General features: G+C 42.0%; 6 protein-coding genes and 1 pseudogene across 11 annotated transcripts; 3 read left to right on the top strand and 4 right to left on the bottom strand.

Annotated features, from left to right (window-relative positions):
* Window positions 1–9,775: 9,775 nt before the first annotated feature.
* Window positions 9,776–21,228, bottom strand: LOC115139409 (scavenger receptor class A member 3-like). Of its 2 annotated transcripts, XM_029676750.2 has the most exons (8): window positions 20,958–21,228; window positions 20,734–20,834; window positions 15,879–15,914; window positions 15,589–15,633; window positions 14,943–15,062; window positions 13,249–13,329; window positions 11,771–12,814; window positions 9,776–11,598 (listed from the first exon to the last, which is right to left on the bottom strand). In XM_029676750.2, the coding sequence occupies exons 2-8, from the start codon at window positions 20,738–20,740 to the stop codon at window positions 11,162–11,164; spliced, it is 1,770 nt and encodes a 589-aa protein (XP_029532610.1). In that variant the 5' UTR covers window positions 20,741–20,834; window positions 20,958–21,228; the 3' UTR covers window positions 9,776–11,161. The 2 variants fall into 2 exon arrangements, with proteins under 2 accessions (XP_029532610.1, XP_029532611.1); XM_029676751.2 differs by lacking the exons at window positions 20,734–20,834; window positions 20,958–21,228 and adding an exon at window positions 20,248–20,492.
* A 10,418-nt stretch (window positions 21,229–31,646) lies between these two features.
* LOC115139408 (clusterin-like) lies at window positions 31,647–49,178 on the top strand. Its single transcript, XM_029676749.2, has 9 exons — window positions 31,647–31,772; window positions 35,691–35,821; window positions 35,937–36,085; window positions 36,244–36,414; window positions 36,613–37,060; window positions 37,152–37,283; window positions 48,200–48,426; window positions 48,512–48,687; window positions 48,825–49,178. The coding sequence occupies exons 2-9, from the start codon at window positions 35,734–35,736 to the stop codon at window positions 48,835–48,837; spliced, it is 1,404 nt and encodes a 467-aa protein (XP_029532609.1). The 5' UTR covers window positions 31,647–31,772; window positions 35,691–35,733; the 3' UTR covers window positions 48,838–49,178.
* A 168-nt stretch (window positions 49,179–49,346) lies between these two features.
* Window positions 49,347–70,521, bottom strand: LOC115139407 (ralBP1-associated Eps domain-containing protein 1-like). Of its 4 annotated transcripts, none has more exons than XM_029676746.2 (19): window positions 69,810–70,521; window positions 68,120–68,243; window positions 63,097–63,290; window positions 62,764–62,926; window positions 62,318–62,451; window positions 60,423–60,588; window positions 59,886–59,949; window positions 59,481–59,635; window positions 59,221–59,342; window positions 58,715–58,795; window positions 56,932–57,019; window positions 56,646–56,744; window positions 56,416–56,488; window positions 56,120–56,318; window positions 52,841–53,014; window positions 52,642–52,728; window positions 51,187–51,326; window positions 50,944–51,049; window positions 49,347–50,777 (listed from the first exon to the last, which is right to left on the bottom strand). In XM_029676746.2, the coding sequence occupies exons 1-19, from the start codon at window positions 69,960–69,962 to the stop codon at window positions 50,709–50,711; spliced, it is 2,391 nt and encodes a 796-aa protein (XP_029532606.1). In that variant the 5' UTR covers window positions 69,963–70,521; the 3' UTR covers window positions 49,347–50,708. The 4 variants fall into 4 exon arrangements, with proteins under 4 accessions (XP_029532606.1, XP_029532607.1, XP_029532608.1 ...); XM_029676747.2 differs by having other exon boundaries at window positions 62,764–62,920; XM_029676748.2 differs by having other exon boundaries at window positions 62,387–62,451; window positions 69,810–70,518.
* Window positions 70,522–71,292: 771 nt separating this feature from the next.
* Window positions 71,293–82,441, top strand: abracl (ABRA C-terminal like). 2 transcript variants are annotated; one of them, XM_029676744.2, is made up of 3 exons: window positions 71,293–71,354; window positions 77,049–77,114; window positions 81,084–82,441. In XM_029676744.2, exons 2-3 carry the CDS (start codon window positions 77,054–77,056, stop codon window positions 81,266–81,268), a joined length of 246 nt encoding a protein of 81 aa, XP_029532604.1. In that variant the 5' UTR covers window positions 71,293–71,354; window positions 77,049–77,053; the 3' UTR covers window positions 81,269–82,441. The 2 variants fall into 2 exon arrangements, with proteins under 2 accessions (XP_029532604.1, XP_029532603.1); XM_029676743.2 differs by lacking the exon at window positions 71,293–71,354 and adding an exon at window positions 75,942–76,049.
* Window positions 82,442–82,883: 442 nt separating this feature from the next.
* On the top strand, window positions 82,884–87,632 carry LOC115139405 (headcase protein homolog). Its single transcript, XM_029676742.2, has 4 exons — window positions 82,884–83,271; window positions 84,538–85,626; window positions 86,712–86,866; window positions 87,136–87,632. Exons 1-4 carry the CDS (start codon window positions 83,109–83,111, stop codon window positions 87,298–87,300), a joined length of 1,572 nt encoding a protein of 523 aa, XP_029532602.2. The 5' UTR covers window positions 82,884–83,108; the 3' UTR covers window positions 87,301–87,632.
* Window positions 87,633–97,440: 9,808 nt separating this feature from the next.
* LOC115139404 (alpha-taxilin-like) lies at window positions 97,441–119,922 on the bottom strand (annotated as a pseudogene).
* A 3,023-nt stretch (window positions 119,923–122,945) lies between these two features.
* LOC115139403 (cbp/p300-interacting transactivator 2-like) lies at window positions 122,946–125,733 on the bottom strand. The gene is made up of 2 exons (XM_029676739.2): window positions 125,574–125,733; window positions 122,946–125,232 (listed from the first exon to the last, which is right to left on the bottom strand). Exon 2 carries the CDS (start codon window positions 125,222–125,224, stop codon window positions 124,520–124,522), a length of 705 nt encoding a protein of 234 aa, XP_029532599.1. The 5' UTR covers window positions 125,225–125,232; window positions 125,574–125,733; the 3' UTR covers window positions 122,946–124,519.
* Window positions 125,734–144,179: the final 18,446 nt, after the last annotated feature.

Here is a 144,179-nt window from a genome sequence, read left to right as displayed (position 1 = left end):
TTGTAAGTCGCTCTGGATAAGAGCGTCTGCTAAATGACTTAAATGTAAATGTAAATGTAAATCAAATTGATCAGATATACAGTGTAGACATTGTTAATGTTGTAATGGTATATTGTGTTAGCTAATCCAAGTTTAGCATTTTAAAAGGCTAATTGATCATTAGAAAACCCTTTTCTAATTATGTTAGCACAGCTGAAAACTGTTGTTCTGATTAAAGAAGCAATACAACTGGCCTTCTTTAGACTAGTTGAGTATTTGTATCATCAGCATTTGTGGGTTCGATTACAGGCTCAAAATGGCCAGAAACAAAGCTAACATAATTGCAAAAGTTTTCTAATAATCAATTAGCCTTTTAAAATGATAAACTTGGATTAGCTAACACAACGTGCCATTGGAAAGCAGGAGTGATGGTTGCTGATAACGGGCCTCTGTACACAGGCCTATGTAGATATTCCATTAAAAAAATCTGCAGTTTCCAGCTATAATAGTCATTTACAACATTAACAATGTCTACACTGTATATCTGATCAATTTGATGTTATTTAATAAAAAACAAGGACATTTCTAAGTGTCCCCAAACTTTTGAAGGGTAGTGTAAATTAAACACCGTCTTTCAAAGCATGAAATTACAGGACTATTCTCCTGCAGCAGAACATTTGCTTATTTTTCGTTAATTAAATCCAACATTTATTTTGCAGAGCATTAATCTCCATTACATCCTAATTAATAATGTTTGACACATTGCTTATTAGAATTTACTTCATTAAAATAAGTGTTGAAATTGAAACACTCTATATAAATCCCTGGTGCCAAATTGGAATATTGAAAAAATTTCCCCAAAATACACAGGGAGAAATCAAATTGTCAGCATACGTACAGTATAGCACTGCCAAAGACTAAATGGAAACATATTGTTTTAATAACTAGGGACCTATATTGTTCTCTCTGTCTTGGAAAGCAAATAAATAGATAATTCTTGAATTTAGTTCTCCATTGATATATTTCATTACAGATTGAAATAACAAGACTGTAAGAGCAGATTAGAATCTCAGTGGACCTTCTGCGGCCATAGCTTTTTCTACAGCTTGGAGAAATAGTATTGGACACTGCAATCAGGGTCGACCCCCGTGAAAATTCTTGAGGGATTGTTTCCCTCTCCCATGAAGTTACTTCCAATAAGAACATCTAAACCATATATTATCGACTACAATAGTGGTCCTATTGCAAATACAAAAACTCATCATGCAATAGAATTATGTTCTCAACCTCTGTAATGTACCGACTTTCTCTAAAAGTGTTGACTCACTCACTATACACTACATAAAGAGGCAGGTGCAAGTGCAACCACTGTTTACATAGCTGAAGATACAATAATAATAATTTGGTCACCTTTAATGCAGGTCTTAGAACAGTCCATTTATACAGCTGCAACTGTAATGGGTTTCCATTGGTGTGGACAGATTCCAAGTTAGGTCATGTCTCCTGATGTCTCTGTCACCTACCTCAATGGTCAGACTGGATATGACATTATGGAGGGAATCAATCCCTGGAGTCTCTACGACAAAATACACATGAAAACAATAATAGCAGCAGGTGTGAATTTTATGTACTGTAAGAGAGAGAGAAAAATACAAAAAGCGATAGAGAGAGAAATAGAGAGAGAGATGAGAAGGCATGGACAGAGTACAAAAATAAGCTCCCCATGGACAATCAAGGGACACCTTTTGCTATCTGCTACAAAAATGGGAACGTAAGCAACTTAATCTTCCACACAGACCATCCCCTGTCAGGGCACAGTGCTATATTAACACACTTATATTAACACAGTGCTATATTAACACACTTAAAGTTGGCTACACTCAAAATGTTCAATATTATCTTCAGCTCTGGCATATTCCCTAATGTTTGGAACTAAGGTCTAAACACCCCAACACATAAAAGTGGAGATAAATTTGACCCCAATAATTACTTTGGAATCTGTGTTAACAGTTACCTCTGGAAAATCCTCTGCAGTGTCATAAACAGCAGACTCCAACATTTCCTCAGTGAAAACAATGTCCTGAGCAAATGTCCGATTGGCTTCTTACCAAAATACATGACAGACCACATATACACCCTGCACACAGGACCATGGACATGAATTATATCTTGACACCCTTCCCCTAGAACACACAAAGAATTACACATACTTCGGCATACACATCAGCACCGCAGGTAACTTCTATAAGGCTGTGAACGATCTGAGAGCCTTCTACGCCATCAAAATAATATACAATTTCACATCCCAATTAGGATCTGGCTAAAAATACTCCAATCAGATTGTGAAATCTGGAGTCCTCTCACCAACCAAGAATTCAGAAAAAGGGGCAAACACCCAATTGATACTGCATGCAGAATTCTGCAAAAATATTCTCAGAGTACAACACAAAACCTCTGACACGCCTAGTATATAGGTCCTGGATGGCAGGAAGCTCGGCCCCAGTGATGTACTGGGCAGTTGCATACCAGGCGGTGATGAAACTGGTCAGGATGCCCTCGATGGTGCAGCTGTAGAACTTTTTAGGGATCTGGGGACCCATGCCAAATCTTTTCAGTCTCCTGAGGGGGAAAAGATGTTGTCATGCCCTCTTCATGACCGTCTTGGTGTGTTTGGACAATGATAGTTTGTTGGTGATGTGGACACCAAGGAACTTGAAACAGCCCCGTCAATGTTAATTGGGGGATGTTTGGCCCCCCTTTTTCTGTAGTCCACGATCAGCCTCTTAATCTTGCTCATGTTGAGGGAGAGGTTGTTGTCCTGGCACACTGCCAGGTCTCTGACCTCCTCCCTATAGGCTGTCTCATCGTTGTCTGTGATTAGGCTTACCACTGTTGTGTCGTCAGCAAACTTAATGATGGTGTTGGAGTCTGAGGGGCCCCTTTGTTGAGGATCAGCATTGCAGATGTGTTGTTGCTACCCTTACCACCTGGGGGTGGCCCGTCAGGAAGTCCAGGATCCAGTTGCATAGGGAGGTGTTTCGTCCCAGGGTCCTTAGCTTAGTGATGAACTTTGTGGGCACTATGTAGTTGAACTCTGAGCTGTAGTCAATGAACAGCATTCTCACATAGGTGTTCCTTTGTCCAGGTGGGAAAGGGCAGTGTGGGGTGTGATTGAGATTGCTTCATCTGTGGATCTGTTGGGGGGGTATGTGAATTGGAGAGGGTCTAGGGTTTCCGGGATGATGGTGTTGATGTGAGTCATGACCAGCCTTTCAAAGCACTTCATGGCTACCGACGAGAGTGCTACAGGGCGGTAGTCATTTAGGCAGATTACCTTCACTTTCTTGGGCACAGGGGCTATGGTGGTCTGCTTGAAACATGTAGGTATTACAGACACCGGCAAGGAGCGGTTGACAATATCAGTGAAGACACTTGCCAGTTGGTCCACGCATGCTCTGAGTACATGTCCTGGTAATCAGTCTGGCCCCGCGGCCTTGTGAATATTGACCTGTTGAAAGGTCTTACTCACATCGGCTACAGACAGCGTGATCACACCATTGTCTGGAAGAGCTGGTGCGCTCATGCATGCTTCAGTGTTGCTTGCCTTAAAGCGAGCATAAAAGGCATTTTGCTCGTCTGGTTGGCTTGTGTCACTGGTCAGCTCGCGGCTGGGTTTTCCTTTATAGTCCGTAATAGTTTGCAAGCCCTGCCACATCCGACGAGTGTCAGAACTGGTTTAGTAGGATTCAATCTTAGTTCTGTATTGACGCTTTGCATGTTTGATGGTTCGTCTAAGGGCATAGCGGGAATGTCTGGATTAGTGTCCCACTCCTTGAAAGTGGCAGCTCTAGCCATTAGCTCGCTGTGGTTGTTGCCTGTCATCCATGGCTTCTGGTTGGGATATGTACGCACGGACACTGTGAGGACGACGTCATCAATGTACTTATTGATGAAGCCGGTGACTGAGGTGGTCTACTCCTCAATGCCATTGGATGAATCAAGGAACATATTCCAATCCGTGCTAGCAAAAAAGTCCTGTAGCATAGCATCTGCATCATCTGACCACTTCCGTATTGAGTGAGTCCCTGGTACTTCCTGCTTTAGTTTTTGCTTGTAAGCAGGAATCAGGAGGATAGAATGATGGTCAGATTTGCCAAATGGAGGGCGTAAGAGTTTTTATTTCTGTGGTTGCACATTTGACATGCTGGTAGAAATGAGGTAAAATGGATTTAAGTTTGCCTGCGTTAAAGTCTTCGGCCATGAGGAGGCTGCTTCTGGATGAGCATTTTCTTGTTTGCTTATCATGAAATCAAATGTATATTTAAAGCCCTTCTTACTTCAGCTGATATCTCAAAGTGCTGTACAGAAACGCAGCCTAAAACCCCAAACAGCAAGCAATGCAGGTGTAGAAGCACAGTAGATAGGAAAAACTCCCTAGAAAGGCCAGAACCTAGGAAGAACCTAGAGAGGAACCAGGCTATGAGGGGTGGCCAGTCCTCTTCTGGCTGTGCCGGGTGGAGATTATAACAGAACATGGCCAAGATGTTCAAAAGTTCATAGATGACCAGCAGGGTCAAATAATAATAATCACAGTGGTTGTCGAGGGTGCAACAGGTCAGCACCTCAGGAGTAAATGTCAGTTGGCTTTTCATAGCCGATTATTCAGAGTATCTCTACCGCTTCTGCTGTCTCTAGAGAGTTGAAAACAGCAGGTCTGGGACAGGTAGCATGTCCGGTGAACAGGTCAGGTTTCCATAGCCGCAGGCAGAACAGTTGAAACTGGAGCAGCAGCACGGCCAGGTGGACTGGAGACAGAAAGGTGTCATTAGGCCAGGTAGTCCTGAGGCATGGTCCTAGGGCTCAGGTCCTCTGAGAGAAAGAATGAACAAAAGAGAGAAAGAAAGAGAGATTTAGAGAGAGCATAGCCTTATACAGCTCGTTGAGTGCCGTCTTAGTGCCAGCATTGATTTGTGGTGGTAAATAGACGGCTACGAATACTATAGATGAAAACTCTCTTGGTAGACAGTGTGGTCTACAGCTTATCATGAGGTACTCTACCTCAGGCGAGTACTACCTTGAGACTTCTGTAATATTAGACATCGCGCACCAGCTTTTATTGACAAATAGACACACACCCCCACCCATGGTCTTGGCAGACGTAGCTGTTCTGTCCTGCCGATGCACGGAAAACCCAGCCAGCTCTATATTATCCGTGTTGTCGTTCAGCCACAACTTGGTGAAATATAAGATATTACTGTTTTTAATGTCTCGTTGGTAGGCTAGTCTCGAAATGAGATCATCCAGTTTATTTTCTAGTGATTGCACGTTGGCCAAGAGAACGGATGGTAGCGGCAGGTTACCCACTCGCTGACAAATTCTCACAAGGCATACCCGATCTACGCCCCCTCGATCTCCATCTTTTCTTCACGCGAATGACAGGGATTTGGGCCTGGTCTCGGAGAAGCAGTATATGCTTCACATCGGACTCATTAAAGAAAAAATCTTTGTCCAATTCGAGGTGAGTAGTCGCTGTTCTGATATCCAGAAGCTCTTTTCGGTCATAAGAGACAGTAGCAGCAACATTATGTACAAAATAAGTTACAGACAATGTGAAAAAAACATGCAAAATAGCACAGTAGGTTAGGAGCCTGTAAAACAGTAGCCATCCCCTCCGGCATCCCTTCTTTCATTAATGAGGTGGAAACCAGTGGCGGTCAGTGCCGTTTAAGATGAGGGAGTACGATTATTTTTCGTGAGCATGGCCTTTTTTCTATTACAGCATATTTCATGACTCTCATTCATATTCCATTTGCCAAGTTCAACGTAACAGCGATAGGATTAGGCTACTACATGATACTCAAATTGTCCCTATACCCATCATGAGGTTGCTACAACCTAGCCTATGAATGAAAGTTTACAACATTGGTGCACACAGGTCGAGAGACAAATTTGAGGTTCCTTGCATACTCTTGCCTGCATCTAGCTGACAGTTGCAAACAAGAGTTTCTATTGGACAAATTCAGGTATGTTTATCAACCGTTTTGTTCAATTTGCTTCCATTTAAGAAACGTTTTTCAACAGAATCGGCGGGAATGAATACACACCTGGTCACGTGTAAACAGAGTTCACTCTCATAACAACAACTTTGTTCTCTTCCCTTCGCTTGTGGAATTCAATGCACAACACGTGTATGTGACCAAGCACAAAAAACTTTTCCAAGCCAAACCATGTCATAACCGCTACACACAGCCTACATCGTTGTCCCCATATTAGCTAAAGTAACTTCATAGTCAGCATAGCTAGTAGAACTAATGCGTTAGTAAACCTGCTACCATCATGCAGTAACGTTACAGTGTTTAGTCAGTAAGCAGTTACACAAGCAGGCCCCGGTGACAATAAATTAATCAAACCAAAAGCTCACCTTGATTTGGAAGAGCTCCAGTGTTGTGTTGGATAGTCATAGCCAGCTAGCTAACATAGCATCCCTTTATTTGAGCCAGGTGTTTGAGTAACTAAACGAGCCAGCTGCATTTGCTAGCTAAGTAAGTGAAACTGAAAGTAACAAAGATAATGACGAAATCTCATTAAACTTTCCAAGTGGTACTGTATATTGTATGGTCCTCCCGTACGATTTGGGAAGAATTGCAGTTTATTAGGCTACAGATTAATTAAGTTATGATGAACTTCACTGGATGGTGAAAGTGCAAGTGGTGATTGATGGTCCTTTTCAATAAATATCGAGGGTCTGATTCTTAAGACATGATGATCGATGCTTGGCTTCCTTTTGACAAATAAAAATAATCTCTCCCTTTTGTCCATAATAATCTCATTATGTAGGATATCCTACCCACACTGTATCTGCAAGCTGTGGGCTAGATCGCACATGCCAAAACCAGAGTGGGCACATTTGCAATACAAACGCAATACATTGTTTTACAAAACCATCATTAGAGTCTAAAATGCAATGGAAACTCATTTAACTTGTATTCTTTATTGGGTACATGGGAATTTACCACGAAAGCTGTTTTATTTGCACTACTTCATCAGGCACAGCCTTTTATCCGCAATAGTTCATTTTGATGGCAACACATCACTGGTGAGAAAATGCGCATATTGTTTGTATGCAGATTTGAGAATATTCACATGAAAATCTGCCGCCAATTGAATGGAAACCTGCTATTGTCTCTCAGGATCAATGGATGAATCACTTTTTAACCAATAAAATTTAAGTATATTTCAAATTTTGGTGTACTGCCCCTTGGCAGTCGTTATTTCCACATAAATATGACAAAATTCATACTTACTTACAAATTCAAAAAAACTAAATCATACTACAATCAAATGATTGTTTGTACTAATTGTACTAATTTTGTACTAATGTGGATTGTACTTTGGAAAATAAGGAAAAGAATGCAGTGATGAAATTTAGCTAAAATAACAGTGTTCTGGTAAAACCAAAATTCTGATAACATTATCTACATGTCTAAGCATGTTTTGACAAGAATTAAGTTGATATTTTGCTATGATTGTGGCTCTTTTCCAATAGTTTATTATTGGGGTCTGTCACGTTCTGACCTTAATTTCCTTTGTTTTGTATTTATTTAGTATGGTCAGGGCGTGAGTTGGGTGGGTTGTCTATGTTTGTTTTTCTAGGTTTTGGGAATTTCTATGTTTCGGCCTAGTATGGTTCTCAATCAGAGGCAGGTGTCATTAGTTGTCTCTGATTGAGAATCATACTTAGGTAGCCTGGGTTTCACTGTGTGTTTGTGGGTGATTGTTTCCGTGTCTGTGTTTGTTCGCCACACGGTACTGTTTCGGTTTTGTGCACGTTTATTGTTTTGTATTCATTGAGTGTTCAGTTCATGTTTTTAAATAAACAACCATGGACACTTACCACGCCGCATCTTGGTCCGATCCTTGTTACACCTCCTCTTCAGACGAAGAGGAAAACCCTTACAGGGTCAGAATGACCCTAGTTTGTAATCAATCCATGTATGTAAAATATGTTGGTAGTATGAGGGTTAAAATCCAGCTCTTTTTTTTTAGTCAGGCAGCTGACAGCTCAGACCAATACATGTCTGGGTGCATCACAGGAGCTCCATGCTTACATTTATAGACAAACACTTTATGTAATCTTCCATCACTCATTCTAGTCCTTTTTCTCAAACTTTTCATAGTGGACTTTTACTTTTGCCTCCATGTGGGCTCAGTGTTTTGCATGGCTGGTGGTCGTATCCATGGAGCGTCATGTGTCTGTATGTCTGGGTTTGGAGGGGGAGTCCGGTCTAGTTGTCAGCCAGGCCAGCAGCATGACATGGTGTGTTGGTGGTGATGGCGGTGGTGGCGTGGACCTGCAACAGGCCTGTCTGCCAGCTGTAGACACCCAGACCAGGGGCCTTTTTTTCACCATGCAGTTAGCACACACTGAAGGTAAAGGAGGGCAACAGCCATGAGCTCAGAGAGGCCAAACAATCCCCACGCCTGTTTTCCCAGCCAACAGCGGCCACATAACGAGACCCAGACAACCAAACAAGTTTCAGTCATTACTCATTAGTGAATGCAGTCGTGTATTTTGGTGAAAAATAAGGCAATGATGATAATTGAGGTGACTTGAGCACAAAGGTGTAGAATCTCTATTTTTTTCCCATTTGAATCTGCGGGTTTAGAGTTATGTACATTCAATGGAGCATAATAGCAGTTTTGTGCAAATCTTACAGTACAAGGGAAACTGAAACCAGGGATATTGGGCTCAAAAGACATGTTGACCCCCGGCCACTAATCTTCCCTCGTATATTTTGGGGTATTCATGAGGGTGTATTCTTGAGGAACAGAGTGCATCTGGTGTTCAGTGGTATAGATGTGTCTTTGCTGTGAAATATGAGTGTGTCAGCAACAGACAGCATCTGTGACCCAAACAATGTGCCTGGCGCCAATACAATGGATATAATATGGAGCAGGTATTCTCCGCAGACTTCATTTACTGTGCTTCACATTAAAATGGACCTACATTGTATGTCATTGAGTATACAGTACACTCAGAGTAACCATCTAATAAACAAGTGTCATTAAATGTTTCGGGTGTATGTTTGCTCAACGCGCAATGTGTTTAATTTACAGTAGCAGTTAGTTATTGCTGCAATAACAATGGAAAACGTCATTTTTTACTATTGCAAAATTACAACGATAATACTGGCTCCACATTGACTGTCGATAACACTGTTTCTGCCTAAATGTGCCATTTGTAATGATGCATCAAGCCAAAATATCTCCCTACACACTAGCTGTGAGTGATTTATGGTTGCACATGTGGTAATGGTTTTTTGAAAAGCTGCTGGAGGTCAGATGTCTTGCGGCGGCTTGCACAACACATGTGAAGGAGAAGCTCAGGCCATTTTAACTGAGTATCTTTACACAGCCAGCCACTGAAATCAGACACACCTTCTCAAATTTCATCACTGCAGTCTTTTCCTTCTTTTGAAGAAATATTTGATAGTGTATCTTCAGTCTTAAAGCCATTTAATTTTACCATCTGTTTTCCTCTGTAATATTGCTTCGGTGAAAATATAAAGTGGTCGAATCCCTCCACACATTGCAAATCCATATGACCAAAAAAATATGGGATTTGAGTGGAAGTTTTTGTTCGAGTTCGTGTCCCTCAGATCTCACGAGACTGCATGATATCAGCACGTAATTTGAAGCCATAATATCCACAGCTAATATTCTATGTGGGATATAGCTTAAACATCTAAGGCATGCGTTGTATTAAAAAACAATTGAGTAACACAGGAAATGAAAGACCGTTTGAATAACTAAATCCTAAAATACTTTATTGGAGGGAGAAAACGGCATGTTCTTAATTAATCAGCAAAACCACTCCTTTATCCGTTCAGGGTTTTTGGACTGAGTAGAACTCTGATTGGCTCTCCCGGCAGCTACATCCGAACATTCTACCAGACACAAATGGGAGTTCAAAATAGGTTTGCATATGTGAAGAATAGCAGAACTTGTGAAAGTGGTATGTCGATACACTTTGGTGAAGTAGAGTGGTAGCATTTATTGAACATCTATTCAAGCCAGTCAAATGTTTATAAGAATGACACAGGTTTACAAAAATACCCACTGGGCACAGACGTCAATTCAACGTCTATACAACGTTGATTCAACTAGTGTGTGCCCAGTACGTAGCGTCTGTCTCATCATTTCCCCTTTTTTAAAACATGTTCTATTTGCTGTTAAAATACACATATCATCACACAACTCTGATTATGTGCAGAGATTCATATGAATAGTCACAATAGAAACAAGAACACACAACAAACATGATGTATATTATATACACTTTAAAATCTGGAAAAACTCTGAATGTAACATAGCAAAATATTAGTATAAAACCCCAAATATGTCTCGTAAAAAGATATTTATTCCAAAACCATACATTTGAAGTATTTCAGGAAATGTTCAATTGCTGACTAAAACCCAATACTTCCAAAGTTGCGTACCCAAGCAGATTCCTTTGGTTCTTCAGCAATTTCATTCATCCCTTACCATTATGACTATGACCTGTTGAATCATCTCAACTTCAGTCAGTATTCAGGAGAACCTGCTCCGAAACATAAAAGATGCAAAAGCAAACACATAAAAACAGACTGTAGTTTCTACACTTTATAAAACCAGTAAAGTGCCATCAAACAGAATTTCACGTGTCAATGTTCCAAAAATGTGTGTACAAAATAATCCTTATTTAAGTGTACCTTCATGAAACTGCATGGCAATGTAAACCTAGATCTTTATGAAGCCCCCATGAGGGTTTTGTGGTTCCTTCAAACATACATTCAGCTGTATGTGATACTGAAAACTTACAATGCATTTTTTTTTAACTCGTACTTTTGCAGTCTTTATGTTATCTTCAATTTTGCAGTCTCCTCTACATCCCTTCATACCTGAACATGCATTTAGGGCTATGTGTACTGTACAGTATATGCTCAAGAGCATGGGTTGTCCATTGAGTGTCCAATGAAAACAATGGACTAACATGAAGCGGAAAGCTTGAGAATTAGCTTTCCCATGCTCCATCCATCCATTCCAACCTCTTCAATTACACTCCACCCCTTTGTCAGGCTGCCAGTACATCACTACAGTACATCTAATCCTGCCCTTGTAGTGATCAGACCTTATGGGCCCCTCAAGACACTGTGGCTGGGTAAGCTGGTAGGCCTGGTGGGCCAGGGGCTCCGTGTGGACCAACAGGCCCAGGCTTTCCTCTTGGACCGGGTAGCCCGTGCACCCCTGGGAGCCCTGTTTGGCCCTGTATTCCCATTGGCCCTTTGGGGCCTGGCAGTCCATCCTTACCAACAGTACCTATATCTCCCTTCTCTCCTCTTTCTCCACGGGGGCCAGGCTGGCCCACAGAACCATTCGCCCCTTTGATTCCCACTCCGCCTCTGGCTCCTATTGGTCCTGGCTCCCCCTGAGCTCCCTCCGGCCCGATGAAGCCCTTCTCTCCCAGAGGGCCACGGTTCCCTGCTAGGCCTTTGTCTCCTTTGTTTCCTGTCAGGCCAACTGGACCTTTGGCCCCTCCTTCCCCTCTGTTGCCTTTTGGACCTGGTGGGCCAGGTGCACCTGTGAGGTGATAGCAGCAATATTAGCAAGTTTAAACAATAATAGAAGTGCATTTGGAGAAGAGAAGAGTCAGGTGAGCACTAATGAAACCAGCCAACAGCAACACAGCTAAATGAAGAACTCGTAAACAAAAGTGCCTTTGGCGAAAACATCAAGAACAGCTCTGCTGTACCTTTCAGAATGGTGAAGTTCTGGATGACATGGGTGTGGTGAGTGTCCACTAGCTTCATCTCCTCCATGACCATGGACAGGTTCCTGACGTCCACGTCTAGACGGACGCTCAGCAGCATGTACTGCTGCCTCAGGGTGTCAGCCAGGTGCATCAGCAGTAGCACCGTTGTGTTCAGGTTGTGCAGGTCCTCCGTGTGGCCACCAAGCCGGGTCTGGCACGAAGTGCTCTCAATGTTGATGTACTTGTACATGCTCTGCACGTGGCTCACTGTGGCATTGATGCTGGACGAGATGGTGTCAATCTCCATCTCGATGGAGTTCATGCGGGCATCCATGGTGATGAACCTCTCGCCCGTCCGGTTCTCATAGTACTTGGAGTGGTAGTGGAGGTCGTGCATGTTCTCCTCGTGCTCGTCCATGAAGGAGGTGACGTTGTCCAGCTGCATCTGCAGGTTCATCACCTGCAGGGTAAGGTCGTGCACTATCTCCGAGCTCATGCTGATCCTCTGGTGCGTGGCCGAGATTCCGCTCTGGATGCTCCTCACCATCTGAGTGGTGGTGCTAGAGTTAGACTTCAGACCGCTCAACACCCGGCTGTAGTTCTGCCAGTCAGCGGTCAACTTCTGCAGGACCAGCGTCTCCTCATCGGTCTTCCTCTGCAGGGCGTCCATCCACAAGGAGCTGAGGGCCACCGTGGTGTTGACCTGATTCACCGTGGCCTTGAGGTCATACTGATCCTGAGACAGAGTCTTCATGCTCTCGTCCGTCTCGGTGATGACCGCCTTCCATCCAGCCACCTGGTGTACGTAACGCTCCAGGGACTGGTTGATGAGCCTGATGGACAGGGAGTAGTTCTGCATGTCTCGGGTCATCCTGCTGCTGACTGACTTCAGGGTCTGCTGGGTCTGGGAGGCCTGGTCCAGGACCTGCTCCTGACCCAGGATCATCTTCTGGAGGTCCTCAAACTCCCCCTTCAGCCTACTGATCTCCTCGCTGAAGTGGGCCACATTGAAGCAGTCCGAGCAGTTGCTGGCAGTGCTAAGATCTGGGAAGGAATAGACAACAACTTTATGGTGATCTGTTTATGTATCATTTAATCATGATCAGAGTTCCCATTTGTAAATTCTAGTCGACGACTGACGGATGCGGTGCTTCCATAAATGAGCCAAGGGAGGCAGTTGTCGTAGCCTCTGCAAATGATGTCTCTTCAGGGAGTTGACACCCCAGAAGAGGCAGGCCATAAAGCTTGAAGAGCGGATCCTCACTGGCCCGGACTTCATACTATGTCACCCATACAGTTACACTCAATGGGTGACCTATTTTAAACAGAGGGGTCCTCTTTCGACAAAATACATTTGGGAAATCTGCAGAAATGTTCAGTATGCTCTACTAGTCATTGTTTACTTCTTGACTTCTCTGTCAGCAGCCACATTGGGAGGCTCTGCACATTTTGTCACGTGATTAATCATACTCTCTCACCTTGTATACTTTCCTGGACCTTGGTAATCTTCTTATGATAAAAGGATTCCTTTTCTGATAAGCTGTCGACCTTCCTAAATACTGATGAGACAAAGATAATTATGTAAATTAGACTTTCAGAATAACGGGAATGGAGGTTCCTCTATAGACATTGAAACAAACATAATACATGTGTTGAGAAACTAGGACGCAAGTGAAGTTACACAGTGACTACAACACTTATTTGACAATACACATCAGTGAATGGAATTAAGATGCCGCCTTGAACCTTCTTGTACGATAACAACAAGACAGTTTCTTTCTATTACAAAGTACTGAACAAATAATGGTATTGGTTTATTCAGCTGGTTACTTCCCAGTTGATTATTTTCTCCAGAAGAAGAACAACAGTGCTTAAAGCACACTTTTAAGGACTTATACTTGCATATCATTTCCTAATCCTTGATTTTAGGGATTAATAACTGGTTCACCATAGTATGTTTGCACTCACTAACGATGTCATTTATACATACCACCAGTTATGCTGCATTTTGGTCTCAGGGATGTTGATTCTACACAGCCTCTCAAACATTCATTTACATTATCATGGTGTACTGGTGGACTTGAACTTCTGATATTGTTCTAATCATGTCCGCTAGCTACACAGAGGTTGGTTAGGTTCTAATGTGATGTTTTTCCCCCACCGGAATGCCTGTTATATAACACTAATTATTGGGGACTTTCAACAATGTAAAACAGATGTGCTGCATGATATGGACACTTCTATATTTATGAGTTCATGTTTAAGTTCTCGCTCGATGTTTGGGGAGTTTAAGCCAAACAACATTTCAGACATTTCACGACATAAGGTTTACAGTGCTTTGTTCTTATTTCGCCTCATTAGTGCTGTGCTCTGCGTTGACATAAACTCATGCAGACCCTGCCAATAAAATGCAGTGTCACTGCAGTGTTGGAATCCCAACCCTCTGTATCTTGGAATTTTACTCAATGGCCCTCAGGGAGCTCTGAGCTGCTGTGAAAATGAGATTTATCTTTTTGAGTCGCAATAATATTTTTGCCGAAATGCAAGTAACATCTGTAAGCACTGAAAAAGTTGTCAGTCAGGTAAGACCTGGCAAATCGGTTTGAAGTCGTATGTTCACTCAATCCTTGTTGGAAATTAAAGGGCCCTTATTTTTTTTACAACAGAAACCCTGTAGGCTTGAAGCAGATCTCCCTCTCATCTGTTATTGTACAGTGTGGAGCACATTGTTAAGTCAAGCATGACAAAAGAGAACAGGTTCTGATTGGGGAGGAATGCCTGCTGATGAGAAGCTTGAGGTCTGTGCACACATAATACCTGCAGAAACACCAAGTCCCAGACTTCAATCTACTCATACAATAATCTGGATTTAATACGGCTTTATTAGCTTAGTTATTATATCTCATCAAACCCAACCAAAGTGGTGTAAAAGTGGGCCTAATAGCTCAAAATCCCAGAGACACCAACAGAGAGAGGGGTCACAGCCAGGGTCAGCAATTATCAACAGCAACGCTGGAGACATTATGATTAAGTGCCTTGCTCAAGAGCACATTGACCGATTTTCCACCTCGTTGGTTCGGGGATTGACTTTTCAGTTACTGGCTCAACACTCTAACCGCTAGGCTACCTGCTACCTGCTGCCAGATTTGGTATAATATCATAGTCTACTCACCAAGTGATGCCAGCACTGCCACTGCTATGATGAGGAAGGCAAAGAAACTGTACAGCACTTTAACGGCCAGCTGCAGAGAACGTGTCTGCTGGCATTTGACACAGCCACCTCTGGTTCTTCCTGCAATCAGAAGCATGGGGCTTTCGTCTCTCTACCATAACATCAGGTGGTTAGAGAACAGAGAGGAGGGGAAATGCATGTCTTAACCCTGACACTGTGTGGACTTTGCATGACTAACTACCAGACTAGTGGCTGGCTTTGGTCAGCAGAGGCTGTTTGGAGTGAGCATGGTGGTCAGACGGGGGAAAGAGAAGGATTAAGGAGGGATATCTGAAACAGATGTACAATGCACGCACACAAACAAAACAGTGATGGCAGATGTATGCAGACACACGCAGGCCCTCACACACACAAACACTGTACACACACTGTAGCCCAATGTGGACACAATACGCCCTTGGTGGATATTCTGATGCTATTTTTCAAAGGGTTGTATTGTATTGTTGGGTTCTTCGCCTGAGAGATTCATGACCGACATATCAAAACCATATCAAAACAAAGGACACTTCATAGAACCCGCTTGTCTATCCACATAACAAGCAAAATAAACAAAAGTGGACAGCAAGAAAGACACCATGTTCCTCACCTCTAAAGGAAGTCATCTCTTCCTCCTCCCCAGTAAGATCCTCCTCTGAAAGGCAGCAAAGAAAAAACATGTGTCACTGTTATGGAAACGTCTGATAGCACACAGAAGTTCAGCTCATGTTAGCATTCATTGACTTTTGACTTAAATCTGACTACTCCCACCATGCAAGCATGCAATAGTAGGCCTAATAGATTTGCCAAAGCCAGGACAGCAACAAGCAGATTTGTCACACCATTCTGTCCAAGAACCAGAGGATAATTTAGAAAACCAACACGCATGTTTGTCCTCACCTTTAAAGAGCTGGTTCTCGTATCCGCAATAGATTTCTGAAAAACAGACGGAGAGACTTGAAATGCGTGTTCACAGATGAAGGTCAATAGTATGAAACTTGAAGGAACAACTCACACATTCGATTAAAGTGGTCATAAATCACAAAGTACGAGGTGAAATGCAATAAGCCCCCTCGGCCACTTTTACCCTCCAAGACACAAACCATTCAACTTTTGGAGCTCTCAATACGAATGTGAAGTCATACTTGGCTCACAACTTATAGAAACACAATTCCGCAAATTGGAAACGGGATTGTTTTCCTAGTGTTTAATCTGTGTCTCTGACCAATATATCATTCACTTCTCTAAGTATGGTGGGCTGGAATGAAAATGTATGCGCTGTCAGATAAAGGGCCCCATTGCAGCCTAATATGAAACACTATAGTAAGTCTGATTGTGTGTGATGCTAGCTGGGCTGGCTGTGGTGTCACCCCCCTGGTTCCAGCTCAATGTGGTAGAGGGGCCAGGGGGACATGGTACACTGATGCTAAAGAGAAGCAGCTTCAAGCCAAGACCTGAATTTGGATTCAACTTGGGTTTAAATGGCTTATTGCTGGGCACAAATGAAAGGGAAAGGGCGATACCTAGTCAGTTGTACAACTGAATGCATTCAACTGAAATGTGTCTTCCGCATTTAAACCAACCCCTCTGAAACAGAGAGGTACGTGGGCTGCCTTAAATCGACATCCATGTCTTTGGCCCCCGGGGAACAGTGGGTTAACTGCCTTGCTCAGGGGCAGACCGACAGATTTTTACAGCTCGGGGATTCGATCCAGCAACCTTTTGTTTACTGGCCCAACGCTCTAACCACTAAATTAACTAGCAATGCTTACCTAATTGAGCTATAACCTAAAATATATGTGATTTAATCAAACCAAATCAACTATATTTTCCCCAATATGCTGAATGCAACAGGTGTAGACATTGTCGTGAAAAGCTTACTTTACTGTACCGTTGTGATGCAATAGAGATCTTTCAATTGATTAATGGCATATGCAATTTTAGGCTACAAACCTCAGTATTTCTTGCGAGGTAATCCTTCAGAATCTCCTCTGAGTTATGTCAACAACTCTCTTACTAAGGTACAACATCCACAAAAGTAAAGAGCATCACTCAGTTGAGTCTCTGTTGTCTTTTCCTTCACCGTCTTTCCCCCTTTATATTACATTCAGGCAGCCCTGGTGTTTTCACCTCTGCTGGACTGTGCTGTGCTTTTTGTGCATGTGGAGAGGAATACAGAACTCTGAGGTGAGGGTGTTTATGTGAAGTCAGCCTGTTGGAGCAGCTGAAGTCAGACTGCTGAAGGCCAAGGCTCTGACTGAAATGCTGAGATGTGCGGACCAGTGGAAGAGAGAGGGAGAGAGGGAGGAAGGGGGCTGGAATGGGCCCAGCTGCCCGCTGTAGCTCTTAGACTTTACATTATCCAGTCAGCCATACCGGTGGCTGTAAGCTAAACCCCGGGCCTGCCCTTCACTGCTCTCCTGGCTCTGCCAACGGAGGAAAGAAGTGGTCTGCCCTGCCTTGCCTGTATAAAACATGCCTCTTACACCAATCAGGAACTTTATCAGCACCTCACATCAATCAGAGGCACTTCACCAGCATAATCACCAGACATGTTTTTAAGATAGAATCAGGCACTCAGGTGAGGGCTCTATTGGTCAGTGGTCTTTAGAATGTAAGATATTTAAATGTGGTGGGTGTTTGTAGTAGAGCCAGTGTTCCATTACAAATATGAGCACAGGTGCATTTGGAGGAAACGGCTGAAAAAAACCTCTGCAAATTCTAATGGACAAAACTAACATTTATATTTCATCAAACACTTCATGAATGGAATGTCCACTCTAAAAACCTTTAAATATTTAGATAACTTTGTAATCCGATAATGTATATGCCAGCAGAAAGGCGACATGTCTGTATGGTATATCCAGCAGGTACTGTATGTCCAGCAGATTTCCTTGATTAGAGGGTGTGTCATTCTTGCATTGCTAAAGAGTCTAATGTGCCTGGTAAAAACATAAATGTTAATGCACTGAAAACAGAATAACCCCTACCTATCATTAGTTTTTGTAATAGATCATTTGGAATGTGAATTTGATTATATATTCTCTGTTTTAACAGTGTATAAGGCAGTGACCCTGTATCCCTCTGGCCACTATAGAACTTGCCAAAAATACCTCTCAGGTCTAATGCTATAGTCCTTGAACTGTCATAATGTGTTACAACATTTCATTACCTGAAAGTCATGAAAATAATCTTTGTTAGGTTTAAATATTCATCCAAATACTTCCGCCATGACTCGGCTAAAGCTACGGAGACGATTGCATTTCAACAGTTGACAAGCGTGTAAGTGGTGAGAAGAGATTGATACGGTGGTGGTACTGATAAAGAATAAAGATGAAAAACATTGACAATGTTTCAGTTCTAGGGCATGAAAGAAGAGCTTTGACTCTCCGAAAGCAATACAGTTCATTTGTCTCTTGGTCCAGATGTCTTACAGTACACAGCCACATATGAAAACACACCTTGAGCTCTGTTAGAACATCCCAGCAAGGACATTAGAGGTAGCAACTGCGTTACATAGTCATCTTTGGTGCCACTCTAAACATAGTTGATTATTTGTAACCACATCCATATGAATACCTACGTAGGTATGAGGGTAAGTTTGACAAGTTGGCTAATAATCTAGCTATCACACATTAGGCTAAAGAGTCAAATTATTTAATCATGTAACCTATTACATAGGAAAAGGCCATCAATGGGCTGGAAGAAAGGTCCATACAGAACTGCAGACAGGGCAAGGACTATGTTGACTGCCAATAGTAGCCAAATGATGACACCCTAGGGAGAGAAACTGGAGTCATTAAATAAAAAGGTTCTGTTCTGTTTCCACAATAGGACAGACACCTAGTAAGCGGACCCATTTCTAATGATGGCACTGCTGTGTAATGCCCTGGACATGAAGCCTTCCATTAGGAGACTAATCTAGGAGACAACTCTAGGAGACTGCTCTAGGAGACTACTCTGGGAGACTACTCTCACCTAACACCTACATCAACAACCCAGTGTTTCTATTCACAATGCATTTGTTTCAAGTATCAAATAATTGCCAATATCCGTGTACAACACACAGGGACCAAAGAGAATGTTAGTGGTCTCTCATTGGCAACATGAAGTCTAAGTCCTCCCAACCTCATTGTTATTGTGAACTTTGGGCCACACTGAGCAGGAACATGACACCAGTCAACTCCCTTCACGTCCACAAACCTCATGATTTGTCAATGCTTGTGGTTACCATATTGTGTTCCTTCTTGATTTACACTTCGCAGTGGATTTTCAAATGTTACACTCAATCTCTCCCGATCAACCTAGAAAAGCTGAGGAATATGTAAACCACTGTTTGGATTTCACACGCATTCAAATGTGGAGCAGGGAAAATCCAGTTATGTTTGACTATTAAACTATAGTATAAGCTTTGGGTCAAGAGTGTTATGTTTTCTTGTCTTATAACAGAAGCAACTGGCAATCCGTTCTCCAAACAAACAAATACCAAGTCTGACAACCAACTATACTGTACTGTTTGAAATGTCCACCTGATTGGTGTTGACTTAAAGCTTTTAACATGGATACCTGAATCTCCAATTTGAAAACAGAGACACAAGAATTCACCAACACCAAAGAGCCCCAACTGCAACTGATAAAGACTAGTGTCTCCCCAAGCCCCTGTTGACAACCAACTGTTTTAGATGCACTTCAAAGGGAATGTGTAGTTGCTTTCAAAGCAATGAAATGCCTGGAATGTGTTGATTCAAATGGTCTTGCTCCGAAGGATCTCAAGCAGCCCTTCATGGTGGTGAGAGAGTCCAGACTTGAAATCAAATGATACATGCCCTCGTTTTCTCCAGGAAAACACTTTGGACATCTCGTGACAGAAATAGCCAGGCAGTACTAGCAATAGTAGCAAGGGTCTTGTTCTGTAATTTCACAAACTTCTCTCTTGCAATCCTAGCAGTTCTGCATAATTAGAACCTTTCAATTTCATCTGATAACTGTCACGTGCCAACGATTTTTGATTGAATGCCTGCCGAAGGAATGCATTTGTCTTTCCAAAGAAGAGAGCTGTGTTGAACACTGTTATTCAAGTTTTTGTAAGGCAGTCTGTGTCTCCAGTCATAGTTCTCTCTACTGTACTCTATGTGCCAACCACACACCTGCTGCTTCCCCTACCGAGGTGCCTCTTTCCTGTTTCACATTAGGAATGTGTTAGTCTATATGTTTAGTAGCCCGGCTTCAAGGGAGCACGCTCCAAACAAGAGATGAGGAGACCACCTACCTGTGTGTTCCCCTGTAAATACCACAACACTCTGTAACACCTTCTAAAGCTAAAGCCACATGTCGCTACTCAATTCCTCCTCCGAGAGGACTCCTCAGATTTCGAAAGCCTCTTCAGAGTCTCTGAAGAGTCTTATATCATGCAACATTGACAAAAGTTGGTCTTTAAATGTTATCCTTTCAAAAGGGCTCATATAAGATCCTTAAAGGAAGCCCAAAAAGCCAATGTGTGGCTTCTGGAAACAGCAAGCTTTTGAAATACGGAGCTCTCAAAGCAAAAGGGGTGGATGTCCCACATCCAAGATCAACAAACCAACGTTTTCTCTGGATGCTGTGAGGTACTGGTCTTAAAAGCGAGCTGTCTGCACATTTGTGTGCCACCGGTGCACTTTCACGTCTCCTACATAATATATTATCTTCCTCCACAGTGAGCAGTAGTCTGAATTTGAATACGGCATCAACAAAGAGTCATCAACAGTCGTCTAACCTTTCATGGTGATTCTTCAAGGCAGCTCTGGTGACGATGTGAAGAACTTGTCCGACAAAAGCCTCTGACTGTCCCAGCCCTCTTCTCTGCAGTACAGTCTCCTACAGCAGAAGTGACAGAAAAACAGTGTCTAATTTACAATGTATACACTCATCCATGGGCAACAGGTCCCTCTTGTAAATGGTTCAGGGTGTCCAGAGCACTGAGCAGGAGACAGGACTTACTTATTAATTTACGACTGCTGTATATCCAGCCATACTTTTCTCCCAACAACTACAGTAGGAATTCTTCAGGTATCCCATGGGCTCTCTCTCGCTCACCAGCAACTTCTCACTTGAACTGCAGCTCACATACATAAAACAGTCTAGGTCTATTAGTGTGTGAAGAACAAACTCCTGGCTACATGCTACAGTCAGTCGGCGAAAGGCTGCTGCTCCTCTCCCTCAGAGCCAGAGGAAACTTATACCTTGGACAATAACCATGTGCAGCTTGGGGAAACATGACTGGGCGAGAGAGGGAGAGAGGGAGAGGGAGGGAGGGAGGAGAGAGAGAGAGAGAGAGAGAGAGAGAGAGAGAGAGGAAGGGGACTAAGAGATGGAAAGAAGAGGGAGGGACGGAGGGTGCATATGTTGTAGAATGTCCGGTCTGCGGCTCGGGCTAATTGCTAACAAATGTTTGAACATGGATCAAATGGGCACCTTTACTATCTATGGCCTTCCTCCACTGTTCAAAAGGAAATACTTTCCTCCATGTCTGACATATCAGGGCTAATTCAATAGGCATACCTCAAGTCATTTCAGAAAACATGTAGTTAGATGGTTATAGACCACTTTAAAAGACAAACATCAGCTTAATTAACTTATAACACAATTTATCACAATCAATTTGCAACACGATCTCAGGGCAATTCGGATTATTCTGTTCATAAATCTGTGACAATTTTAGTATATACTACGTTATGTTAGGTTACATTATGAATGGAATATTGGTCGTACAATATCATATGATTTATAGGACGCATAGTATCATACGTCTATACATCTTGGAGGACGTATGGTATTATACATCTTTCTCTGAGACCAGGTTGCTTGTTGCACCATAACAACAAAGGAGAATTACGAGGATAATTTATGTTGGCGCTTAGGGGAACTAACAAAAAAGGTTAGAATAATTTAAGTAAAAGGTTAGGAGAACTCAAATGACAAAGGCTAGGCGAATTTACGTAGCAGGTTAGGTGAATTGGGTTATGCGTAGAATATGGGTTAGGGGAAGGGTTAGCTAAAATGCTATAGTTGTCCCCAACCTGACTTGAACACACAACCTTTGGGTTGCTAGAGTGTCGCGGATTATGCCCACATGTAGTTTCCTAATTAAAAAGAAAAATTAACAGTTGTACAGAAAGACTCATGTGAAGGCCAAATTACAGAGGAGGAACTTATTGATGCAATTAAAGCATTTTAACCTAAAACTCCAGTGCTGAATGACATACCAGTGGAGGTATACCAAACCTTTTTTGATATACTCAGAGGACAGTTATTAGCATGTTTTAACCACTCCTATAAAAATGGTAGATGATCAGATACTCAACAAGAAGGTCTGCGTCACCTGAGTGGGTTGATTCACTGATGTGGTCATCTTGTCTGGGTTGGCGCCCCCCCCCCTTGGGTTGTGCCATGGCGGAGATCTTTGTGGGCTATACTCAGCCTTGTCTCAGGATGGTAAGTTGGTGGTTGAAAATATCCCTTTAGTGGTGTGGGGGCTGTGCTTTGGCAAAGTGGGTGGGGTTATATCCTTCCTGTTTGGCCCTGTCCGGGGGTGTCCTCGGATGAGGCCACAGTGTCTCCTGACCCCTCCTGTCTCAGCCTCCAGTATTTATGCTGCAGTAGTTTATGTGTCGGGGGGCTAGGGTCAGTTTGTTATATCTGGAGTACTTCTCCTGTCCTATTCGGTGTCCTGTGTGAATCTAAGTGTGCGTTCTCTAATTCTCTCCTTCTCTCTTTCTTTCTCTCTCTCTGAGGACCTGAGCCCTAGGACCATGCCCCAGGACTACCTGACATGATGACTCCTTGCTGTCCCCAGTCCACCTGGCCGTGCTGCTGCTCCAGTTTCAACTGTTCTGCCTTATTATTATTCGACCATGCTGGTCATTTATGAACATTTGAACATCTTGGCCATGTTCTGTTATAATCTCCACCCGGCACAGCCAGAAGAGGACTGGCCACCCCACATAGCCTGGTTCCTCTCTAGGTTTCTTCCTAGGTTTTGGCCTTTCTAGGGAGTTTTTCCTAGCCACCGTGCTTCTACACCTGTATTGCTTGCTGTTTGGGGTTTTAGGCTGGGTTTCTGTACAGCACTTTGAGATATCAGCTGATGTACGAAGGGCTATATAAATACATTTGATTTGATTTCATTATTATTGAAACAGGATCCAAGAGGAAAATGTAAAGATCCAGTCCATTTAATATAATTGTCCCGCCATGACCTTAGTTATCTATGTTTTATGTATTATTTTGGTCAGGGTGTGACGAGGGTGGGTATGTGTGTTTTTGTCCTGTCTAGGGTTTTTGTATATCTATGGGATTTTGTATATCTAGGTAATATAGGTCTATGGTGGCCTGAATTTGGTTCCCAATCAGAGGCAGCTGTTTATCGTTGTCTCTGATTGGGGATCCTATTTAGGTTGCCATTTTCCATTTTGGTTTTGTGTGTTATTGTCCATGTGTAGTTGCATGTCAGCACTCGGTCTATATAGCGGCACCTTTGTTTAGTGTTCTTTCTTTATTAAAAGAAGAATGTATTCATATCACACTGCGCATTGGTCTCCTCAATACGACGAACGTGACACCCCCCATGTTTAAGAATGGCCTTTTCCCCTTTATTCGGATTACAACCTCTCACTAGCGGTTATTTTAAAATGAAATCATCTCCAAAATATCGCTATTTTTAAAACAAGTCATAGAAAGTTGGGTGCAATTTCAGTTTAATCCACCAGAAAAGACAGAACAAATAATACAACAAATATTGCGGTTAAACTCAATTACACTAATTGATTAAAAAAAATGTTATTTTACAACAACAAAAAATGTAAAACAGTATGTTTGTAAATGATATCATAAATAGGACTGGAAATTATGTCACACATGCAGCTAACAAAAGTATGTGCTCTACCCAACTAATTGCAGCATTACTGCAAAAATGGAAGAGGCAAGTGGAAGGGGGGGAAAATGAACTTTTCTGTCAGCCCTGCATTATACACACACACATGTACAGTTCATGACTAGTCTTCATGTCCCTGCCGCTGAAAAACGTCCCCACAGCATGATGCTGCCACCACCATGATTCACCGCAGGGGTGGTGCAAGACGTGACTCTTGGCATTCAGGCCAAAGAGTTCAATCTTGGTTTATTCAGACCAGCGAATCTTGTTTCTCATGGTCTGTGAGGCCTTTAATTACCTTTAGACAAACTTCAAGCGGGAGTGGCTTCCATCTGGCCACTTTACCATAAAGGCCTGATTGGTGGAGTGCTGCATAGATGGTTGTCCTTCTGGAAGGTTCACTCATCTCCATAGAGGAACTCTGGAGCTCAGTGACCATTGGGTTCTTGGTCAACTCCCTGACCAAGACCCTTCTCCCCCGATTGCTCAGTTTGGCCAGGTGACCAGCTCTAGGAAAAGTTTTAGTGGTTCCAAACTTCTTCCATTTAAGAATGATGGAGGCCACTGTGTTCCTGGGGAACTTCAATGCTGCAGACATTTTTTGGTACCCTTCCCCAGATCTGTGCCTCGACACAATCCTGTCTCGGAGCTCTACGGACAATTCCTTTAACCTCATGGCTTGGTTTTTGCTCTGATATGCACTGTCAACTGTGGGACCTTATATAGACAGCTGTGTTCCTTTCCAAATCATGTCCAATCAATTGAATTTACCACAAGTTGAAACCAATCAAGTTGTAGAAACATCTCAAGGATGATCAATGAAAACAGGGTGCACCTGAGCTCAATATTCGAGTCTCATCGCAAAGGAAAAGCAGCCAATAAATGCTCAGCATTTGCGGGAACTCCTTCAAGACTGTTGGAAAAACATTCCAGGTGAAGCTTGTTGAAAGTATGCCAAGAATGTGCAAAGCATTCATCGAGGCAAAGGGTGGCTACTTTGAAGAATCTCAAATATATTTTGATTTGTTTAACACTTTTTTGGTCACTACATGATTCCATGTGTTATTTCATAGTTTTGATGTTTTCACTATTATTCTACAATGTGGAAAATAGTAAAAATAAAGAAACACACTTGAATGAGTAGGTTTGTCAAAAAAATTGACTGGTACTGTATATATATATATTATTACATACAGTACCAGTCATACAGTACCAGTCCAAATAAACAACTACCAGTCCAACCACTATGCATTTTAGCTAACTATGCGCCTTCTTGGAGGAAGTATAGTAATATATGTGTTTTTCTGAGACCAGGTTTCTTGTTGTGTTATAAGAACAGAGGACAATTATGGGGAGAATTTATGTTGGTGCAATTTTTGTAAAAATATAATGTGTTTGCTCTGAGACCAGGCTGTCTAATTACCCTCCATATGGCTGTGTTGATCATGCAATGCCAACTATGATATCAATTGCTCCCAACAATAATATCAAGATGCTATAATATTAGCACACTGAAGAAAGGGCAGATGCTTCTCTGTGAACTATATGGGCACTAGTCACATCAACAGTCACCAAGATATGGATGACAGAGGAAGTACATGGAGGATCTGGACAGGGTCACTGGTGTAGAGAGGAGTAGGCAGGAGGCAGTCGCAGGTTTAGATCTATTGAGTTTATTTAAGCACCATAAATCAAAGTGGGACAAAACACAAACTCTGTTGTGCTCAAAATATATCTTCAGGAACAAAAAGGCACAGGGCAAACCCAAAGTGCAAAATCTAAAGTACTCAGGAAATAGTAAGGGAAATTCCTCTAAGGAAAATAAGTAACATTTTCAATGACCGACAAAGACAAATGGCAGAGGGAGTATATATACAGTAATAGAGTGGGGATTGGAACCAGGTGTGTGTAATGATGACGATACATGTCCAGGGTTGATGAGTGAAGGGTTTTGCCAGCAGTAGGTTCGGCAGCAGCTAGAACGCCGGCGATGCCGAATGCCTGGGCTGGACAGGGGGGGGAGCGAAGGCGAAGGCTGGTGTGACAGACAGGGCAGGCAGCAGGATCCTGGACTTCCTGACAGGCCACCCCCAGGTGGTAAGGGTAGGTAACAAGACATCTGCCACGCTGATCCTCAACACACGGGCCCCTCAGGGGTGCGTGCTCAGTCCCCTCCTGTACTCCTTGTTCACCCATGACTGCATGGCCAAGCATGACTCCAACACCATCATTAAGTTTGCTGATGACACAACAGTGGTAGGCGTGATCACCGACAACAATGAGACAGCATATAGGGAGGAGGTCAGAGACCTGGCAGTGTGGTGCCAGGATAACAACCTCTCCCCCAACGTGATCAAGACAAAGGAGATGATCGTGAACTGCAGGAAAAGGAGGGCCGAGCACTCCCCCATTCTCATCAACGGGGCTGTAGTGGAGTGAGTTGAGAGCTTCAAGTTCCTTGGTGTCCACATCACCAACAAACTATCATTGTCCAAACACACCATGTAAGTCATGAAGAGGGCACAACAACGCCTATTCCACCTCAGGAGACTGAAAAGATTTGGCATGGGCCCTCAGATCCTCAAAAGGTTCTACAGCTGCACCATCAAGATGCATCACTGCCTGGAATGGCAACTGCTCGAACCTCCGACAGCAAGGCACTACAGAGGGTATTGCATGCGTTCCAGCCCAGTACATCACTGGGGCCAAGGACCTCTGCCATGCAGGACCTCTATACCAGGTGGTGTCAGAGGAAGGCCCTACAAATTGCCAAAGACTCCAGCCACCCAAGTCATAGATTGTTCTCTCTGCTACCGCACGGCAAGCGGTCTACGTCCAAAAGTCTTGTTAACAGCTTCTACCCCCAAGCCATAAGACTCCTGAACAGCTAATCAAATGGCTACCTGGCTACCTATGCATAGTCACTTTACCTCTACCTACATGTACATATTACCTCAATTACCTCAACTAATCTGTGCCCCCGCACATTCACTCTATACCGGTACCCCCTGTATATAGCCCTGCTACTGTTATTTTATTATTACTCTTCAATTCTATATATTTTTTTTCTATAATCTTTTGACATATTTTTTTTCTGTTTTATTTTTAACTTCAGTTTATTTTAGTAAATACATTCTTAACACGTATTCTTCTTAAAACTACATTGTGGTTAAGGGCTTGTAAGTAACCATTTCGCTGTAAGGTCTCCACCTGTTGTATTTGGCACAAGTGACAAATAAATTGGGTTAGATTTGATTTTCTCTGACCTCTGAGTGAACCTTTTGCCTGGGTCCTTCTCTCATGCAGAGTAAATGATCCAGCTGCTCTAAGGTTCCAACAGAAACCTCTTAATTGCTTCGGTCCACTTTGGTCTATTATCGTCCTATCTCAGTGATTGTCTAAGTCTTATTATGCTCCACTGATGTTTTCTAATACTCAGCGAATGCACAAAATGTTGTGATCTTGGATGGGATCCTAATAGCCAGTAAATCAATGGATGGGTAAACTAGAATCCTTTGTTTGGAAAAGGTTCTGACAGCAGTTTGTTACTTAAGAAATGGGTTCCACTTCCAGCTTGACTTGATAAAGCTCCATCTTTAGAAAATGTAGTTGAAAGAGATCTCAGAAAGAGAGAGCGTGTGAGAGCGACAGAGACAAACATCTGTTTTTGCTTCAATCCATAATCACAAGGTAAGAAGTTGTCTCTACCCAGTGTGAAATGACCTTTTGTCTTGGAGATCTAACCATATGATGTAAGCTCCTATGCAGACAGCGTCTGTAATGTGAGCTGCACACATTTTGGTTTTTAATTTGTTTTAAATATTCCATTCTATTTTTCGGGGAAGATTTAGGCTTTCTGATCATTTAGCAATAATAAAAACATTCACTTTACCCCCCCACATCCAGAATTGTTCTTGTTGCCTCAGGGCAACGCTGCGCCATAAAGGTAAGGAAAATGTGATATTTTCAGAACATTTATTAAGTGAAACATAGTAGAAACAAGCACTATTTTTATAAGAAAATACAAATTGGGAATAAACTAGTATTTCACTGCCTCTCAAACCTATGGTTCATTTTCCCTCACTGTCACTGTCCTCAAGCTCACTTTCCTCACTATCAGAGGGTATGATCCTAACTGTTCCAAAAAATATTTATCCTTTATTTATCTAGACAAGTCAGTTAAGAACAAATTCTTATTTTCAATGACGGCCTAGGAACAATGGGTTAACAGATTTGAACCTTGTCAACTCAGGGATTTGATCTTGCAACCTTTTGGTTACTAGTCCAACGCTCTAACCAATTAGTCTCCTTTCGCTCATAGAATGTCTCTGTGTCCATTGCCTGTGAGTGGATATGTTGGAAAAACATTGACCAAGGCCATCATTTTACATCAAATTATATGTCTTTCATTGAGCATGATATTGGCCTGAAAAGTAACCTAACTGTACATTGTTGCCCTGAGGCACCAAAAAGAGAACTACATTTTTTGAATATATCTAAAAGCAAAATATGTTCATAACCTATCAAATATGCTTCTTAAGATGTTCCTACACAAGTGCATATGCTTTTATTGTCACGTTCTTTATTTAAACATGCAGAGCAATCAAATGTATCTTACCCTTTGCTCACACCATGTGGTCATGTCGCTCTGCGATTGACACATCACATTAACTTTGGCACCTCACTGGATTGTGTACAGACATGTCATCACATATTGTTTAAGCCATCTTTGATTGAGCTTTACAACAATGTTACTGGCGGCCATCCTGTAATAACCTAAATTCCAATCCAGTTTCATGACTTTATAAACAGGGGCCATTTTGTTTCAATCCATAGCAGTTTTATGTTGATATAATCTGTTATCAAATAAATAGCCTGGCCACTGATTAATGGGAAGTTCATGACTGCTTTCGTTTTTCAGTGATGCAGAGAGATGCCATCTTTGGCTCTAGTTTAGAGGTCACTATTTTTTAACACTTTCAGTGTTTACATCCATACAGATGTTGATGCCTGCATGTTTCTAATAGCAGCTGTGATTCAGCTGTTTGTAGAGAGATCTTTTAATGATGTGTCTAAAGGTCAAGAGCAATTACTGAAGTTATGTCATGTAAAACTATGTAAATAGGACATTGACTTACAGTTAAGTAATGTTATGCAGTAGTATTGTAGGCTACATCAAAAAAAAAAGCGGTAGCTGGTAACACAATATTGAGCTAAACTGAGGGCATGTGGTTCTAAAGATTGAGAGTGAATATCAAGTTAGGATGTTGAGTCTTCCATTAGCAGATTAGGAAGCCCCAACATAATTCCATTTGTGGAGTTGTGATTTGGGATAGACTATAATGACTTCAAAGAGATTTTGATCTCGATGCCAAACTTCAGAGACAGTGAAAACAATTGTCCCATAAGGGACTAGGCTACAACCCAGAATGGTTTAAATGACCTGGAAGAAAAAACAGAACAATGATGAAACAATGAACACACTGAGAACATTGCTTTACTGAAAGCACTGAAGATGACATTTTTCACAATTTATTTTTGCATTTCAAACGTTTTGTATCTGGACTGCATCTATTTATCACACTGCAAAGATAATTGATCTACGTTTTGACACACCCAACATGTCCAGTCCTTCATTTATAGCAGCAGCTACTGAGAACGTACACATCTCAGCATTTCTTACGTTACATCTACTGCCACCCAGTGGGCACTATGTGAAATTACTAGGAACCTTCTTGATTAATACTGCAAGAGGATACATTATGACGCTGAGAATCAGCAGAAAATATAGATTACTATCATTTTTCATTGTCCTAGAATATTTTTTTGCCTTACTGTACATATACCCTGATACTGATGGAAAGCCTCCTTGCCAAAGGCACTTGTATCACACAGACACCAGCCATCATAATAATCTTACATCCACCAAACTTAAAGGCATTCCAAACCCACTGCTGTGGTCAGACACTGTATAACAAGGCATGAGCAATTAAAGTGATACAAATCAATAGCATGATTTGCAATCAGTGTTATTTTGGGAGCAACGCAATAGAACATTTCTCAGAGGGAGCAGCTGTTGTCATTCCCAGCAGCAGTTTATCACTGTGGGAGAGAGCGTGTCTACTGCATGTCTCAAGAGATCCCTGTGTTCTGTGGGAAGTGATAGTCACACGTCTGCCTGTGACTGTGTCTCAGTCTGTGAATGACCTTGACTGGTCACATGCACTTGGAAGGAAGGGAGGAGAGGAGGAGAAGGATGGAGGATGAAAGATGAAAGAAGGGAAGAATGGGAAGGGGAGAAGGGGATGGAAAGGGAGGAGGTAGGAGAGGCTGCAGGCCCAGGCACGTCTTGCTCTGCCCTGGTCTGGGCCTGCTGGAGAGTGGGAGAGAGGAGAAGTGGGGGAGAGAGGAGAAGTGAGGGGGAGAGAGGAGAGGGGGAGGAGACGTGTCTGCCCGCCTAAACACAACAGCATCTCTCACAAGGGCCAGACACCATCACAAATCAACCTTGAGCTCGTCTGGATGTGGATGACAAATCATGTCTGTGGACTTGAGCGTAGACACTAAACTTGGCTGAGTCCTTTTCTATTCTTCACAAAACCAAAACCATTATTCAAGTCTGTTTATATATGATCTCATTTATATCCTTCAAACTGGTGTTTCAAGTGCGTACCCACATTCAAAATCAAAATGTGTCTTTGCATGAGAATAACACAAATAGGAGAGAATTAATATTAAACTGGACCAATTGAGGTCTTGTTGCTAGGACGCTCCAGCTGTAATGTCCTGCACAAATGAACTTTCACCTTTCCTCTTATTTGAAACCACAAATCAGCCCCTGAAGACTGCTGACACAGTGCCAAGGTATGAGTGTGTGCATACAGTAAATATCACCCGAGCAGACATTCAACATTAGGGCCCAGAACTTGTTATTCTCTGTGTGTTTTAGGTGGAGTGTAGCCAGGAATCTACTTTTTCCATTTCCTCCTTTTATATCGTTTCATTTCTGAATGAGCTTATGTAATGATCTTGCGTCACAGGAAAAAATAAAGTATACTCCTAACTGGAGACATCTGGCCACTGGCCTGGCTGTAGAGCTCAGCTTGGCAACAGGATGATGAGAGCATAAAGTAAGAGGTTTACATTTGCAGGGCTCATTAAAGAACCCTTTTATAACCTGTTGGATTCAGCAGCAACACATCATCAACATTCCCGTACCTGTGCTTGGTCATGATTTTGTGTGAAGCTGGAGCCTGGGACAGTTGTGTTTTGAGTCAAGTGTGGAGTTCATGGATATGTTTTGAATTTGAGCTACAAGGTGTTACAGTAAATGTTTGCATTTGTTAGGCTGATAACATTATAATTTGAACTTGACTCCTTTTGGATGATCCGTGTGTGTGTGTGTGTGTGTGTGTGTGTGTGTGTGTGTGTGTGTGTGTGTGTGTGTGTGTGTGTGTGTGTGTGTGTGTGTGTGTGTGTGTGTGTGTGTGTGTGTGTGTGTGTGTGTAATAATGCGCAGATGCACTGAGTCATGGGGATGTATATATAATATAAGGATCAATCATCTTGAAAGCCCCCTCCTCCATGTGCCCAGACCATGTTCACTGACCCACAAAGATGACACAATCCTCCCTCTATTGACATTGTCTCCCAGGAGCCAGAGAGTAGCCAGAAGGAGCTTAGTGACACACGGTGCAACAGTGCCCACTCCTGGCTGCTCCACATTTCTGAGCTGTGACTGGGAATTACACAACTTCTGGAAAAGTCCAAAGCCACAGGGCGTGAATCAGTGTCAACATCACTGCTAGGTCCTGTATAAATACCTAGCGGAAGACAGCCTCACTGCACTTCATCCGCTCTGAAGAGGCAAGATCAACAGGGAGGTGAGTGATCCTCTTCTGCCTGGCAGTCCCGGCTGGCTGGGAGGAAAACGCATATTGTGTGTCTTCAGGGTATCAGCCCTGTGCACAGCTGCCTTCTGCGGCACTAGACAAAACTGCAGTAGGAGTATCCTTGAAATGCTTGATTTGTCTTTAGAATTGTACCTGGGGCTGATGCTACTATTTTTTGCCATGTGGTTTATTATGATAAATATTGTTTCTATTTGATTCTGCAGACATTCTGCACAGTGATGTTACTGTTATTCCTCATTCTTACTCATGGGTGACCTCTGTTCCAAACTGCCGCTGCCTCTGCCTGTGAATGACCCAGATATGTACTGCGTATATCGCAACATTTTAAGGCTGCAAGCTTTATCCAATGCATATGCTATAAAGACTCCACAATTGGATAATTAAATTCAACACCCTCAAAGGCACAAAGTCTCTCTGAGTTAGAGTGCTGTTATTGCGTTGATATTGTAGCTGCACAGGGCATGTTTACGTGAGATGGACAAGCAGAGAGCAATTAAGTCTGGACGCTGCAGTTCTCAAGCCCCATTTTTTTTCCCCTTGTAGGAGTATACTAGAATGTGCAAATCCCTTTTAATAAAGAGCTCAGTCCATCTGCTGGATTGAGCAGAATTGTGGGTTCTACTTCTGGGTTCTATTAATGGTGTTCTACTTTTTCCTGCAAGTCATACAAGTGCTATTGGACCTTATTTATGAGTAGGACATTGTTTGAAACTTCTTTTTCTCATTTCCCTTAATGGCAAGATATTTCCTCCAATGGTGACATTTCAACTGAATATCTGGCACCACAATTGGAAGGATGTGCAATGTTTTCCAAATCTAAACATTGGGCTTTATTTTTTTCCCAACAATTCAGTGTTTTCTGGGAAGTTGTACAGTGAGCGTGTTGAATACACAAGGGATTATAGGGCTGCCTGGAATAATCACAGAGATTAGTGGAGAAGAATTTGTGTTTGTTTCGGCTCCATTCCAACAGGGAGATCTATCAGATAAACGCCCACTAGGGCTGGTTCAATCTCTAGCGCCGAAGATCAGCGTTGTAGCGTGATTACATTTTATAGGCAATGTTTCTGTGTTTGAGGAGACTGCATTCACGGTAAACGCTGCATATGTCGACTCGATCCAAAATGACCTTTACATTTCAACCGCGCTACAACGCTGCTCTTCGGCGCTAAGGGTTGAATCCAGCCCCTAATCTCTGCATTGTATCTGTGTCACAGGGTTTATCTTGAGCCTAATGTCAATACTTTTATCAAATTAAAAAAGTATACAATAGGATAAATGTCTATGCTGCAATGCAGTATAAACACACTTTATCGTTTGGAACAAATCAGCAAATGTCAGCATTAAAGAAAAAGGTTTCAAATGATGCTGTGTCACAGTATTGTCATCTTTATATGGGCAACATGACCCTCTAGTGGGTAATATCAACATCACAACAACACCAAGGTCAGACGTGGACTATACAGGTATTCTCAAACTGGGGTAATACAGGTATTCTCAAACTGGGGTAATACAGGTATTCTCAAACTGGGGTAATACAGGTATTCTCAAACTGGGGTAATACAGGTATTCTCAAACTGGGGTAATACAAGTATTCTCAAACTGGGGTAATACAGGTATTCTCAAACTGGGGTAATACAGGTATTCTCAAACTGGGATAATACAGGTATTCTCAAACTGGGGTAATACAGGTATTCTCAAACTGGGGTAATACAGGTATTCTCAAACTGGGGTAATACAGGTATTCTCAAACGTGCAATTCCGTCGGCGGTACGCCAAATAAAAATGTGATTCACATCTATTTTTCACATTTTGAAACAGTCCATTTATATTTTCCAACGGGGCTACACATTTGGGTGTTTTTTCTCGCCTGAGTAGCCTCGTTTCACTTCCAAAAATAAAATGAAACCATCTCGTGTTCAGCGAAATAACAACACCATGTCAAATACAGGTAGCCTAGTCAAATCACATCCAATCACATTAACCGTTACTATCTCACTAACGGCCCGTATGTATCCAAACTTAGCTGCTGCTCATTCAGTTTGCTCAAAAAAGGATAAATGGTTAAAAGAAAGTAAGACCCGCATCCATAAAGACACATACAGCTCTACTGGTAGTACTGCTACTGCCAGCAGTACTCCACCTGCACCTGTCCACGACACAAGTTGATCTGCTTCCACAAGCACATCCATAGAGACACATACAGCTCTACTGGTAGTACTGCTACTGCCAGTACTCAAAATCAAATCAAATCAAATGTATTTATATAGCCCTTCGTAGATCAGCTGATATCTCAAAGTGCTGTACAGAAACCCAGCCTAAAACCCCAAACAGCAAGCAATGCAGGTGTAGAAGCACGTGCAATTGTCGACGACACAAGTTATTCTGCTTCCACAAGCACATCCAATGCTTAGCATAAGTAATTATACATGTTGTTGCTAGCCCAGCTAGCATGGACACTGACAGCTGTTAAGCTGATGCAGCTACTGCCCCCTTACCCAGGAAAGCACCGAACAACAGACAGGGACGTTGGACCATCGAAGAGCAAATATGATGAGAACTACATTGATTTGGGGTTCACTTATATTGGGAGTAGTGCTTTTCCTCAGCCACAGTGTGTTATATGTGCAAAGGTACTATCTCACAACTCGATGAAACCTTCACTCTTGCGTAGACATTTAGAAACAAAACATGCCAATTTTGAAAAATAAACCACGGGAGTTTGAGCGAGAATTAAGACGACTTTCAAGTAGTAAGACATGTATAAAAGCAACAGATACCATTAAAACGGAGATAGAAGTCGTATATGATGAGCTACCGAGTGGCTAGGACAGGCAAGCCCCACACTATTGTGGAGGACTTAATTCTCCCTGCTGCCGCGGATATGGCTGGGACAATGCTGGGGGGAAAGGCCAAAAAAACGATACAGACAATTCCTTTGTCAAACAACACTGTTTCACGACGCATCAGGGACACGGCAGGAGATGTTTTGAAACAATTACTACTTTGCATACAAGCCTGTGATTTCTATGCATTACAGCTGGATGAGTCAACAGACATGGTGACCTGGCACAGCTCCTGTTATATGTCTGTTACGTTTATGGGAGGTCAATTAAGGAAGACATCCTCTTCTGCAAACCACTAGAAACCAGGACAACAGGAGAGGATATTTTTAAAGTACTGGACAGCTTTGTGATATCAAATGGACTTTGGTGGTCAAGATGTGTTGGTATCTGTACTGATGGCGTAAAAGCCATGACAGGGAGACATAGTGGAGTGGTAACGATATGCAAGCAGTTGCTCCCGACGCCACTTGGGTACACTGCAGCATCCACTTAGAGGCTCTTGCTGCCAAGGGAATGCCTGACAACTTGAAAGGCGTTTTGGACACTACAGTGAAAATGGTTAACTTTGTTAAAGCAAGGCCCCTGAACTCTCGCGTATTTTCTGCACTATGCAATGATATGGGCAGCGACCATGTAACGCTTTTACAACATACAGAAGTGGGCTGGTTATCAAGGGGCAAAGTATTGACATGTTTTTTTTTTTAATTGAGAGACGAGCTTAAAGTTTTCTTTACTGACCATAATTGACACTCGTTCTTATGTTTAATAAATGTATCGTATAGTGTGTGTGTGGCAGGCTTACAATGTTGGCAAAAAAAACAAACATTTGAGAGTGCGCTGTCCCTGGTGCTAGAGAGTGTTGAATGTTTGAAAGGGTATGGGACTATAAAAAGAGTGTGCGCAGCTGAAGGTTGAATGTTTGAAAGGGTATGGGACTATAAAAAGTTTGGGAACCATTGGACTATGAGGTCATTTTGCAGTGCTTTTCATAAGAGGCGTTATGATTACAACCGAAATACCCTAAGCCCCCTCTGTTTTTCAGGTGTGTACTGCATCAGTCGCTTGGTATCTAAGAAACAGTAAAGATGAGAGTCTTTGGGTCACTAGTGGGCCTTGCTTTGCTTCTGGTATCTACTGAGTGTCTGCTGCCTCCATCAAAGGAGGATCTAAGCCGTAAGCCATCATATAACTAAATATCTTCAAATTGTTCAGAATAGCCGTATACTGTATGATGCAGGATATTTTTAAGTCGCTGGGGAGATTTATTTTGAGCGATTGTTCTCTGCAGAGATTTCTCTCTTGGGGGTGAAGTACCTGGACAAGCAGATAGAAAATGCCATCAGTGGGGTGAAGGAGATGAAGACAGTGATGGAGAGGTCTGGAGATGATCACAATAAGTTCTTGAGTGCCCTGGAGAAAACTAAACAGCAAAAAGAGGTACAGTGCATTTGAGCAATGCACAGTACCATGAGCTTTCATCACTGTTTTGGACAAAAATAAGTTAAAGATCACACTACATTTTGTGTTCAATTCATCAGCTATAGTCACCTAGTTCTTTTTAGACCACTGACTCAGTTGCTGTGTTTGTTTCCCAGGATGCTCTGAAGGCAGCTCAGGAGATGGAGACTAAACTGAGTGAGGAGCAGGAGGTGTGTAACGGCACCATGCAGTCTCTGTGGGAGGAGTGCAAGCCCTGTCTGAAGAACACCTGCATCAAATACTACTCCAGGACCTGCAGCAGTGGCGCCGGACTGATCGGCAGACAGGTAACGCCTCAACTACACAGAACTATCATCAATCAATCTCCACATTGGTTTAGCAATTGTAGTTCAAATATGTTGTGTAAGCTAGACTTACACAGAGACATGCACAACAACTGATCAATGTGTTTAAGCTATTATACAATCCTTCCAAATAAAATAGGTCACTGTTGTACTAGCTGCTTTCTCCTGTTTCCCTCTCAGCTGGAGGAGGTTCTGAACAGGACCTCTCCATTCTCCATCTGGATCAACGGGGAGAACATGGATGTTCTGGAGAGGGAGGACCAGGAGCAGAGCCAGAGGTTCCAGAACCTGGAGGAGCGCTACTCCGACGTGGCCGATGGGGTGGACAGTATCTTCATGGACAGCTTGAGGGTGTTTGACCACATGCACTCCCTCAACCCTCCCATGTTCTCCAGCCCCTTCCACATGCCCAGTATATGGGGTCATAGTGAGAGGGCCAATGAGAGAGCAGAGATGGCAGAGACGGGCGAGGTGCGCTCCCGTATGGTGAGGTCCGCTTTGCAGGACCCAGACTTCCATGGGTTCCACAACATGTTCGCTCCTATGATGGACATGGCCCGGAATATCTTCGGCTCCATGGGGCCTGTCATGGACGCAGACGCTAACTTTGACATCAACCCCTCAGAGGGTATACCTCAGTCCTAATTAAACAACTGTTATTATACAATAACATGGTGTTAATGTTTACATAAATGATATTGGGCTTCTTTTTTCCACAGAGGGGAGTGTGAATGAGGATGTTGTTGTGACAAAGCCTTCTGGTATGACCTGCAGAGAGATACGTCGCAATTCTGCTGGCTGCATTAAACTGCGAGGAGAGTGTGAAAAATGCGTAGCGATCCAGGATATTGGTAAAGTCTATCAGATTTTCTTTCTCTTTCTTACCACAAAGTCATGCCTTGGCTGAGTCAGGTATTTTTTAAATTGTTTTATTTAAGCTTTATTTAGCTAGGCAAGTCAGTTATGAACCAATTCTTATTTACAATGACGACCTAACAAAAGGCAAAAGACCTCCTGCGAGGACTGGGATGGGATTAAAAAGAAAAATATAGGACAAAAATACACATCACGACAGTAGAGACACCACAACACTACATAAAGAGAGACCGAAGACAACAACATAGCATGGCAGAAACACATGACAACACAGCATGGTAGCAGCACAAAACATGTGTTGTGACGTATTGATTTATGTGACAACTGCTGTTCATCTAATTATTAGCTGTTTATAATTACGTCTTTCAATTAATCAGGTAATCATTAACTCAGTAACCTGGGGCACCATGGGAAAAGTTAGTTTTTTATTGAGTTTCCGTTTTCCCTAATTAACTATCAGAATATAGAATAGAATATAGATTTTACCGCAGTCGCTAATGAATTAATTTCCTCTACAGTCTCATCCTGAACGTCGCATAATTCGTGAATCTGCACAAACCCGAGTCTCACTAAATAATTCTGTACTACATACATTTACATTACATTTAAGTCATTTAGCAGACGCTCTTATCCAGAGCGACTTACAAATTGGTGCATTCACCTTATGACCTCCAGTGGAACAGTAGTGCATCTAAATCTTTTCAGGGGGAGGGGGGGTGAGAGGGATTACTTTATCCTATCCTAGGTATTCCTTAAAGAGGTGGGGTTTCAGGTGTCTCCGGAAGGTGGTGATTGACTCCGCTGTCCTGGCGTCGTGAGGGAGTTTGTTCCACCATTGGGGGCCAGAGCAGCGAACAGTTTTGACTGGGCTGAGCGGGAACTGTACTTCCTCAGTGGTAGGGAGGCGAGCAGGCCAGAGGTGGATGAACGCAGTGCCCTTGTTTGGGTGTAGGGCCTGATCAGAGCCTGGAGGTACTGAGGTGCCGTTCCCCTCACAGCTCCGTAGGCAAGCACCATGGTCTTGTAGCGGATGCGAGCTTCAACTGGAAGCCAGTGGAGGGAGCGGAGGAGCGGGGTGACGTGAGAGAACTTGGGAAGGTTGAACACCAGACGGGCTGCGGCGTACATCAATTGAGTTGATCATTTATTTCCTAACATGCTAAATGATAACATAAGATACACATACACAAACAAACAGTCTAGGCTATTGATTAAAACTTAGTACAATGAAAAATGTTCCAGTTTCACCTGTTACACAAAATGGGGATTTAGAAAGAGAGAGAAAGAGAGAGTGCACGAGAGAAAAGCACACTTGAATACACTTGTAAACTATGCTTAGTTTAGCCCTTACACCTTGCCCCGAACTGCTGCTCTTATGGGTTATAATATAATGATGTAATTACTTGTCGAAGGTCTCTTCTCTGATGGTGGCACTTCTTTCGTTACCGGGTGTAAGTCTTTGATTGTCCACACGATGTCAGTGTCCTTTCTCTTAAGAAAAGGGGTCTTCTCCGGACGACTAATTAGCCGTGTACAGTCATGGCCAAAAGTTTTGAGAATGACACAAATATAATATGCTGCCTCAGTTTGTATGATGGCAATTTGCACATACTCCAGAATGGTATGAAGAGTGATCAGATGAATTGCAATTAATTGTAAAATCCCTATTTGCCATGCAAATGAACTGAATCCCCCAAAAACATTTCCACTGCATTTCAGCCCTGCCACAAAAGGACCAGCTGACATCATGTCAGTGATTCTCTCGTTAACGCAGGTGTGAGTGTTGACGAGGACAAGGCTGGAGATCACTCTGTCATTCTGATTTAGTTCAAATAACAGACTGGAAGCTTCAAAAGGAGGGTGGTGCTTGGAATCATTGTTCTTCCTCTGTCAACCATGGTTACCTGCAAGGAAACACGTGCCGTCAGCATTGCTTTGCACAAAAAGGGCTTCACAGGCTGCCAGTAAGATTGCACTTAAATCAACCATTAATCGGATCATCAAGAACTTCAAGGAGAGCGGTTCAATTGTTGTGAAGAAGGCTTCAGGGTGCCCAAGCAAGTCCAGCAAGCGCCAGGACCGTCTCCTAAAGTTGATTCAGCCGCGGGATCGGGGCACCACCAGTACAGAGCTTGCTCAGGAATGTCAGTAGGCAGGTGTGAGTGCATCTGCACGCACAGTGAGGCAAAGACTTTTGGAGGATGGCTTGGTGTCAAGAAGGGCAGCAAAGAAGCCACTTCTCTCCAGGAAAAACATCAGGGACAGACTAATATTCTGCAAAAGGTACAGGGATTGGACTGCTGAGGACTGGGGTAAAGTCATTTTCTCTGATGAATCCCCTTTCCGATTGTTTGGGGCATCCGGAAAAAAGCTTGTCCGGAGAAGACAAGGTGAGCGCTACCTTCAGTCCTGTGTCATGCCAACAGTAAAGCATCCTGAGAACATTCATGTGTGGGGTTGCTTCTCAGCCAAGGGAGTGGGCTCACTCACAATTTTGCCTAAGAACAGCCATGAATAAAGAATGATACCAACACATCATTCTAGAGCAACTTCTCCCAACCATCCAGGAACAGTTTGGTGACGAACAATGCCTTTTCCAATATGATGGAGCACCTTTCCATAAGGCAGAAGGGATAACTAAGTGGCTCGGGGAACAAAACATCAACATTTTGGGTCCATGGCCAGGAAACTCCCCAGACCTTAATCCCATTGAGAACTTGTGGTCAATCCTCAAGAGGCGGGTCGACAAACAAAAACCCACACATTCTGACAAACTCCAAGTATTGATTATGCGAGAATGGGCTGCCATCAGTCAGGATGTGGCCCAGAAGTTAATTGACAGCATGCCAGGGTGGATTGCAGAGGTCTTGAAAAAGAAGGGTCAACACTGCAAATATTGACTCTTTGCATCAACTCAATCTAATTGTCAATAAAAGTCTTTGACACTTATGAAATGCCTGTAATTGTACTTCAGGGTTCCATAGTAACATCTGACAAAAATATCTAAAGACACTGAAGCAGCAAACTTTGTGAAAATTAATATTTGTGTCATTCTCAAAACTTTTGGTCACGACTATAGACGGTTCCAGTTTGGGAATGAAAGCAGTGTAGACACACGATTCCTTGGATAGAATAACCGGGTGGTCCGTAGCATAAATTGTTAAGAGGTTCTTTTGTCTTCCTCAACTTCATGTTGCGTTTTGGGGTTGCGACTACTCAGACCTTAGACAACTAATTTCACAGTTCACTTTTCCAAAACATTCTTTTTGATCTGGACATTTTCCACACAACATACAATATGTATACATCATGTGCATATTATGGAAACTCTTAAAGTTACAATGTTTTCGTTATAATGTTGTCATTTAACCTTTAATAACATCACAAAAACGACATTCATTTTCATATTCCATCTATCGTTATTACCACCATTTTTGCTGATGAAATATAATTGACCTAAGTCCATCTATTGCATGTATCGTTCTGAGTTCATAGGGCCCACTCACACATTCCAAACCTCCACACTGAGTTGACAAAGGATTTTGTCTGCTGCCTTAAGATTTACAATGGGCATGAGGTGTCATAAAACCCCTCATCTCCCCCCTGTGGTGGGTGTGAGAGATATATCTGTAGGACTGTGGTCCATGGTAACCTGACCCGAACAGGACAGTCATGACACATGGTACAAACATTATTGGGCACAGACAACAGCACAAAGGCAAGAAGGTAGAGACAACAATACACATGTGAAGCATCCACAACTGTCAGTTAGAGTGTCCATGATTGAGTCTTTGAATGAAGAGATAAAGAGAGAAAACTTTTTTGCAGCTCGTTCCAGTTGCGAACTGAAAAGAGGAGCGACCCAGGGATGTGTGTGCTTTGGGGACCTTTAACAGAATGTGACTGGCAGAACAGGTGTTGTATGTGGAGGATGAGGGCTGCAGTAGGTATCTCAGATACGAGGGAATGAGGCCTATAAAAAAGCATCAACCAGTGGGTCTCGCTATGGGTATACAGAGATCACCAGTTTACGGAGGAGTATAACGTGCAGTGATGTGTCCTATAAGGAGCATTGGTGGCAAATCTGATGGCCGAATGGTAAAGGACATCTAGCCGCTCGAGAGCACCCTTACCTGCCAATCTATAAATTACGTCTTCGTAATCTAGCATGGGTAGGATGGTAATCTGAATCAGGGTTAGTTTGGCAGATGGAGTGAAAGAGGAATGATTACGATAGAGGAAATCAAGTCTAGATTTAACCTTATAGCCTGCAGCTTGGATATTTTCTGAGAGAAGGACAGTGTACCGTCTAGCCATACTCCCAAGTACTTGTATGAGGTGACTAACTCAAGCTCTAAGCCTCAGAGGTTGTAATCGTACCGGTGGAGAGAGGGGCATTCTTCTTACCAAACCACATTACCTTTGTTTTGGAGGTGTTCAGAACAAGGTTAAGGGCAGAGAAAGCTTGTTGGACACTAACAAATCTTTGTTGTAGAGCATTTAACAAAAAATCCGGTGAGGGCCCAGCTGAGTATAAAACTGCATATATCATCTGTATCATCTGCATATAAATGGATGAGAGAGCTTACTGCCGAGCTATGTTGTTGATGTAAATTGAAAAGAGTGTGGGGCCTAGGATCGAGTCCTTGGTGACAGGCAGTGGCTGAGACAGCAGATGTTCTGACTTTATACACTGCACTCTTTGAGAGAGGTAGTTAGCAAACCAGGCCAAAGACCCCTCAGAGACACCAATACTCAAAGTCAAAATAATAGCAACACAACATTGCTTATAATCAAGGGCAATGGTGACATAATTTAGTACCTTAAAGGTGGCAGTGGCACATCCATATCCTGGGCAGAAACCAGATTGCATATGAGAGAAAATACTATAGACATCAAGAAAGCCAGTCAGTTGATTATTGATAACTTTTTCCAACACTTCTGAACGCGGAACGAGGGAGAGCTCAGATTTGTTGTTTTTAAAAGTTTGTTGTTTTGAAAGTGTATTAGTAGCTAGCTAACTTTTTTAGTTTGGATTCTGCAACGTCGTTGTTGGGACAGCTAGTCTCTGTCCAGTGATCCTGCCGAACAAGGGCGGGTCTGAGGAGCTATTTGGCATAGCAGCTAGCCTATTCATACGAAATGGCGCCGACAGAGAGGGCTGCCATGCTTCTAGCTCTTAGGAAACTTCGCAGTATTTCGTTTTTTAAGTATTGTTTCTTACATTATTAGCCCAGAAAATGTTTTGTGTTATTACATACAGCCGGGAAGAACTATTGGATATCAAAGTGGCGGTAACTTTCCAGCACCAGCAGCATTACGACCAGGAATACGACTTTCCGAAGCGGATCCTTTGTCTGCACCCCCCAGGGCAATTGAACTGATTCCAGAGGCTGACCCAAAACACCGCCAGCGGAGGAGAGGTACTCGGAGTGGTCTTCTAGTCCGACTTAGTAGGCATGCATACCATCCACCGCTTCCAAGTATATTACTCGCTAATGTTCAGTCTCTGGATGATAATGTTGATGAGCTTAGGGCGAGGGTTTCTTTCCAGACAGACATCAGGTATTGTAACATACTCTGTTTCAAGGAAACATGGCTCTCTCGGGATATACTGTCTAAGTCGGTCCAGCCAGTTGGGTTCTCAGTTCATCGCACAGACAGGAATAAATATCTCTCCGGGAAGAAGAAGGATGGGGTCGTATGTTTCATGATTAACGACTCATGGTATGATTGTGATAACATACAGGAACTCAAGTCCTTTTGATCCCCCGACCTAGAATGCCTCACAATGAAATGCAGACCATATTATCTCCTAAGATAATTACTTTTGGTTATTGTCACAGCCCTGTATATCCCCCCTCAAGCCGATACCACGACGGCCCTCAAAGAATCTTACTGGACTTTATGCAAACTGGAAAAAACATATCCTGAGGCTGCATTTATTGTATCAGGGGATTTTAACAAAGCAAATTTGAGAAAAAGGCTGCCAAAGTTCTATCAACACATCGACTGTAGTCCTCGCACTGCTAAAACACTCGACCACTGCTACTCCAACTTCCGGGATGACTACAAGGCCCTCCCCCGTCCTCCTTTCGGCAAATCTGACCAGGACTCCAGTTTGCTCACCCCTTCCTATAGGCAGAAATTCAAACCGGAAGTAGCCGTGCTAAGGACTATTCAATGCAGGTCAATCGGAATCCATGCTTCAAGATTGTTTTGATCACGCGGCCTGGGATATGTTCCGGGTAGCTTCAGAGATTAATATGAATGAATATACTGATACGGTGACTGAGTTTATCAGGAAGTGTATAGAGATGTTGTACCCACCATGAATAGATGGCAGCATTCGCGCAAAACTGAAGCGCGAACCACCGCATTTAACCATGGCAAGGTGACTAGGAATATGTCAGAATACAAACAATGTAGCTATTCCCTCCACAAGGCAATCAAACAGGCAAAACGTAAGTATAGAGACAAAGTGGAGTCGCAATTCAACAGCTCAGACACGAGAGGTATGTGGCAGGGTCTACAGACAATCATGGACTACTAAAGGAAAACTAGCCATGTTGAGGACACCGACGTCTTACTTCTGGCCATTTAACCACCTTCGCCCGCTTTGAGGATAACACAGAGCCACTGACACGGCCCGCTACCAAAGACTGTGGGCTCTCCTTCTCCGTGGTAAGACATTTAAGAGTGTTAACCCTTGCAAGGCTGCCGGCCCAGACGGTATCCCTAGCCACGTCATCAGAGCATGTGCAGACCAGCTGGCTGGCTATTCAATCTCTCCCTATGCCAGTCTGCCATCCCCACATGCTTCAAGATGCCCACCATTGTTCCTGTGCCCAAGAAAGCAAAGGTAACTTTGAGACTAGTCAAGGATCATATCATGTCACCCTAGACACACTTCAATTTGCTTACCACCCCAACAGATCCAGAGACGATGCAATCTCCATCGCACTGCACACTGCCCTATCCCATCTGTACAAGAGGAATACCTATGTAAGAATGTTGTTCATTGACTATAGCTCAGCATTCAACACCATAGTACCCTCCAAGCACATCATTAAGCTCATGGCCCTGGGTCTGAACCCCGCCCTGTACAACTAGGTCCTGGACTTCCTGATGGGCAACCCCCAGGTGGTGAAGGTAGAAAACAACACCTCCACTTTGCTGATCCTCAACACTGGGGCCCCACAAGGGTGCATGCTCAGCCCCCTCTTGTACTTCCTGTTCACCCATGACTGTGTGCCCAAGCACACCTCCAACTCAATTATCAAGTTTGCAGACACCACAACAGTAGAAGGCTTGATTACCAACAATGACGTGACAGCCTACAGGGAGGAAGTGAGGGCACTGGGAGTGTGATGCCAGGGAAATAAATTCTCATTCAAGGTCAACAAAACCAAGGAGATTAATCGTGGACTTCAGGAAACAGCAGAGGGAGCACCCCTCTATCCAGATTGACGGTACCGCAGTGGAGAAGGTCCTCTGCGTACACATCACTGACAAACTGAAAGGGTCTACCCACACAGACTGTGTGGTGAAGAAGGTGCAACAGTGCCTCTTCAACCTCAGTGAGCTGAAGAAATTTGGCTTGGTAACTAAAACCCTCACAAACTTTTACAGATGCACAATTGAGAGCATCCTGTCGGGATGTATCACCGTCTGGAACAGTAACTGCACCGCCCGCAACCGCTGGGCTCTCCAGGGGGTGATACAGTCTGCCCAACACATCATCAGGGGCAAACTACCTGCCCTCCAGGACACCTACAGCACCCGATGTCACAGGAAGGCCAAAAAGATCATCAAGGACAACAACCACCCGAGCCACTGCCTGCTCACACCGCTATCATCCAGAAGGCGAGGTCAGTACAGGTTCATCAAAGCTGGGACTGAGAGACTGAAACAGCTCAAGGCCATCAGACTTTTAAATAGCCATCACTAGCACATTAGAGTCAGCTGCATATATACGTAGACTTGAAATCACATGCCACTTTAATAATGGAACACCAGTCACTTTAATAATGTTTACATGTTTTGCATTACTCATCTCATATGAACAGTGGAAGTTTGAAGTTTACATACACTTAGGTTGGAGTCATTAAAACTAGTTTTTCAAGCACTCCACACATTTCTTGTTAACAAACTATACCCTTGGCAAGTCAGTTAGGACATCTACCTTGTGCGTGACACAAGTAATTTTTCCAACAATTGTTTAGACAGATTATTTCACTTATAACTTAGTGTATCACAATTCCAGTGGGTCCACTGTGATTTTAAACAGCTTGCAAAATTCCAGAAAATTATGTAATGACTTTAGAAGCTACTGATAGGCTAATTGACATCATTTGAGTCAATTGGAGGTGTACCTGTGGATGTATTTCAAGGCCTACCTTCAAACTCAGTGCCTCTTTGCTTGACATCATGTGAAAATCAAAAGAAATCAGTCAAGATCTCAGAAAAATAATTGTAGACCTCCACAAGTCTGGTTCATCCTTGGGAGCAATTTCTAAACGCCTGAAGGTACCACGTTCATCTGTACAAACAATAGTACGCAAGTATAAACACCATGAGACCACGCAGCCATCATACTGCTCAGGAAGAAGATGCGTTCCGTCTCCTAGAGATGAACGTACTTTGGTGCGATAAGTGCAAATCAATCCCAGAACAACAGCAAGGGACCTTGTGAAGATGCTGGAGGAAACAGGTACAGAAGTATCTATATCCACAGTAAAACGAGTCCTGTATCGACAAAACCTGAAAAGCCACTCAGCAAGGAAGAAGCCACTGCTCCAAAACCGCCATAAAAAAGCCAGACTATAGTTTGCAACTGCACATGGGGACGAAGATTGTACTTTTTGGAGAAATGTCCTCAAGTGTGATGAAACAAAAATAGAACTGTTTGGCCATAATGACCATTGTTATGTTTGAAGGTAAAAGGGGGAGGCTTGCAAGCCGATAAACACCATCCCAACCGTGAGGCACGGGGCTGGGCAACATCATGTTGTGGGGGTGCTTTGCTGCAGGAGGGACTGGTGCACTTCACAAAACAGACGTCTCAAGACATCAGTCAGGAAGTTAAAGCTTGGTCGCAAATGGGTCTTCCAAATGGACAATTACCCCAAGCATACTTCCAAAGTTGTGGCAAAATGGCTTAAGGACAACAACGTCAAGGTATTGGATTGGCCATCACAAAGCAATAATCTCAATCCTATAGAAAATTTGTGGGCAGAACTGAAAAAACATGTGTGAGCAAGGAGGCCTACAAACCTGACTCACTTACACCAGCTCTGTCAGGAGGAATGGGCCAAAATTCACCCAACTTATTGTGGGAAGCTTGTGGAAGGCTACCTGAAACATTTCACCCAAGTGAAACAATTTAAAGGCAATGCTACCAAATACTTATTTAGGGTATGTAAACTAATGACACACTGGGAATGTGATGAAAGAAATAAAAGCTGAAATAAATCACTCTCTACTATTATTCTGACATTTCACATTCTTACAATAAAGAGGTGATCCTAACTGACCTAAAACAGGGAATTCTCACTCGGATTAAATGTCAGGAATTGTAAAAAACAGAGTTTAAATGTATTTCGCTAAGGTTTATGTAAACTTCCGACTTCAACTGTAGTTAAGCTGCAGCAGGCTCAGAACAGAGCTATACATACTATGCATGCCAGTCTCTCTTGGCTAAGAGTTGAGGAGAGACTGACTGCATCACTTCTCTTTATAAGAAACATGAATGTTTTGCAAATCCCAAATTGTTTGCATAGTCAATTAACACACAGCTCTGACACACACACACTTACCCCACCAGATACGCCACCAGAGGTCTTTTCACAGTCCCCAAATCCAGAACAATTTCAAGAAAGCGTACAGTATTATATAGCATGGAACTCCATTCCATATCGTATTGCTCAAATTAACAGCAAACCTGGTTTTAAAAATCAGATAAAGCAACACCTCACGGCACAACGCCTTTCCCCTATTTGATCTAGATAGTTTGTGTGCAAGTATTGATATGTAGGGTACGTGTGCCTATCTGTGTAGTTCTGTCCTTGCGCTGTTCTGTCTATTCATGTTCTGTATTATGTCATGTTTCATATTTTGTGTGGACCCCAGGAAGAGCAGCTGCTGCTTTTGCAACAGCTAATGAGGATCCTAATAAAATACCAAAAATACTTTTGATAAACAGGGAAAAATAGAAATTGGCCTATAACAGTTAGGATCAGCTTGATCTCCGCCTTTAAATAAAGGACGCACCGTGGCTCCCTTCCAAGCAACGGGAACCACCCCAAAGAGGAGAGACAGGTTAAAAAGGTCAGAGATAAGCTTGGTGATGATAGAGGCTGGAACCTTAAAGCAGAAAGGATTTAAACCATCTGACTCAGATGTTTTTTTGGGGTCAAGTATAAGGAGCTCCTTTAGCACCTTAGACTCAGCGACAGCCTGCAAGGAGACACTTTGTAGCGGGGCAGGGTAAAAAGAGGAGCATCGGGGCTAGTCGCATTAGAAGTGGTGGGAGATGAGGAAATGTTGTACAGGCAATGAGGGATGGCCGAGTCAAATAGGAATCCTGACTTAATGAAGTGGTGATTAAAGAGCTCAGCCATGTGCTCCTTGTCAGTAACAACCAATTCAACATTAAGGGACACGGGCAGCTGTGAGTAGGGTTTATTCTTCAGGTCTTCAACAGTTTTCCAGAACTTCTTGGGATTAGACCCAGAGAGAACTGCTCCTTAAGCTAACTTTGGCCTTCCGAATAGGTAAAACAAGTTGCTAGTACATCACACCAAAAGTTGCTGATATGGAGCTAAAGGGACACCAGTGACTCTGTTGACTATATGTTGTGTATTACATGAAATGTGGTTCTCTCCTCCAGACTGCTCAGGGAAGAAGCCTCTGGCTGGTCCTCTGAAGAAGGACCTGGAGCAGGCCCTGGCCATGGCAGAGAAGTTCACTCAGGAGTACAGCAAGCAGCTGAGGAAGTTTGAGGAGCAGATGTCCAACACTTCCAGCCTGCTAGACCTTTTCAGCAAGCAGTTTGGCTGGGTGTCTGCCCTGGCCAACAACACCAACAACAAGGATGAAATCTTCAAGATCGAAACGGTGAGACTCCATAGTCTGCAATGCGTTGTATCCTATTTCTTTGTAACATGGTCTTATGAAGACTTACGTCTTGAATTCCTCCAAGGTCATGTCCAACGACACAGAGGACCCTGAGAAGCCAGGGGACACCAATGTGTCTGTCCAGTTGTTTGACAACCCTGCCATGACCTTCAGTGTGCCTGGAGACATCCCCTGGAATGACCCCAAGTTCTCTGAAATGGTGGCACAGCAGGCCCTAGACCTCTACAAACAGACCACTGTGTGAGTGCTTCTGTGTCATTGGACCAATAATAATCTTACTAATCACACCAGGCTTTATAGCAAGTACATTTTAAAGTGAGATAGGAGACAAATGTCCTGAAGTGATTTAGAATTTTTAATGACCTTTTCCTTTCCAGAGTGGTGAAGTAGAAATCGGAGGACACTCCACCGTGCACCACTACACAAAGCAGAATGTTCAGGATGACTTCACACTGTCAACTAGAAAAAGTGAAACCTGTCATCATTGTTGATCATATTTTAAGTAATTGTATATTCCTGTGTAACTAGAGCTCGTCCTGCTGTAAGAACCGAATACATAAACACACCAAGTCCTGTTGTCTTGAGGAGAAAGAATATAGTACTGCTGTTGCCCTAGAGTAAAACCTGCTCACTTCTCTTCACTTCATGTTAATTGCTACTGTTCCTTTTGTAGTTCTGTGCTCTTCTGCACAGCAACGTGCAATATAAATAAATGAGACCTGACAAAAACACCACCACTGTATCTATGAAAAATGTCACATCAGCTGATAAAGGATCTTATTAGACTGGAATGCATCATGTTTTACTATCAAGCGTTCAAAATGTAGCAATACAAGGTATTCCTTGGGACTGCTTGAGTCAGTCACATCAACAATAACATTTGAACCAGAAAAAGGTGGTTAAAATATTGTCATTTTATTTTGTGTAAAAATCACACAGCTGCTAGTTCATTCTGCAGAGATACATCCATGCAGTTAAACATCATCCCACAGTCATAATAAGCAATTAAATATAATATTTGCTGTTAGTCAGCAATTAATGCAAATGTACATATGAGATCAAAAGGTGTGTATCATATACAATATACAACATAACCCTTTTACAGTACATCAACCTGAACAGCAGGGAAAAGAAGGTTCACCTAGGTTCAATACAGGGAGAATAGAATCAAGTGGAAACCTGAACGCCAGGAGTAAGGCATTTGAGGACAGGTTGAGAAAAGAAACAGGAAGTTCCAGGAAAACAAAGACAGTTATACAATGTGTAGGTACCACCACAATGTCATACTAGGTAAGATATACAGGTAGAAATCAAGTGGTCTATTTTTAAGCGCAGTCTTCATACTAGATAAGAACATGAACAACATGCAGGTAAAAATAAAAATGGTGTCAGAGGGGAAACAAAAAGAAAAAGTATTTTCAGTCAGGTCTCACTTCCATAGTTGGTATCTCACAAGGACCTCTCTCACAGGCAGCGGCAGCATGAGCAACTACAGAGCCAGGAGCGAAACTTAAAGGTGTCCCGTCATCTGGGGGTCGATCACTTCACAAGGTAATACAGCTCACTGTGTTAAGGATCAAATCGCAGAAGACTAGTGAAAAAAACTAAAAGAACACATGCATACACTTGATGCATTGTGCAGTTTGTAACTGTTGCCTGCCCACATACATCCACAGTAATAAACTGGAACATTAATAAATTCCTGTCACATGATCAGTCCAAGGAGCTCCAGGATAGAGCATCATCTCCCATAGACTCCTCCCCTCTCCTCTCCTCTCCTCACCCAATGCCCTCGCTGGTATGATTATCTGTCCTTGACAGGGCCCGGGCGGCCAGGCCCACTCACACTACAGACAGACCACAGTGTGCTCCTCTCATTCAGTGAACTGGACACTTGTCATCACGGGGAAGAATGGGGAGGGAACTTGGCCTTCAGTACCCCATGACTCAAGTTCCAGTTCTATGCATGCCTGGCTAGCCTCGGGGGCCTGTCCTGTTATAAGGGATTGACGTCTACAATAATCTTTATTTCTTTGATAAATAAAAGTGCCAATATTTGTAACATTCCCATCCCAGCCGCTCTGGTAAGACTGTACTCTGTCTGATGAGGGCGACTCAGGGTGTGTTGTTGCAGTCAGTCAGCCGGTGACAGAGTCTGTTTCCCACAGTAGAGACAGCAGAACACAGAGGGAGTGGACATCGGGAGAACAACATGTGCATCTCTTATCTGCTCTCATGGACTTATCCTCCTCACAAACAGGTTACAAATGGGAAAATGGTCTAAGCTGTTCCAGTTGAACCTCCAAAGATATCCTCTCTTCTAGCAAGTCCTATGAATGAAAAACAACAAGATAAATCACCTAAAATTAGGAATGAAGTTCAACCTTTGTAAAGGCTTTGATTTTTTTTATGCCAAAATGTTCAAAATCAAGCCTCAGGTTCAGTTCAATAACAAATTGGTTAGTATGCATGTACTGTGTTTAAACACTCCCCTACCTTTAGCTGTTGCTGTAATTCACTGTTGAGCCTGGCCAAGACTGTGTTGGTCTCCTTGTTTCTTCTGATAGAGGCTTGAATTGCTTTTTTATCCTTCCCAACCGACCTGCAATTTTTTTTATTTTTTTTTACTTTTAAAACTTGCATTTCTTCATTTCAATGCCAATTAAGTGATCTAAGATATATAAATCAACAATGAAAGACCAGTCACTATTCAGATTCATATGGAGCCCCTGTTCCTACCTGGGAATGGATGGCTGTGCAGCTAAAACAGTGGCTATGACGTTAGACTTCAGGGGGAGGGCCTCTTCCTGGAGTTCATCCTCAGACTTCAGTCTCCGGCGGACAGGCTTAGGTGGGGGGGCCATGATGGACCCTTTGGCCTGACAGGGAAAAAAATAAAACACACTGTATAAATCTGAAAATAACCATTTGCAAGTACAAACAATAGTACGCAAGTATTAACACCATGGGACCACGCAGCCGTTACACCGCTCAGGAAGGAGACGCGTTCCGTCTCCTAGAGATGAATGTACTTTGGTGCGAAAAGTGCAAATCAATCCCAGAACAGCAACAAAGGACCTTGTGAAGATGCTGGAGGAAACCGGTACAAAAGTATATCCACAGTAAAACGAGTCCTATAGGGGGAGGCTTGCAAGCCGAAGAACATCATCCCAACCGTGAAGCACGGGGGTGACAGCATCATGTTGTGGGGGTGCTTTGCTGCAGGATGGACTGGTGTACTTCACAAAATAGATGGCATCATGAGGAAGGATAGTTATGTGGATATATTGAAGCAACATCTCAAGACATCAGTCAGGTAGTTAAAGCTTCCAAATAATGCTACCAAATACTAATTGACTGTATGTAAACTAATGACCCACTGGGAATGTGATGAAAGAAATAAAAGCTGAAATAAAATCACTCTATTATTCTGACATTTCACCCTTAAAATAAAGTGGTGATCCTAACTGGCCTAAGACAGGGAATTTTTACTATGATTAAATGTCAGGAATTGTGAAAAACTGAGTTTAAATATATTTCGCTAAGGTGTATGTAAACTGTATATATTCACCCCCTTTGCTATGAAGCTCATAAATAAGATCTGGTGCAACCAATTACCTTCAGAACTCAAATAAAGTTAAATAAAGTCCACCTGTGTGCAATCTAAGTGTCATATGATCTCAGTATATATAAATATGTAGCCGTTCAAAAGGCACAAGAGTCTGCAACACCACCAAGCAAGTCGCACTATGAAGACCATGGAGCTCTTATAACCCAACAGATCAGGGTTGGGTTATAAAAAATATCCGAAACATTGAACATCCCACGGAGCACCATTTAATCCATTAAAAAAAATGGAAATAATATGGCACCACAACAAATCTGCCAAGAGAGGGCTGCCCACCAAAGCTCATGGACCAGGCAAGGAGGGCATGAATCAGAGAGGCAACAAAGAGACCAAAGATAACCCTGAAGAAGCTGCAAAGCTCCACAGTAGAGATTGGAGTATTTCTCATACACTCCACAGAACTGGGCTTTACGGAAGAGTGGCCAGAAAAAAGCCATTGCTTAACCTCTCTGGGATATGTGGGACGCTAGCGTCACTGTACAGGTATCAAGACAGTGTACTGAGGTACGAGGTAGTTGGAGTGATTGATTGAGGTGCATCATGGTCTAAATAAGTCAATTACTTACAGAGTTCACAGTAGCTGCAGCTCGCTCTTCCTGGTTGTCACTCTTCACAGTTCTCAAAGGCCCAGCACCTTCTAAAGACTTCTCTACCTGTGAACGGAGAACGAACAGTCTGTCTTATTATAACAGGAGTACAGATGATATAACCGGGTTAGGTTCACCAACTGCAAGGTGGTTCTGTATTTTACGGTGTTTGACTTACCGGCAGACTCTCTGGGTGCTTCTCCTCGTCATCGCTGGGCTCTTCTGAGGCAGCAAACACCTGGAACTGACTGAAGTCGGCAAAGTTGGGCTGCTCCGGGATCTGCTGGGGCGAGGTAGTGGAATGAGCTGCCAGGCCCTCATCTGAGCGATGCCCACTGTGGGGACCCGAGGTCTGGGGAAAAACACAGGGTTCAGACTAAACACTGCATTTTGAAAAACGGAACACAACCTTGAATAGGAGATTACTTAGTCAATGACTTAGATGTGGATTGAAATTTACTGCATAGGTACCTGGAGAAAATTGGGGGAGGATCATGTTTTTCAATTTCAGTCAAGGGGAGTGTTGAGTATTTTTTTAAGTTAATTTGTGGAATTTCTTTCCTTCTTAGCATTTGAGCCAATCAGTTGTGTTGTGACAAGGTTGGGGTGGTATACAGAAGACAGCCCTATTTGGTAAAAGACCAAGTCCATATTATGGCAAGAACAGCTCAAATAAGCGAAGAGAAACAACAGTCCATCATTACTTTGAGACATGGTCAGTCAATACGGAAAATCAATAACTTTTCTTCAAGCGCAGTCGCAAAAAATATCAAGCACTATGATGAAACTGTCTCTGATGAGGACCGACACAGGAAAGGAAGACCCAGAGTTATCATCAACTGTTTAGAGGAGACTGTGTGAATCAGGCATTCGTGGTTGAATTGCTGCAAAGAAACCACTACTAAAAGGACACCGATAATAAGAAGAAACTTGCTTGGGCCAAGAAACACAAGCAATGGATATTAAACCTGTGGAAAATTGTCATTTGGTCTGATGTCCAAATTTGACCTTTTTGGTTCCAACCACCATGTCTTTGTGAGACGCAGAGTAGGTTAACGGATGATCACGGTGGGAACCACACATGCGGCGAAGGATGGAAGTGGTGCTTTGCTGGTGACAATGTCTGTGACTTATTTAGAATTCAAGGCATACTTAACTAGCATGGCTACCACAGCATTCTGCAGCAATTCACCATCCGATCTGGTTTGCACTTAGTGGGGCTATCATTTGTTTTTCAACAAGACAATGACCCAAAACACACCTCCAGGCTGTGTAAGAGTTATTTGGCCAAGGAGGAGAGGCCAAATAATGACCAGGCCTCCACAATCACCCGACCTCAACCCAATTGAGAAGGTTTGGGATGAGTTGGACCGCAGAGTGAAGGAAAAGCAGCCAACAAGTACTCAGCATATGTGGGAACTCCTTCAAGACTGTTGGAAAAGCATTCCTCGTGAAGCTGATTAAGAGAATGCCAAGAGTGTGCAAAGCTGTCAAGGCAAACTGTGGCTACTTTGAAGAATGAAATATATTTTGTTTAACACTTTTTTCATTACTACATGATTCCATATGTTATTTCATCGTTTTGAAGTCTTCACTGCAATGTAGAAAATAGTAAAAATAAAGAAAAACCCTTGAATGGTTAGATCTGTCCAAACTTTTGACTGGTTCGGTGTGTGTGTGTGTGTGTGTGTGTGTGCGCGCGCGCGCGCGCCTGATGCTGCCCCTCATCGCTGATTCTCCGCCTGGCATGCAATATCAAGTGAGCCTACAGGCTATTTAGTGTAGTCTCAATCAAATTATCCATAGCTTATAGGCTACGAAGTGCATGGTCGGAGAAGCACAGATCAAAGTTATATTACAAAGATAGCTGCTGGGATGGTATAAATAAAACTAGGCTGCATTACACACTGCAATGGATATTCCAACCATGAGCCCCGGGCTGCTCTGCTCTTGCTGATCAAAACCTTTTTTGTGTGCCGTCTCACCAATGCTGTGCAGGCCTACAGTGGCGGCAGTTCAGGAGGTGAGTCAAAAGCTTCTTCCAAACATTACTTCCGATTAGGCCTAGTCCAAATCTTCTGCGCGGAATAGCCTATGTTTCGTTATTGAGTTATTGATTCGCGTAACATTGTGGTGCTGAAATTTGAAGCAGCAGCACAACCAATGGACAGTAGGCATCATTAATATAAAGTTTTAATTCGACTTTAATAACAACAAGAGGACTTTGTGTTGGAGCCTATTTCTTCCTATTTAAGAAAGAGGTAGGCCTACCTGTTTGACAAATAAAATTAGGCTATTAGGCTGCTATATCCATAGATTTGCCATAGGCCTACCTTTTATTAAAGAAAATGGCAAAAAGCACAGGCCTACACATTTTTATCTTAAGATTTAGAGGGGGAAAAAATTACAGATCCATTATATAAAGTAAACTCTAACAGTGCTTAGGTCCGTGACGCTTTATGATAGAAACAAGCGGTAAAATACCTGGGATATCATTTAGTTTCTACAGCAGAGACAAAAATGTACTTTGCTTGGGAGGTAATCAAATTCTGTCACTATCAATTGATTAAGCTATTCACTTTCTGTACAATAGAAGATATTTAAACCCAAGACAGCTTTTAGGGAAACACTTGTGACCTTCTCTCGTTGGATTAAGCCACAGAAGCAGAGTAGCCAGTAGTTAAAGCTTTCATTTTTATGCATCGGTAGGACTACCCTGTTTGGGGTGGAAAGGTAGGCTTTACTTTTGAAAGAACCATTCTCAGATTCCTAATGATTGTTTGCAGACATGAACAGTTTTGTTGAAAACAAAACACACTGATTTGGCATTGGAGAAATGTGACAAGATGAACACATATCTGTCCATTCTTAGTCTGTAATTTATGTGGTATTAAAAACATATTCTGCTAATATGTAACATTATGTAGAATTGCATGAAATGTTTCTATAAGGCCATTTTTCTCTCTGACCTGCAAATATGATAGATTTTACTATAAAGGACATCTGTCCACAGTAGTCTCTGAACTCACAACATTCTGGCCTGCAGCCCTGTGCCCCAAAAAATATTTAAAAATCCTGCGTTGCCATGTAATGCTTAGAGAAGAAAGAACAGTTTCTAAAACTGCATATCTAAGGCTATGGTCTGTCCAAGAAGTGAGGGTAGACATGTTCTCTGCTATCCACTTCGTTTTAATTATTATTTTGGGTGTGTGTATATCACTTTTTTTCCAAGGGAAGGCTATCCATTTTCATTTCAGAGAGGTTTGCTTTTCTCCATGTAACCCTTATTATAAATAATGTTTACTCCCTTAGTAGTAGTAGTAATAATAGTCTGTGTAGAGTGAATAGAACATAAAGAAAGGAGATTTCAGCATTTAAATATGTACATTTCCTATTAAAGACTACACAGAGGCGGCAACATTTTGATAAGTCTTCAGATCTGTGCTGATAGTTCTACCTGTGTGGGTAGTGGTCTAGGAGGCACGGCTGGAGGGTAGGCCACGACTCCAGCCGACTGTGGCCCGGGGGGGACAGCCGCAAAGCTTCTGTTCATGTCTAGAGAGGAGGAGCGGGAGTGGGAGGCGTGTGGTCTGGGGGGTGGCGGTGGGGGAGCAGTCACCACCTTTGGTCCTTCAGGAGACGTCCCAGAATGAGACCTACAACACAGCTAGTGAGCTTACCATTCAAAAACTCTTCAATTAACAAAGCATGTGTTTTGACATCGAATATCTCTAGATATTGAGACCAACTTACCTTTGTCTTGTTACAACACTTGTAATTGGGTCTTGATCTGAAGTATAGGAATCTGAACTGCTATAACCATCACCTTTAGGAGAGAAATATGAGTATTGTATCTTGAACCATGTCTCAAGGAAATGCAATATAATTATGGTCACAGATTTATTATAGGAAATATGGCCTACCTAAAAATTGCAACTGTCCTAAATTCTTTATGATAATGGCACATCCCTTGAGACACTTACCAGAGTTAGCAGTTACAAACTTCATAGAGGTGGCAAGCTTGGTTTCTTCAGAGAGGTCAGGTGGTTTAGCCATCAGGGGACTTGTAGGATGTGTGTGGTCTTCAGGAATGAGAAAGACGGTCAATTCCCTTAACAGTATTTAGAAAGAGGTACAGTGCATCCCTTCATTACTTCTCAGTAACATTCTTGAGAGTTGCTAGTCTCTCCAGTCTCCACTGCTTTAGAAGACAGAGCTCGGTCTTCTGATATGTTTACGTGCTCTTATCATATGGGGAAAGTATCTTACCACTTCCGGTTCTCTTCAGCTCCATCTCTTGCATATGGATCTTGCTTGGGGTCATGCGGATGGGGACAGGGTGGACAATGGCTGTATCCTGTAAGGACAGAGGTGTCTGATGATCATAAGCCCATTGATGTGCAAAAGTTTGAGTTACAGGAAGGAATAGGGTGGCTACTGCCATTAGGATAGAAATATTTCATAGTGTCAGAACAGTTTGTAAAAGGCTAGAAAAGGCTTCCATTCATGGCAATTATGCAGATTGAGAAAACTGAAGCTCTACAGTACCAGTCAAAAGTTTGGACACTTACTCAAAGGTTTTTCTTTATTTAAAAAAAAGTGTTAAACAAATCAAAATATATTTAACATTTGAGATTCTTCAAAGTAGCCACCTTTTGCCTTGACAGCTTTGCACACTTGGCATTCTCTCAACCAGATTCACCTGGAATGATTTTTCAACAGTCTTGGAGTTCCCACATATGCTGAGCACTTGTTGGCTGCTTTTCCTTCACGCTGCGGTCCAACTCATCCCAAACCATCTCAATTGGGTTGAGGTCGGGTGGTTGTGGAGGCCTGGTCATCTGATGCAGCACTCCATCACTCTTCATCTTGGTCAAATAGCCTATACACAGCCTGGAGGTGTCCTTTTGAAAAACAAATGATAGCCCCACTAAGCGCAAACCAGATGGGAAGGCGTATCGCTGCAGAATGCTGTGGTAGCCATGCTGGTTAAGTGTGACTTGAATTCTAAATAAATCACAGACAAGTGTCACCAGCAAAGCACCCCCACACCATCTCCTCCATGCTTCACGACGGGAACCACACACACGGAGATCATTCGTTCACCTACTCTGCGTCTCAAAAAGACATTTCCACCAGTCTAATGTACATTGCTCATGTTTCTTGGCCCAAGCAAGTCTCTTCTTATTGGTGTTCTTTAGTGGATTCCTTGCAGCAATTTGACCATGAAGGCCTGATTCATGCAGTCTCCTCTGAACAGTTGATGTTGAGATGTGTCTGTTACTTGAACTCTGAAGCATTTATTTGGGCTGCAATCTGAGGTGCAGTTAACTCTAAAGAACGTATCCTCTGCAGCAGAGGTAACTTTGGGTCTTCCTTTCCTGTGGCAGTCCTCATGAGAGCCAGTTTCAACATAGCGCTTGATGGGTTTTTGCAACTTTACTTAAAAACTTTAAAAGTTCTTGAAATTGTATGGATTGACTGACCTTCATGTCTTAAAGTAATGGACTGTCATTTATCTTTGCTTATTTGAGCGGTTATTGCCATAATATGGACTTATCCCTATTTGGTAAAAGGCCACCTGTTTACCACCCCTACTTTGTCACAACACAACTGATTGGCTCAAACAAGGCACACCTGTTAATTGAAATGCATTCCAGGTGACTACCTCAAAACTGGTTGAGAGAATGCAAAGCTGTCATTAAAGGCAAAGGGTGGCTATTTTGATTTGTTCACCACTTTTCCGGTTACATATGATTCCATGTGTTATTTCATAGTTTTGATGTCTTCACTATTATTCAAAAAAATAAATAAAATGAAGACATTAAATATGGCTAACATTTAAAATATCCCAGGAACTTATAGGGCCCACAATGTCATTCTTAATCATAGTATGGGACAAAAAAAGCTAAGCAAGCAAAAATCACATGGGTACTGCTGTTATGGTAAATTCAGTAGCACTAAGTACATGCACTCAGAGCGAGATCTTAATTAGCCCTTGGGTTAATTTCATAATTTATACTGAAACAGGCAAACTAAGTGATGGACTTACAGGGTCAGCTGGCGCAATGTTAGAATCAAATTGGGTCAGAGTTTGTGAGCTGGAGGAGCGCTCACTAAAAGTCTCCCACTGCTAGAGAGACAAAGCAGAAACACATCAGCACACAGGATGATTCCCCACCCAGTTACAAACCCCACTGCTCTCACACAGGCGGGGTGAGGAACTGCATTTACTATCACTTATCCATTCATTATAGTGAGGAAGGGATCGATATTGACTGGAACCATGATAACTAGCTTAACAGAAATGGAGCAAACTGACTGATTGAGAATTGTAGCTTTTGTAGGTTTCTGTAAGTACCAATCTGTGTTTCTTAAAAATGGATAAGAAAGATACTGAATTAGGAAATTACTGCGAGATGACAGCTACTAAAACCGAGCAATGGAAAGATCCTTATCGATCACTTAATTGAGAAGTAATTTGCAAAATGCTGGAATGGCAAAAGTTCAACGATGACCTATTTTACAGTGACAACATGTGGTGGTTCGGTGCCCAACCTCATTGCCCTGGTTGAGATCAGGCCAGGTCTGGTTGAGTGAGGGCATGGAGGGGGACTTGTTGGGTGTCACCTCCACGGGGGATCCCGAGTAGCCCACGTCAGGGGCCTGGTCTGGAACCTCTGGAACATGGAACATTTATATCAGGATGACGATTCCATTTCTCTCTGTGTTTCATAAATCAACTGTCTGCAGCAGACAGTCCCAAGGCCAGGTTTGGACAGATTCTGATTATATAGCAGGAGAGCGCCAGCTTTTACCTGCTGAGTCATCCAAGTCAATAAGCTTTGGCATAAGACTCTCCGGCAGCTTTTCGGGAAGATCATAGCTGTTTTTCCGAGCAACAACCAGATGAAATGCAGCACAGAACTCATCCAGTGTCAACGCCCCGTCTTTATCGAAGTCTGACAGCTCCCTGTAATGCAAAAAATATGAGTCAGCGAAAAAGACTAAACACACTCGTGAATGGAAAACTGCTCGAATCCCTTGTGAATTCAATCACTGGACAAGAGGTATCCAAATTCAATAACTGAAGAGTTATTTATTCCATTCTTTGGTATTACTTCCTGGATTAAGAATAAATCAGGTGGTTCATAATACAATTCCATCATTATATATGGGGAGCATCTCAACTAAAGCCAATAGCCCTCTTTCTAATAACTTACCAAATGTGGGACAGTTCAAGAATAGGTAGCTTTGATTTTGTGAAAAATTCTTTTGCGGCAGAACCTGAAATATAGACGAAGGGAAAAACTGTTTGTGCTGGGTCAATCACTGTAGCATAACAGCCAGTCCCTGTAACCTTTAAAGGGCCAATCCTTAATTGAAACAAAGTAGTTCCCTGCCTCTATTTTGGTAAAAAGCTGAGGGATAGGCCTGGAGAAATGTAACCACTAAAATTGAATGGGCAGAGCTATGAATACAAGGACTGACCAGCCAATATATTAAAGATAGTTTTTAACATGTTGAGAGGCTATAAAATGTTTGTTTACATGTACAATGTTTACAACCATTGGTGTAAAACAAACATATTTTGGGTTCTGATGGAGTATGACAGTTAAACTAAGCTCATTAGGCATTTCTAATGTATATACCCTTTGATTCTTGAATAACATTAATTTATTAGTCCAAAAATGGATGAAGCAACTGCAGATTGAAGGTAAATGTGTAAAAGCTGGTTTCACACAAAGCTCACTACTCACCAGGAATGAAACCGTTGAGGTCTGGTTGGATGGTCTTGAACTGATTTATGTAATACTGTCTCTGCTCGTCTGTGATTTTCCAGGGGTCGTCATAACCACCACTGGACTGTCTTTGGGTTTCATTGGCTGTTGTCGCAGATGCAACCATTCGAATCGAAGAGTTCTCCTAAAGCCAGTCATGTGAAACATTTAGAGAGAAAATAACCATTCCTGACTTATCGCAGTAGCTACAGTGCATTCAGAAAGTATTCAGACCCCTTGACTTTTTCAACATTTTGTTACATTACAGCTTTATTCTAAAAAGGATGAAATATTTGATCAAGCTACACACAAAACCCATAATGACAAAGCAAAAACAGGTTTACACATTTTTGCAAATGTATTAAAAAAAATAAAGTATTCAGACCCTTTGATATGACTCGAAATTGAGCTCAGGTGCATCCTGTTTGCATTGATCATCCTTGAGATGTTTCAACCTGTGGTAAATTCAATTGATTGGACATGATTTGGAAAGGCACACACCGGTCTATATAAGGTCTCACAGTTGACAGTGCATGTCAAAGTAAAAACCAAGCCATTAGGTTGAAGGAATTGTCGAGCTCTAAGACAAGATTGTGTCGAGGTACAGATCTGGGGAAGGTTACCAAAACATTTCTGCAGCATTGAAGGTCCCCAAGAACACAGTGGCCTCCATCATTCTTAAATGGAAGACGTTTGGAACCACCATGACTCTTCCTAGAGCTGGCCATTCAGCCAAACTGAGCAATCGGTGGAGAAGGGCCTTGGTCGGGGAGGTGACCAAGAACCCGATGGTCACTCTGAAAGAGCTCCAGAGTTCCTCTGTGGAGATGGGAGAACCTCCCAGACGGACAACCATCTATACATCACTCCATCAATCAGGCCTTTATCGTAAAGTGTGCAGACGGAAGCCACTCAGTAAAACGCACGACAGCCCGCTTGGAGTTTTCCCAAAAGGCACCTAAAGGACTCTCAGATCATGAGAAACAAGAGTCTCTGGTCTGATGAAATCAAGATTGAACTCTTTGGCTTGAATGCCTAGGGTCTCGTCAGGAGGAAACCTGGCACCATCCCTACGGTGAAGCATGGTGGTGGCAGCATCATGCTGTGGGGATGTTTTTCAGCAGCAGTCTCTGGGAGACTAGGCAGTGTCGAGGGAAAGATGAACGGAGCCAAGTACAGAGAGGTCCTTGATGAAAACTTGCTACGGAGCGCTCAGGACCTCAGACTGGGGAGAAGGTTCACCTTCCAACAGGACAATGACCCTAAGCACACAGCCAAGTCAACGCAGGAATGGCTGCGGGACAAGTCTTTGAATGTCTTTGAGTGGCCCAGCCAGAGCCTGGACTTGAACCTAATCGAACATCTCTGGAGTGACTTGAAAATAGCTGTGCAGCAATGCGCCCCATCCAACCTGACAGAGCTTGAGAGGATCTGCAGAAAAGAATGGGGAAACTCCCCAAATACACGTGTACCAAGATTTTAGCGTCATACCTAAGAAGATGACTGTAATAGCTACCAAAGATGCTTCAACAAAGTACTGAGTAAAGGATCTGAATACTTATGTAAATGTGTCTTTATTTTTATAAATGTGCAAACATTTATAAAAACCTGTTTTCGTTTCGTCATTATGGGGTAATATGTGTAGATTTAGGGGGAAAAACACAATTTTATACATTTTAGAATATGGCTGTAATGTAACAAAATGTAGAAAAAGTCAAAGGGTCTGAATACTTTCCGAATGCACCGTATGTAGTTTGAGGGGGAAACATTAGCCAATGAAATAGAGCATCTAGTGAAATAGGCCATCTCCATCTCTATGCCTTTAAGCCATTACAAGAAATATGACAGGTCCATGGAAGCATTTGCTGCACTACCTGGACCGGTGAGGAATGTATTGCTGGGAGTGTGCTGGAGGAGGGGGGATGAGCATCTTTCAAACTGACCCAGCTTTCCTGAACAGGGGGAGGAGAGTTGGCAGACCACATCCCATCACCTGACACCACAGGTCCTGTAGAGAGAGGAGAGTTACACAGCCTCAGGACAGGGCAATTAGATTACACAGGGCTCCTTCTCGCTGATGCAGTGAGCATACTCAAGCATTCAGTGAGTGGATTAAAGACACTTGTCATCAATATTCCTATTATCAATAATCATGTTGAACCTCACTTATCTAGCAAGCTATGTAATAGTTGTATGACTGGCGAAAGCCAAAACGATGCATGACAACTGTGTACAGATATTAATACACATCTACAACTGAAACTGTAAACCTTGTCAGACTAACATTCAGAGGATACAGGTTGTTGTGTGGAGTGTGTACCTGCTTGTGGTTCTCTGAAAGGTGTCCAGACAGCACCTGCCACAACCACGGGTTGTCTCTCTACGTTCCCCCCGCTGGCCTGACGTTTGTGCTTTCTCCAGTGGGGCGATGTGGGAGGGGACTGGTGCGGAGACACCACAGGGGACGTGGTGTCAGGCTGCAGCTTCAAAGAGTGGCAAATAACATCAGATTAAAACCTAAATGTCTATCAAAGTTTGAATTGTAATTCTGACAGATCAATCTGTCAAGAAACTAGATCATTCAAATAGTTGATCAAATAGATTTCTCCACTAGAGATCTCATAATAAGAGAAACGCTCAGAGGGGCAATGACCTGTGGTTCTACTGTGGGCACGCAGGGCTGGATGACCTCATGGGCAGACAACTTCTTGACCTGCCCTCGGCCTGGGGGTCGTGGGATTACGCCCTGGTAAGACCCCTGGTTCTCAGAGTCTGGGTACATGGCTGTGTGTCTGGCCTCCTGTTCATTCTTGGCCACAACAAAGCGAGGCAGAGGCAAGTCCTTGACTGTAGATGAGAAACTGTTAGATTATAGCACTGCCTCAAATCCCTTCTAGCTAGCTAGTTGTTTCAACTAGCAGGACTTAACTAGTCAGTTGTTGTCGTCTAGTATGGCCTATTACAACATGGCCTACAAAAGTGTTGAAAATGATAACCACAACATTTGTTTGCAGCTGCATTATTAACCACATCTAGTTCAAGTGTTACCCAATTTACTTAAGTGATGTATCAAAAGGTGCTTTACAAAGCCTAATGTTCAGGTTTTCAAGAGGTACTTTGAGTCTTTTCCTCCAATAGCTCTGGCCCAGCTTCCTGTTTAGGCTGTGCAATTTCCTGTTGAATTTGTTCTCTATTCTTCGCTTGTACACTACATTACCAAAAGTATGTGGACACCTGCTCATCGAACATCTCATTCAAAAATCATGGTCATTAATATGGAGTTGGTCCCCCATTTGTTACTATAAGAGCTTCCACTCTTCTGGGTTGGCTTTCCACTAGATGTTAAAACATCGCTGCAGGGACTTGCTTCCATCAGCCACAAGATTATTTAGCGATGTTGGGCGATTAGGCCTGGATTCGCAGTCAGCGGTCCAATTCATTCCAAAGGTGTTCGATGGGGTTGAGGTCAGAGCTCTGTGCAGGCAGTCAAGTTCTTCCACACTGATCTCGCCAACCCATTTATGTCTGGACCTCAACTTCTGCACAGGGGCACAGCCACGCTGAAACAGGAAAGGGCCTTCCCCAAACTGTTGCCACAAAGTTAGAAGCACAGAATTGTCTAGAATGTCATTGTATGCTGCAGCTTTAAGATTTCCCCTTCACTGGAATTAAGGGGCCTAGCCCGAACCATGAATACAGCCCCAGACCATTATTCCTCCTCCATCAAACTTCCCAATTGGCATTATGCATTGGGGCAGGTAGCTTTCTCCTGGAATCCGCCAAACCCAGATTCGTACGTCGTACTGTAAGATGGTAAAGCGTGATTCAACACTCCAGTTTCCACTGCTCCAGAGTCCAAAGGCGGCAAGCTTTACACCAATCCAGCTGGCGCTTGGCATAGCACATTGTGATCTTAGGCTGGTGTGCGGCTGCTCTGCCAAGGAAGCCCATTTCATGAAACTCCCATCGAACAATTATTGTGCTGACGTTTTCAGAAGCAGTTTGGAACTCGATAATGAGTGTTGCAACCAAGGACAGGCAATTTTTACACGCTGTGAGCTTCAGCACTTGGTGGTCCCGTTCTGAGAGCTTGTGTGGAATCCCACTTAGCGGCTGAGCCATTGTTGCTCCTAGACGTTTCCACTTCACAATAACACTTAGATGACCGGGGCAGGTTTAGCAGGGCAGAATTTTATTTTTAATAAAAAGACTTGTTGTAAAGGTAGCATCCTATGATGGTGCCACATTGAAAGTCACTGAGCTCTTCAGTATGGCCATTCTGCTGCCAATGTTTGTCTATGGAAATTGTATGGCTGTGTGCTCAATTTTATACACCTGTCAGCAATGAGTGTGACTGAAGCAGCCAAATCCACTGATTTGAAGAGGTGTCCACATGCTTTTGTATATACAGTACCAGTCAAATATCTAGACACACCTACTCATTCAAGGGTTTTTAATTTGTACTATTTTCTACATTGTAGAATAATAGTAAAGACATCAAAACTATGAAATAAAACATATGGAATCATCTAGTAGCCAAAAAAAGTGATACATAAATCTAAATATATTTTATATTTGAGATTCTTCAAAGTAGCCACCCTTCCCGTGACAGCTTTGCACTCTTGGCACTCTCTCAACCAGCTTCATAGAGGTAGTCACCTGGAATGCATTTCAATTAACAGGTGTGCCTTGTTAAAAGTTAAATTTGTGGAATTTCAGTTGTGTTGTGACAAGGTAGGGTTGGTATACAGAAGATAGGGCTATTTGGTAAAAGATCAAGTCCATATTTTGGCAAGAACAGCTCAAATAAGCAAAGAGAAATGACAGGTCATCATGACTTTAAGACATGAAGGTAAGGGTAAGTCAATATGGAAAAGGTAAAGAACTTTGAAAAGTTTCTTCACGTGCAATCGCAAAAACCCTTCAAGTGCAATGATGAAACTGGCTCTCATGAGGACCGCCACAGGAAAAGAAGTCCCAGTTACCTCTGCTGCAGAGGATAAGTTCATTAGAGTTACCAACCTCAGTTTCCCGTCAAATGCTTCCCAGAGTGACAGACACATCAACTGTTCAGAGAAGACTGCATCAACCAGGCCTTCATGGGTTGAATTGCTGCAAAGAAACCTCTACTAAAAGTACACCAATAACAAGAAGAAACTTGCTTAGGCCAAGAAACATGAGCAATGGACATTAGGCCGGTGGAAATCTGCCGTGTCTTTGTGAGACGCAGAGTAGGTGAACGGATGATCTCCACATGTGTGGTTCCCACTGTGAAGCATGCGAGGTGGTGGTGTGATGGTACTTTGCTGGTGACACTGCCTGTGATTTATTTAGAATTAAAGGCACACTTAACCAGCATGGTTACCACAGCATTCTGCAGCGATACACCTTCCCATCTGGTTTGCCCTTAGTAGGACTATCATTTGTTTTTCAACAGGACAATGACCTCAAATACCTCTGGGCTGTGTATAGGCTATTTGACCAAGAAGGAGTGATGGAGGGCTGCATCAGATGACCAGGCCTCCACAATCACCCGACCTCAAACCCAATTGAGATGGTTTGGGATTAGTTGGACCGCAGAGTGAAGGAAAAGCAGCCAACAAGTGCTCAGCATATGTCGGAACTCCTTCAAGACCATTGGAAAAGCATTCCAGGTGACTACCTCATGAAGCTGGTTGAGAGAATGCCAAGCTGTCAAGGCAAAGGGTGGCTACTTTGAAGAATCTCAAATATATATATTTTCTTGATTTGTTTCACTTTTTTGATTACTACATGATTCCATATGTGATATTTAATAGTTTGTGTTTTCACTATTATTCTACAATGTAGAAAATAGTAAGAATAAAGAAACACCCTTGAATGAGTAAGTGTGTCCAAACTTTTGACTGGTACTTTATAGTAGTCTTCATTTCCTGCAAAATCACACTCCATCTCTGATCCATCCATATCTCTGCATCCTGCTACTTATTAAATGGACTCAGATATGAAACTTGGGTGACGTATCCTCTATGTTGACAGTATATGCATTTGAAAACAGCTCATCTCTAGGGAGTACACATGGCATTAGGAAAGTATTCAGACCCCTTCCCTTTTTACAGGTTTTTAGACATTTTGGGAAATGTATAAAAAACAGAAATACCTGATTGACATAAGTATTCAGACCCTTTGCTCTGTGACTCAAAATTGAGCTCAGGTGCACCCTGTTTCCAATGAGCATCCTTGAAAAGTTCATACATCTTGATTGGAGTCCACCCGCAGTAAAGCCAATTGATTGGACATGATTTGGAAAGGCACACACCTGTCTATATAAAAAAAAACGTCTCACAGTTGACAGTGCATGTAAGAGCAAGCACCAAGCAAAGAGGTTAAAGGAATTGTCCGTAGACAGGATTGTGTCGAGGCACAGATCTGGGAAAGGGTACCAACACATTTCTGCAGCATTGAAGATCCCCAAAAACACTGTGGCCTCTATCATACTTAAATGGAAAAAGTTTGGAACCATTAAGTCTCTTCCTAGAGCGGGCCTTGGTCAGGGAGGTGACCAAGAACCCAAGGGTCACTCTGACAGAGCTCTATAGGCCCTCTGTGGAGATTTGAGAACCTTCCAGAAGGATAACCATCTCTGCAGGACTCTAGCAATCAGGCCTTTATGGTAGAGCGGCCAGACGGAAGCCACTCAGTAAAAGGCATGACAGCCCGCTAGGAGTTTGCCAAAAGGCACCTAAAGGACTCTCAGACCATGAGAAACAAGATTCTCTGGTCTGATGAAATCAAGATTGAACTCTTAGGCCTGAATTCCAAGTTTCACATCTTGGGTATACCTGGCACCACCCCTACGGTGAAGCATGGTAGTGGCAGCATCATGCTGTGGGGATGTTTTTCCAGTGGCAGGGACTGGGAGACTAGTCAGGGTCGATGAACGGAGCAAAGTACAGAGAGGTCCTTGATGAAAACTTGCTACAGAGCGCTCAGGATCTCAGACTTGGGAGAAGGTTCACCTTCCAACAGGACAACGACCCTAAGCACACAGCCAAGACAACGCAGGAGTCGCTTCGGGACAAGTCTCTTAATGTCCTCGATTGGCACAGCCAGAGCCTGGACTTGAACCCGATCGAACATCTCTGGAGAGACATTTAAATAGATGTGCAGCGACACTCCCCATCCAACCTGACAGAGCTTGAGAGCATCTGCAAAGAAGAATGGGAGAAACTCCCCAAATACAAGTGTGCCAAGCTTGTAAAATCATACCCAAGAAGACCCGTGACTGTAATCACTGCCAAAGGTGCATCAACAAAGTACTGACTAAAGGGTCTAAATAAATACATAAGTAAATGTAATCCATTTTTTTTATTTAAATAAAAACTGTTTTTGCTTTGTCATTATGGTTGCGTGTAGATTGATGAGGGAAAACCACAATTGTATTTATTTTAGAATACGGCTGTAACATAACAAAATGTGTTAAAAGTCAAGGGGTCTAAATACTTTCCGAATGCACTGTAATCAGTTTTGTTTTGAAGTCAAATGTGTGTCATTGTGAAAAACACATGACTATGCTACTCTCCCTTCAATATAGGCGAACATAAGAAGATGTAAACATTGTCCAGTGTGCCCCCAGGTGCTAATACCCTCTCTCATACATTAGTGGTAGATGGAGCATTCCAAACATGTTTACTAACCAGAATTGAGGCTCTCTACTCGGAGAGGCAGTCCGGACTGGGCTACAGCGATGAGTTTCAGTGCAATGTAAAACTGGCTCCTTCCAAAATGGCCCAGGCGAGTGGCTCCACAGAGCTCTGTGATCTGAGACAACAAATTTACATTTCAGTCTTTTTGAGGGGGATTATTTAAGATACTCTTTGAAGAGGTAGGGTTTCAGATGCTTTCAGAAGATGGGCAGGGACTCTGCTGTCCTAGCATCAGGGGGAAGCTGGTTCCATCCTTGGGATACAAGGACAGAGAAGAGCATGGACTGGGTTGAGCAGGAGCTGCCGTCTCGTAAGGGTCAAGAGACCAGAGGTGGTTGGGGTGTAGGGTTTGAGCATAGCCTGAAGGTAGGGAGGGGCAGTTCACCTTATTATCAACATACTGTAGAGTGATATAAACTCACTATTGTGTTCACGCATCACTATTATGTGCCAAATAGTTGATGATGGGAGGGAATGTTGCATTCTCTCACAGAGAAAGTTCCAAGGACATTGCTTCCTAACTAACACAGGAAGACAGATGTTGCTTTGTGTGCTCACTGAGCAATGTGACTTGTGTCGTCATAAAAGAAAATGGTCTGACATTTCTACAAGGATGCATCTGAATTAGATGTATACGGCAAGTTGAAGACCTATTCCCTGAGACTTTGCCATTGCGTTGGTAAGAAATATAACTACCAGCCAAGGCCTAGTGAGTCTGCATCATTTCAATGGGAAATAGGCCACAGACAGAACCAGGCAACATTTCACATCTCAGATTTATGGATCATGGATTAGGCCTATTCTTCAGTATAATGAACAACCAAAACAGAAACCTTTAGTCCTGTGTTTTTGCATTAGGGAGGAAATAAAAGCATACATCATGGCCCACAAAAGAGCACAGTAACTGTTGAAACTAAAGTCTGAGTCACACCCCTTCCTAGCACATGAATTCTATAGCCTACACCAGGACAAGTGGCCTAGGAATTAGACTGAGCAGGTCAATAAATGACACATTGAAAGAAAGACAGCAAACCTTCAACCGCAACAAAAATGTTGGCGTCAGCCCAAATTGATAACAGCAATATACAAAGAAATAGCTAAACATGACTGGCCATGTTCAAGTAACACAGTCGTTGCTACAATGCACATTCTACTGGCTTCACATCTTGGATTGGATTAATATTAATCAGTCAAATGAGCACTATGACCTTCGAATAGTATCAAGGCGATACAAATAAGATTATTTTATACTGTACATTTTGTATCCAGTCCAGCAAGCAACAAAGTATTAAATACACAAGAGAGGAAGTGGGCTGTCGACTTAAACTGGTTAGCTACAAAAACAAGTGGGGATAATTAAGATAGTTTATGATTCAAATTGCAAGAATATCAAGCAGAAAGACAGCTAGAAAAACATTGAAAATAAATAGCTGTGGTGTTGAGAGAACATGTGGCTATGTATAAAATGTAATGCTAGCAACTTAACTATATTCTTGGTAGCATGCTTTGCTAGTTAGCCTGATGCAGGAAATACCTTTTTCAATTTGCTAACTGGCAAGTATAAGGTGTGTCTCGTCACGTTAACCACTGTCAACATGAACGCCACATACATGTCAAACACACCCCTATCACATTTGACAGATTGATACGTTTAGCTGGCTAGTTAATTTAGGTAGCCCACCTGCAGGACAACCTCGCTGGGTAGCTGGGCCGCCCGGAAAAGGTCAAGAACTCTGCCATTGGAAGCCACTTTCTTTGTGTTGTCCGTATCGCAATAAACGAACAAATCAGAGTAATACTTCTGCTCTCCATCAGTTAATGTTAAACTTTCCATTATGGCATAAAAAGTACCCGTTTAGCGAACTAGCTGTTTCGTTATCCTTACTTGCCTGAACTGGACCCAAAAAGTGCGAAAGAGCGACGTTGCTGGTTAGCTTTGCTAAATAGCTTAGCGAAATGCTGGTTATGGCAAGAAGGGGTCTTGTATGTCCCCAGAAACTAGCCCAGTCGCAATATTACGTACCGACTGGTTAGAACAATTCACTATTTCGGGTAATTACTTTGCTATTTATCAATGGATAAAGTTAGACTTTCTGGCCTCGCTACTAACGTTACAAGCTGTTAGCAGCTAGCTAACGTAGCTGGCTAGCCAGGTAGAAAACCAGCCTCAAGTCAGCAATAGTCAACTTCCGAGACTGGGTGTCGGTATTCAACGGTAAATGAAACGGAGTTCTTCCGGTTCTATTCCGTTGCCGTATGTTTCAATCAAGTCTGAATAATTCCAAATTATATTAGACGTGAAGTTTTAGGGTCTTCTGGCTCTTTTCTCCCAACCTATGCCCCGTGATGTCATCGTACAGACGTTGTGAGTGAGCGGCGCCCGGATCACAAAAAAAAAAAGCCATAGTTAATGTATATTTGTTTGTTTGTCATATCTGAAGCACTAGTAGAATGCCATGGCTGTGATTGACCAGGCATAGGAGGTCCATTGCGGAAGGTGTTGCCTTTATAAACGGCTGTTGTTTCCCTCGTGTATGGTGAGAGGGGACAACCAGAACCTGGCCTTTACAGGAGACATTGATACAGGGACTTCACAGAAAGTATTCATAACCCTTGATTTATTCCACATTTTGTTGTGTTACAGCCTGAATTCAAAATGGATTCAAAATCTCTCACCCATCAACACACCACCATTATGACAAAGTGAAAACATGTTTTTTTGAAATGTTTGCAAGTGTATCGGAAATTAAATACAGACACTCCAAATTGAGCTCAGGTACATCCAATTTCCTTTGATCATCCTTGAGACGTTGATCAAATCAAATGTTATTTGTAACATGCGCGAATATAACAGGTGTAGTAGAACTTACAGTGAATTGCTTACTTACAAGCCCTTAACCAACAATGCAGTTTTAAGAAAAATAAGTATTAAGATAAACTGACATTTAAAAAAAAATTAAAAAAATAAAAATAAAAATGACAAACAATTAAAGAGCAACAATAAAATAACAGACCCGAGGCTATATACAGGGGGTACAGGTGCAGAGTCAATGTGTGGGGGAACAGGTTAGTCAAGGTCGATACAACTTGATTAGAGGCCACCTGTGGCCAATTCAATTGTTAGGACATGATTTTAGAAAGAAACCCACCTGTCCCACAATGTCAGTGGGTTGAGAGGTCTTGGAACACTAATCGTAAAGAAGGTTGAGTTTGCGTCGTTTATTGCGTAAGTAATTCATTGTACAGGACAAACTAGCCAAAAATCAAAGAAACTGGAAATCTTTGAGAAAGCGATTAAAAGGTTATTGGATTTCCAGGACTTCACAGTCAGAAGTCCTGGCAAATCTAATAGGAGTGACTTACTATTGGAGGCATTAATGTTATTATGGTGAATTGAGGGACTGGGTACTGTAGTAGTGAGATTATGTTGGGTCCCAGCCCATTTGGGTGTGGAAGGGAATGGCCATTGGTTCTACAACTTTTAAATGGGCTTTAAAATGATGTGATAATTTTCCACTGGGTAGAGGTGAGGCCAAATGTAACATCAGAGCCATTTTGATAGATGTGTGGTAGAAGAGATGGGACTCTGAGCCCAAGGTCTGGCATTTTATATGCCCTCAAAAGAAAAGGTTGGTGGACCAAGATTCAAAGGTCAGATTAAGGAGGTGGTGTTTGCTTGATTGCACCTACATTGAACTCGTCATTACATCTGGTTGGTAAACATGTGTATGGTCGATGAAATGGTGGTTCATGTTATATTGTTGAAGAGAGGGAAAGATTTAAGTGTAGGGGTGTTGGAAGGGATTTGGGGGTGGGTCTGTTGGTAGGAATCTTATTTTCTCAATGTACCGAGTTAGGTAGAAGACTTTAGAAATGTGGAGATAATGTTTTAAGCTGTGATTGACACAAATCAAATCAAATTTATTTATATAGCCCTTCGTACATCAGCTGATATCTCAAAGTGCTGTACAGAAACCCAGCCTAAAACCCCAAACAGCAAGCAATGCAGGTGTAGAAGCACGGTGGCTAGGAAAAACTCCCTAGAAAGGCCAAAACCTAGGAAGAAACCTAGAGAGGAACCAGGCTATGTGGGGTGGCCAGTCCTCTTCTGGCTGTGCCGGGTGGAGATTATAACAGAACATGGCCAAGATGTTCAAATGTTCATAAATGACCAGCATGGTCGAATAATAATAAGGCAGAACAGTTGAAACTGGAGCAGCAGCACAGTCATGTGGAAGTTGAAACTGGAGCAGCAGCATGGCCAGGTGGACTGGGGACAGCAAGGAGTCATCATGTCAGGTAGTCCTGGGGCATGGTCCTAGGGCTCAGGTCCTCCGAGAGAGAAAGAAACAGAGAAGGAGAGAATTAGAGAACGCACACTTAGATTCACACAGGACACCGAATAGGACAGGAGAAGTACTCCAGATATAACAAACTGACCCCAGCCCCCCGACACATAAACTACTGCAGCATAAATAGTGGAGGCTGAGACAGGAGGGGTCAGGGGACACTGTGACACTGTGGCCCCATCCGAGGACACCCCCGGACAGGGCCAAACAGGAAGGATATAACCCCACCCACTTTGCCAAAGCACAGCCCCCACACCACTAGAGGGATATCTTCAACCACCAACTTACCATCCTGAGACGAGGCTGAGTATAGCCCACAAAGATCTCCGCCACGGCACAACCCAAGGGGGGGGCGCCAACCCAGACAGGATGGCCACAACAGTGAATCAACTCACTCAGGTCACGCACCCCCTCCAGGGACGGCATGAGAGAGCCCCAGTAAGCCAGTGACTCAGCCCCTGTAATAGGGTTAGAGGCAGAGAATCCCAGTGGAGGGGAACCGGCCAGGCAGAGACAGCAAGGGCGGTTCGTTGCTCCAGAGCCTTTCCGTTCACCTTCCCACTCCTGGGCCAGACTACACTCAATCATATGACCCACTGAAGAGATGAGTCTTCAGTAAAGACTTAAAGGTTGAGACCGAGTTTGCGTCTCTGACATGGGTAGGCAGACCGTTCCATAAAAATGGAGCTCTATAGGAGAAAGCCCTGCCTCCAGCTGTTTGCTTAGAAATTCTAGGGACAATTAGGAGGCCTGCGTCTTGTGACCGTAGCATACGTGTAGGTATGTACGGCAGGACCAAATCAGAGAGATAGGTAGGAGCAAGCCCATGTAATGCTTTGTAGGTTAGCAGTAAAACCTTGAAATCAGCCCTTGCTTTGACAGGAAGCCAGTGTAGAGAGGCTAGCACTGGAGTATAATATGATCAAATTTTTTGGTTCTAGTCAGGATTCTAGCAGCCGTATTTAGCACTAACTGAAGTTTATTTAGTGCTTTATCCGGATAGGCGGAAAATAGAGCATTGCAGTAGTTAACCTAGAAGTGACAAAAGCATGGATTAATTTTTCTGCATCATTTTTGGACAGAAAGTTTCTGATTTTTGCAATGTTACGTAGATGGAAAAAAGCTGTCCTCGAAATGGTCTTGATATGTTCTTCAAAAGAGAGATCAGAGTCCAGAGTAACGCCGAGGTCCTTCACAGTTTTATTTGAGACGACTGTACAACCATTAAGATTAATTGTCAGATTCAACAGAAGATCTCTTTGTTTCTTGGGACCTAGAACAAGCATCTCTGTTTTGTCCGAGTTTAATAGTAGAAAGTTTGCAGCCATCCACTTTCTTGTGTCTGAAACACATGCTTCTAGCGAGGGCAATTTTGGGGCTTCACCATGTTTCATTGAAATGTACAGCTGTGTGTCATCCGCATAGCAGTGACTTAAAATTATAAACTTGGATTAGCTAACACAACATTCCATTGGAACACAGGAGTGATGGTTGCTGACAATGGGCCTATGTAGATATTCCATTAAAAAGTCTGCTGTTTTCAGCTACAATAGTCATTTACAACATTAACAATGTCTACACTGTATTTCTGATCATTTTGATGTTATTTTAATGGACAAATATTTGGCATTTTCTTTAAAACAAAAAGCATTTAAAGGACCCCAAACTTTTGACTGGTAGTGTACACGCAGAAAAAGAAAGTCCTCTCACTGTCAATTGCGTTTATTTTCGGCAAACTTAACATGTGTAAATATTTGTATAAACATAAGATTCAACAACTGGGACATAAATTGAACAAGTTTCACAGAAATTGAATGTGTCCCTGAACAAAGGCGGGGTCAAAGGTAACAGTCAGTATCTGGTGTGGCCACCAGCTGCATTAAGTACTGCAGTGCATCTCCTCCTCATGGACTGCACCAGATTTGCCAGTTCTTGCTGTGAGATGTTACCCAACTCTTCCACCAAGGCACCTGCAAGTTCCCGGACATTTCTGTGGGGGAATGGCCCTAGCCCTCACCCTCCGATCCAACAGGTTCCAGACGTGCTCAATGGGATTGAGATCTGGGCTCTTCGATGGCCATGGCAGAACACTTTTTTGCCAGTCCTGTCTGGTCCAGTGACGGTGGGTTTGTGCCCATAGGTGATGTTGTTGCCGGTGATGTCTGGTGAGGACCTGCCTTACAACAGGTCTACAAGCCCTTAGTCCAGCCTCTCTCAGCCTATTGTGGACAGTCTGTGCACTGATGGGGAGATTGTGAGTTCCTGTTGTAACTCGGGCAGTTGTTGTTACCATCCTGTCCCGCAGGTGTGATGTTCAGATGTACCAATCCTGTGCAAGTGTTGTTACACGTGGTCTGCCACTGTGAGGACGATCAGCTGTCCGCCCAGTCTCCCTGTAGCGCTGTCTTAGGCATCTCACAGTACGGACATTGCAATTTATTGCCCTGGCCACATCTGCAGTCCCCATGCCTCCTTGCAGCATTCCTAAGGCACGTTCACACAGATGAGCAGGGACCCTGGGCATCTTTCTTTTGGTGTTTTTCAGAGTCCATAGAAAGGCCTCTTTAGTGTCCAAAGTTTTCATAACTATGACCTTAATTGCCTACCGTCTGTAAGCTGCCAGTGTCTTAACGACCGTTCCACAGGTGCATGTTCATTAATTTTGGTTCATTGAACAAGCACGGGAAACAGTGTTTTATACTCTTTACAATAAAAATCTGAAGATATTTGGATTTTTACAAATTATCTTTGTTTTATATACAAACAAATACAATTCTAGTGCAATTTGTATTCACTCAGAAAGATATTTTTGTTATTCACTAGGGATAATATCTTAAAGATGATTCAATCAAATATTTTCTATTTTGGTGTAGAATTCTGGAATTTGTCTTGTTTAAAGCAACAAGAATAAAACATAAATCACAATCATTTAGATGGTCTTGTTATCATTGCAATAGTAACATATCATTTGTCAACAACATGGGTGGTGTTCAAAAAGGTAAACAAGTATTCTGCAAGGTTTTTCCCAAAAATCTATCATAGATATATGTTACTATTGCATTGATAACAAGACCATTCATAGAACAAGTGAGTCAAACGTTCACTTTTTCGCAGATGTCATCATTAGCCACACATTTGGACAACACAGAATTACATGGATATATCTTGTGTACAATCTTAAAGAGCACTTCCTTAAATTTGTTTGCTATACAATATTTTGAAATGCATCAACCAAGCTTTTTTTCCAGACAATGTCAGGAGTAAGCATGTTCCAGAAAAAAATGTTCCTCTAGGCGTAAATTCTTTCCGGAACATTTGCCTTATATACGTATTAAAACAATATGTTTCACGTAAGCCTATGCCTTCCAAACTGAGCTCTGTATAAACTAGGTGATCATCACCAAAGCTAAAAGGAGTTTTAAGCTCCCCCTCCCTGTAGCCAAAGAAGGAGTGGTCATGACGTCGGCAATACTGCCTTTTATGGTACAGTTTTAATTTGCTTCGTCCCTCTTTCTCTTCCTGTTGAATTCTACTCAGGCATCGTGTTATATCGGGATATCGCTCTTACTCAGGTAAATACCGCAACATGATACCAATTTAAATGTGATTAAATAGAACATGCGCATAGTCTGTTGGGTTATTAGCCTACATTTAAACTCTATCATCACTTTAGCCGGCAGCCTCTCTCATTTCCTTCCATTGTCTGCCATAGCCGTGTTTATGTAGTCTATAATCAAATGATTTTATTTTTTAAAGGATCGAAATAGTCAAGCTGGACAGGGGTCAAGTAATGGGTCTCGAAACGGATTCACCGTCTATTTCAACGTGATTGATTCTAAATTCCCTTAGGTAGTGATCGGTCGTCACTAGTTATCACAGCAACAAAGTCATATATATCGCCTATTCCTACAATTTCTCTTCTTAAAATGTGACTTTAACCCAAACCACACTGCTAATTTTTGCTTAAACTTATATGTAGACAAAGGGTGTTTTTTTTGTCACGATACAACCCATTTTGACTTTGCGGCTGTGGTAAATAGGTTAAACCCTACTGAGCCCAGCTAGCCTACTTCCGCATTGATAATCTTTTTTTTTTCTTTACCTTTTTATTTAACTAGGCAAGTCAGTTAAGAACAAATTCTTATTTACAACGACTGCCTAGGAACAGTGGGTTAACTGCCTTGTTCAGGGGCAGAACGAAAGATTTGTACCTTTTCAGCTTGGGGATTAGATCTAGCAACCTTTCATTTACTTGGCCCAATGCTCTAACCACTAGGCTACCTGCCGCCCCACTTTTCATATGGAAGGCAATTTTGTTGCAGCTTGTTACAATGTGAAACTGACTTGTTTCTGCTGCTGCGTAGGCTACATTTTTGCGAAACGGACCATCTTTATAATACTGTGATGGTGTATCCTGTCTTAATCAGGAGCCCATTTACCCTATAATACATTACAAGGGATGTTATGACACATGTCTACTTTATGACACCCCCTCTCCCTTGCTGCTTTTGGTTTCTGGGAATGCCCATATAATATTGGCATGTGACTCTTACATTTTGTTACACTTCTAGTTGCAATGAACGTCCAACATGAAGTATCTCTGCTTGTTGGAGAGATCCAACGGCTTGGCAGTAAAAGTAAGTATAATCTTGTATTACAGTGCACTTTGCTTATAACAAATAACCAATGTAATGGGGGTTGCCCTATTGACCGGGGCAAGTGACCCGAGTTGTCACAAGTTGAGGTTGCTCCATTAGGCAGGTGACTTTTTAAACTTTTTTAATTTTTTTTACTGATAACCAAAATGCTAATAATTCCAGTAGTCTGGTCCTTCTAGTTCCGTATGTGAAGATGAAAATAGATACTTAATTCAGGCAAGTGATCATAATCTTCAGGCGTACTTTCAGACCTCAATGTCAATCCCAAGGATGAAACCAACCGGATGAAGTGCTTAATCAATGTACTTTGCAAGACCATCTGTTTATAATAATCAAATCAGCAGGGATAGGTGGCGTGATTCCTGTAATAGAGGTTGTGCTGTAATCTGAAACTTCTACAATTCTCTCCAAATAGGGTGTGTAGACTTTTTTTTTTTCTCTTTTTTTTTTCTTCCCCTCCCAGCTAAATTCTAACGTGCTGAGCCATTAACCATATTTTCAGGGGGGTTTCGGTTATTAAACAACACATTTCCAACTTCGGTTCAATTACTTGAATTCCATTTAGTTTCTCTAGAGAGAAATCAAATGAGAAATTAAGTCAAGAACAGTATATGGGATGCTGGTCCAAAGGGAGTTGTAGTTTTTATTAAGCAACATTTCAACCTATACTGAACAAAAATATAAATGCAACAATTTAAAAGATTTTACTGAGTTATAGTTCATATATGGAAATAAATGAATTAGGCCCTAATCTATGGATTCCAGATGTCTGGGCAGGGGTGGAGCCAGGGTTGGCTCTGGGAGCCGGTAGGTCCAGCCACTGGGGAGCCAGGCCCAGCCAATCTGAACCCCCCTCCCCCCCCCCCCCCCCAGGTCTGCTCCCTCCACTTCAGACATCTGTCATTGTGTGACACAACTGCACATTTTAGTGACCTTTTCTTGTCCCCAGCACAAGGTGCACCTGTGTAATGTTTATGCTGTTTAAACAGCTTCTTGATATACCACACCTGTCAGGTGGCTGGATTACCTTGGCGAAGAAGAAATGCTCATTAAAAGAGTAGTAAACTAATTTTGTGCACAACATTTGAGAGAAATAAGCTTGTGCATATGGAGAATTTCTGATATTTTATTTCAGCTCATGAAACATGGGACCAACACCTTACATGTTGCGTTTTATATTTTTGTTCAGTATAGTTTAGTGGCGAAAAGTGGTAATTAACTGCAATGGCCATAATCCATTGCACCTGTTCTTTACCGGCTCAGACACAGATGCAGTTGTTGTTAAACTACCCAATTGTCATACTTGAGTAAAAGTAAAGATACTTTAATAGGAAATTACTCCAGTGAAAGTCACCTAGTAAAATACTAGTGTCAAAGTATTTGGTTTAAATATACTTAAGTATCAAAAGTATAATTAATTTCACATTTGTATAGCCAAAACTCAGACATAATTTACAAATGAAGCATGTATGTTTAATAACAATTTACCAGGGATGTTCTTTTTGATAAGTGTGTGAATTGGACAATTTTCCTGTCAAAATGTAACTAGTACTTTTGGAGTAAAAAATACATTATTTTCTTTAGGAACGTGGTAAAGTAAAAATTACCCCAAAAATGACTTGTAGTATTTTTACTTTACACCACTAATTTTATGCCTGTTTGTTTAGATGCACACAGACCCCATACGCCACCGTATGAGAGAGAGACAACAAAGAATGATAGGGATAGAGTTATTGAAAGTATGCCTGATCTACTTTGAAGAACTAGTCAAATGATATCTTCAGAGAGCAGCATACTTAGGCAGGCTAGCCTAGCTTAATGGGGTGACTAAAGACAGTAGCCTACAGTATGGGAAGAACAGAAATGTCTGGCTGCCTGAGATGTAAAATTATAAAGCCATCAAGTATAACTAAGTAACATAAATATCTTAAAATAGTTCATTACTATGTGGACCTGACTGAGACGATGGAATATTTTCAATGGATCTCATTGAACCCTAACTGCATGTTTTTGGCTTTGGCATTTCCATTAAAAAGCTCTACTAATTGTAATGTCAGTATTTCATAATGCAGTTGTTTTAATAAAATATATCAAATCGAAATCCATGATTTTGTTTTCAAATAAGCATAACTGAACAGACCTCAGCATTAATTGCTCAGCACTAGTTCAAACAAACAAATGTTGCGTAGAGGCATGTTTGTTCTATATAACATTTCTATCCAAAATGTTGTCCTGCTGAATGCTCCCCTGGTTCACGGGCTTGGTGGATAGTTGAGTTCATTAGCACTGGGGTGGAACCAAAGTCTGCATACCATGTGGATCCCCAACACCATCATGCAATTAATGTGATCCATAATTAATTGGTGCACTGAAAGTAAGCCCGTTTTGTCTTCATTTGGACACCAACTTTATCCTCCGGCAGTGGAGCATCCAGTTTGTGAACTCATCTCAGACTTTTCCAAATAACCACCCCATATTAGCTCCACTACCTCCATGCTCTCTCCTGCTGTTGAAAATCCCCTGGCTTTAATTCCTTGTTTACAGAGCCATGCATCCCCCTTATTTGCTCCTCAGCTGCCGCAGCCTATTTGGGAACGGCTAGTTTCAGTGTCATCCCCTGCCAATACTGTGCAGTGCTAGAGGAAACACTAAACATGGTACCAGTCAAAAGTTTGGACACCTACTCATTCAATGGTTTGTCTTTATTTTGACTTATCTACATTGTAGAATAATAGTGATGACATCAAAACTATGAAATAACATGGAATCATGTACTAACCAAAAAAGTGTTAAATCAAAATATATTTTAGATTCTTCAAAGTATCCACCCTCTGCCTTGACAACTTGGCATTCTCTTAACCAGATTCACCTGGAATGCTTTTCCAACAGCCTTGAAGGAGTTCCCACATGCTGAGCACTTGTTGGCTGCTTTTCTTTCATGCTACGGTCCAACTCATCACAACCAATCTCAATTGGTGAGATTCATTTGAAATAAATCAGACAAGTGTCACCAGCAAAGCACCCCTACGCTATCACACTTCCTCCATGTTTCACGGTGGGAACCACGCATGCGGAGGGCATCCGATCACCTACTATGCGTCTCACAAAGACACCAAAAATCTCAGATTTGGACTCCTCAGACTAAGACAGATTTCCACCGGTCTAATGTCCATTGCGTGTATTTCTTGGCCCAAGCAAGTTTCTTCTTATTGGTGTCCTTTTGTGGTTTCTTTGCAGCAATTAGACTACGAAGGCCTGATTTGACGTTGTCTCCTCTGAACAGTTGATGTTGATATGTCTGTTACTTGAACTCTGAAGAGTTTATTTGGGCTGCAATTTCTGAGGTGCAGTTCATTCTAATTAACTCATCCTCTGCAGCAGAGGTGATTCTTTCCAGATTGACTGACCTTCATGTCTTCAAATAATGATGGACTGTCATTTATCTTTGCTTATTTGAGCTGCTCTTGCCATAATATGGATTTGGGATTTAACCAAATAGGGCAATCTTCTGTATACCAACCCTACCTTAACACAACTGATTGGCTGAAACTCATTAAGAAGGATATACATTCCACAAATTAACTTTTAACAAGGCACACCTGTTACTTGAAATGTAATCCAGGTGACTACCTCATGAACCTGGTTGAGAGTGTGCCAAGGGTGGCAACTTTGAAGAATCTCAAATATAAAATATTTAGATTTTAACACTTTTTGGTCGGGGTTACTACATGATCCCATATGTTATTTCATAGTTTTGATGTTTTCGCCAATATTATTCTACATTGTAGAATATGAAGAAACCCTTGAATGAGTAGGTGTGTCCAAACATTTGACGAGTATTGTTTGTGATAGACATTCACAGGTGTTTCGGGAACGTTTCGTTTTCTTTTTTCTTATTGAAGGAATACAGGATTCTCTTTTTTAATACTACCTTGCCTTGTTTTACAGATGCAGATGGACAAACTTGTGTCAAATTTGGTGTCCTGTTCAATGACGATAGGTGCGCAAATATCTTTGAGGCTTTGGTTGGGACTCTGAGGGCTGCCAAGAGGAAGAAGATCATCGCATTTGAAGGGGAGCTGCTCCTGCAAGGTGTCCATGACAATGTTGACATCACACTCCTACAAGAATGAAACTGATGGCTATCGTTATTCAGATGCAAAGTCAAGTTTCTTTGAGGCGTTACTATTACATCTACCAACCAGGGATCACAAATCAACATTTTGATACATTTCTAGGACTACAAATGTACAGGCTGAGAATGTAACACTTTGTATACCACATTAGGAGAATATTGTTCATAACGAGTATATTCTAGGGGACGAAATGCACCTAGATGTTTTAGGAAACAAATTACCTTACAGGAATCACCAAATGGCAACTTCATTTATTGTTTACATGGTCATTTTGGTACCTCTTGTTGACTTCCTTAGAAAAACTAAGATGGCAGTGTTTCAAGAGGTTTTTGCACATATTGATTTTTATTTTATTCATGCTAATGTTAAGCATTTGAGTATGTATTATTCAAGCTTTTATATGTTCGCATGACTGTGTTTTCTCTATCGACCACTCACAAACCTTTGCCTTCGCTATAACCAAGGGGGATTAAGCCAATGGATTTCCTGTGTGATTCTTAGTAGTATTTAATGACAGGGTGATTTGTGCCAAATAAAAATTAGGTTTTGTAATGTTCCTCAGGACCAAATGTTAAACTGACCTTTGAAATTAGACTCGTTTATTTAGAATACAAGTTTGCCTCATTCCAGATACAGTGTTGTGTATTATGCAAGCATAGAATAGTCTTAATAAGAGACATTGATAAAGTACTCAAATGTTGTCGATGGATAGAAATTATGTATAAGATGTTCTCTATTTTACAGGCTAGGGAGTTGTTGATCACATTTCTATACCTGCAACATGTATGTTGTGGCTTACTTAATGTGCCCCATATCACGAATAAGACTCTGTCATCAAATTGCGTGGGTTACCATGAACTGTGAATATAGGCTTATCATGCATAGTGTTAATGTTCAAAGAAGATACACGATGCTTAGTATTGTGTCCTGGTAGGAAATACATTTGAAACTTGACATGGGAAGCAATAGTAACTCTTCAAAAAAAAAAAAAAATGGTTTAACAAGAAAAATAAACAAATGACAAATTGAGCACAATACATGTATGATCATCAAAGTGCAGTTCCTTTCCAAAGTCCAATCATTTCCAAATTGTTGACATATTGACAATAATGTATTCCAAAGAAAGTGTTCTGAGGATGAAATACTCAGTTAATAAAGAACAAACCTTCACTTTGCAGCCTGATTTTAAAAAAGCTGTAGGCTCCATACTACAGATGTACTGCATACAGAATAGTCGTGTGTGTGTATATATATATTTTTTTGTAACCTTATGCTGTGCTATATAACATCGCATTCTTGAAGAAAATGTGAATATATGTATTGTGAAAAGGACAGTAGGCTATACTACCACCAGTCTGCATTGTCTGCACTTTTAGAAGTAATCATTAGATAGCTGACAATGCGATAGAGTTTGACATCAATTGTTGCCACAGATAACCCAAAGAAAGCATTGACTTGAACCTGAGGAATTACTTGAGTTTTCCTTTCCTACCAGGACCCTTTACGTGGGACTCCCTTGTTAATTCGAATAATAATTTACAGCAAGGTTCGGGGGGCGGAGCCGTGTTTCGTCATGGCGGCAGGAGGAAAACAGAACAGCGCCTGACGGATCTACATTCAGAGCAGGAATCAAAACAAGAAACGGACACGCCTTCTTCGTAGGTTACCTTTGCTGTCACAACTGCATAAACCTGGATGGAGATAATATAGCTGTAAACAGTACCACCTGCAATCAAGAAGAGAATCATTGCATCTCTCAAGTAGGATTCAAATGGAATCCGCAGAAATGTCAGCCAGCCGTTGATGGGTTGAAAGTATTCATATCTGGATCAGTAAAATGCCCAACCAGAAAAGCAACAAGGGGAAGAGAAATAAAAGGACTAATAGTAGTGGAGATGAACAAGAAAATGGAGCCAGTGCTGCCGCAACAGGAGGAGCACCAGGGGTAACAGCAACATTATTAGGGGCTACAGCTGCACCGTTCAACGAGCATAGAAGTGGTAAGAGTGAAATTGTGTCAAAACATGCGTGACCGAAGTTATTGCAATGGATTTTATTTTATTATTGCCTATGAGCCAACCTACGCTTTACGGTGCTTCACATTTTTGTTGTTATCGACTGTAGGCTTCATAACTCACGCGTTATAGTGTAATTGCCAACGAGCATTATGCATTGATCATTTAATGATGCGTCGACATGGAGCTCTATGCACTGTCATATCACGACGCACACATGTACAGTGTCAGTTGTGGCCTTGTTCATGGGTAGTGCTGGCTCCTCGCCGCTTGCCTGCTCAAGTTCAACTTAATTTGATACATTGTCGGTATTGCAACGTCTGTGTCCTGAGTCAGATAAAGTAACACAGAAACGATATAAGTAGGCTGTGCATATAGGCTGTATATACATTATAGTTGGCATCAAAGTTATACCAGGCCTAACTTACTATCTGTCGGCTCTTTATAAACAAAATATTACCAATTAATAAAATGTGCTGGGGTAGGCAAATAGCTGAACAATGATGGAATTCATTGTACAGAGCCTCAGGTTTATGTTTGAATCACCCTGGCAGCCTGAAGTTGGTGACTCATAATCATGTTGCAGAGGCATAGACTAGTCCTGTTCTTCTTATTTATTTTTAATTTTTAACTGAACTGAGTTTTGATGCAGGTATAGTTAGGCACATTACAGTGCATGCATGGGATTGTTTCTGATACACTGTCTAGAAACTATGAGGGCTGAGAGATGACAATGAAGTACAGGAAATGAAAGGAGGAAATTGATCTACCATACACACACACACACACACACACACACACACACACACACACACACACACAGACAGACACTGAGGGTTTCCCTGTCTGACGGGTATTCAGGCACCACTTCTCAGTGATCCATACTCAATAATGATGGCTCTTATGTTTCAAGATAACACAGATCCCATTAGCCTTCTTCTTATTATTGAATGTTCACACAGTCCATTACCGTTTTAAAGTTCAATTCCAGACAGGCTGTGCATTGATGTTTGAGTCCTGAATCGTTCAGTAACAGCATAGAATCTTGTCAACATTGCAGTCCAAGGAGCTAGTCCTGATAGCATGAACACAAATCTATTCTGTTTAATATTGTTTTGTTGCTCTGTAATTTGTCCAAAGTGAATGTTGAGCATCAGCATGCTTTTTAAATTAATTTTCAAGTCATATTTCGTATGGAGATGTTATAATATGTTTATGAGTGATATAGTAACTCTGTTTTGTGTGCTGCAGAGGCCCCCTGTGCTACCCCTCTTGTGTGCAGTCTGGCCAGAGACATTGACCTTGACAAGGATGACTATCAACGTGTGGTGTGTAACAGTGATAGCTGCCCTTATGGCAACTGGATGCACTTGCAGTGCTTCTACGAGTGGGAGAGTAGCATCCTGGTCCAGTTCAACTGCATTGGAAGGGCCCGCAGCTGGAACGAGAAGCAGTGCCGGCAGAACATGTGGACTAAGAAGGGATACGACCTGGCCTTCCGCTTCTGCTCCTGCCGCTGTGGCCAGGGCCACCTTAAGAAAGACACAGACTGGTACCAGGTGAAGCGCATAACAGAGGTGAAGAAGAAGGTGCCTCTGGAGAAGAGTCTAGGGAAGTTGAGCAGCTCAGCTGGAGGGGGTGCATGTGGAGGTGGGCTGGATCCCCCTGATGATCCTAAAAGGGGCAAGCTGCCTGGGGGCAGTAAGCTGGCTCACAGAGCATCCAGTCAGGAGCTGCCTCGCCGACAGTCAGTGGATCGGCAGAACTCTCAGGAGAGGGGTCATGGAGGCCTATTCTGTGGAAGCAGCCTGGGGCCCCGCTCACCCTGTGACTCCCCGGGTCAGTCCCCTCCGTCAGGCTTCTCCTTCTTCTCCCCGCCTGCATTCACAGGGCCCCGTAGCTCCCGGCACCTGGGGGAGTTCCTGAAGAATGCGGTGCACATGGAGAGTCACCGGAAGCACATGCTGGCAAGCGGCATGCTGGGTCGCGGAGGCCACCTCGATCACACCATCCTGCCCCTGCCTAGACTCACCCAAGGGGACAACCCAGTGCAGTTCTTGCGGAGGCTGGACCTCACAGAGCTGCTGACCCACATACCCAGACACAAGCTGAACACCTACCATGTCCGTATGGAAGATGACGCCCAGGCGGGCCAGGGAGAGGACCTGAGGAGGTACATCCTGTCGGCTCTGAGCGCCAGCCACAGGAACATGGTCAACTGTGCCCTGTGCCACCGCACCCTGCCTGTCTTTGAGCAGTTCCCCCTGGTGGACGGAACCCTGTTCCTGAGCCCCTCCAGACACGATGAGATTGAGTACGATGTGCCGTGCCATCTGCAAGGTAGGTCTTTGGAACAATGTCCATCTCTGAGAAACATAATTTGAAACACTTAGGCTATCAAAACCAGCAGACTGCCGCTACCATTGCGCATGCATGCATGTATGTATGTTGTGATTGGGTACAAACTCTTATATTGCAAACTGGAAATTACATAATTCTTTTTTTAATATTCTATGGACATATTTTCCCACAAACAATCTGATGACCTGTAATTAAAAATTAGAAAATGATTGTCTTGAACCCGAGTTTAAGAGAAAGATCACTTTATTGGTGAATTGCACACGTTCCATCTGACGTTTGACTTTGAACCCAACCCTGCAGAAAAACACATGCATACAGATTTTGTAGAGGTGCTGCCACACTGGACCCCCCAAGAGCTGTTGTTGGGGGGGTTAAGTGCCTTGCTCAAGGGCACAACGGCAGGCAATGTCATCTAGGATTTGGTTCCGACAGCAACCCTCTGGTTGCCAGCTCACTTCCCAACAGATTGTTCCTCGTCGAACCTGGGTCGGACATGCTAGCTCGCCTCTTTAACCTCTAGGCTACCTGACACCGATATGCTGGTTCCTGTTGTGGTAGAAGAAATGTGGACAGTGAAATGTTCAGGCTTACTGTTGACAGCTGATCAGGCCCCAGGAGTTACAGTATGTTGCTGCAAGCAAATGATTTGGACCACAGCTGTTTCCAGATATGCATGTTTTAGTGTATTTCAGAATAACTCGTTTGGTTGTGAATTTTCACAATTGTTATTTTGGTCAGCAAGGGTGTTATCCCTTGCATATATTTGAGATAAGAACACACCATAATAAACCTGGCACAATATAATTCATTACTTTCATTGAGAACTAAACAAAATTATTATGGCACATGAATGTGATCAAGCATGACATGCATATCAATCAAGTCAATCTATACTGTTTTCCACAAACAGGTTCTTAGTAGCTATTCACCACATGGATAAGAATTAAATCCGTGGCTGAATGCTGTTGCTTTGATCTTCAGGCATTGTAATGCATTATTATTTTTCACGCTTTAGGGATTATTTGTGGAATCTATTAAACAACCCTATTGTCTCTCTTGTAAAGGGAGGCTGATGCATCTGTATGCAATATGTGTCGACTGTCTGGAGGGAGTCCACAAAATTGTCTGTATCAAGTGCAAGTCCAGGTGGGATGGGAGCTGGCACCAGTTGGGGACGATGTACACCTACGATATACTGGCCGCCACACCATGTTGTCAGGTGAGTAGGCTATTAGTATTTATCAATATATCTTTTTTTTTTCTCCTCACGATGAGTTTGAAAGTCATATTTGAGTTAGCATCCAGATGGTTCAGGGGTGTCATTTAAATATGGCAGGCTGCCTGCCATAAGGTAGCTTCATGGGCCAAAGTCAGTTAAAAAAAATCTGTTTTGTGTTGGGGCTAGATCTCTTCCTATCAAATCGTCTCATTGACATTATGCATGGCAAACTGCGGATCCTTAGCCATTTCCTCCATTTGTACCCTTAGGCCCGTCTGAACTGCAAGCACTGTGGCAAGCCAGTCATAGATGTCAGGGTGGGGATGCAGTACTTCTCAGAGTACAGCAACGTGCAGCAGTGCCCCCACTGTGGGAACCTCGATTACCACTTTGTCAAGCCATTCTCCTCCTTCAAAGTCTTGGAAGCTTATTGACAAATGTGCATGCATGCTAGTGCTGTTTCTCTTGTTTCTGTTTTTTATCTAGGCAACTTTATTTTTGTCCCTTAAATACTTTTTTTTCTGGGCTTTAGTTATTGTTTTATTTTGTATGTATAGAAAGAATATGACTCGACTAAAAATGTCCAAGACAGCATCTATATGATTTCAGAAAAAGTTATATTCATAAGACCTACAACGGTCGGAACTGTCTGGCACTTAAAAAGATGAAACATATACTGTGACAACAAGTGAATGTATCTGTATGCCAAATTTGCTTTTTTACAAAAGGATGACAAATATATAATAAAGGAGAGAAAGAAATGTTGCATGCTCTTGTTCATCATAATTGCCAAACAGCAAAGAGTAGGCAGAAATTAGTCAATATAAATGACACTATGAATCTTTTCACCAGTTAAGTTGACTGAGAACACATTCTCATTTACAGCAACAACCTGGGGAATAGTTACAGGAGAGAGGAAGGGGGATGAATAAGCCAACTGTAAGCTGGGGATGATTAGGTGGCCATGATGGTATGAAGGCCAGATTGGGTATTTATCCAGGACACCAGGGTTAACACCCCTGCTCTTACGATAAGTGCCATGGGATCTTTAGTGACCACAGAGAGTCAGGACACTCATTTAACATCCCATCTGAAAGATGGCACCCTACACAGGGCACTGTCCCCAATCACTGCCCTGGGGCATTGGGATATTTTTTTTAGACCAGAGGAAAGAGTGCCTCCTCCAACACCACTTCCAGAAGCATCTGGTCTCCTATCCAGGGACTGACCAGGACCAACCCTGCTTAGCTTCAAAGCAGGCCATCAGTGGGATGCTTTAAACATTTTTAGGGTGCTGGACAATGTGACCAGGAAGATTTTAATTGACCAGACATTTCAGAAATTTACTGACCGCCCATATCCATTCACATTGGACTAAATGAGGGATATTGGCCAAAACATTATAGCCAATTAATTTGTATTTTTTTGGGGCTACTTTCCTAAAATAATAATTGTCCACCTCACGTTTCAGCTGTTGGAGATGTGAGCACTAAATGCATCAGGGCATTGCATGCATAGGCCTATAGGCTTAGGTGTCCACTGTATGATATTAATATATATAAATATAGCCTATATAATGGAAGAGAAGGTTAGGCCTAGCCCCAGAAAGATAGAGATACAGTGCCTTGCGAAAGTATTCGGCCCCCTTGAACTTTGCGACCTTTTGCCACATTTCAGGCTTCAAACATAAAGATATAAAACTGTATTTTTTTGTGAAGAATAAACAACAAGTGGGACACAATCATGAAGTGGAACGACATTTATTGGATATTTCAAACTTTTTTAACAAATCAAAAACTGAAAAATTGGGCGTGCAAAATTATTCAGCCCCCTTAAGTTAATACTTTGTAGCGCCACCTTTTGCTGCGATTACAGCTGTAAGTCGCTTGGGGTATGTCTCTATCAGTTTTGCACATCGAGAGACTGACATTTTTTCCCATTCCTCCTTGCAAAACAGCTCGAGCTCAGTGAGGTTGGATGTAGAGCATTTGTGAACAGCAGTTTTCAGTTCTTTCCACAGATTCTCGATTGGATTCAGGTCTGAACTTTGACTTGGCCATTCTAACACCTGGATATGTTTATTTTTGAACCATTCCATTGTAGATTTTGCTTTATGTTTTGGATCATTGTCTTGTTGGAAGACAAATCTCCGTCCCAATCTCAGGTCTTTTGCAGACTCCATCAGGTTTTCTTCCAGAATGGTCCTGTATTTGGCTCCATCCATCTTCCCATCAATTTTAACCATCTTCCCTGTCCCTACTGAAGAAAAGCAGGCCCAAACCATGATGCTGCCACCACCATGTTTGACAGTGGGGATGGTGTGTTCAGGGTGATGAGCTGTGTTGCTTTTACGCCAAACATAACGTTTCGCATTGTTGCCAAAAAGTTCAATTTTGGTTTCATCTGACCAGAGCACCTTCTTCCACATGTTTGGTGTGTCTCCCAGGTGGCTTGTGGCAAACTTTAAACAACACTTTTTATGGATATCTTTAAGAAATGGCTTTCTTCTTGCCACTCTTCCATAAAGGCCAGATTTGTGCAATATACGACTAATTGTTGTCCTATGGACAGAGTCTCCCACCTCAGCTGTAGATCTCTGCAGTTCATCCAGAGTGATCATGGGCCTCTTGGCTGCATCTCTGATCAGTCTTCTCCTTGTATGAGCTGAAAGGTTAGAGGGACGGCCAGGTCTTGGTAGATTTGCAGTGGTCTGATACTCCTTCCAAAATCAAATCAAATCAAATCAAATGTATTTATATAGCCCTTCGTACATCAGCTGATATCTCAAAGTGCTGTACAGAAACCCAGCCTAAAACCCCAAACAGCAAGCAATGCAGGTGTAGAAGCACGGTGGCTAGGAAAAACTCCCTAGAAAGGCCAAAACCTAGGAAGAAACCAAGAGAGGAACCAGGCTATGTGGGGTGGCCAGTCCTCTTCTGGCTGTGCCGGGTGGAGATTATAACAGAACATGGCCAAGATGTTCAAATGTTCATAAATGACCAGCATGGTCGAATAATAATAAGGCAGAACAGTTGAAACTGGAGCAGCAGCATGGCCAGGTGGACTGGGGACAGCAAGGAGTCATCATGTCAGGTAGTCCTGGGGCATGGTCCTAGGGCTCAGGACAGTTGAAACTGGAACAGCAGCATGGCCAGGTGGACTGGGGACAGCAAGGAGTCATCATGTCAGGTAGTCCTGGGGCATGGTCCTAGGGCTCAGGTCCTCCGAGAGAGAGAAAGAAAGAAAGAGAGAAGGAGAGAATTAGAGAACGCACACTTAGATTCACACAGGACACCGAATAGGACAGGAGAAGTACTCCAGATATAACAAACTGACCCCAGCCCCCTGACACATAAACTACTGCAGCATAAATACTGGAGGCTGAGACAGGAGGGGTCAGGAGACACTGTGGCCCCATCCGAGGACACCCCCGGACAGGGCCAAACAGGAAGGATATAACCCCACCCACTTTGCCAAAGCACAGCCCCCACACCACTAGAGGGATATCTTCAACCACCAACTTACCATCCTGAGACAAGGCTGAGTATAGCCCACAAAGATCTCCGCCACAGCACAACCCAAGGGGGGGGCGCCAACCCAGACAGGATGACCACAACAGTGAATCAACCCACTCAGGTGACGCACCCCCTCCAGGGACGGCATGAGAGAGCCCCAGTAAGCCAGTGACTCAGCCCCTGTAATAGGGTTAGAGGCAGAGAATCCCAGTGGAAAGAGGGGAACCGGCCAGGCAGAGACAGCAAGGGCGGTTCGTTGCTCCAGAGCCTTTCCGTTCACCTTCCCACTCCTGGGACCGACTACACTCAATCATATGACCCATTGAAGAGATGAGTCTTCAGTAAAGACTTAAAGGTTGAGACCGAGTTTGCGTCTCTGACATGGGTAGGCAGACCGTTCCATAAAAATGGAGCTCTATAGGAGAAAGCCCTGCCTCCAGCTGTTTGCTTAGAAATTCTAGGGACAATTAGGAGGCCTGCGCCTTGTGACCGTAGCGTACGTGTAGGTATGTACGGCAGGACCAAATCAGAGAGATAGGTAGGAGCAAGCCCATGTAATGCTTTGTAGATTAGCAGTAAAACCTTGAAATCAGCCCTAGCTTTGACAGGAAGCCAGTGTAGAGAGGCTAGCACTGGAGTAATATGATCAAATTTGTTGGTTCTAGTCAGGATTCTAGCAGCCGTATTTAGCACTAACTGAAGTTTATTTAGTGCTTTATCCGGGAAGTCGGAAAATAGAGCATTGCAGTAGTTAACCTAGAAGTGACAAAAGCATGGATTAATTTTTCTGCATCATTTTTGGACAGAAAGTTTCTGATTTTTGCAATGTTACGTAGATGGAAAAAAGCTGTCCTCAAAATGGTCTTGATATGTTCTTCAAAAGAGAGCTCAGGGTCCAGAGTAACGCCGAGGTCCTTCACAGTTTTATTTGAGACGACTGTACAACCATTAAGATTAATTGTCAGATTCAACAGAAGATCTCTTTGTTTCTTGGGACCTAGAACAAGCATCTCTGTTTTGTCCGAGTTTAATAGTAGAACGTTTGCAGCCATCCACTTCCTTATGTCTGAAACACATGCTTCTAGCGAGGGCAATTTTGGGGCTTCACCATGTTTCATTGAAATGTACAGCTGTGTGTCATCCGCATAGCAGTGAAAGTTAACATTATGTTTTCGAATAACATCCCCAAGAGGTAAAATATATAGTGAAAACAATCCATTTCAATATTATCGCTTGCACAGTGCTCCTTGGGATGTTTAAAGCTTGGGAAATCTTTTTGTATCCAAATCCGGCTTTAAACTTCTTCACAACAGTATCTCGGACCTGCCTGGTGTGTTCCTTGTTCTTCATGATGCTCTCTGCCCTTTTAACGGACCTCTGAGACTATCACAGTGCAGGTGAATTTATACGGAGACTTGATTACACACAGGTGGATTGTATTTATCATCATTTAGGTCAACATTGGATCATTCAGAGATCCTCACTGAACTTCTGGAGAGAGTTTGCTGCACTGAAAGTAAAGGGGCTGAATAATTTTGGACGCCCAATTTTTCAGTTTTTGATTTGTTAAAAAAGTTTGAAATATCCAATAAATGTCGTTCCACTTCATGATTGTGTCCCACTTGTTGTTGATTCTTCACAAAAAAATACAGTTTTATATCTTTATGTTTGAAGCCTGAAATGTGGCAAAAGGTCGCAAAGTTCAAGGGGGCCGAATACTTTCGCAAGGCACTGTATGCTAGGCAGGATGCTAGGCCACCAACATGCATTTCTTTGAGTGATGGTTATAGAGATATAGATGTACAGAAGGAGGGTAATTCATTCATTTTCAATCAAAATATGCTGTATAAATATAAGCGTTATAGTGTAAGATTATATGAGTAGGTCTAATAGGCCTGAAACATTCTTGTTCACCTCAAGTTCAACTGTTGGAGTTGTTTGGAACGCCAGTGCACACTGCCTTCATATCATAGGCTTGCAGTAGCTAAAGCTTAATAATAGCCACAACAAACCTTCACAAAAGTTCCTAAACTTTTTTTAGGGTAAAATGAAAAGTAAGTCAAGCCATTGTTTATAGGAAAAATAAGAGCAGGCTATTATATTGCTGCAAACACAGCATTACAGTTTGAACTTTTTAATTTGTTTAACCTTTATTTAACTAGGCAAGTCAGTTAAGAACAAATTCATATATACAATGATGACCTACCGCGGCCAAACTCTTACCCGGACAACACTGGGCCAATTGTGCGCCGCCCTATGGACATCCCAATCACGGTCAGTTGTGATACAGCCTGGAATCGAACCAGCGTCTGTAGTGACTCCTCTGGCACTGAGATGCCGTGCCTTAGAATGCTGCACCATTCAGGAGCTAATTTAATTTGGCCAAAGAAAATGGCTCAACAGAATGGAGCAGAACACTTCCAAACTGGTTTAAACCTTTTGAACAGGCTATATTGCAGCAATTTCCAACAAAGGCAGGTGCCTACCATACCCAACAAATTACAGAAATAGGCTAAAGGCTAATTATATTTATTTTACATCTACCTATAACCTATCTTAAACTAAATACAGAGCACACAATTAAAAAGACAGATCAAAGTTAATTTAGCCAATAAATATGTCTCAAGAGTTAAACAAAACAGGTTTTGCATGTTTAAAGAACTGGTTTAAACATGCAGTCTCTCATGGATCAAAGCGGAAGAGAGATTGACTTCCTCATTACTTGCTTTTGTAAGAGGTGTTTACAAGCTGAAGGTATCGAGCTGTCTTTTTAAAATACCAGCACACAGCTCGTGCACACATGTATACCCCACAAGACGTGCCACCAGAGGTCTCTTCACAGTCCCAGAGTCCAGAACAGACTATGGGAGACGCACAGTACTACATAGAGCCATGACTAGATGGAACTCTATTCCTCAGCAGGTAACTGATGCAAGCAGTAGAATCAGATTTAAAAAGCAGGTAAAAATATACCTTATGGAACAGCGGGGACTGTGAAATAACACCAACATAGGCACAGACACATGCATACACACACATGATAACATACGCACTATACACACATGTACACATGGATTTTGTGTTGTAGATATGTGGTAGTGGAGTATGGGCCTGAGGGCACACACTTAGTGTATTGTGAATTCTGTAAAGAATGTATTGTAATGTTTTTAAACGCTGTGTACTACTCCCTTCACAGAACAGCGCAAACTGTCTCTAACCAGAATAGGAATGGGAGGCCCCTGTGCACAACTGAGCAAGAGGACAGTTTGCGCTGTTCCCTCTCCGGGAGGCTGGCCTTCTAGGCAGAGTTCCTCTGTCCAATGTCAATGTTCTTTTGCCCATCTTAATCTTTTATTTTTATTGTCCAGTCTGATATATGGCTTTTTCTTTGCAACTCTGCCTAGAAGGCCAGCTTCCCGGAGTTGCCTCTTCACTGTTGACGTTGAGACTGGTGTTTTGTGGGTACTATTTAATGAAGCTGCCAGTTGAGGACTTGTGTTTCTCAAACTAGACACTCTAATGTACTTGTCCTCTTACTCAGTTGTGCACTAGGGCCTCCCAGTCGTCTTTCTATTCTGGTTAGAGCCAGTTTGCGCTGCTCTGTGAAGGGAGTAGTACACAGCGTTGTACAAGATCTTCAGTTTCTTGGCATTTTCTCGCATGGAATAGCCTTAATTTCTCAGAACAAGAATAGCCTGATGAGTTTCAGAAGAAAGTTATTTGTTTCTGGCCATTTTTAGCCTGTAATCGAACCCACAAATGCTGATGTTCCAGATACTCAACTAGTCTAAAGAAGGCCCGTTTTATTGCTTCTTTAATCAGAACAATAGTTTTCAGCTGTGCTAACATAATTGCAAAAGGGTTTTCTAATGATCAATTTGTATTTTAAAACGATAAGCTTGGATTAGCTAACACAACGTGCCATTCGGAACACAGGAGTGATGGTTGCTGATAATGGGCCTCTGTACGCCTATGTAGGTATTCCATAAAAAACCTGCCATTTCCAGCTACAATAGTCATTTACAACATTAACAATGTCTACACTGTATTTCTGAAAACATTTTAATGGATAAAAAACACTGATATTTCTAAGTGACCCCAAACTTTTGAATAGTAGTGTGTATTACATTTCACTATAGGCATACTCTTTTTCATCTAACTTGTGTTTTACTTCAATGAAAAAGGACTCAATCTTCGCAATCAACAGTAGACTAGGCTGAGGCTCTTTGGTTGCTCTCTCTCTCTTCAGCAGCAGGCGCATTTGCACACAAGGTGTGAGAGAATGGGTCAGAACAGCGTCTCCTGGACAATCTGGCTTGCTGCAATTTTATTTATTGGCTTTTTATTTTTTATCAGCCAAATGCCTGCAATTACCAGCTGAGGTAAACCCTGGACCATTTTCTCATCAGAGTTTGTGTTTCCATCAAATTCATAAGTTTGTGCGGTAAATATGTAGTGCACATAAAAAAATACCTTTTGAGGTTAAATTCCCATGTACTGAATAAAAAATACAAGTTAAATGCGCATTTTCAACTCTAAGCATACTGATGGTTTTGTCACAGAAAATGTTGCATAGCTATAGCGAATATGCCCACTCTGGTATTGGCACGTGCGCTCTAGCCAGCGGCTTGCAGATACAGTGCAGGTATATTGTAGCCTACTACATGACGAGATATTATGGACAAAAGTGCAATATTATTTTTATTTGTCAAATAGCAGCCAAGCATCGATCATCATGTCACCAGAATAAGACCCTTGATATTTATTGAAAGGAGCATGAAGTAAGTTATGAAGAAATAAGTTATGATGACTTTCACAAGGTGGTGAAAGTGCACAGTGATGAGATTCATCACCCTGCACTTTCACCACCCTGTGAAGATCATCATAACTTATTTAATCTGTAGCCTAATAAACTGCATGCTTTCCTATGATGGGGTGACATTATTTTATTATACCCCCTTTTTCTCCCCAATTTTGCCATATCCAATTACGATCTTGTCTCATCGCTGCAATTCCCGAACGGGCTCGGGAGAGGCAGAGGTCGGGTCATGCATTCTTCGAAACATGACCCCACAATCCGCGCTCCTTAACACCCGCCCGCTTAACCCTGATGCCAGCCAACACAACACCATTCAACTGACAACCGAAGTCAACCTGCAGGCGCCCGGCCCGCCACAAGGAGTCGCTAGAGCGCGATGAGCCAAGTGAAGCGTTAGGTTCTAGGTGTCAAAGGAATAGCCGCTCAGATTGGAGAGGAGGCAGAGCATGTGTTAAGCTTTCCTGAATAACTGGGCCTGCGGGGAGTATGTGGTCACATTATTATAGGATGACTTGGGAGAGTGATGATCTGCAACAGACAGCGCATTCAGTATCAGAAGTAAAAATACAGCTAGACTGGAGTGCTTCTGTGCCTTTCTCGACCTTATAAACTGTCGAGAGTCGACCCACAACTGATCCAAATCGAATGAAACATTGAAATCACAGGGCTGTTGCGCCGTTATTCAAATGACATTTTCACTGCAGAATTTTGCACTCATTATTCATTGCAATTATTCATTGCATTGTGGTGATGTAGGCTAGTCTATGTCGGATAATTGTATTTCCCCTAAACACGATCAATAAGGGAGAATTTTGAGCTGTGTGTCTCATGTCTTCACTGTTCTTTCATGTGCAATGGTGCACCTGGCCTCTCCGCTGTCTATCAGCTATTTGTTCTTGAGATTCATATGGAAAATTGAGGCAGATTTTAATATTTTTATGTGAGGTATGATTACTAGTTAGCCTATTGCAGGTCTGGACAAACGACCCATCTACTACTATTTTATTCGTAAATCTCACTCAGATATCATATTCAAAACTGCACATTTTTCTCTCTGCCCCATGGCAAAATTAGTAGAATTGCAGCCAACTTTCTCTAAAACAAACATTTTCTCTACACCCCATAGCAAAATGTGTAGAATTAAATGAACTCCAAAATGTACATGTTTTCTCTCCGCTGTCAAGAGGGGGACTGCTAAAATGTTTTGCTCGCAACAACATTTAGTTTAGGCCCTCAAAAGGCTGATTGCATGACACACTGTATAAATCCACAGTAATGTGCATTCGAATGCAAAGGAGAGGGAAGTCCGTGTGGAGGTTTCGGTGGAATTGTGAATGGTTTCAAAGGCCTCATCTGGTGGTCACAACCATGAAGTAAAAGCCTTGAAGCTTTGTCATCCTCTTGGTGAAACTGTATATACTCACGTCACTTGTACGTTTGCAGAGGCTATTTCAGGCGTCAGGATGACTTCCATAGGTTGGTGTAGATATGATCATAAAGTCGGATAGGACTCGAGTTTGTCCTACTTTTGTCAGTTTGTTTATTGAGTGACAACTAGGTGCTTTTGTCCTAACGGAAGATATTGTATACCATTTTTGTGCCGTGTGCAATCTGCTGAAGCAGTACTGCAATCCAGAACATAAACGTGATGTTCACAGTGGTCTAATTTGTTTTCCCTGGGACACTCAACACTGAATCTGTATTTATTAAAAACCCAGGGTCCTCTGCACTATTATATTATCATGCACACCTTTAATGTCCTCCTCAACGAATAAGCAGATGGCGTTGCCGTGGCGACTTGGTGCCTGTCATTCTAATGTTGTGTCCTTGGTGGAGGAGAGTTTGTGTAACTTTGTTATTTTCCCAGAACACAGACAGACCACGGCCTGGCCAAAACAACCCACTCTGGGGATAGAGACTGTCTGATACAGATTATATATTTTTTTTTAAATAGATGTGCACTGTCCGCTTGGCTTTTTTGGTTGGGTTGCCATGGAAACTACAGTAAGGATCCATCCTTAAATTATCGTGAAAGACGTTTTTGATGTCCAGTTAACAATTCATACCGAGAGAGAGAGAGAGAGACTGGTCCAAATAAAATGGACATGAAAGCATTGCGGTGCATTTATCTAGCTACTTTGCATCTTCCAATATTTGGTCATATTAGATATGAGTTTTTATTGTGTAAACCAGAGAAGTGGGCCTATAAAAACATTCCAAAGAGCACCAACATGTCTACATAAATTTCAATCAGATATTTATTGAAGTCACGTTATAGGGTTCAGATGGAAAAAAAGACAGTGGCTTTTATGATGCTGTTTTGCAAACCACATTTGGCATTGAAAGGTTTTTAGGCTGCAATGTCCTGAATAACCTTGCTGCCTATTCTTTGGTTATGCCAGTGTATTTCTAAATGGTAAAAAACAGTAAATCTCTGTCGTCATCTGGTATACAATTTAAACAAACTTCTACTGCACGCCATGACTTTGGATAGACTTTGGATACACCAGTATATAGACAAACCAAGCTGGATTAGATATCTCAACTATAACACCAGGCACAGGGACTACAGTACTAACGTTCACACAATGACACATTTGTCGGTTCAGCTGGTCTTCCTTGCATTCTTCTTCTTTGGTGTCTGCTTTTTGGCAGAGGGCTCTGGCTGTTTTGGGGGCTCTGGCTGGACTGGTGCTTCTACTTGAGCTGGAACCTGTGCTGGTTCTTCAACCGGTGAGTGAGCCTGTACTGGTGATTCTACCTGTGAGGGAGCCTGTACTGGTTCTTCTACCTGTGAGGGAGCCTGTGCTGGTGCTTCTGTCTGTGAGGGAGCCTGTGCTGGTGCTTCTGTCTGTGAGGGAGCCTGTGCTGGTTTTTCTACCTTTGAGAGAGCCTGTGCTAGTGCTTCTACCTGTGAGGGAGCCTGTGCTGGTGCTTCTACCTGTGAGAGAGCCTGTGCTAGTGCATCTACCTGTGAGGGAGCCTGTGCTGGTGCCTCTACTTGAGCTGGAGACTGTGCTGGTGCTTCTACCTGTGAGAGAGCCTGTGCTAGTGCATCTACCTGTGAGGGAGCCTGTGCTGGTGCCTCTACTTGAGCTGGAGATTGTGCTGGTGCTTCTACCTGTGAGGGAGCCTGTGCTGGTGCTTCTACCTGTGAGGAAGCCTGTCCTGGTTCTTCTACCTGTGAGAGAGCCTGTGCTGGTGCTTCTATCTGTGATGGAGCCTGTGCTGGTGCCTTTGCATGTGCTGGTTCCTCTGCCTTTGCTGGTGCCTCTACCTGTACTTGTGCTGAGGCCTGTGTTGGTTCGGAGATGTTCTGGGTCTCAGCTGGTTCTGTAGACTCTGGCTCTTCCTCGCTGTCAGAGTCATCGTCATCATTGTCTCCTGTTGACGGGGCCAGTAGAGAGGCGGCGAACTCCGCCAGCCTGTTCTGCTCAGCTCTCAGACGGGCCATCTCCTCTGTCATCTCTGGCTCCTCAACAATATCCATGAGGCTGTGGACTGGTTCAGGGGCCTGCTCCTGTGTCTCGTCCTTGGGTGTCCCCTCGGGGGCATTAGGGGTTTGACGGATGCCTTTGATCTTGGAATACAGAATCTTCCTCTCATCCTGGAGTGCTCGGCAGAGCCTCTCCAGCTTGTCAATCTTCACAACGAACATCTCATACTCATTCTCCTTCAGAGTCCTCTGTGGGAAAAGATAGTGAAACAGAGAGTCAGGGACACTGTTGTTCATGCAGTTAAACTGTAGGCCGCCATTGTAAATAAGAATTTGTTTTTAACTTACTTGCCTAGTTAAATAAAGGTTAAATACATTTTTACAAATTCAATTAAATAAACTTGTTGTAGCTCATTTGAATAAAGGCTCTCTTTTTTAATGTGTTTCAGATAAGTAGTTACCTCTTCAATCATCTCAGAGAGAGCCTTGTTAGTGCTCTCAAATCTGGTCTTCCAAACAGTTGACTCTTTGTCTAGTTTCTTCATCTTCTTTGTCATCTATGAAGCAAAATGTTTGTTGGGTTAAAACATATCTGAAAATAAATGTAACCTTCATCGTTTTGAACATGTTTGATAGAAGCTTCTATCCCTCCAGAAAATAGTTGTTTTCTCATTTCAGGATGATGCTGACCTTATATCACCTCCGAGCACTTGGCCCTAAAAATACACTGTATATTGTAAGGAACAATGATTTTATTTTAAGGATGCCAAATACCTTCTCCATTTCATTTTTGAAGCTGGCATACACATCGTTGCTCTTAGACAACGTAGTCTGGAACTCTTCAAACTTCTGGGAGTACAGAACAAGCTGCAGAGAAACAGAGAAATTGATTTCAGGAGATTGCATGTTGACTTCACATGAAGCAATAATATGCATCTATTCACCCCGGGAACAATCAGATCTATGATTTTAACATTATTTCACACCAGAAACAAATGTTCTAAACTTTAGAGGGAGATGAGAGAGAGAAAGAGCCAGGGGGGGGAGGGGTCAGCAAACATTTGGTCATTCATGAGGGGGCTGACAATTTTTTTCCTCTGTGTATATTTTCCACGAGAACAAATAAGCACTTCCAATAAGGTCACTTATTGTTGGTATGCCTTGCCAGGCAGTCTGTCCAGCTAGAGTTAACAGGCTAATCTCTGGAGGCCCTCAGGGGAAAGCAGTATTGCAGACACAGTCCGTCTCCAATATACAAACATAACATGTCTCTGCAAGCCACCCTGTTCAACTGAGATATACTGTCTATATTTTGAAGCTACTGGTTTGGCACAAAAGCAAAACAAATGACTTGACACACTTTATAAAAGAGGAAAGGCTTTTTGATTGAATATGTTTTGTATTTCAGATCAGTTTCTGTCTGAAGGCTGACTCGGCCATTTCTTTGTCTGATCTAAATCTGTCTGTTACTGGACAGAGAAATTCAGTTTGACATTCCCCGTAAATTAGATTGGAAATGTGACATGGCTTGGTACCCATATGTAATGAAACGTATGGGTACTGAAATGCAATATGAACTTCATTGATGTTTTAATATGACTTTGTCATTTGATTTAGTTGGGAGTCAGGCTAAGGTTTCTATTGTGAAAACCCAAGGCTTTACATAATGGCAAGGTTTCTCTGCAATGAATTATAACCATATGAACTGTCAGCGATAAATGCTTTTCCGTTGGATTCATAAATTATTTTTGTATGATTTATCATTTATTAACATGGTGTGTGTCAGCCCAACTCATTTCATTGTATAATTTGCTTTCACCCAAACAATGATTGTACCACATCCAATAAACATAGCAATTGTAATTTTAGCATAATTTTCAAATGGAATAATCAATGGTACTGGAGTATGCACTCAATGTTCCAACAGAAAAACAGTGCTGCATTGCATTGATGCAATCATCACCTTTATCGACTCCATGTCACATTAATTGCAAAAAGCAAGAGTTTTTTTTGTATCCCCATGATGCAGCGGGTCATCCTGCTGGTTCAGGGAGAGGAAGTTGCTCTTGCCTTGCCTGCTGCTATCATGGGAATTATGACTGCTCTCTTTGCTGGTTTGACCGTGTACAAAACAAAATGCGTACAGTAGCTCAGCTAACAGGTGTTCCTTCCTTTCATATTAAATGCTATGTACATTAAGCCATATAGTTATAAGAGAGGATAAATATGATTTGGGATTACTCTCAAATGAGGGGGTCACTTTGCCAATGTTTGGGGTGATATTGAAGGGCTTTAGATCCCTATGGACAAATACACAGAAATAGATTAGTTGTCTTTTAAAGGCCCAGTGCAGTCGAACATCTGTTTCCCTGTGTTTTGTATCATATTGTACAACAGCTGATGAAACTAACACTGTAATAGTGTGAAAATATGTTAGCAGCGTTATTTCCTAATAGTTGCTGGTTGAAAATACAATCTACACAGGACCTTCTAATCAACAGGTTTTGCATAGGTGGAGTTTTGGCTTGCCTGGTGACATCACCAGGTGGTTTAAGTTAATATAGACAAATAACAAAGAGATTTCCAAATCTCTCCGCCAACAACAGCTCGTTTTCAGATTACATAAGCCTCCCACGCCCCACGCAGATCACTCCCAAAAATTCTTGCTTGAGATTTGACCATTTTAATGGAAAAGTTTTACAGTAAGGTACTTAACTGTAACCGAGAAATGATTTGATATTGAGATAAGAAATGTATGCATTGGGCCTTTAAAACACATTGAGCAATCCAGAGGACCTTAATGGGACTGTGCTTGCCTTTGGTAGGCTTGGACCTGAAAGAAATGGTTTGAATAAGAGTGCTTGGCACCATATTGGATATATTCACCTGAGCCTGCATGACTGTCTCCTGCTCTCTCAGAAGTTTAGCTTGTAGTTTCCACTCAGCTGCGTGTACCAGTAACTGGTTAAAAACAAAACACACGCAAAGCACAAATGTACCTTTTTCTTCAACTGCAACTCTTGCTCCTTCAATGTGTAGCATTTCTTTGTTTTGTCAATTGCCTCCCTAAGCAGCTAACAACAGAGACAGTGAATGGTTACAATACTCATTTGTGTGAGCATCATATGCACAGTAAGACTTATTGGTTGTATACTTGAAAGTAAACCAGAATTAAAATGTAAGGCAAATGATTCTCAACTATATTGACATTGCTTTACAGTACGTTGTGGGTAAGGTCAGTAAAAGTTGGTTAAAGTATAGTAACTTACGTATTCCTTCTCTCTCTTGTGCTTCTCATCAGCCTCCTGCAGCTGTGCGTGGGCTTGCTCCAGTTTGGCATCAGACAGTTTCTGCTGCAGGTCGTGGTGCTTGAAGATCTTCTCCAAGCTCTGAGTGATAGACAAGGTGGGATTGGACACTTTGGTTTGAGAAGGGCCTCTGAGACATTCTGTACAGGTTATGACTCATCCATTAGGATACATTTCACACTTTTTTATCTAGCTAAAAACCACCACCGCTACCCTATGTCTGTCTATGAGAAATGGTCATAAATGTGTGCCTTGATAAGTAATTAAGACCATTGTTGTTTGCCTACAGTATTTCATTGGGAAGTTCAGACACTTTTTATGATGCCAAGGAGAACAGACAAAATAGTGGGTGGAGAACCAATTAAAACCTGTGACTTACTGAATTACTGTTTCACATTTATCAGGGGAGTAAATGGTTTAAAGTATTGTCTTTATCGGGATTTTTATTATTATTATTATCATCAGGGCACACATTCTGATGAGAATACTGACCCAAGATGAGTTCAATTGCGGAAAAGAATTGTTTCTATACATATTGTTTATTTTGCGCGTAAGACTAATCTATTTTCTTTACTATGGGAAATAGCCATATGCATAAACAGTGTGGCATAATTCACAAGTTTTCTGCCAAAAAGAGCAGAGTTCATTTATGTCCATCAGCATTTAGCCAACTATCAAAGGTCAACTTGTATCCATTTTATGTCATAATTGCAATGTATGGATCTAATCACATATTTTAATAAGACACTTTAGATGTTATTTGGATATCAAATAATCATGTCTTTTTGACACTTAAGTGTGGTGTCAGGAAAACAACCCCTCACTCAACGTCAACAAAACAAAGGAGATGATCGAGGACTTCAGGAAACAGCAGATGGAGCACCCCCCTATCCACATCGAAGGGACAGCAGTGGAGAAGGTGGAAAGTTCCTGAGCATACACATCACAGACAAACTGAAATGGTCCACCCACACAGACAGTGTGGTGAAGAAGGCGCCAGAGGGCCTCTTCAACCTCAGGAGACCAAAACTCTGATACAATTTTACAGATGCACTATCGAGAGCATTCTGTCGGGCTGGTGGTGCGGTCTGCACAACGCATCACCGGGGGCAAACTACCTGCTCTCCATGACACCTACAGAACCTGATGTCACAGGAAGGCCAAAAAGATCAACAAGGACAACAACCACCCGAGCCATGGCCTGTTCACACCGCTATCATCCAGAAGGCGAGGTCAGTACAGGTGGCATCAAAGCTGGGACCGAGAGATTGAAAAACAGCTTCTATCTCAAGGCCATCAGACTGCTAAACAGCAATCGCTAACTCAGAGAGGCTGCTGCCTGCATTGAGACCCAATCACTGGACACTTTAATAAATGGATCACTAGTCACTTTAAACAATTCCACTTTAAATATTGCCACTTTAATAATGTTTACATATCTTACATTACTCATATCACATGTATATACTGTATTTTATACCATCTATTTTACTATGCCTATGCACTTTTACACTTTACCTATGCCGCTCGGCCATTGCTCATCTATATACTATATGTACATATTCTCATTCATTGTGTATTAGGTAGTTGTTGGGGAATTGTTAGATTACTTGTTAGATATCACGGCACCTTCGAACTAGTAGCACAAGCATTTCGCTACACTCGCACTAACCATGTGTACGTAACCAATACAATTGGATTTGAAGTGTTAATACTGACTACAACCAGCAGATGGCACTCACGACAAATTATTAGAAACTCACAAGTTTAAAAAAAAAAGTAAAAAATAAGAAATTGAAATCTTCTTATGTTTTACCACACCAGCTGCAGCTGTGTGTGGGCAGCAGAAGTGGTGCAACAGCCTCAGTGGCAACCAACTGCATGACAGATCCTGTTTTTCGTGCGTCACTTTAGGCTTGTCATTTTCCTGGTGTATTGTTGTGTGATTACATATGACATGCTATAGTGTTATTCAATGAGCGCCCTTGGCTGGCTATATCTCTGACTGTTGATGTGCGTAGGGAGCAATAATACCTCTAAGTGTCTCTGAGTGTCTTTATTCAAAGATCTGACTCATTTCTTTTGTCACAGCTATCTCACTAAACATGACGTACAAGTGTCTACTTCCTGTATAGACTTTTGTTCCTTTTGGGGACAGATGAATTATGATCAATAACAGCTTTGGTTATCAAATGACTCCATGACTGGAGCCTGCATGCATGGTGTTAGTAGGCCAGGGATTTTATTTAACCTTTATTTAACTCGGCAAGACAGTTAAGAACAAATTCTTATTTACATTGACAGCCTAGGAACAGTGGGTTAACACTGTTACTGGCCCAACACACTTACCACTAGGCGGCCTGCCACCCCAATGAGAGTGTACAGACATATAACAGTGAGGTTAAGGTTACGTATTCCTGTTGTGTACCTCCTCTCTCTGCTCGTACTGGCTGATGATGTGTTTGAGTTTGTCTGCCAGGTTGGCGTTCTCCAAACACAGCTTGTTGTTGCGGTTACTGTGCTGCTCGATCTGAGCCTGGATGTCTGTCAGTGTGCTCTGGAAGTGAGTGGTGATCTCCCTGCGCTTCTCCTCGTCCTCACGACAACGAGCTAGGGTCTCCTCCTGAGAGATTAAGGGAGGTAGAGAGGGACAAGGAAGGGAGAGAGACAGAGAGAGAAAGAGAGTGGGAGAAGGCGGGAGAGGGGGGGAGAGAGCGGGAGAGAGAGAGACATTCAGAAGCAGGGGCGGATTGGCCATCTGGCATTTCGGGCAAATGCCAGGTGGGCTGGTTCATTTCTGTCCCAGTGGGCCTGTCTAACTTTTTCTCTTTTTTTTTTGAATCCTCAGGTACCCTAAAATATAATTCAACTATAATATTTCATACGGAAAGAAGTATGTTCAATAGAAAAGCAAAATTAGCAAGTGCGCGTCCTCTTCGTCGTGCGCCACCAGACTGATTTCCAACTCTGACTCCCAGTACCAAAACTCAAAATTCTTCCTAATTTGGGAACAAACAAGCCTGAAACCTTGAACAAAGACTGTTGATATCTAGTGGAAGCCATAGGAATTGCAATCTGGGAGCTGGAATTGCGTAGAACTCATAACTTTCCATTGAAAGAGCATGGGCTCTCTTTGGATTTTCTCCTACCACATCAATTGTGTTATAGTCTCATACATTATTTTAACATTTCTACAAACTTTAGAGTGTTTTCTATCCAATGGTACCAATTATATGCACATCCTGGCTTCTGGGCCTGAGTAACAGGCAGTTTACTGTCAGTCAGACAGGAAGTGGAGAAAAATAGACCCTAGCCTGAAGAAGTTTTGAGACCAAAAAATATGTTGCTTAGAGATTTCATAGGTATGCTGCAATACTGTAAAGGCATCAGCATGCTTCAGTTCGGCTGGTGCCAAACTCGGCTAGCCAAACTGAACAAGTGTGCTTGCATACTCCCTTAAAAAACCCTCGCTTGAAAAATAAGAAAAAAGCGGCAATAGTACTGTTTGTCCATTTTGAGACGCCATAGCCAGTATATGCTTCCTGAAAATAGTTTGAATTAATCTAACATAACTCAAGAAATATGTAATTGATTTTGACGTTTTTGCTAAATAGATCTTAGTCGCGTTTGGTGCAGTATTTTTCAATGAAAAAAATTGCATGAAAACAAGTCATCTCTCATTGAATGACAACAAAGACTTTATTGAGGAACCCCTACTGTTGACCAATCACCGACGAAGGGGCGTAGACTTCGGTTCCAAACTTCAGCTTGCCTCCAGAAAAATGTTGTGTGCCACCAAAACCCGCTTTTTTTCCCCACATCCATGGGCTTATTAACACTAAATAAAACAATGACACTATTAATAAAACATTATTTTTGTTTTAACAATGGCAATGCTAGCTATTCTCTATTGGAATTTGAAAGGCCGAAACTGTCGTATTAAACATTCCAGTTTTCTTGATATCCTAGCAAGAAATCAGGTTGATACAGCAATGCAACACACTTGATTCAAAAGGACGGATATAGAAAAGAGAACCATTTGTTCAAACTGACTGCTTTTTCATAAGCCCCAAACATAACTAAAGGTGTAATCATTATGATACATAAGAAACTAAAAAGGATCATCTTGGTTAAAGGTGGAGATCAAGAATGCATTATCCCTTTATTTATGGATAGAAAATGGCCTTTATTAATGTGTACGCTCCAAATTCATATGATCCTATGATTTTTGATTTTCTGAACAGCATATTGTTAGAATTGAACTTAATTCCATCTGGTTATTGGGACAGACATGAATGCCATTTTGGACAACTTTAATAAGACCAAATATACAATCCATATGCAACCAAGGCTCTCTAGCATATACTCTCTGATTAGAATCTCATTGATGTCTGGTGAGTACATCATTTTAAAACAAAAGAGTACAATTCAGAGGGGTTGGGTTAAATGCGAATGACAAATTTCAGTTGTACAACGGACTAGGTACTCTTTCCTTTTTCCTTTCCTTTCTACTGAAACAGGCATAAATCATTCGCACAAATCGATTTCATACAATTATCTGCACCTGTAATTTCTTTAATTAAGAAAATGGACATTAGACATATGCGCTTGTCTGACAACCACGCTTACTACTGCCAACTTCAAATCTCTGAATCTCCTAAAAGAGCCACACGATGGAGTTTCAACATTTCAGTACTACAAAAGCCTACATTCTGTGATCAATTTGAAATTGAACAAGATTCTATGGGATGCCACCAAAGGTTTTATTAAAATAATGAATTAAATAAATCACAATTAAAGGAAATATATTTGGAAATGTTGTGTTAGAATGTTTTCAACAAACACTCTTTTCAGACCAGGTAGCTATTACGCTTTCTAAAGTCAAGACAAAACTTCATTTATTGATACGACGAGAGCAGAATTTGCCATCCATCAAATAAGACTCAACCATTACTTCCATGGTAATCATCCCAGTCGTTTACTGGCCAACAAGCTACGCAGTCATGATCAATTAGCTGATATAGCAACTATTGCATCTAAACCAGGGGAATTATGATCAGAACTCAGATTAATCCATCACAGATTAATCCGCTTCTATAAAGAACTGTACACAACTGATTTTAAATCTACACCAAGCAAGACTAAGTCATTTATAAAATAATGAAGAACTCTTCTTCTCTCATCAGAGGAAACCACCTCGCTGGGAGCACAAATCTCTATCAATGAACTCAAAGGGGCATTGGATATCATGAATAAAGGCTAATCACCTGGATGGGACAGTATTCCTCCTGAGGTCTATTTAAAATGTTGGAATCAATTAGGTCCACTATTGCTCGTAATTATTTATACAGCCATTCACGAAGGTTAATTTGGGAGAAATGTGTATACAGGACTAATTTAGCTTTTATTTAAAAAAGGTGTTCTCACTATTGCTCCCTTTCTTTGATACACACATATATTAAACTGTTTTCTAAAATGTTGTTGTCCCATCTCGAGACTTACCCAAATTGGTTAAAAGAGAGTTTGTTAACAAGTGTTTATCCTCAGATAGCCTCTGTCGACTATTACATATCTTAGATGCTTCATCAGAAATAACAGCTCCTTGGGCTGTATTATCTCTCGACGCAGAAAAAGCTTTCGATAGACTAGAATGGTCATATCTCTGGTCTGTCTTGGAACATATGGGAATTGGCTCCAATTTCATTAATATGATTGAAATACTATATGCCAATCCCTCAGCCATAGTTATAACAGGCAATATCTGTTCTGCTTCGTTCAGAATCATTAGAAGCAGCAGACAAGGCGATCCAATTTTGCCTCTGTTATTCTTACTATTCATGGAACCCCTGGCCCAGGCAATTCGTCTATCAACGGAAATAACGTCCTTAAAATCTGATCACTTCATCTCATTATGCGCAGACAATATTTTTTACTTTATCCAGCCAATGTATCTCAATTGTCCCAAAACAAATTGAAACTCATGGATAAATTCAGCTTAATCTCAAGCTATAAAATGTCTCTACCCAAATCATCCCTACTGCCTCTCAAGACTCCAATGGATGACTCAATTTCTACTTATGGAATCCCAATTGTTTTAAATATTTGGGAAAATATAAATTTCCTTCCTTAGATAAAACCATTGCCAGAACTTTAACAGAACGCTCAAATCAATTCAATCCAACCTCAGTAGATGGAATAATATCCCAGTTTCTTTAACTGACAGAATATCTATTGTCAAAATGAATATATTGCCAAGGCTGAATTTCTGTAGTTCAATGCTTCCCATGGCTTCTCCTTCTGGCTATTGGGATAAAATTCACAGTGCTGTTTCAAAATGTATATGGGAAGGTAAATGGTCCCGGATACAATTAACACATTTACAAAGAGGGAAATACGTAGGAGGACTATCCGTACCAAACTGTAAATTGTATTTCCAGGTATTAGCATTTCGCCCCATCTGCAAAATTGAATAAAAAAATGTAACTAGAATCAAAATGTCATGCCCATACTCTAATATGTTACAATAATGCCTTGCGATCTGGAGGGTGGCCTTTTGCATCCCCCCAATGGTCCAAATATGGAATTCGTACCCTTATCAATATCATGGATGGTAATGGTTTGAGATCATTCTAAGATTTGAACGACACACACATTACCAGGCAACTCCTTCTTTTCTATATTTACAACTATGGAAAGCCAACTACCATCCAATGATGGGATTTATAAATAAAGTATCTGTGCTCCCGAAAGGACTGATCTCCATAAGATGTATTATTATGTATTATTATTATTCTGAGCTAGCCATTACAAAACCGTAGTCCACAAATCTCATTCACAAGTCCACAAATCTCATTGAATCTCAACCACCTTTTAACTGGAACAGAATATGGAGAAATATTAACTTGGCATCCCGTAATCTGAACCAACAATTTATACATTTTAAGTTTGTTCACAGACTGTATTTAACACCAAGGAAACATTTTACGATTAAATTGGCACCAACTCCCTATCTGTTCCCTGCATCCCCTACATCAGGTAGGCCATTCCTTTATATGATGTGGGAGTGCCCTTGTCACGTTCTGACCATCGTTCGTGTGTGTTTTCCTTGTTTTAGTGTTGGTCAGGACGTGAGCTGGGTGGGCATTCTATGTTGGATGTCTTGTTTGTCTATTTCTATGTCTGGCCTGATATGGTTCTCAGTCAGAGGCAGGTGTTAGTCATTGTCTCTGATTGGGAACCATATTTAGGTAGCCTGGGTTTCACTGTGTGTTTGTGGGTGATTGTCCTTAGTGTCCTCTTGTTAGTTTGCACCAGTTTAGGCCGTTTCGGTTTTCACATTACGTTTATTGTTTTTTGTAAAGTTCGTGTTTCTTTATTATTAAATAAACATGGATTGCAATAGCCACGCTGCATTTTGGTCCGATCCTTGCTACACCTCCTCGTCCGAGGAGGAGATAGAAGAAAACCGTTACAGAATCACCCACCACAAATGGACCAAGCGGCGTGGTAACGGGCAACAGCAGCGAAAGGAGGAATGGACATGGGAGGACGAACTGGACGGTAAAGGACCCTGGGCTCAGCCTGGGTTCTTCCTTGGGGCGGCGAAAGCAGAGAGGCGCTGGTATGAGGAGGCAGCACGGCGACGCGGATGGAAGCCTGAGAGTCAGCCCCAAACATTTCTTGGGGGGGGCTCACAGGGGGTAGGGCTACGCTAGGTAGGAGACCTACGCTAACTTCCTGTGGTTACCGGGGGGCTAGAGAGACCGGGCAGGCACCGTGTTATGCTGTGGTGCGCACGGTGTCTCCAGTGCGGGTGCATAGCCCTGTGCGGTATATTCCAGCTCTGCGTATCGGCTGGGCTAGATTGAGCGTCGAGCCAAATGCCATGAAGCCGGCTCTACGCATCTGGTCCCCAGTGCGTCTCCTTGGGCCGGCTTACATGGCACCAGCCTTGCGCTCGGTGTCTCCGGTTCGCCTGCATAGCCCAGTGCGGGCTATTCCACCTCGCCGCACTGGCAGGGCGACCGAGAGCATTCAACCAGGTAAGGTTGGACGGGCTCGGTGTTCAAGAGCTCCAGTGCGCCTGCACGGTCCGGTCTATCCAGTACCACCTCCACACCCCAGCCCTCCAGTAGCAGCTCCCCGCACCAGGCTTCCTGTGCGTGTCCTTGGTCCAGTACCACCAGTGCCAGCACCACGCATCAGGCCTTTGCTTCTGGGGCAAAGTTACAAAATGAATTTCGAAGTGCATGAATTTAAATATTCAATGCTTTGCTTCTATTATGTTACTTAACGATGATAGTCCCTTGAATCTCTCCATCAATCAGAGAAGATTACTGCTGGCAGACAGCACTCACTCTCTCCCATTTAACCAGTGGATACAGTTACTACTAGATGTTATAATATCAGAATTATCGACAGCGAAAATAAATGGTGCTAGTCAAGGAACAACTGAGGCCTGGACAAATATACGTGACTCTGTAAAGAACAATATAATGCGCTGGGGTTTTATATGTAGGTATTTCTTTGATTGTTTTTTGTACCTGTAAACCCCACTCTGAAAAAATAAACTAAATAAAAAATGTGTCAAAAAAACCATTCAGTTGCTGGGGTCAGGATTGTGAAATGCCAGTTTCCAGACTTAGCTTACTGAGAAGTGAACCAAGCATTGCCAGAGTTTCTATCTTAAGACATGGCTGTTTATTTGACTGTGTTTACAAATGACACAGGCATAAGCTCCAACATGGGAAATGTACTGTAGCGCAATTACACCCACCGATAAGTGCACAAATACAGAGCTCTTACAACTGAAGGAGCAAAGCACATTAATGCCAAGCCTCCTCAGACTCTCGCTTACATCATGAGCTACCAGATGACAAGACATGATCTTCCACTTTCAACAGCTGTCCCATTCCAATTCAGATGAGCACATTTTGATTAACTTTTGTTAGCATGTAGGATTCTTGTTTAGATATTTGTATATTGTATGTTTGATTGATTTAGGATGTATAAAGAGCTGGCTATTTACACAAATCTGCATATTAATCGATTATACCCAACAGTCAAATGATCATCCTAACTCTGCTTTAACCCTGATTTCCTCTATATCTTGAAATGTGAAGATGCTAGAAGGAGCAGAAAGAGATGGGTCAAGGCATTAGAGCCTCTTTCTCTCGCCTTTGATTTATAGTCGAAGAGCAGATGCCACAAAAGCCCAATGAAACCATCCTTCTTGTCAGAGAGCCGCGTCACCGGTGCCCTGTGTCTGAGGGGTCTCCTCTCTGAGTGGGAATCACACGCATGCACGCACACGCACACACACACACACACACACACACACAGTGCCTTGTGGCGGTGAGAGACGAGAGAGGGAGAGCGACATGGAGTCCAATTACCTCCCAAGGGGAGCAGAACAGGAGATTCAATACGTCCCAGAGATTGTGTAAGGGTTGCACAATAGACAGGACACTGATCCAGTAAAAATGGACTATTTGTTTACAGATCATTGAGCATTATGCCATTGACTTATAGGGTGATTTATGATTCATAAACTAATCAAATGGCCAAACTGTGTACATAATTATTGGCTGTGAATCAAAGGATAAGTGAACAGCGGTTTCATTTATGTTGAATAAGGCATAAACTTTATCAATACCTAGAGTTTAGCTGAAGAGGTTTCACCTTTTGAGAGGATGAACAGCAGTGGCAATGTGTCAACTCACAATAGAAAGCTTTCATTGTGCTAAACCTGTGACCTTTGCTAAAATTAGGTAGTGCCATTGGTCATGCTCTTTCTGTGAAATGTTACACACGAGCCACTTATAATGGGATGACTAAACATACCGTATGTCAATCTATTATTTATAGATGTAACAGGACACTCACCCATGTAAGGCCTAATTGAGATATGACCCCCTCACATTGAGATCCCTTTGACTCAGGGTAGAGAGTCAAGGCGTTTTGGGAGTGTCGCCTTTAAGCATCCAACTTTTCGAATGACAATACCAGTAGAATGTATTTTTTAAACACATTTCTACAGTGGGGTAAAGACATTTGAATTCAATCACTTTTTGACAGCACCCCTTTAATTTGAATGAAACCTTCCATACGTATTTGCCCATGCCAAACCATTCAAGAGATAACGCTGCTCAAAGTTCACCTATTTTGCATATCCCACCATACAATGAGACATCCATGTCTTTCTCATTGGAAAATAGATTGATTGAAAAACTTTTTTTTAATATACATTTTGTCATATTTTTACCTTTAACGTCAATTTTTTTTATTTGATTGGAAACTCCGATTTTTCATATTTACAGATGTTGTAGCTTAGACCCTATTTGACATAATCTGAGGTTTTTGTGTTGTGTCTGCCATCAGTTGAGACACAACATGCTTTTGAATACAGGGTGGCTGATAAATGTACTAAAATTGGAATAAAATCGAAATTACAACTTTCAAATGGTACCACAAAGATGGGTAGATGTCTACACATCAGATAATGTAGCCTTGAATGCAAATATGTGTGTTTTAAATTATAGTGTCAATCCTCCACAGGAAACCTATTGAAATCATATAAATATAGATTTAAGTTGAAATTGGACGGTGGGTGGGTGGACTGGTGGCTATCTTTGTGGTTGTAATTAGAAGTTACAATTTCAGTTCAATTTCAATGGTGTACCAGCTAAATTACAGTGGTCTGAAGGGATATATCCATTCTATTAATTATATTTCTATGAATGAAATGACACCCAAGAGCATGTTGTGTCTCAACCGATGGCGGGCACAACACAAAAACCTCAGATGACGTAAAGTAGGGTCAAAGCAACAACAAATATGATTAGAACAATTTTATTTTTAAAGAAATTATAAAATAGTTTGACAACCCTGTTTGTAGGTGTTTAAGTGATATCAAATTCAACCATTTATATTTTCCAATGATGGAGACATGGATGTCTCATGGTATGGTGGGGTATGCAAAACGGGTCAACTTTGAACACCTTTATCTCCTGAATGTTTTGGCAAAAGTCACTTTCTGACCTCTTCTTCCATTGGCAAACATGTACGAAAAGTTTTGTTTAAATCAAAAGGGATGCTGTCAAAAAGTGATTGAATTCAAATGGATTCATCCAACGAGTATAGTTGACAGGCATTGACAGTAACATTTTCACTCTCCTGCATTTGATGTCTTATTTCCCTCATCAAGTCTATTTGAGTTTCAATACTCACAGCTACCACCAGCAAGACATTAATAGAAACTTTATGGGTAATGGGCTTTTTCCATTAATGCACCAGTGTGTCGCCAGTGATTATGTTAATGTGAGCTCTAGTGTTATTTTTTGGGGAACTGTGTTTCCATATAGCTAGGGCTGTAACGAGTGCGCTGAGAGTCGGGAAGCAAGTTCAGGGAGTGAGTGTTTTAATAAATAAACGTAATATCATACAAAACAAGAAAACACAAACAACGCAGACATGAAACAGAAACAGAAACAATGACGCCTGGGGTGTCACATCTGCTCCTGCCACACCCCCTAGTGGTCATCCGGTGTCTGCTTGACCTGCAGCCATTCCCCCAGTACACTCTCCCCCCCCCCTCCCTTTCTGTTTGTGTGGTTGGAGATAGGTTTGCAGGAGTCAGAGCAGATCCCTACCAGCTACAACTCGTTCCATTATCAAGACCTCTACAAATACTCAGTTCTGCCACTTCCACTCTGCCAGATCGTAATCTCTGCTCAGTCAGTTTAAGCTTCTAGCCATTATTATCATTCAAGATCCTGTTACCCTGCTGTACCTGCTTCCCTGCTTGACGCTGTTTATCCTCTCACTGCAGTTTGGCCACCCTGATTCTGTCTCCTGTTCCACATCTCACCACCCTGCTACTCTGTTCTGGACTCAACATCACTCCCTTGGATTCCCCTCTGGACCTGTTTACCCTGTCCCAACCTAGCTCACTCCAACCTCAGCCTCCACATCTGGTTTCACACAACTCATCCGAACTTCCCTGTATCTGCACTTCATCTCTCCCTGTTACAATAAATATCTTGGTTCATTCATCCCTGTTTTCTGGTCTGAGTCTGCTCTTGGGTTCCTCTGTGCTGCTCCGCTTAACATGGGGAAGGAACCAAAGGGAGTGACATATATAGGGAAGGTAATCAGGGAAGTGATGGAGTCCAGATGAGTCTGATGACACGCATAACGATGGTGACAGGTGTGTGCCGTAATGAGCAGCCTGGTGACCTAGAGGCCAGAGAGGGAGCACACGTGACAAGGGTTGACACTAGGGAGTTTTGAAGAGCAGAATGAACAATCTCTGCAACATCAGGACAGTTATTTGTGAGAAGGTGTTAACTGTGACATTCAACAATCTAGGGTTGGCTGAGGTTGAGCTGTAGCAGAGTGGGTGTGTGCAGTTAAAATTGACAAAAGAAACACATTTATTTCCACAAGGCTGTTGGGTGAGACAGGGATGCAGTATGAGCCCCACCATCTTAAACATATATATCAACGAATTGGCGAGGGCACTAGAACAGTTTGCAGCACCCCGCCTCACCCTGCTAGAATCTGAAGTCAAATGTCTACTGTTTGCTGATCTGGTACTTCTGTCCCCAGCCAGGGAGGGCCTACAGCAGCACCTAGATCTTCTGCACAAATTCTGTCAGACCTGGGCCCTGACAGTAAATCTCAGCAAGACAAAAATAATAGTGTTCCAAAAAAGGTCCACTTGCCAGGACCACAAATTCAATCTAGACATCGTTGCCCTAGAGCACATAAACAATATCTATCTCGGCATAAACATCAGCACCGCAGGTAACTTCCACAAAGCTGTGAACGATTTGAGAGACTAGATAAGAAGGGCCTTCTACGCCATCCAAAGGAACATATAATTCAACATCAAAATCCAGGAAAGAGCTGTTAAAATCTACAACCACCTAAAAGTAAGCGATTCTCACACCTTTCATAACAAAGCCACCCCCTACAGAGAGATTAACCTAGAGAAGAGCCCCCTAAGCAAGATGGTCCTGGGGCTCTATTCACAAGCAGACCTCACAGAGCCCCAGGATAGCAACAAAAACATAATTAGACATAACCAAATCATGAGAAAACAAAAAGATAATTACACATTGGAAACAATTGACCAAAAAACAGAGCAAACTGGGATGCTATTTGGCCCTAAGCAGAGTACACAGTGGCAGAATACATAACCACAATGACTGATCCAAAACTAAGGAAAGCTTTGACTATGTAAAGACTTAGTGAGCATAGCCTTGCTATTGAGAGGCCGCCGTAGGCAGACATGGCTCTCAAGAGAAGACAGGCCATGTGCTCACTGCCCACAAAATGAGGTGAAAACTGAGCTGCACTTCCTAACCTCCTGCCAAATATATGACCATATTAGAGACACGTATTTCCCTAAGATTACACAGACCGACAAAGAATTTGAAAACCAATTAAATGTGGATAAACTTCCATATCTATTGGTGTGAAGTATCACAGTCTGCCATCACAGCAGCAAGATTTGTGACCTGTTGCCACAAGAAAAGGGCAACCTGTCACGGATCCCTCCGGAACATTCATTACGCACACCTGGCCCCTATTCCCAGTGATTAGTAATTGTATAAGTGTGTCCTTGGTTTACCATTGTCCTGTCGATTATTGTTACAATGTCAGTTGGTGCGTGTGAGTACCTGCACTGTGTGTTTTGGCTTTCGTGCCATTGTGGATTGTGCAGATGATTACGGGTCTCGTCCCGTGTGTTAATCATTGTGCGCGCGTGTTATTTATTTGTGTTAATCATTGTGCGCGCGTGTTATTTATTTGTGTTAATCATTGTGCGCGCGTGTTATTTATTTGTGTTAATCATTGTGCGCTTGTGTTATTTATCGTGTTATTTATTTGAGGTACTCCTCGCTCTTTTGTTTGGGTTCCTACCCTGTGTTGTTTGGTCTTCGTCCCCGTGCCTTTACACGGCACCGTCGTAATTTGGGTGTAATAAAAAACCTTATTACGCATTCTGGCGCCTGTCTCCCAAATCATTCATACCAATGTGACACAACCAGAGAAGATTTATTTTTCCTTTTGTATTTTAACTATTTGCACATCGTTACCTTGCCATAATATGACTTTTGAAAATGTCTCTATTACTTTGAAACTTTTGTGAGTGTAATGTTCTATTGTTTATTTCACTTTTGTTTATTATCTATTTCACTTGCTTTGGCAATGCAAACCTATTTCCCTTTCCAATAAAGCACTTTGAATTAAATTACATTGAATTGTGGTACGTAATCTTGCTTGAGGCCTGATTCATACTTTCTTTCAGAGCGAATGCCTATAGGCTTTAGCTCAATGGTCTAACATAGTCTTATGTCATGTGGATAACCTGGGTTCAAAACCTAGTTGGTCTTATGAACACCCACCCCGACGGTGTTGAACCCATAATGTTGAGTAGATTAGTGTAATGCGGAGTTAGACTGGGCTGTGAGAAACCACCTCAAGGGTCTTGAGCCCATTATGTTGATTAGATTAGTGTAGTGTTAATTGAAGCTGAGCTGAGTAGTGAGCAGTGATCACACACCTTGAGGGTCTTGTTGTGCCTCTGGAGCTCCCTGCAGAGGCCCTCCAGTTTGCTGCGGGCCAGGATGGCTCTGCTGTGCTCGTACTGGAGCTGGTCCCTCTCCTTCCCCACGTGGCCCTGCTTCTTCTGCAGGAACCTCAGCTGCTTCTGTTCCCCACGACGTTCCTCCAGCTGTGGACCGTGCAGACAGATGTGCTATATATATTACACTGGATCACAGCCTCTGCCCTCTGTACAGACTTAGGCTCTTTAAGCTGCTTTTGGCTAACAACCGGCTAGGTGACTAAAAGCAGAAAGAATGCCCGAAGAGGATTTGGTATGGCTGGGTGGGTGGGTGTATATGGATGAGTATATATTTGTTTAATCTCGACACCCAACATCTGTTTATACGTTCTGTTTCCTTTTCCTGGTGATACTATGAACTGTATATTAGGATGGCCTAAGGAACTATCCATTTGTTAAACATGAAACTGACTGCGAGAGCCGATGTCTTTGATAATATTATTCATAATGCATAGTGTTCTTGATATCTCTGTCGAGGAAATTAGAGAGCCATGTTATAGCTAGCTGTATCACATGGCATATGACCTTGTGTTCGGATTCGCTTTTGCTGCCGGAGGCGAAGAATATTTAGGTCATCACGGTATGAAGCTGAACCCCTTCCAAGATCTCACCAGGCACTCTCTGTTTTCCCCGTTGATTCATTTGTGTGTTTTTATTTGTTTCCTTTTAACTTTCCCTCGCCTGTTTTTATTGCCGCTGGTTACTGCTGTGCTGAAGGACTCTACTCTCTGCTGTGCTGAAGGACTCTACTCTCTGGTGTGCTGATAGAGGGGAGAAGAGAACACTCACCAGTTCGGCATACTTCTTGAGGAGAGCATCCAATTTCTCCTGTGGTGTGTGCAGCTTGTTCAAACTTTGCATTAGTAGCGTGCCCTCCTTTCCTGTGCGGATAGAGATAAATCATGTAATGTTTGTTTCTGTAGGACTGATATAAAAAAAAAGAAGGATGGAAAAAGCCCACCAGGGATCATTCTATAAATTTCTTCAAAATAAATACTCTTCGGAAGCCATTTCCTCAGCATGAAAGCCATTGCTTCTTGACAACTATGGCTTTGGAAAAGCAAATCAAATCAAATTGCTGAAAATGTGCAAGGGAGATGTTTATAACCCTCCGTTGCTGGCCCGGTTTCATGTTGTGGCAAAGAAACCAACTGTCTGCTGTTGGTTCGAAAATACATGTTTGTGTTGCTTCTGCCCAGGACTTGTGTAACCTGTCCTCAAAACAGAATCTGACCATGGGGCACAACATTGCTGTCATGGTAAGATACAGTAACAGCATGACTCTGCTATTTAGTCTACTCTTCCCTTTGTGAAAATGTGATGATGAATGGGATTAAGTGTAAACTGACATGCACTTTGTCTTAGATAGGAAGGGAAGTTGTTTAGTTGTGACGAGAATATTTCCTCTGGACTCTCTCATCAGCACACTGCTCTGTCTATGCCCTCACAGCAACTGCTGTCAAACAACAGATTACAGCACAGCTGGGTCGAAAAACAAAGCCATTCTCCTGCTGAATGCAAAGGCTAAGTGAAGACTTGACTATATGTTTTCAGTAGAAATCACTGTGGATGTTGTCTTTAAAAGCAAAACTGCACAATACAAATAATACATGAGAGAAACAAAACAAAACAGTGACACTAAAACCACTCACCTAAGGCTTTCTGCAACTTCTTTGTATCCTTGTCCGTGCTGGCATCCTTGGTGGCTGTGACTTCATCACCTTGCTCTCTGCTGGCCTCCTCGTCCACCTCCTCCGTTTCCAGGACGATGCACTGTTTCTCCATCAGGCTGGCTGCGGAGCCATAGGTGCTGATGATCTCCTCCAGCTGACGACCAAACTCCTCCATGGGGTCCATGTGCTGGGCCTCCTGGGCCTGGGGTGGAGGGACCTGGGTCTCTGTGGTGACTGGGGACTGTGGTGGAGTCACCCTGGTCTGGGCTGGAATGACCTCTGCAGCAGACTGGACATTGGTCTCCATTTTCACAGATGTGGCTGAGAGGGGACGGAGATGTTAGATACTAGTACCCATGTGGCAGATACATAGAAACAGTGTAAAACAAACAAACTGAAAGTATACTAATCAATGGTACCTGTGTACCACCTGCCATCTACATCTATAACCAAATCGCCAAACTGCAATATATTTTTTGATAGACTAAAAGGTCAACAATATTTGAAAGAAATCTCATATATGTAATGTCTAATGTTTAATCTGATGTTCAAGCTCCTGTTCATCCTCATACTAGTTAGAGTATTACTTCCAAGCAAAGTAACTTTCAGTCTGATGCATGTGGTACAAATCACTAGGGGTGGTGAAAAATAGCACAAAACCCAGTAGCCTGTCAGGAGTCAGGACACAATACCACTGTGAGGATTTAAATCTGCCCTGTCACAAATAGACATCAGACCCACCAGGCTCCCTTCCCACTTCTCCCTTTCATTTAATATGGAATGAACTTAAAGTATCCAGAGGTTGTTTATCCCCCAGCTCTATTGCAACATGATTGCCCCCTGCTTATCAGGATAAAATTATCCCTAGTCCCCCTCTGCAGCCCTCTTCCCCCCTCCCTGCTTCCAGCGGGCAGGCACATGGCACCTGTTATGAGGCTTCACTCTATTTTAGGAGCCTCTAAATATGGTCAAGCTATTTCGTATTCTAGACACGTATCTACTGATGTCAATGACTGTGCTTTTACGTAGAAGTGAGAAAAACAAAGTTGACATTTTGTTCTGAATGTCTGCATTCATTCTTGGTTAGCTGTTATAACACCTGATGAGATTACACATATTTTCTAAACGACCGTGTGTTTCAGTTGATCATTTGGAACAGCTAATCACCTCCTCTGATAATGTTGAATTAAGAACGCACATCAAAAAACACTTGTCATCAGTGTTTGAATAATTTAGTGTGACTTCAGGCCAAATCAACTTGGCAGAAAACTTCCCTACCAAATCAATGCACCACCATGGTACAGAACATTTATCATTACACATGTCGCACTAGCACAACACATTTGTCACTATGGCTTGACAGTAACGCCAAGAAACTTTGTCACCACATATCATGAAGCAGGTTTAAAAATATTTTTTTTTACCAACCATTATCTCTAAACAGTCCAGGAACACTTAGCACTAAGACCAACAGAAACTCAAACTTAACATGTCATTTCTGTACCTGAAAAGTATGTAAAATAGTATGGGACAGCCACTTACCAGGTCCAGCAGGGAGAGAGAAGTGAAATGGGTCCAACAGTGACTGAGACAACAACTGTGACAGGCAAGCCCCTTAAAATAACTTCCTGCAACTCAACTCGGCTCACACCAAGAGGATGTCGGCCCATCGAGGGGGGGGGGGGGGGACAATAATAGCCTTTCTGATCAGGCTTTCCAGGAGGGCAGCGCCGAGGACCACCCTTGACTGTCCTTTCTGGAATCTCCAGGGGCTGTTTTTAAATAAATGTTTGGTGTAGGTCTATAGTACACGTTTAGAATGTCTGGTTATTATACCTCTTGTTTAGGGCACAGAGTTTTTCCTGACCATATCACATGACTACGAAATACTCTGGACCCTGGATAGCTTATAAGTAGCGCCCAGTTTTTTTCTGGTCATGTCATGTGGCCAGGATAACCCCCTGGCCCTAGTTAAAGCTCATGTTGTGTTGTGACAGCTGTAAAAATGGTAATGTCTCATCATGTTATGTTGAAGTTTTTTATAGAGCTGTTTGTAGGACTCATAAAATCTATACACATTTCATTCCATGGAATATGTGAATGTTAGCTATCAAAATTTACAGGAGGCAGCCAAAATGGCACTTGGCCATTTAAATGACCTCTTTTTAATTAAAACTTTATTGAATGACTCGCTATGATGAGCATTTAACTGCTCCAGAGTGCATTTTGTTACTGCGCTGGCGCCCTGATTTACCACCAGCTGCAGTACTACTTCAACTTCTTGCCAAGTCATAAATGTTAATTATTTAACTTCATGGATTTCATGTGGAAGCTTTTCCTCTGCCCCATCTATTTCATAGGTCAACACTGAACTGTTTATTTAAAATGAATTGTATGTAGCTACTGACCCCCAAACCCTCTATATGGTCAAATGACTGGCTAAACATATCTGATTGGTGTGGATTGAGCAGGAGAATATGTTGAATCCCACTGCTGGACTGGGATTATAATCCTAAATCTAGTAATTCAGGACGTGACTGAGGTGGCCAATCATAGATTGGGGATGGGGTGCTGTCTCCGTTTCAGCCGCTGTAAATTGGGGCTTGATAGTGAAAGCCATGGTTTGTCTGTTGTAAAGTATCCTACTGCACTAACGTAGCTATCAGGAGAGAGCATCAGCGACTCAACCTAGACATTCATTCACATGTACTTTCTAAATGGGAGATAATTAATACAGCATTACTGATCTCATACCTTTTCTTAGTTGGGGATCCTTTAACACACAACACCATAGATAAACACTAAAATTATGCCCACACATATACACATTTGAGTAAAAACTGTTGGGGTGTCTGTCCTTGCATTCGTAAGTTTGTCTGTAAATTTGAGAGTCACAGCCTCGTCTGTCAGTTTCCAAACAGTGTTAGGGTCAGGTTTTGAAATGACAGATTGGTCCTTTAAATGGTTCGGATCAAGTCTTCAACGAAAATCCATGCACACCTGTAAGCAAAATTAATCACTGAAAGCATTTAGCCTTTTTTAAGGACAGATAATTTTATTCCTTCTTCTAGACACTGTCAACATACAAATCAGGGGTTGTTTGCACACTTGACAAGGTGTTAATGGCACACAGACTGACCAGCAGAGCAGCATCTATGTTTTTTGGCACAAGGATACTCCTCGTCACTGTTATACGTCCCTGCCAACTGTCCCGAAGACAGTTCTGTGTCTATGATCGGGCTGAAGCCGAGGTATATTAAAGTAAATATTTCATGTTTATGGAAATACTATTTTTAATGTCCTTCTCTGTCATTCACTGTATATTTTATTTATTTGGGAGCCAAGAGAGCCTATCATTTTGTCTGAGTGAATTTAATATTTTCAAGGGTTTGCACAGCACACTTCACAAAGACAAGTGTCTCTATTGCTAAGCTACTGTATTGGTGTGTCAATTTGGTTTTCTATAGTCAAAGACACCAATTTCAGGATTCATTGCAATTTACTGATAACCCTTCAAGTCTTCCGAACATTTTCTTGCTAACAATTCAAGCTTCTTTTAAAGTGTCTCTTTTTCTGAGAATCTAATCCCTTTTCCCATATAAAAGGGATGACTGAATCAGAGATTTAAAAAAATAAGAAACTCAAGGACAATACAGGGTAGTATGCCTCTGGGATGAATGAATCTCTCTACCTTAATATTCAGTGAAAATCTCACATGGGACTCATCTTCCACACTTTCATTAGTCTCAAGTTTTGATTTAAGATGTGTTTAAAATTCGCTTCACATTTAGTCCCTGTAACAGATACATAAATTAGGAGTGAATCCTCACTATTACAACTTCCTTGGCTCAGAAACGGTTCAAGGTCTCATTAGACGGTGAGAAAGAGCTCAGCATATGAAGCTGCTGAACATTGGCATGGTAAAGGTTGGACGCTTACAGCGTTACACCTCAGGGTTCATCTCATTGAGCACTTCCTTTTGGTTAAGTGTTTGGTTCCTCACGCTCCCTCTCAAAGAGACAGCTGGCTGCAAAGATCACCATTAAGGATCCATAAAAACAGGTATTATGGGCGGAAGAGTCCAAATGTAATTTCATAGTTCAAAGTGCTAAGTTTGTTATATTTATTACAGTTTGGCTAAATTAAATAGTATTAACTACTATCCTATATCTACTAGAAGTGTTACGTTGTCAGGTATTTTGAGGCTTTATGCATCACCAGTGGTAAGTCTCACCAGTAGTATTTCCTCACAACAACCCTAACTTTGAATCCATGTGAACCAAACGGTTGTCGGAATGTAAAAGGATAGTCCTGGGCAATTCCACTAACAGAATGATGCAGTTGAAGTTGAAGAACAGTACATTGGTGACTGTTATGTCATACTGTTACCAAACTTTGCATCTGCACTGTTCAAGTGAAATGTGTTTTTGTAAAGATGCCAGTGGAAATTGTTAAAAGTAGTCCTTGTGCATATAGTTGTACGGTTTATTTATCTTTGCTGTCATTGGTTTTTGTTTTGACATACATTTTAAAAGTGAAAAGAAAAATCGGAGACTCCGCATCATTCTGTTACGGTGGAATTGCCCTCATTCTTTGGCCTGCAACTGTGCAAAAGTGGCAAAAGTGTGCAACAACAAACCCCACAAACTGAAAACACATGGAATGGATGCCAACACCCACAATGACACCATGATCACTTCAGTAATGCACTTCAGCTGCTTTATTCATGTTTGCAAATTAAAATAGAATAAATTAACAATTTTCTTCTTCAAAAAAAAAAAAAAAAAAAAAAATGTACAAAAATACTGTCAAACTTTCCTGGAAAGCTTCAACACAGTAGTATTGCCTTGTATCGCATACACTAAATAAGCACAGTGGTGTCAATTCTGAGGACTGATGAGAAACAAGACGTCCTGTGAAATGATACTCTTTACCTTGACAACATTCCACACTGTTTATTGTCCACACATGAAAGAGCAGGGGGGAGGGGTCGGATATTTAAGCGAAGGAGTATCCCTTTTCCAAAGACTCATTTTTTTCTCTCTTTCTAAACAGACATTGTTCCCATTTAAGCATGTGGAAAATACCCACATCACCCCCTCTGTTATTGAAGGATCCACATCTCTGTAAAGACATGTCCATTCCTACCATTAACCTTCACAATATCAAAGAAAACCATGTTAACTCACAGTGCATCCTGGCTGTGATACAAGCAATGTTAAAAATACATTTGCAGCAGATGAGGAAATAAAAAAAACAAGCACAAGTTTCAGTTTTCCTCCATGATAGACAAATCATTTTAAAGCACAGATATCTGGTAAGTATATGGCCACAACATTGTACAGTATAGTATTGTAGGGAACAATTACACAGTACTTGTCTACAAGCATGTTTCTTAACCACTTCGAGCATTTTGAATATGGTTCATTTGCAATTCATAATTAATCAACATTTTCTGTCATCCAAAATGTTTGAATGAGGCAGGAAAATAAATATACCAAGCACGCTATTGTACGGCTCTATTTTCCTCCAGAACTAGGCCTATTCAAATAAGCAGACACACTCTACTCATCTAAAAGGTTTTCTTGATTTCACATGTTCTGTTGTCCAACTAAAGCTAGAATCCTTAATTGAAACAATAACAAAGTGGGCACCCCCACTGTTTTGGTTTTTAAAAAAGCTGAGGAATGGGCCAAAAGAACCACTCTGAAATTCATAGACATAGCTATTGGTGCAAGGACTGACCACCCATTATATCAAAATGATAGTTAACCATGTTGAGGCTATACAGTGTTTGTTTATATTAACATTGCTAACAAAAAAGGGCTTATATTTTTCCTTTGGGTGATGGGGTATCACAGTTGAACTAAGCTCATGAGGCATTTAGAAATTATATTCTTCAAGAATCAATGGGTATATATATATATATAATTTCTTAGTTAATTTCTCCAAAAATTGATGTAGCAACTAAGGATTCTAGCTTGAAGTAATGATGCATAGCATGGATGTAAAGATTTGCCTTTCTGACAAAGATTCAATTGAGATTGTAGTGCATTCCTAAATCAAACAAACTCATTTCCATTATATCTGCAGTATAGGTCTATTACCCCAAAATATTTGAGGAATATATAATCTGGTATAGTACATGTTTGAATGGTTCTCCATTGGTATATTGCAGATCTCTCTCAATGTTCGAGTTTAGGGGACAACATGGAATGCTTTAAAGTCTGTTTGAGTAGATGACTGTGTAAATCCACTTAGTGAGATTTAACAACTCACTCGGCTTGGCTGTTGCTTACATACAAAGTCTGTCATGAAATCAAACTCGTTCTGTCCTAACCACAGCTCAGGTAGCTCCTTTATTCGGTCCAGCCCCATCTCAATGACCAGAGACATCAAGACCTCCTCATCAATAAAATCCGTGTCAATGACGTTGGGGGGCAGTATTGCTGCAGGCACATGATGCGCTTGTTGAGGCAAACTGGACGTGCTGTGTTTCGCGTTGCTGTCTCTGAACTGTTGTCCCGTCCCGTTAAGTTGATGATTCGCAGGATGCAAATCATGCATATAATGATGGTGAGAGGGGTGAGTATGGTGGCTGTAGTACTGCGTGTTGAGCTTTTGTAACTGCATACTTGCCGCGAGCTGTCCTTGAGTGGGGACGGCGGCGGCAGGTCCCACAAATTGAGAGCTGTAGCGCGCTCCGGGAGGCATGTTGCCGTTTGGGTGTCCAGCGTTTACATTCCCCACAGAATGCCGAATTCCGTGGTTAGCTGTTACATTGCCCCCTCCGTAGTGCAAATTATCTCCCATTATACCAGTAGTGTAGCCATGCTGCTGCTGTTGTTGCTGATGGTGTTGTGGGTTCGAGAACTGCCCCATGCCCATTCTGCGCGCTGGGTGGTGATGGTGGAGACCATTCACAGCTTCAGGGAATCGTCCATGGTTCATTGCCATCATGCGGTCTACCATTCCCCAAGCTGTCACAAATTAAAATTCAAACATTTAATTTGCATCGACTGGATAAGAAAAACAGGCTATCCAACAATTTACGCGCAATGAAAACGATTATCACCCAGTAAATAGTTTTGCAGTTAAAGCCTCCAAATTATTATATTAAAACTACTTAGAAACAAATCCCATGCAAAACATTAATCTTAGACACTATGTATGTATACAACGTAACTGCAGACTGAGTAACAATAAACAGAGCTGCAAGGTTGTATCAAATGTCTCCGTGACATTGTAATTACTTTCCTTTTTCAGTGAATCAATTTCCGCAGCTCACTCCACTACTCCAAACACAAAACTCGTTATTTACCTGTTTGACGGGATCCCTTGGATGTGGCTCCGCTGTCAGCACAAGGCGAGTGACTGTATCAGTCCAGTTTTTGCAATCACAACTCAGTGAATGGTGTGCATTCTGGAAATCAAGATGGTGTACTTTCAAACTCAGCTCAAAAAAATACAAAACTGTTTCAACCGCTCTCATCCAGTGCTGATATACAAGCAGTCAGGGGCGGAGCAACCGAATCTTGACTCTGACGAGACAAAAGTCTGGATTCAGGATCGCGCAAAACGTGGAGGAGAGTCTTCGCACAAAACGTCTCCCGCGTTCACAGCAGCAACACCGAGGCACACATTACCTCATTGCAGCTATTTCTGTTCAAGGCAAGAGTGGCAATACCTGGATTCACATTTCACAGCTTTGGAAAGATCAACATGCATAGAAGCTGTCCCTCACTTTTACGCATAGAGGTCAAAAATGACCTAATGGACAGAGTATAATCTATTTAGTCTTGTGGCAGAGGTCCAGACTTTAACATGCATCAACTCATAAAACAATATAATTAGGATAAGCATAGGTGCATCCACAGTTGATCAACCTAAATACAAATTAGATACAGTGAATTTCAAAAGTATTGGGATCGTGACAAGTTTTGTTGTTTTGGCTCTGTACTCCAGCCCTTTGCATCTGAAATGATACAAAACCAGATGAACCGTTTAGAAATGACATAGTCCCCCCCGTTTTAGGGGACCAACATTCTTGGGACAAATTAATTTATATTTGTATTAAAGTAGTCAAACGTTTAATATTTGGTCCCATATTCCCCGCACAAAATACATTTTGGGGGTATGATATTGGTGCATCTATCTCTCACTATGGATGAAAATACCCTATATAATATGTCCTGGAAAAGTAGGCTATACGGAGGATATACAGTATACAGCCCTTTAACAGTCTACTAGTTCATTTGCATGACTTAGTATTTTCACTATTTACAAATGACATGTGAAGTGACATTAATCCACATTGAACAATGGAAATCTGTCCACTGCCCCCTGAGTCCTTGCACATTCCATGTTTTACACATATCCAAACGCTTCTGTGAACTTGCACTCTGCTTGTAGCAGTTGCCACCAGTGTCTTGAACAGCCAAACTTCTCCATGCTCTGTAAACAAACATGATCACCTCAACCCCGATGATGCCCACTGCTGTACACAAACACATCTACCATGGCTTCTCATGAGAGTACAAAGCCAGCTCCATATTACACAAGGCTCTTAAAGTGACCTGCCAATTACCTGTGTCACACTGGAGGCAAATTAGCAATGCATGATTGTACACAGCGTCTTCTTTGCAGAATAGTATGTAAATACTAAAGTGATGGTGGCTCATGCTTATGAGGATGGCATGATATCAGTGAATTTAAATTCATCTTGGAATTTGCTTGGGTGCAGCGTCATTTTAGCCTGGTTATAATGTCGTAGAAATGTAATTCATACCTAGAATATAAAACCTCTACTCTGAGTCACCATCTCCAATGCTTTTGGATGTACCATATGACATTTGTTTTCACCTCATCATGACAGAGTGACTAACTGTTCTCTTGAGTTCCGTTGAGTGTGTTTGGAAACCAGTGTTGACAGAGAGTGAGGGAAGAGGAGCTCGGTATGTGAGTGCACTCAGCTGACTGTGTGAAAATGAAAGGGGCTAGCGAGTGGAGCACACAGTGTGGAATGGGTGGATTCTGTTTCAGTTAGCCATGCTTGGTTAGAAAGCATGGCTCCTAGCTGGAGGGAAACTCTTTAACCATTGTGTGAGAAGTGAGAGCTAGGGATTCGGAGACCCCGGCAGGCGGCGTCTTTGTGAAATGCCATTTGAGTCACAGATCTGGAAAGTGGCTGAGGGGAAATAGAAAACCCGTTTACACATTTAGGGTTGAATCAATGTTGTTTCCTCTATAGAAGCACCCAGGTCTCCATTGCCTCTTTTCTTTTAAAAGTGAGCCCTAATAGTTATGCTACTGTATTGTCTCTGGCTACAACTTAAAAGGCATTTGTTATATTTCCAGTCTCTCACCACATTCCTCCAAGGGATGTTGCATATTCTGTTTGGCAAACAAACCACATGCATTTTACCACCTTAGTTGATATGACTGATATTATTATAAAGTAGAACCCACAATGGTGAACTATTGCCTCTCAGTCACCGTAGACTAATACATAATACCTGCAGTGCAGTTCTGTACATAATGGTAAAAGAGACTCTTAATGCCTGGCTTTTCCCCCCCAGCCAGCCTGTGTCTTGTATACCCATGCTTCTACCCTTTTACTAATTGGTCTATCCTTTTCAAATGTACAGTTTTCTTCCCCTTTCCAACTCTTCAATGTGGAGGGACAATAGCATTCCTCGGTGGTTTAATCCCAACGTCATGCCTCACTCAACCCCAGTGGGGAATAGAACTAATGAGCCTACACCCACTAAACCATACAGTATGTTGGAAACCTACTGCACATTCGTGCCACTAGAAATCACTCGGGTGCTCTGGCTGGCTCTCTCTGTTTGAAAGGAAATGCGACCTGCTTTATTCATGTTTTAATGGACTGTTCACTGTTTAATTCATTGGGCATATTTTATTTCCCTTCCTCTTCATCCATTGCAAACAAATATTAGACTCATAATCCACACCATCCCCCCTAAATCCACTGTAGTGTGGCATTATACTCATCTCTTTAGAAGCCCCTGGGTTTTTATTTACTGCTGTGCAGTGCAACCAACCAACCAGTAAACCCATTGGGGCCATTATGATTTCAATGAATCAGAAAGTATTGCTTTATGCCTCTTAATAAATCAGAGAAAGAAGGTTGCAATAGTCTCCAATAGCACAATTCCATCAGTAAGCACAGTAAACTAGTATCCAGCTGAGCCCTCTGGATAAGATTTGCATACAGCCAAGCGCTGTGTGGTTTTAGCTAGGCCTGCACATCCAGGTGTTAAACCTCAGTCTTACAGGTGTTAAGCTCTACTGTTGTGGTCTGTTCCGACTGCCCATATCCAGCTGTATTAAACCCACCTGAGGATACGGCCCTCCAAGGTACTTGATCAGTCTGAGGGCAACCAGGAGTAGACCGAATCATTGATTTGGTTGGGTTTAATGTGTGTGTGTTAGAGGGGGAAACTGTGTCTCTCCGTGTGTCTGTGTGTGCATGCACGTGTCTTTAAATACAGATTTGAACACTTTGATGGATTTCGTTGATCAAAATATTGTTTTTTTCAAACCATGTTAATGTGTGTTTTATAAATATATTCTCACTAGATAATCTCTTCAACAAGGGACGTAAATGATGATAAATGTCAAAGATCATGAAGAGATGCCGTTCTAAAAGGCTGATTTGTAATCGTATGATCACAGGCTGGCAGAAAATTCCATTCTATTTTATTTCCCTTGGTACACGAGGGAGACTTCCCATTGGGTAAAAACTGGTTGAATCAACATTGTTTCCACATCAATTCAACACAAAAATTCAATGTGATTACATTGAATCAATGTGGAAAACCAATTGGATTTGAAAAAAGTAATTAACATAAGGAAACATTGGCCTTTTTTCACCCTACTTTTAACCCCATTTTTTTTTTTTTTCATGTTAAATTGACATTAGTTGACAACTCAACCAAATGTAAATGAAAGCAAAATGTTGAACTTGTCACGGTCGTCGTAACGATGAGACCAAGGCACAGCGTGATTAGAATACATTCTTCTTTTATTAACGAAAAACACGAAGAACACTTAAACAAACTAATCAAAAACAACAAAACGAACGTGCCGCTATAAACAACTAGCTATGTGACACGAGAACTGACATGCAACTACACATAGACAATAACCCACAAAACCAAAATGGAAAATGGCAACCTAAATAGGATCCCCAATCAGAGACAACGATAAACAGCTGTCTCTGATTGGGAACCAATTCAGGCCACCATAAACCTACATGTACCTGGACATACCAAAACCCCATAGATATACAAAAAACCCTAGACAAGACAAAAACACACATACCACCCTCGTCACACCCTGACCTAACCAAAATAATAAAGAAAACAAAGATAATTAAGGTCAGGTTGTGACAGAACTGACGTCTGTGCCGAGTGGGTTCTCATTATTACATAGTGAACAATATTGAACAGTCACTAAACAGTTACAACTCTCTAACCTCTTTACATGATATGCTTACAAGCAGCATAGCCAGCTCATTTGCTCTTGTTCGCAACCCGTTAGCTTCACTCCCTTGCGCTAAGCAAAAAAGTTAAAATATTAGCAAAGCTAAAGTACGTGATCAGCAACTCTGCTGTAGCAATATGAGTGTGTGGACACCAGACTGCAAACATGTGAAGAAACAACTTTTATAAAATAATTTCTCTCAATTGGCCTGTGATGCTGCAGCACTTTCAACGATTGGGTGGCAGGGCTTCGCTCAAATGTCACATTACCGTTGCTACTTGCTACAGGCTGTAAAAGAGCCTGCTCTGTGTTTGTGCTACGTGGTCTGGCTGGCCACCTCTTCCTCTACAGAAAGGTTTTATTCTCTGGCTGGAGTGGCATAAACAAATAAGCGGCCAGATGCACCTGCCATAATCTGAGGTTAAATAGTAAGTTGAAAGTGAAATTTGCCACGGCAAAGGGGCATAGCTAAGACAGCAGCACTTGGATAAACCATGTCTCTCTCCCTCTACCTCTCTCTGTCTCTCAACATCAGGAAAACTGTCTGTCGGCCACAGAAATAACACTATGCATTTTTTATTGAGCATCGTGGGTGTGGTATATATTGTACATCCATGAATTATATATTATCTTTATTTCTTTATTAGCTGGCTGTCTCAAGCTCTTAGGAAACTTACTGTGGGAAAATATTGTACATGTTCAGATGACATATTCGCTTGTACTGTATTTAACAGCACCTTGTTGGTATTGGTGTACTCTACTTGTGATTTGTATTTATTGTTCAAGACTGATACTATACATTATGGTTGAAGAACGTCAACCTACAGAAGCCTATATTTCATTAAACCTTGGACTGCTTTCATTGCAACATGTTGGTTTGTTCACTACCTCACCCTTGTGTGTGTGTGTGTGTGTGTGTGTGTGGGGGGGGGGGGGGGGGGGGGGTTGGCACAGTCAGTCATTTAGCCTAGATATAAAATGTCAGCATTTGAAAATAGACACAACACGCTTTCAGTCATCTTTAGTTGCGTTGTGGATAAACATGCCCATTTGTATATGGACATAATGAGAGAGAAGAAGCGGCTTTGAGTCATTTTCTGTTAGCTCTAATTAAAGAGTGAGCTTGAATGTTGGATGGATCTGTATCTGGTGCTGTGGCTGAAAGGGCTTTAGTTTTTATAAAGCTCACAACCACACAATACTTTAAAAGCATTGATTGTTGTCTACTGGAATATAGCCTACCCTGTGCTGCTATTTGACTGTAAATGGAGGACTCTCCACTTGACTAGATGGATTATCACCGCGTCCGTCCTTCATCAAATGATTGTATTCACATATAGGAGTGTAAAGTAAACACATGGTCTTTTTACTCTCATAAACATACTGTACAATCAATGCCATCACTTTTTTTGTTTTGGTGCTCCACCTCACACGGCTCCCCTCACCCCTCATTTGTAAAGTCATTTACATACTTCAAGTCAACATGCATCAATCAAACATAACTTGTTCCTATCTGTCCTTTCCTCTAAGTTAATTGTATTCCTCAGCTGACTGGTTCACTGCGTATTAATGTCATTTCATGCTATTCCACATTTCGGTGTGCATGCTGTTAGGCCAGAAGGTGTTTCTCTGTTGGGGTTTTGCAGCAAGGCTTTGCACTCCTTCCCATGAGGTCCCAGTCCCAGTCCCAGTCCCACCCCCGTGATATGAGCTCCGTGCTCTAAAACAGCCTGCAGGGTCAGGGGGGTCAGGCGCACCAGGAATGTGTGCATGTGACCACCACGCTGCGCTATGTTCGGCTCTGCTCCTCCGTCTCTCTCTCTCTCTCCCCCCCCCCCCCCCAGTGAGACGCGGCTGCTGGCTGGGGACTTTCATTTGTCTCATTATGCAAAGACAGGATGTTTACACACTCTAGAGCCAATTCAACCCCAATGTTACCATAAATCAATTCACTTTGGGTTCGAGCTGGGCTCTGATCATGGACGAGCAGAGGGAAGGCTTGAGGAGGAGTTTTGCAACACCTCTGCTCCGGATTGCTCCAGAGCTTTTTATTATTAATGGGTTTATGTTGTTTGTTGATGGCATCATTATGGCGGTCCCCCTCCTGTGCTTGTCCTTGCTGTGTTGGGCTGTCAAAGGAGGCTCTGAGGGAGAGAGCTCTTAATACTTGCATGTGATTTTATATCCATACAGAGAAAAACTACAAAGAACCTGTGGAGATAGAAAACTGGGAGTTTATTGTGGATTAAGAGCGTTAGGTGATTCCTACCTCCCTGGATTGGATCACTTATTATGTCAATTACTCGTAGTCAGCTACTTCTCTAATGATCAGCATGCTGCCATCGCTCTCCCTTTGTGCTGAAGTATTAGTTCCTTTTCAATGTCCTCTTCTCCCTCTTTCCCCATTTTGAAATAGCTTATTGCATTTCAGATACAGCATTCAAGACAGAATATGTCAACTACTGACTACCACATGTAAATATATTTGGGGTTATTCTCACATTTTGGTCTCACATGAATGTAAGATGAACACTTGCAGCATCTATACAAGTACAGAAAACAATCTGTGGCAAATAAACAAACGGTGTTTGGATCATGTCTTCCTGTTACTACGTGACTGTGATGCTGTCTGATGGCTGTGTAACTCAGCGTAGCCAAACGATCGTGGAATCCCAACAGACTGGCAAGACCCGTCCTGTGCTCCATTCACACTGGCATAACAGAACTGCAGGGTCAACACCAGAATTCCACATGGCTTGACAAATTGGACTGCGCAGTCTGTGAGATTGTGGCACAGCCTATATTGTGCAGTTGTTACCTCACACTACTAGTGCTATTTCAGAAAACTCACTTAGCTCAGGCACTAGATTTATTTTGATCTATGTATGTATGCAATGTTGGGTAGCACTTTATGATAACTCCACGTAATAAAGGATTTATAATGTACATAGTTTGTTAATCATTTATGAATCATTACTCCATTCATAAGATGTTGTATATAGGTCCTTATAAACCATTTACTAATCATTAGTTAAGTCTTTTTGTGTGGCCTCATCTAAAGTGTGGGCTATTTATACTTTATAAATACTTTATAAGGTTGATTTTGCCAAAACGGGCACTTTTGGATGTTAAATGAAACCTTTAGATTTAATAGTGGTTGAGACCGTACTCTTGAAGAATATAAACATTTTGGTCAGTTACCCCAATTACCCGAGGGGAAATGTCATTACCACCACGTCATAAAATGTGCTAATTGTGCCTAAGGTATTTCATATAACACTTCACATTTGTTCATGTTTTTTTTTTTTTACTGTTTGGAAGTTTTATTAATTGTATGTATTCGTCACTGTGATGTCTAAATGTCCATACATGCCTTGATGATACTCAACAACACCAAAATCTTAATATTTTGCATTATTTTAGGAAATATCTTAAGAACAAGCATATAAGGGAAAGCACTGGAATTGAATACACCTTGGCCTCAAAAATATGCACCGCGATGATAATGACTGGTGGAAATTATATTTCATAAAGTACCCGTCAATGTTTGGACACACATGCTCATTCAATAGTTTTTCTGTTTTGTATAATTTTCTACATTGTAGAATAATAGTGAAGACATCAAAACTATGAAATGACACATGGAATCATGTACTAACCAAAAAATGGTTAAAATGGTATATTCTTCAAAGTAGCCATCCTTTGCCTTGATGACTGCTCTGCACACGCTTGGCATTCTCTCAACCAGATTCACCTGGAATGCTTTTCCAACAGTCTTGAAGGAGTTCCCACATATGCTGAGCACTTGTTGTCTGCTTTTACTTCACTCTGTGGTCCAACTCATCCCAAACCATCCCATTTGGGTTGATGTCGGGTGATTGTGGAGGCCAGGTCATCTGATGCAGCACTCCATCACTCTCCATATTGGTCAAATAGTCCTTACACAGCCTGAAGGTGTGTTGGGTGATTGTCCTCTTTAAAAACAAACAATAGTCCCACCAAGTGCAAGCAAGATGGAATGGCATATTGCTGCAGAATGCTGTACTAGCCATGCTGGATAAGTGTGCCTTGAATTCTAAATAAATCACAGGCAGTGTCACCAGCAAAGCACCATCACACCTCCTCCTCCATGCTTCATGGTGGGAACCACACATGAGGAGATCACCTGTTCACCTACACTGCGTCTCACAAAGACACTGTGGTTGGAACCAAAACTCTCAAATTTGGAGTCATCAGACCAAAGGACAGATTTCCACCGGTCTAATTTCCATTGCTTGTGTTTCTTGGCCCAAGCAAGTCTCTTCTTATTGGTGTCCTTTACTAGTAGTTTCTTGGCAGCAATTCGACCATGATGGCCTGATGGACACAGTCTCTTCTGAACGGTTGATGTTGAGATGTGTCTGTTACTTGAACTCTGTGAAGCATTTATTTGGGCTGCAATTAATGAGGCTGGAAACTCTAATGAATGTATCCTCTGCAGCAGAGGTAACTCTGGGTCTTCCTTTCCTGTGGCGGTCCTCATGAGAGCCAGTTTCCTCATAGCGCTTGATGTTTTATGTGACTGTGGTGGACTGTCATTTTTCTTTGCTTATTTGAGCTGTTCTTGCCATAATATGGACCTGGTATTTTAGAAAATATGGCTATCTTCTGTATACCATTCTTACCTTGTCACAACACAACTGATTGGCTAAAATGCATTGAGAAGGAAAGAAATTCCACAAATGAACTTTTAACAAGGCACAGCTGTTAATTGAAATGCATTCCAGGTGACTACCTCATGAAGTTGGTTGAGAGAATGCCAAGAGTGTGCAAAGCTGTCATCAAGGCAAAGGGGGGCTACTTTGAAGAATCTCAAATATAAAATATATTTAGATTTGTTTAACACTTTTTTGGTCACTACATGATTCCATATGTGTTATTTCATAGTTTTGATGTCTTCACTATTATTCTACAATGTAGAAAATAGTAAAAAATAAAGAAAAACCCTTGAATGAGTAGGTGTGTCCAAACTTTTGACTGGTACAGTATAAAACAACTGATGAAAAATACTATTAAACATTTTGTCACAGTTGTACATGTTTAATTTTATTATATATATAGAACAGACCATTCGTTCCAATTCATCCCAAAGGTGTTCGATGGGGGTGAGGTCAGAGCTCTGTGCAGGCCAGTCAAGTTGTTCCACATTGTTCTCAACAAACCATTTATGTGTGAGGGCATTGTCATACTGAAACAGGAAAGCACCTTCCCCAAAACTTTTGCCACAAAGTTGGAAGCAGAGAATCATCTAGAATGTCATTGTTACTGTAGCGTTAAGATTTCCCTTCACTGAAATTAAGGGGCCTTACCCGAACCATGAAAACTTCCCCAGACCAGCTTTACATCATTCCAGCTGACGCGTGGCATTGCGCATGGTGATCTTATGCTTGTGTGCTACTGCTCGGCCATGGAAAACCATTTCATGAAGCTCCCGACTAACAGTTATTTTGCTGTTGTTGCTTCCAGATGCAGTTTGGAACTCTGTAGTGAGTGTCTCAACCAAGGACAGACAAGTTTTACACGCAACGCGCGTCAGCACTTAGCGGTCCTGTTCTGTGAGCTGTGTGGCCTACCACTTTGCGGCTGAGCTGTTGTTGCTTCTTGACGATTCCACTTCACAATAACAGCACGTACAGTTTACCGGGGCAGCTTTAGTAGGGCATACATTTGATGGACTGACTTGTTGGAAAGGTGGGATCCTATGACGGTGCCACGTTGAAAGTCACTGAGCTCTTCAGTACGGGCTATTCAACTGCCAATGTTTGTCTATGGAGATTGCATGACTGTTTGCTTGATTTAATACACCTTTCATCAATGGGTGGGGCTGAAATAGCAGAATCGACTAATTTGAAGTGGTGTCCATATACTTTTGTTCATATACTGCATTTGTTGTCCTCTACTTGGTTGATTTAGGGGGAATTTTATAGAAAAATCTAAAATAAATCATTTAAGTCAGTAATCACCATAGTAAGTCACATAAATAGACATCAATATCACTCAATCATCCTAACATAATACAAAAACATAATGGCCTTCAAAGGGTAAACAAGTGTTACATTTCACTTAACCATGATCATATATGTAATTTGTGTGTCCTTTCAGGTCTTAAGGTATGTAAACATGTATACATTTTGTCATTACCATCACATTCTGTCCTTGCCATCACATTTCATTATGTGGTGGTAATGACGTGTGGTGGGAATGACATTTTTACAGTATTTGGTCATAAATATCAGGGATTCTAGCATGCTAACTCCAGTTGAACAGCCAGCATACAATGTATCCTAAATACACATAATTAAAACATATTTTTAAAAAAATCTATTATAGCCTATTTGGTAATGACGTACAATAAAAATATTATCTTCCCAAGGATATTTAAACAGGTGTATTAAATATTTTCTTATTATAAATACTTTTGTACGTTTTAATACATAGCAGAATGTCAAACGTTTGGGTGTGAGTGCTTAGTGCTTAAGTTTATTTTAGTCTCCAAATCAAATCAAATCAAAGTTTATTTGTCACGTGCTCCAAATACAACAGGTGTAGACCTTACAGTGAAATACTTACTTACAGGCTCTAACCAATGGTGAGAAAAAAAGGTATGTGTGTGTGTGTGTATAGGTAAGTAAAGAAATAAAACAACAGTAAAAAGAAAAGAGTAGCAAGGCTATATACAGACACCTGTTAGTCAGGCTTATTGAAGTAGTATGTACATGTAGGTATCGTTAAAGTGACTATGCATGTATGATGAACAGAGTGTAGCAGAAGCGTAAAAACAGGGGTTGGCGGGTGGTGGGACACAATACAGATAGCCCGGTTAGCCAATGTGCGGGAGCACTGGTTGGTCGGGCCAATTTAGGTAGTATGTACATGAATATATAGTTAAAGTGACTATGCATATAAGATAAACAGAGAGTAGCAGCATTGTAAAAGAGGGGTTGGGGGGTGGCACACAATGCAAATTGTCCGGGTAACCGAACTGTTGAGAAGCCTTTTGGTCCTAGACTTGCACTCCGGTACCGCTTGCCATGCGGTAGTAGAGAGAACAGTCTGTGGCTGGGGTCTTTGACAATTCTTAGGGCCTTCCTCTGACACCGCCTGGTGTAAAGGTCCTGGATGGCAGGCAGCTTTGCCCCAGTGATGTACTGGGCCGTACGCACTACCCTCTGAAGTGCCTTGCGGTTGGAGGCCGAGCAGTTGCCGTACCAGGCAGTGATGCAACCGGTCAGGATGCTCTCGATGTTGCAGTTGTAGAACCTTTTGAGGATCTCAGGACCCATGACAAATATTTTTAGTTTGCTGAGGGGGAATAGGCTTTGCCGTGCCCTCTTCACGACTGTCTTGGTGTGTTTGGACCAATCTAGTTTGTTGTTGATGTGGACACCAAGGAATTTGAAGCTGTCAACCTGCTCCACTACAGCCCCGTCGATGAGAATGGGGGCGTGCTCTGTGCTCCTTTTCCTGTAGTCCACAATCATCTACTTAGTCTTGGTTACGTTGTGGGATAGGTTGTTATTCTGTCACCACCCGGCCAGGTCTCTGACCTCCTCCCTGTAGGCTGTCTCGTCGTTGTCGGTGATCAGGCCTACCACTGTTGTGTCGTCATGCCTGGCCATGCAGTCATGCAGTTGTGGGTGAACAGGGAGTACAGGAGGGGACTGAGTACGCACCCCTGGGGAGCTCCAGTGTTGAGGATCAGCGTGGCAGATGTGTTGCTACCTACCCTCACCACCTGGGGGCGGCCTGTCAGGAAGTCCAGGATCCAGTTGCAGAGGGAGGTCTTGAGTCCCAAGTTCCTTAGCTTTGTGATGAGCTTTGAGGGTACTATGGTGTTAATGGATGTGAAAAAAAAAAATCTAAATGAACATTCTATCTTAAAAATCTAACCTTGAGACTCAAAAAGGCCCGTATTTGCACACCCATAAATGTTTTGCCTGACCAGTAAAATGTTTTTTTTTTCCGTCAAAAAGACGGACATGCCATTGGTAGACATTCCAGCAGTACCCGATGCTCCTTAAGGTTTCAAAATAGCCTAGAACATATCAATGGTAAAATAATAAGCACACAACACAGGAGGTTATATTCACAAAATAAATTGTGAAACAACTTTTGCAAGGAATTGAGGGAAAGTTTTAATGTTAATGTTTTGGCTGAGAGTTTATTTTTGCAAGGTGGAGACGTCGCAGACCGGAACCCCCAATTTCTAACACATATGGATGAGCGGCGGCCGCTGATTGGCTGAATACCCAGGGTGCGAGATGGAGTTATCAACAAAGCAGTATGACAGAAATGTGATGCCAAGTTCTTAAAGTACCAGAAGTTTCTTTGAGAAGATACAAAAGCGATCTGTGCATTTGAACAACAGCATAAATACACCTGTTTATTTTTTTGCATGTCAAACACTGAAGGACCACTGCTGCACATGTTGCCACTGTTTTGAACAGAATAGATGATACTATCCAGAACAAGTAGCCAGCTCACAAAGGAACGAGTGCACCAGGGAGAACGCAACAAGCATACAGATGCAATAAGTGAAAACACATTATCTAACTGGGGAAAACACATTATCTAACATGATCTAACTAGCTAGTTAACATAATGTCACAAAGCATGACGCGCTAGCCAGTTACTGATTATTCTGAAATAATGTCATATTTCTGAGTTAGTCAGATAAGAGTTTAGAAAGACTGCCCTTCGACCCTTTTGGTTGTAGTTGTCCGGTTTATCAGGTCCCAGGCTCCTATGGCTGTTATGATTATTTATTTGCAAGATAATTACAATTAGCTTTTTGCTTTAGTGACATCAGTACCTGATAGAGCAGATCTACTATAGTCTCAGGTGTGGAAGTAAGCCGACTCATTGGGAAGAGGAGACTAGAGCCGACCCAGAAGTTGTGACTGAACGGACATTTGAGCAGGATGGTCCATTTGCTTTCTGCTGTTATGATTAAAGCTGTGAAATCCTCCTGTCATTTCATTGTGACCATTCCCCCTCACAGCAAATAGCTGGCAACACAATCCAGGCAATGTCTGCATGGCCTGTGCACCCAAGGAGACGGATGTGCCGCTGTTGGCAGTCACCGAGGGGCAGAGTAGTAAATAACTGAACAGCTTGTTTTAAACAACATATTTTTGAAACAGGAAAATGTACACATTTCCACACTTTTTAGAGCATTTAAAACATAACCCATGAAGTATATAATATACATTTTTTTTACCAATCACAAGTGGGGTGCCGCCTCTAATGCCCTAATGCGCGAGCCGCCTCTAATGCCCTAATGGGCGAGCCGCCTCTAATGCCCTAATGGGCGAGCCGCCTCTAATGCCCTAATGGGCAAGCCGCCGCTGCCGCTGGTATGGACCCAGACCAGAACTTAATTACAGCTGACCAAATTATTCAAGATTTTAGTTCTGGGTTAACAAGATTAGACTGCTCTAAGGAGTGACTGCAAACCCTTATTTCGGTTTTGGTAGAAAAGTCACTGCCAAGAAATGTTAGCATTTATTGACTAAAAGCTTTATTTTGCTCAGCATAGTGTGTCTGAAGTTACAAATCACACTATTAGTTGTTTATAAATGTGTGAATAACTAGGTTACTAGTCACTCTGGATAAGAGCATCAGCTAAATTACTAAAATGTAAATGTGATTTACAAATGTGGGAGTAATAATTACTAAATGACGAGTAAACTATTTAATAATCCATTATAAATGATTTATTAGGTGGAGTTATTATAAAGTGCTACTGGACGTTTTTTTTGGCACCATGGAATTTATGAACCAAAATGAAAATAAGCCTATGATTTTTTTTTGTTATATCCTGTCACGTTTTTAAAACGTGTGTACTGCGTGTGGATATGGGTGTTTTGTAACTGACAAATAAAATCAATCAATCAATCCAGCTCATGCATGGGAGGAGGTCCCCGAAAGAAAAGGGAAAGAATTGAGTGAGGTGACATTAGGTTGAAGAGAAGATTTGAAGTTGTGTCCTGGTATAACCCACAGTCGTCATGGCAGTGCAGTAATAGCTCGGTTTGTTTTCCCTTCTCTGTTCTCTGTTTACAGTAGTGTAACCTATGAACTCTATGAAAAGAGCCCACCTCCAAAGAAGAGCTGAGCTTTCGTTTAGGGAATGTGGTTAATATGTTATATTAACATACACAGTGGGGAAATGATTGACAACCTTGATAAAGATGAGCAATAATGACTGTGTAAAATACATCATTCAAATCCTGAGCTATATGGTAAGCTCACATTTTTGGAGGGAAAATATATTATTTTATACTAATACAATTGCTCATAGAAAGAGATTTTTGTTTAACAAGTAATATTTTTTTCTCTCAAAAAGGTAGGGGTCAAAATTAGTTGACACCACTAAAGATTCTTATAAATGAAGTAGTCAAAAGTGTAATATTTGGTCCCATATTTCTAGCACATAATGACTTCATCAAGCTTGTGAATCTACAAACTTGTTGGATGCATTTGCAGTTAGTTTTGGTTGAGTTTCAGATTATTTTGTGCCCAATAGAATTTAATGCTAAATAATGTATTATAATTTTGGAGACATTTTTTTAATTGTAAATTAGAATATAATATGTTTCTAAACACTTCAACATTCATGTAGATGCTACCATGATTACAGATTATCCTGAATGAATTGTGAATAATGACGAGTGAGAAAATTACATTGGGTCAAATATCATAACCCCAAAACATGCTAACATCCCCTGTTATTGGTAACGGTGAGAGGTTAGCATGTCTAAATTATTACTTGTTAAACATAATCTCTTTCTCTGAGCAACTGTATTAGTTTACAATATAATTTCCCAATTTATTTGAGCATACAATATAGCTCAGTATTGGAACTATTTTATACAGTCATTATTGTTATTCTTTATCAAGGCTGGCAATAATTTCGGATACATTTATGGACTGACGTTATGCATTGGACAAACAGTAAAGCAAAGTCTGTATGACTTTTATACTGAGTGTATAAAACATTATGAACACCTGCTCTTTCCATGACATAGACTGACCAGGTGAATGTAGGTGAAAGCTATGATCCCTTAAGGTGTTCCTAATGTTTTGTACACAGTGTACATCTCACAAAGACACAATGCTTAGAACAAAACATACTTCTAATTGGCTACATTAATTTCACTGTCTACAATCTACCGCACATCTCGAACAAAAGACATCAAGATAAGGACTGACCACTTTGTTTTTCTCCCACTAAGCCATGAGCGTTTTTCTCATCCCAAGTACATACAGAATATTTTCCTCATCACTTGGCTGAGAGCAGCATGATAAGTAAACATTGAGGTAATCCACAGATAAAAGAGAGGGAGAGAGCAACTTTCCCCTGGTCTCCAAGCAACAAGAGCCATTGGAAATTAATACTCTATCCGACACTCTGGAATTGACAGTGTGCTGGTAGCTATCGCAAATGTAATTGCCAACTTCAAGGTATTAAATTAAGCTGTGTGGCTCTAACTGAAATGTTGGTGATATTACTTAACTTTCCCAGACATCAAGCACTCAGGAATTTCACACCGTATCCTACACATATGCACATTTTATGGCATCTAATAATAGAATGATTAACTATCCTCTTAGGCTACTGTAAATGCAGAGCAATTAACACTCCAGCACACTTAGGAATTCACACAAAGTACATGGATGTTGATTGTGTTTTGGTGGCCATATGGTGTGTCAATATGCAGCAGTAACATGTTATGAGTCACCACCCATTGATATACACATGTGAGTTAAGGGCCGCTAAGATTATAGTTTGCTTTCCTTTGATTTATGTGATCAATTGATTTCAGTAAGTGTGGATTTACAGTGGAGGATCCTCGGAGGAGAAAGGGGAGGGCCATTGTCCTCAGTGAATTTAATAAATAAATACAATAGTGAAACATTAAACAAGTTATTCTTTTTAGATACTAAATATTCACATCCCCAAATAAATAATTAAAACACAATGTTTTGCAATGAAGGTCTGCAGTAGCCTCAACAGAACTCTGTAGGGTAGCACCATGGTGTGGCCGGAGGACAGCTAGTTTCCATCCTCCTTTGGGTACATGGATTTTAATACAAAATCTAGGAAGCTCATAGTTCTCACCCCCTTCCATAGATTTACACAGTAATTATGACAACTTCTGAAAGACGTCCTCCAACCTATCAGAGCTCTTGCAGCATAAACTGACATCTTGTCCACCCAATCAAAGGATCATAGAATTAATCTAGTATTGAAAGCATAAGTTACAGCTAGCTAGCACTGCAGTGCATAAAATGTTCTGTGTAGTTGACGAGAGAGAGAGAGAGAGAGAGAGAGAGAGAATAGTTGAACAGTTTTGAACAAATTATTTAGCTAATAAAGTGACCATTAAAAAAAAATGTTTTAATTGAAAACAATCACAGTATATCAGACCTCAGGATAAGACCCAGATGCAGACAGTTCGAAGTAACAAAAGTTTATTTCAAAAACAGAGGGCAGGCAAATGACAGGTCCAGAGCAGTGTCACAAGGTACAGAACGGTGGGCAGGCTTAGGGCAGGTAGAATGGTCAAAACCAGGAAAACAAGAAGGCAGGGACAAGAACGAAAACAGGAGTACGGGAAAAACGCTGGTAGGCTTGACGAGACAAGGCGAACTGGCAACAGACAAACAGAGAACACAGGTATAAATACACAGGGGATAATGGGGCAAAAGGGCGACACCTGGAGGTGGGTGGAGACAAGCACAAAGACAAGTGAAACAGATCAGGGTCAGATAGGTGAATCAGATCATTTAGCAGGTACAGCACTGTCATTGAAATGTAATTGAAACTTTAACTTTCAACTACTACAGAAAGATGGCTGCCACCCACCGTCGAACGTTGACTTGAATGTCTATTCTATTATATGTATTTATATGACTTCAATAGGTTTCCTACGTTTCATTCAAAACAATGGATATTCCCACTCAAGTCAACATTCTCTGATGTGTGGACCTCCAACCATGTCTGTGGTACCATTTGAAAGTTGACATTTCATTTGTATTCACATTGTAGTACATTTATCAGCCAAAACATGACACACACCCTGTATTTTAGAGTATGCTGTGTCTCAAAACAGCACAAAAACCTCAGATGGTGTAAAATAGGGTGCAAGCTAAAACATACAGGTAACGGCAAAAATAAAGGAAACAAAGTAAATGAGGGATACAAAGTATATTGAATGCAGGTGCTTCCACACTGGTGTGGTTCCTGAGTTAATTAAGCAATTAAGAGCCCATCATACTTAGGGTCATGTATAAAAATGCCCAGTTGCCCATTATTTTGACTACAATGTCTAGAAGAGATCTCAGTGACTTTGAAAGAGGGCTCTCAAAGGAGCATAGGGGGTTTAAAGGTGGTTTGTGTGTGTGTCTCAGGAGCGATTCTGATGCCACCCGAGACAGAGTTTTCCACCAGCATCAGATGGAATTTCTTGTGGAAGAATGGTGTTGCATTCCTCCAATAGAGTTCCAGACATTTGTAGAATCTATGCCAAGGTGCATTGAAACCCTATGAAGACACTTTTTGTTGGTGTTTTATTTTGTTACCTGAACATGACAAAAACCTTAGTTTACACATTTTTTTAATAATTCAAGTTAAAAGTATTTTTTGTTTATTTGTTATGAATTTTAAAACAGTTTGACAACACTGTTTGCAAGCTTTCCAATGATATTAAACTCTACCGTTTATATTTTCAGTGATGATGACATGAATGGGTGGGGTAGGGTGGGATATGCAAAATAGGTCAACTTTAAGCACCTCTATCTCCTGAATGTTTTGGTATTCAAGTCCAAAAAGTCAATTTCTGACCACTTCTGCCATGGGCAAACATTGTATGGTAGGTTTCATTCAAATCTAAAGGGGTGTAGTCAGAAAGTGACAGAAATCAGAAAGTGACAGAAATCAAATGTAACAACCCCCGTGAGTTTGTTCTGCTTACCCAATCCCCCTTTAAGAAGATATTGGACAACAGAGAGTTGTATAGGAAAAGACAATGTACACAATGACAAACTGACTGCATAGCTTATTGCGTTCCCTGTTAAACATAAGACATTTGACATTTCACAAACGTCTTGCTATCTAATACCAAGTAGACAGAAAATGCTATTGTTAAAGGGTTGTTTGATTCGCCTTGGAAGATTCCAGCGTGGCATTGTAACTCAGCTTGAGGCCCAGTTTGAGTTAATGAGATTAAGGAGTTTTTTTGTCCTTAATTTTACCAGAGTAATAATTAGCTTCATCTCAGCAGCTTGATTGGAGCAGTGTGGGCTGCTTTCCCATACTTAGCCCTCGCTGCCTGTCGCCTCTCCTCTCTTTCTCTCTCAAACGTTGCCAGGCAAC

The sequence above is a fragment of the Oncorhynchus nerka genome, linkage group LG13 (genome assembly GCF_034236695.1).
Source record: "Oncorhynchus nerka isolate Pitt River linkage group LG13, Oner_Uvic_2.0, whole genome shotgun sequence".
NCBI lineage: Eukaryota > Metazoa > Chordata > Actinopteri > Salmoniformes > Salmonidae > Oncorhynchus > Oncorhynchus nerka.
This window is presented reverse-complemented; position numbering and strand designations above follow the sequence as displayed.

Bases quoted from the DNA above. Each gene is read 5' to 3' on its own strand.
- LOC115139408 (XM_029676749.2), top strand. From the start codon at position 35,734: ATGAGAGTCTTTGGGTCACTAGTGGGCCTTGCTTTGCTTCTGGTATCT. The intron at 36,415-36,612 runs GTAACGCCTCAA...TTTCCCTCTCAG, and splicing joins CCGGACTGATCGGCAGACAG to CTGGAGGAGGTTCTGAACAG. The intron at 48,427-48,511 runs GTGAGACTCCAT...AATTCCTCCAAG, and splicing joins AAATCTTCAAGATCGAAACG to GTCATGTCCAACGACACAGA.
- LOC115139403 (XM_029676739.2), bottom strand. From the start codon at position 125,224: ATGGTAGACCGCATGATGGCAATGAACCATGGACGATTCCCTGAAGCT.
- LOC115139407 (XM_029676746.2), bottom strand. From the start codon at position 69,962: ATGGAAAGTTTAACATTAACTGATGGAGAGCAGAAGTATTACTCTGAT. The intron at 62,927-63,096 runs GTCATTGCCCCT...CACTCTTTGAAG, and splicing joins TGCCCACAGTAGAACCACAG to CTGCAGCCTGACACCACGTC. The intron at 56,489-56,645 runs GTAAGTGTCTCA...TCTCTCCTAAAG, and splicing joins GTTTGTAACTGCTAACTCTG to GTGATGGTTATAGCAGTTCA.
- abracl (XM_029676744.2), top strand. From the start codon at position 77,054: ATGAACGTCCAACATGAAGTATCTCTGCTTGTTGGAGAGATCCAACGG. The intron at 77,115-81,083 runs GTAAGTATAATC...CTTGTTTTACAG, and splicing joins CCAACGGCTTGGCAGTAAAA to ATGCAGATGGACAAACTTGT.
- LOC115139409 (XM_029676750.2), bottom strand. The intron at 15,634-15,878 runs GTGAGGACAAAC...GCTGCCTTTCAG, and splicing joins CGAGAACCAGCTCTTTAAAG to AGGAGGATCTTACTGGGGAG. The intron at 11,599-11,770 runs GTACAGCAGAGC...ATCACCTCACAG, and splicing joins GAACTTCACCATTCTGAAAG to GTGCACCTGGCCCACCAGGT.
- LOC115139405 (XM_029676742.2), top strand. From the start codon at position 83,109: ATGCCCAACCAGAAAAGCAACAAGGGGAAGAGAAATAAAAGGACTAAT. The intron at 83,272-84,537 runs GTAAGAGTGAAA...TGTGTGCTGCAG, and splicing joins GTTCAACGAGCATAGAAGTG to AGGCCCCCTGTGCTACCCCT. The intron at 86,867-87,135 runs GTGAGTAGGCTA...TTGTACCCTTAG, and splicing joins CCGCCACACCATGTTGTCAG to GCCCGTCTGAACTGCAAGCA.